We start from the raw sequence: 144179 nt of genomic DNA, 5'->3' as shown, positions 1-144179 counted from the left end.
ATTCTTAGTCACTGAATGGGTGTTGCCTCAATCAAATTGAGACCTGTGGAAAACCTTAGCTTAAAAAGGCCAAGGTCTCCCACTGCAACTGGGGCCATCTCTAGTTGTCCTGATCTATATCTTGCTACTGGACTCAGTTAGCTGTGAAGCAGAAAGTGAAGCTGGTGACTTAGCACAGCCCTCCCTCACTAGAATCCAATTCACTTGCACATCATGGTATCACCTCCCTGATGTAACGGTCCTCTTCAAGAACAAAGGACAAACAACAACTGCTCTTCCTTCTCATTTCTGCCTCCTGGCTTCCCTGGCTTCCTTCAAGGCCCAGCTCAAATCCCACCTTCTACAGGAAGGCTTTCCTAAACTCTTTTCATTCTATTCTCCTCCATATGTTATTTCCTATTTATCCTGTGTACAACTTATTTGTACATGGTTATTTGCATCTCATATCCCCCATTAGATTGTGAACTCCTTTTGGGCAGGGATTATCTTTTGCCTTTCTATGTAGCCCTAGTGCTATGTAAAGTACCTGTCACATTGTAGGTGCTTAATAAATGTTTATTATCGCCTGATCCTCCCTACCCACAATGAGATCATATGTTGAAAGAAATAAAATGCTCAAAATAAATTGAAATGTCTAGGACAGATGTTAAACCAACTGAGGCCTTATCAGAAGCCTCCACTTGGATTTACTTTATTAAACTAAATCCTTTCTCCTCCATTTATCCCTTTCTGACCTGGGATCTTGGGTAAGTGCCTCAGGGACAGAGATGTCAGAAAGAAGGACAGAGTCATCTGATTTTTCTCATTCTAAGTTTCCACCACTCTAACTGCTTTATTTGTTCTCCTTTCTTCTCTCTTGTTTCACCATCACAGTCTTGTAAAATCATAGAATTTTAGAGTTGGAATGAGCCTTCTAATCACTGAATCTGAACCTGGACCTCTAAAAAAAAAAGACCATTTCTTTGCCCCAAAACTTTCCAACAAATTTCAGTAGCAAAGACATGGTTTTTTCCTTTTAGGGGTCCAAGTCCCATCTCTCATCAAAAACTATTTTTATAATAACACTAAGTATTATTTGCCTATTAAAATAATTCTCCCTTTTCAAACTACATATGTGTCACTAGATTTTCTTCATATATTTCAAACAAAACAAAATATTTTAATAGATTACATATAGAAACAGATATAAGAATACAGTTATCTTTAATTAAACCAGATTTTAAAAAGTATTTAAAACAATGCCACTCTTCTTACAATTTTTTTTTTGTTTTGGAAAAAAGTTGTTTTCCATAAAATATTACTTATGCTAATAAAATGGATTTATTATTTTTAAATGATTAATTAAATATTTTAAACATTTATCAGTTTTAATGTTTAATACAGTAAATATTGATAGATTTAACAACATAAAAAAAGCAGTTTGGAGTTTTCACTAATTTTTAAGAGTATTAAAAGGTTCTGAGAACAAAAACATTGAGAACCACTGTTGTACAAAAACAAACTTTGAAAAGGACAGTCTCCCTCTGTCCCACAACCTAAAGAAATCCTTGCCTTCTTCCTTTGTGGATTCCAAACATCATGAGAACTTCTTTGGGGGAATTGGGAGGTTGGCTGGGAAGATGACATATAGACTGATGTTTCCCTCCAATGTGACATTTCACCTGCAGTGGGGGATTCTGTCCCTCTTATGGGTTTCCATTTCCTGTTCTGGAACACAAGAGAAACTAAATACCTAGCCCAGTTTATTTGCCAAATACCTTACCTTTTCCCAGGTTAAAGAGGCATGACAAAAAGAAAAGGTAAAAGACTACAGTCACTCCAGCCTTGTGCCTTCCCATTCCTCAGACAGGCTGTGTTGATTGGGTCTAGACATGGAGGTTTAAATATGGAAGGGGCCTTCATATTCGTCTTGTCTAAGTCTTTCATTTTCCAGATGAGGAAACTAAGAATAATAGAATTTAAACAATTTGCCCTAAATAAAAAACAGAGGCAGGATTTAAATCTAGGTTTTCTGACTTCATAGTCATTGGTTTTCTCTTAAATACCATGACTGCCTACAAAATGCATTCTATTCCCTATGCTTTCTTCTCATTTCCTCAACTTAAAAAAAACCAATTCTTTGGATATTAGAATCACATTTTCTACCTGGCTAAGTCATGTAACTTACTTCTTGGAAGATATGGTCCCTAAACCTGGACCTGGAAGGAATTCAACAGGTTTTAATAAATAAGAAGAAATTGCATTTTAAGCATGGGAAACAACTATTCAGAGACGAGAGGCAGTTACACTAATCTTAGTTTCTACTACGTTCCAGGCCAGGAAAGGAAAGACACTGCCACTGCTATCATCCACTTAGGCCTTGATTACTTCTTGCCTTAGACTTTTGCTGTCTTAACTAGTCACCTTTCACTCCCTACCCAAAATATTTTTTTAAAATAGTGAAGTGTTAGAAATACATTTTTACAATGTTTTTGATGGTTTGATTCACAAAGGCAAGAGATATATGGGGAACAAGCAGCCACTAATGACAATGATAATGATAAGTATAATAGTAGTTTATGTTTATATCTCTCTACCCTCTTTCCTTATCTTATATTGACCACCCCTTGGCTTCAATTGTTGCTTCTATGGAGATGATTCCAAAAATCTGTCTTCACTAACTCCCATCTCTCCCTTGACTGTGTGTGTCTACCTGGATATTCTGCTAGTGCTATTGGCTCAAGTTCAACTATACCAGGACTGATCATCCCCATGCCACTCCCTCATGTGATTTTTCCCTCTCTCTTACCTCCCATATTCAATTAGTTGCCAAGTTTTGGAGACTGTTTTTGTCTCTGAAAGGTGGCTCAGCTCAAGGATCCCTGAGATCTTTCAATTTGATTGTTTCTTGCCTGGACAAATGCTTTCATAACCAAGTCTCTCCTATCTCCAATCCATACTTGCACTTATACATAAGGAATTTTCCTAATTCTAATTTACAGATTTTCCCATGTCATTTTCTGGTTTGGAGAACTTCAATGCCCCCCTATTGCCCACAGAGACAGGGACATGGATATGGGCTATACCTGTGATATCACTGGTAAAAGAAACACTCATGAGTGTTACTAGGCTGCTAGGTGGTATAGTGGATAGAACTCTGGGCCTGGAGTCGGGAAGATCTGAATTCAAATGGGATCTCAGATACCAGCTATATGACCCTGGGCAAGTCACTTAACCTCTGTTTACCTCAGATTCCTATAAAATGAGCATGATAACAGTGCCTGCTTTATAGGATTGTTGTGAGAATCAAATGAGATCATATTTGGAAAGCATAGTAGATTGGCAGTTTCATATGCAATCATCTCTTTTATTGTGTTATGGTATGGAAATGCTTGTTTTATTCCATAAATTAAAAATAAAATACATTTTTAAAAAAGTGCTTATTGCCTTCTTTCCCTTTTCTCCCATATGAGGAAACTCTCTCTACAATTTGTAGTCTTAGAGAGTTGACTAGATCTCTGAAAGGTTAAGGCACTGTATGTCAGATGGGGGACCTGAAGTTATCTTCTGGAATCTAAGACTGGCTCTGTCCGCTATATAGCACTATCTATCTGGGTTGCCTGCAGGATAAAAGACACCCTCCTTACACTGATGATATGGTTCCAGCTTACCTTTTCAATGCTGTTGTTTTTCTAAACTCTATCATACTCCCATGCTCTACATTCCAGTCAAATTAGACTGCAAACTATTTCCCAATCTCTTCTTGCATTTGCTTGCCTTTCAGTGGTTGAGTGGTTATCTCTTGTGCTTGAAATATGCTTTCTTCATATCTTTACCTTTTTAAATCCTTCTCTTCTTTCAAGGCCCAAGCTTAGGAACCATAACTTCCAAGATATCTCTCTTGGCTTTTCCAGATGCAAGGGATCTGTCAAAATTTTCTTAAAAGCACTCTGTATGGATTGAATTTCCTTTGACTTTTACTTTCTGTGTTGGTTTATGTTTATTTCTGTACATGTAATTTTCTCCCCATTAGGTTGAAAACTTCTTAAGGGTAAGAGCAATTTTTTGACCCATCTTTGTATCTTTATTATGGGGGAGTGCCTTGTCCATATTGAGTATTTGTTAATTTGATAAGTATTTGTTGAACTAAAGTTTTGTAAGTTTACAAAAGATTATAGGATTTTGAGCTGGGAGGGGACTCAGAAGTCACCAAGAACTTTTTTTTCAGATGAGAAAACTGAGGCACAGGATGGGGAAGTGCTTTGTTCAGTCAAGGTCACCCAGTGAGGACCAGGACTAGGATAGGAGCTTCATGTACTCTTGTTGCACTGTTGACCTTGCTGCCTCCCCTTACCCCCCCCACTCTACACATGCCATCCCTTGAGGGCAAGAGTTCTCTCCTTTCTAATTCTTACAATATTAATTATATAAGTTTGACCTTTTTAGTTTATAAAGCCCTTTTCTTACAATAACTTTGTGAGATACAAAGTTAACCCCATTTCATAAATGAGTAAAATGAGGCCCAGAGAAATTCAGTGAACTTAAGTTTTTCTGATAATAACTATGCCAGTCTGATCAAAGTCAGGAGATGCACTCAGTCCTTCTCTTTGCTGTCTTTTTGTTCATTCCTGGTGCCTAGCACAGTGTCTTACATATAGTATGCATACACTCACACACGCGCACGCACACACACACACACACACACATAACACACACACATACACACACATCATTTGTCTCAATCAGCAAGAGTTAAAGGCCCATTACGTGTCAGGATGCTATTTTAGTTGCTGGAGATACAAAGACAAACATGACAGCATATCTGCCCTCAAGGAGCTCACATTCCATTTGAGGGAGACCATGTAAAGTCAGGATTCAAATCTGAGATTTATAATTATATACAAAATAGATCCAAAAATAAAAACAAGATCAATATGAAATAATTTTTGTATTATGGAGAGGTATTAGGAACTGGGGTGATGAGTAGACTTCTCATGTAAAAGGTGGTTCTTGTTCTTAACTTTGAAAAAAATTTGGACTTCTGAGTCTGAGGTGAGAGAAGAGTTCATTCTGGGCAGAGAGGCAGAGACAGAAGATGGAGTCCCTCACGTGTGAGGGACAGCAAGAAAGCATGAAAGCACGTTGGGTTGGCCAGTAGAGTAATGTAGAGTAGGCCCTGAAAGGAGGTTGGAGCCAGCTTGTGACTGACATTTATAGCTCTTTTTTCTGTGAATTTACCATTACTGCTATTGGGATCATAGGGTCACAGCATTGTAGATTTTAGGGTGTAAGAGACATTAGAGATCTTTTAGTCTAATTTCCTAATTTTACAGTTGAGGAAACTGAAGCCCAGAGAAGTCAAGTAACTTCTCTGAGATGTATAGGCTGGGGACAGAGGAGCTGGAAGGATGGTTAGCTTTCTGTTCTGTCTCTGGGAGCTAATCAGAGCGTAGCAGTGATTGTCCTTGGTCTCACATGCTGTCTCCCTCCCCAGGTTAATATTTTTACTAACTGTCTGGCTGGGTGCCTCTGAGTCTGTGTTTTCAATGCAATTGACCCTAGCAGAGATTAGGAACACTGGCTTTGTCAAGGTTGTAGGGAGTCTGAGAATGTGGTATGGATACCTGCCCAGCCCTGATTCTGACCCTGCCTCAGGGTAATGCTAGGCCCTCTGATCTTTCCTTACCAGTATTAGCCCCAGTGTCTCCCAGTAAAGAAGGGAGCTGAAGGGAAAGTTACCTTTGGTAGAACTGAGCTGGGAGCTGGGGGAAGGGAGCTCATCCCACATACCAACTGGCTCTATCTGTTTAAAGGAATGATATAGTTTCAGACTTCAAAGGGAACTCTGACACCATTTAGTCCAACTTAGAATAGGAATCACCTCAATATAATCCTTGATGGATGGTCAACCAGACTACGTTTTAAAACTTTTGGATTATTCTAATTCATTGCATCCTCCTGTGTAAGACTGGACCCCCTACCTTCTTTCCCTAGTTATTTTCTTCCTCAGAGACTGGATACTTCCAGTATTTTCCCCCCACCTAGGGAAATTGAGGTAGATAACCACTTGATTAAAAAGTCTCCAAAGGTTCCCATATTTCTATTGGAGGAAAGCTTAACGCCTTTTCCTGACATTTGATGGTCTTCAAAATCTTCCACTGTCCTACCTTTCCAGACTTTTGAAAAAATGACTGACTTTCACATATTCTGTGTGCTGGCCAAACTGGTTTACTTTCCCTCATGATGTGCCCTCCTGCCTGCAGGCTGTTTGCAACTGTTCAATATGCTTGGAATGCTTTTTCTTCCTTTATTCACCTGTTCAATGCCTTACCCATCCTTTAAATCTCACTGTTTTAGGAACCCCTCCCTAAACAAACTGTCCTTAATGACTATTTTCCTCAAACCTCACATGGTACTATTTTCCATTCTCCATCTGGTTTGAGGCCTATTGGCTACCTTCAACCTGATTTAGCTTGTCTGCTAAGACAGTTTTATCAGGGTGTGGCCACTGTGCATACTATAGCTTCTTGGAGCCACAAGTGAGAATTGGACACCACAGTGGACACCAAAGGTGGATGATTAGCCCTGCAAAGAGCTCAAGAAGCCCTCACATCAGAGGTGCTAGCCCTCCCTGAACACACCTAAACCTCAAGGAAGCTAGGGATCCTATTGAAATGAATATGAATAAGGAGTACACTGAAGATATGAGGAGTGTTACATGAGCAAAGATGCAGAGGTGGGAGATGGGATGTCATACAAGAGGAACAACTTATTGTGTAAGGGTCAGTTTCATTGACCAGAGCTTAGTACATAGTAAGTGCTTAATAAATGTTAATTGACTGATTGATTGACTGGTAAAAGGAATGCGTTTCTCCGCTAGCTGAAAAGTGCTGTGACCAGAACCAATGAGGAGAGAGAAAAGCTGCACCCCATTGGGGCTCTTTGAGTAAGCTTCTTAGAACTAGGCTAAACCAGACTGAAGGTAGAAAACAGGCCTCAAACCAGTTGGCGAGTTAGAGGGATATCTACCCCAATCATGTGAAGACTTCTCCCAGTGGAATGGGCAGATGAGAACAACTTGTTCCAATAGTCATCAAGATGGCTGAAACAGGTGTTGTGGAACACTTAGAGCTTGGTCAGATATCAAAGATGCCAAAGGTCATCCATTGCCTCCTGGGCCATTGCCAGTCCAGTGGTACTGAATTTTGTCTTCCCGCTGGGCTTTGATGACTCAGGAAGAGAGAATGAAGTTAGTGACTTTGCATAACCCTGCCTCACTGAAACACAATTCACAGGTAAGTCAAGACAATACTTGTGATATGATTGGTCCGCTTTGAAGAAGAAGATTGTCTTGCTTCATTCATTCATTCATTCATTCATTCATTCATTCATTCATTCTCGTTCACTAGTACTATGACAGTGACTAGAAACAATCAAGCTTAGCAACTAATTAGCAAGAATAATAAGACAAAATAGGAAACTTTTCATGTTAATAATTACCAGTTTCCTTTGCACCATCACCATAGACACATTCTAGGTGAACAGTTAAGCTTTGCTGCTCCTCCCATAGGTAATAGCCTTAATGACAGCAGCCTTGAGTTGTCCTGGGTCTCACTCACTTCCCTCCTCTTTCCAAATGAATTTATTTTAACATGTTAATGTGATTCAGTGGAATCAGGATACCTTATGTCCAAATTCTGACACAAAATAAAAATCATAATAGCTAAAAATCTAAGAAGAAGAGAGAGAAGGAAGAGAAGGAGAAAGAAGAAAGTGGAGGAGAAGACAAAGGACTATGACGGTGGAGACAATGACAAAAACAGTAACAGTTTCTTTCAACACAGCTCAGGTTCCTACTCCTACACAAGACCTTTCCCAACCTCTGCAGCTATTAACAATCTTTCCTTCTTGAAATGATTTTGTATTACTTTTCATCCAGTTTGTATCCCTAGTGTAGAAAAGGGGAATCTTTCATTTTTGTCTTGGTATTCAATGAATAACATTCAGTGCCTTGTGCATTGTATAAGGCTTAAAGTTTGTTGAATTGAAAGTTCTGTTCATTCTTCCAGAGGGAAGAGATCATTGCCCACGGCTCATAGTTAATGATACTCTATATCTGGTTGGATTCTAGCAGGGTGTGGGAGAAAGGCCCAGGACTGTTTTCACTAAGGTCTACAGATGATATTTTAAGGGTGTCACTAAAAAAATAAAAAACAAACTCTGATAATTCACCCACTGTCTGACATTTCCAATTCCAATCAAATTCAAACCAATTCAATAAATATTTACTTAGTACTTACAATAAGCAAGAGATTCATTAGGATATAGGTATATTATCTACCTATATGGTAAGTAACAATAATTTATAAATCTATGTTCATAGGAGAGAGAGAGACCTGTGATTTTATTGCATTTGAGAGACTAACTTGCCAAGATCACATAGCTAGTATGAGAGAGAACTAGAATCCTAGCTTTCTAGGCTGGTTCACTACCTAACCCAGTACATCCTCACACCACATTTATATACCTCTCATCATCCTCTTCCTTTTCCTCCTTCTCCTCCTCTTCCTCCTCCTCCTCCTCCTCCTCCTTCTCCTCATCTCTGTCTTGCCTTTTAAAGCTGTCCACTCCAACATCAGTTTACTCCAACCTGTTTTATCTCACTTAGCTCCCTCATCAGTCTTATCTCACACCGCTCTCCTTTGGGCACTCTTTGCTCCAGCCAAACTGGGTTGCTTTCCCTCCCCACCCCCAATCCCACCCTCTGAGGGCTCTATGCCTCGGCTCCCAACATCCTCCCAACCAGGCTGGAATGACCTCCCCCCCACCCTCATTTCAGTCTGTAGAAGTACCCTCCTTCTTTCTAAGTGGTATTACATCCCTCCACCTTAAAAGTCATCAAGTGGATTCCTCTCTGATTTCTCACAAACTATTTAGACCTCTCCTTTGCATTGCTCACATTCTATAATGGCACTTTTTTGTGTATTTCTTACCCGTATTAGACTATAAGCTCTTTGGGGGCAGTCATGTGTATCCTTGCTTCCCTAGTGATAGCACAGTAGCTCTTGCATAATAGACTTCTAATACATGTTTGTTGAATTGAAAGTGAACAGAGGTCAGGGGCTGTAATCATCATGTCTTTTTCTTCCATTGCCTAGCATGTCCCTTGTACAGTAGGTACTTTGTATGTTTTTCTGGAATGAATGAATGAGGACAGTTGATTCAAAGCCTTTGAACTGGAAGGTACTTCAGAGACCAGCTGGTTCAACCTCCTCTTTTATAGAGATAGAAACTGACACCCACGAAAATGATTTGCTAACCAGAAGAGTGATTTGAATCCAGATCTTCTGTCTCTAGTAAGCGTTCAGGACATGAGTCAAGAGATTTCTGATCCTGCCAAGTGGAGTTGTTGCAGTTCAAACCTAGGGATGCCAAAAACTATTGGGGTTTTATGGTGTATCCTCCCAGGGATGTCAAAAACTGTTGTGGTTTAAACTCAGGGACACTAAAAACTGTTGAGGTTTCATGACATGTTATGGTGGAACCGTCTCAAAGAATTCAGAGTCAGACTACCTCTAATCCAAGTATAGGCATTTATTGAGATTGAAGCCTTTCATGGAGCAGGCTAAGTTCCAAGAGGAATCTGCAACTTCAGAGAAAGCAAGATGGATTTTTGTAGGGTAAAGATGCTGATTACACAATCAAAATTTACATAGACTACAGGAATATGATTAATATTAAAAAGGCAGGAGGAGTTTGTTAAGGGATTAGATAATAGAGAAGGGGTCCTAGTCACAGTGGAAATGCACATGTGATTACCCACAATGTATACGGAGAAACCCATTTAGGGGCTTATGTATATATGATAATGATATTACAATAAGCCTCTCTGTGTCATAAATTCACTCTAGGATAGTTCTTTACTATTACTGCACAGGTGCCTATTTAGGAAAGTCCCTTCTATTGTTTTGGGGTCCACATCCTGCTTGAGCATCCTGGTGATGCTGCTTTTTGATTGGTTGAGTATTGTGGTCCTGTCTAGGACTAGATGGATGTGGCTATGGTTGAGTGGCTATTGTTTCTGTGGGAAGTATGACCAATGGGTCTGGGGGCAATGCCTAGGTAGAGGCAGTGGCTGGGTTCCCTTTGCATGGACACACCTGCTGTTTCTGGGAGAACTATGAGTTTCAGTGATGCACCTGTTCTAGTGAGTAGTGAGGCATATATGAAGGAATAGGACATTGTTGCGTGTGTGGGGCTAGGTAGGTACAGTGGGTCTGTAATGAAGTTAGACTATTGGGACTGGGGGTAGCTCTATTAGGACTCCATCAGAGTGGCATAGGGCAAAAGCACAAGCCACTTCAACCTCTTTCAGCCTCCATTTTCTTATCTGTAAAGTGGGGATAAGAATACTTGTACCTGCTCAAAGTGTTATCCTTAGGATTAAATGAGAGGAAGTATGGAAAGTGCATTATAAATTTTGGACACAGCCACGGCAGGGATTTGTTTTGCTTCACTATGTATATTTATTACTAGGGCTTTGCTTTTCCTTTTTCTTTTTAATTATGGGAGAGGGGATAGTGGGGAAGATGGGAGAAGAAATAAAAGAAGGAAATACACGTTTATATAGTGCCTACTATGTGCCAGGTACTGTGATGATTTTTTTTATAAATATCTCAATTGATCCTCACAACAACCTTGTGAGGTAGGTGCTATTATTGTCTCCATTTTACAGTTGAAGAAACTGAGGCATGTAGAGATTAAGTGATTTGCCCAGGGTCACACAGGTTCTAAGACTCAGTGCTTCATCCACTGCTCACAAGTTGCCCGATTAATAATAAATACAAATAAAAATATACAACCCTTTAAGGTTTACATGTTATTTCTTTGGATCCACACAACAACTCTAGTAGATACTATTATTTATTCTCATTTTTTAAAAAAATAATTTATTTTTTTTCACTTTTCTACAATCACTTCCATAAGTCTTAGATTTTCTCCCTCTCCCTCTTGGCTCCCTCCCTGAGATGGTGTGCAATCTTATATGGGTTCTGCACATACATTCTTATTAATCACATTTTCACATTAGTCATATTGCATAGAAGAATTAAAATGAATGAGAGAAACCATGAGAAAAACAAAAACAAAACATAACACAGGAGAAAATATTCTGCTTCATTCTGTGATTCAATTCCATAGTTCTTTCTCTGGATGTAGAAGGCATTTTGCCTCAAGAGTCCATTGGGAATGTTTTAGGTCCTTGCATTTTTGTGAAGGGCTAAGTCTACCAGAAAAACTACTCACACACTGTGGTTGTTACTGTGTACAAAGTTTATTTATGCTCATTTTACAGAGGAGGAAACTGAGGTACAGAGAAATTATGTGATTTGCCCGGGGTCACATAGCTAATAAGTGTCAAAGGTATGATTTGAATTCAGGTCTTCTTGACTCCAAGTCCAGCTGCCTATGTACTGAGCCTAGAACTGCTTGTTAATTAAAAAGAAATTCTTTTGGAATTTATTATTTTATTTATCTCCAGTTACGTGTAGAAACAATTTTTAACATTCATTTTTAAAACTTTGAGTTCCAAATTCTCTCCCTTACTCCTTTCCCACTCCTGATCATTGAGAAGGCAAGCAATTCGATATAGCTTATTCATATGTAGTCATGCAAAACATTTCCATATTAGTCATGTTGTGAAAGAAAACATAGACCCCTCTCTCCCCAAATGAAACCTCAAGAAATATAAAGTAAAAAAAAAGTATGCTTCAATTTGTATTCAGACACCAAGAGTTCTCTGTTTGGAGATGGATAGCATTTTTCATCATAAGTCCTTTAGAGTTGTCTTGGGTCATTGTATTACTGAGAGTAGCTAAGCTATCCACAGCTGATCATCTTACAATATTGCTGTTATTTTGTACACAGTACATTTCACTTTGCATCACCTCATGTATGCCTTTCCAGGTTTTTCTGAGAGCATCCTGTTTATAATTTCTTATAGCATAACAGTATTCCATTGTAATCAAATACCACAATTTATTCAGTCATTCTGAAACTAATGGATACCCTCTCAATTTCCAATTCTTTGCCACCAGAAAAGAGTGGCTATAAAGCTTTTGTACATACAGGTCCTTTTCCTTTTTTTTTTAAGTCTCTTTTGGGATACAGACCTAATAGAGGTATTGTTTGGTCAAAGGGTATACACTGTTTTATAGCCCCTTTGGTATAGTTCCAAATTGCTCTGCAGAATGGATGAATCAGTTCACAAATGCACCAATGGTGCATTAATGTCTCATTTTCCCCACATCTTCAACATTTGTCATTTTCCCTTTTCTGTTTAGAAAAGAAATTTTAAAAAATTCTAAAAGCTCATCTTTTAAGGTTTAAAAGTCAGTTATTACTCATACTTGTCTGAACTCCATAAGGCGAGTGTGTATTCTCCAAACTTTCCCAACACCAAACTGAGTGAATGTTTATTGTTGTTCAGTCATATCCGACTCTTCCCGAACCCACTTGGGGTTTTCTTGGCAACGATACAGGAGTAGTTTGCCATCTCCTTCTCCAGCTCATTTTACAAAGAGATTGAGGCAAACAGGCTTGACTTGTCAAATATTGCACAGCTAGGAAGTGAGGCTGGATTTGAACTCAGGAAGATAAGTCTCCCAGACTTCAGGGCTAGCACTGTATACACCAAGAGTTTATTGAATTAAATAGAATTAATAATGATCACTCTTGGCCCTTTGGGCCTGGGGGAGAGGGAGAGAGTGACTGCCTGAAGGGAAACGCCTGCCTGTGCACTGCTCAACCCTGACTCTGCTGGGACTTGCCTGGCCTAGGAGAAGGTCCCGGTGGACCCGCTTCTGCCCTGGGATGCCGATCTCTTTAGGGTGCAGGGACTCCCGTCCCGAAAGGGTGCATGTGAGATCTGCCCAACCTCAGCCAGTAAGAAGAAGCAGCGTCTGGGCAGGATGATTGAGAAGCGAGCTTCGGAGTGGGCGGCAAGTCCGGCTCAGCTCAGAGCCGGCTGGAAGGTTGCGGGGCGGAGCATGGACTGAGTCGGGCTGAAGCTTGGAGGCCATCTGAGCTTTTTGTGCGTGCTAGGAACGGTGTTTCTTGCCCTCTGCTGCCATCATGAGACCAGATCTGGGGGGTGACAGCCCAGGCAGGGTTGTGAAAAACGATTTCAGAGGGAGAATGAAAATAATTGTAAAAAACGTCAAGCACTTATATAGCGCTTTAAAGTTTGCAGAGCGCTTCACATGTATTATCTCATTTGAACTTTTTAACAGCCCTGTGAATTAGATACTATTGTTATTCCTATGTTCCAGAAGAGGAAACTGAAGCTAAGAAAGATTAAAGGCAGTTAGATGGTTCAATGGATAGAGCATTGGGTCTGGAGTTAGGAAGACCTGAGTTCAAATCCGACCTCAGACACTTACAAGCTATGTGACCCTGGGCAAGTCATTTAACTTCTGTTTGCCTTAATTCATTGGAGAAGGAAAAGGAAAACTACTCCAGTGTCTTTGCCAAAAAGACTCATGGAAAATATGGTCCACAGGGTCATAAAGAATTGGACACAATTGAACAAGGAAGATTAAATGACTTGCCTAGGGGAGGTATCAGGCAAGTTTGCAGAAGCAGGAACTGTTACCTCCCCAGTAGGGTTAGTTAATGCATAAGGTGAGTTGGGCAGCTAGCTCCAGCTGTGTGTGAAATTCAGGGTCTGGGACTGGGACTGGAATTGGGACTGGGACTGGGAATTGGAAAAGACCTTCAAGATCATCCCACAGTATCCTTGGGTGGCACATGAGAAAATGTATGGTGATTACAGATCTCAGAGTGAGCAAGATTTCCTTGCTGCGTGATCTGTCTGGTACCTGGACAAGATTCCCCTCCCCAAAGGGGTATAACTAGGGCGATGCTGGGCTGGTTTCTGGTAGGAAATGAAGAGTATATTCTAGGGAAGGAATATGATGTAGGGTATGGGGGGGTAGGAGAAGAGGATTTCAGGGTCCTAGGGCAAGGTCTTGGCTGCTAGTGGAGGGTGAGATACTTCACTAGACTAGGAACTGTCTAAGGACAGGGGCCACTTTAAGGTTCTGAACCTCTGAGAACAGAGGCTAGGCTGCTCCTGGAAGGGGGTGTGATTGTGGATTCACTCATTCACTCATTCAATCAACAAGCATTTTTTAAGTGCCTGCTAAGGGATAGGGATACAAGGACAAAAGTGAATCAGTTTCTGCCCTTAAGGAGCCAAGGTTCTCTGGGGATGTGAGGGCAAACTACTTCTTTAAACAAGGGATTTTGTCGAATGAGACAGGGTACCTCAGATCCTAGGGAATTCTGGGAGGAAGTCAGAAGGAGGCCTTCAATGACCGTGCATTGTTTGGTCAGAATGAGGTTCCTGGGGGTACCTACACATCCTTCTGCTGCTCAGGGACAAGTATCTCTTGAAAAAGGGAAAACTTATCTTCCCATTCCTGTACTCCAATATCCTGCAACCCCTAAATAGGCCCATCTTCCTCTCTCCCCATATCCCTTTGGTCTGGACCAGTGGAGAACTGTGAGGCCCAGGTATTGCTGACAGAACAGAGTGTGCTTTCCCCAGACTCAGATGGCCCTGCCTTCTGGCTCCTTCTCTCTAACAAATTTGTCAAGAGATGGTCTCAACTCACTTGGATGACCACCAAGAGCCACAAATTTGGAATTACAAGGCCCTAGGAGAATATTCAGTTCAATCCCTTCATTTTCCAAAGACTTGCTCAATGTTAAACTTGTAGGAGGATCAGATTTTGATCCAAGGTTTTCTAGCTCCAAATTTAGTGTCCTTTCTATGACAACATAACCAGGCATACAATCCCACGTTGGTGAGGCTTTAATTGTGAGGAAGTTTTCCTTTACAATGAGATGAAATTAACTTCTTTGTAATTTACAACCATTGATTCTATGGAACCAAGTAGAACAAATCTAATCCTTCCTCCACATGACAGTCCTTCAAAGATGTGAAGACAGCTATCTATCATTCCCTTCTCTTCTTTAGGCTAAATACCCCAATTGCTTTCAACTGATCTTTTTATACTATGACCTTGAACGCTTTAGCTATCTTTGTTGCTTTCCTCTTAATGCTCTCTTGCTTGTCAATATGCTTCCTAAAATGTGGCCTCCAGAATTGAACATAATACTTCCTACACAATATGGAGTATAGTAGTGATATTACCTTTCTAGTCCCAGACATTGCACCTCTCAACAGAGTCTAAGGTGTGATCAGTTTTTTTGGGGCTACCATACTATAAAGCCTTTTGCAAACTGCAAATCCCTAGGTAAATGTCAGTTATCTTTTAGTTCAACTGTCTCATTTTACAGATGAAAGAACTGAGGTCCAGAGAGGCAAATAATTAAACCCCTTAAATAAATAAATGAATAAATAAATAAAATGAATTAAACCAGTCATATTATGGTTAGTGGTAGAGTTGGAACAGGCCAGGTTGTCCAAAGGACCCCTTAAGGTTTGTAACTCCATTTAAAGGTAGCATCTCACTTGATCTTCATAATCATTGTTATCCCCATTTTAGAGATGAGGAAACTGAATTTCAGGGAGGTCAGATGACTTGCCCAGGGTCACATAATTAGCAAGTGTAGGAGGGGGGTAGCATTCAAAAGAAGATTCATTGCTCTAACTACTAAGTCAAGTAGCCTCCTTCCACTGTATAATTCTACCTCAGTTATTGGAAAGAATCAGAGAAGCATGAAAGTGCTAGACACTTAAGGAGATGGAAAGTCTTTGCCTTCTTTACAATTTTGCTTCAAGCTGGTTCTGGCCTTGGTTCCTGAACCTAAATCCTTTTTGTTCCCTGTCTTGGCCACCAAATGGACACAAATCAGATTTTCCCTGACTTTCTTTCCTTTCTAAAATCATGTGCCATTTAAATTATTATATTTTTTTGCCCTGGAGTGAATATGGTTGGCTTAATGTCTCAGCTCAAAGCAGGAGATGGTTTTTTCATGGGTAATGACCATTTAGGATTCTGAGGAGAGATGTTCAGGACCCTATCTGTCACCTGGAGGGATAATAATTTAATGAGACTCTATTTTTTGTTCACCATCTTTATTCGTCTTGTTATGTCCACTTGTCTAGTTGGAGTGTGTCTTTCTCAAGACCCCCAGTTATGCATGACTGCTACTGTACAGCTGTGAGCGGCACCCTTGAGCACTGTGTCAAAACTTAACACAACCACACTGCCTACATACAAGCCTGGGTGTGTTTCCTTCATGTCTCAGCTGAGTCCCCCACACTTTTTTTTATACCTTCTTACCCATACTCCCTACATCTCTGTGTGGAAGTGGTCCAAGGACAATCCTCCCATTTTAAAATAAGACAAACAAGAGGGGACCTTAGGCAGAGAGGAGAAGGGACTTATTCACTGTCCTTTTGAGCCACAGGCAGATTCTGAGTTGGAATCCAGGGAATTCTCACTCCTCTGTTTCTCTCTTCTTTATCTGGCTTGCCTCTGATGGAGCCAGCCCTTACAAAAGGACACTTATCACAAACCTCATCACAAGCCCACTCATTACAAACCTCCATTACTCCCATCTAAACTAATGGGGACAACCGGTTGGGGCTCAGCACTAGCACTTGCCCTCTTGGAGGGGAGGATGGTTCATCTGGGCCTCCTGCTTTCTGCTTCCTGGTCCCCAGCTCTCTAGTTGGGAGCTAGGGAACCCACTCACCAGGCCCCTTCCCAAGCACCTCATGCCTCCCGGCTCTGCCGCAGCCTGCGGTCCAGGGCCAGGAGCTGTCTCAGAAAGCCCCTGTTGGGGATGATGCCTCGATGGTCCTTGACGGTCTTAATGGCTTCCACAAGGGTGAGCTGGTGGTACAGCATGAGGTAGGCCAGGACCAGGGTAGCTGAACGACTCACACCTACTGCACAATGCACCAGGATCTTCCCTGCAAGGACAAATGAGTGTTGACTGGTGAGAAGTACACGAATGGGAAGGAAGAGTATGAATAGACCCCGCCCCAGCATCCTGTTCTACCTCCTGGTCTGCTCAGTGCTCGGTGGATGAAATCAGCAGCTGGCTGGAAGTGGATGCTCATGTCAAAGGCAGGTGAATCATGGGCTTCCACACCCAGGTATCGGATACCCAGCCCTTCATAGGCCTCAGGTGTTCCCCGCCACTTACTGTGGGAGGCATTGAGCACATGGGTGATGCCCAGCCGGCTCAGCTCCCGTCTGTTGGCAGCTATGTCTCTGTAGGGAAATAAAGTTAGAGGGAGGAAGAAGGAGGAATAATTACCCCTCCCCTCCCAGATTATTATGGTATTCCTAATTCTCATTCATTATTCAAGCCTAATTATAGGACATTAGAGTTGGAAAGGGGCCTTAGAAATCATCTAATAAAACTCTCTCATTTTACAGATAAGGAAATCGAGGCCCAAGAAGCCAGGGTACTGCAGGGGAAAGAATGCTGGATTTGGAGTCAGAGTAGCTGAGTTTGAACCCTCTGACTGATTTACTTGGTCTCACTCCATAAGCTTCATAGGGTCATAGATTTAGAGCTACAGGAATTTATTACCATTTGACCTTGGTCCAGTCATTTAACTTTTCTTGGCCTCAGTAACTTTGCTCTGTTATACAAGGGTATTGGATTAAATGATCTCTAAGGTCTAGTTCTGTACATTTGATCCTGTGATTTGCTTAAGGCCACACAGATGGTTAGTTGTGGAATTGGGACTAGGGCCTGGGTCAGATTCCTGACCCAGACTTAATGCTTTTTACATTATAAGACCCAGCTTCCTTCATTTGACCTCCTTCTCCATGTCTGTCCCAACCACTCTCAGTGCCAGCCCAGATATATTCTCTACACTTCCCAAATTCCAATCTCTGGTCATGCCTCTGCCTCCCCTGACTCTGATTTCAGTTCCATTTGGTTTCCTCTGACCCTCATCCTTTATCCTTAGGTTCAGCCCTAGATACATTTCTGTCTTCCCTGGCCATTTTAGCACAAATCTTCTATTTTTGCCCTTCTCATTGCTTGCTTGCCTTGACTCTTATCAAATTCATAGATTAGGCTTATAGATTTACGACTTGAAGTAACCTGCTCATTTCATAGACTAGGTCACACAGGTATGAGAGCTATGATTAGAATTTAGGACTGGTGACTACTAGTTTAATATTCCACTTCTGTTCACATGTCTCCCAAGAATACTCTGTACTTCCTTCCCTTCTTCTCTCCATCCATACCTCCCGGTGCCAAGACGTTTTTATGCCTTAGGCAAGGTGTAAGGTTTGAAAATTGTGTTATTATTCACTGGAGGATTTGGACCTTAGGCACAAATCCATAAACCGATAGACTTGACTTTTCACAAGATAGATAGTTATAGCCTTGGAGAGTAGGATTTTCTGGTGTTACAAACATGGGCATTTAAAAAAGGCATTATTCTTAAAGTGTCCCTCACTGTATTCACCTGTGTATTGTGCCCTTGTCTATCCCTACCTAGCCTTGGCTCTGCTACCTCACCCAAAGGGCCCAGATCACTGTACCAGTCTTTTGGAGTCATATCCAATCTAGGAAAGGTCAAGGGAGACATCACTTAAATGGAACCCCAGGCAAGTGAGGTGTGTGCATCAAGGGCAATCTCATTCCCCTCCCCCTCTCCATCCAGGATCATAAAAATCTTAGGATCTGGGACTGGAAAAGACCTTAGAAATCATCTCATCCAACCTCCTCAGTGTGCAAATGAGGAAACTGAGGCCCAGAGATACACAGCTAACTTAGCCCCTGACCTCCACAACCCATTCAAAAACAAGTCACCAATACAACCTAGTACCTCTTTCCTCCCGCCCAGAGACAGACACACACATAGACATATAACTCACTGGTGTGAGCTTTCTAGGTACGTACTGGTCTCCAAGGTAGAGGCCTGGCCAGACCTCATCTGCATGGTTACAGGCAGTCTTGCCGGTGAAGAGGAGCCTCTCCAATTCAAAGACACTGAGGAAGGGATGTTGAACAGGGGCTGTCTCCTCCAGATGCCCCCCAGCCCGGGCAGGTGACCGGGAGCCACCCCGGGAAAATCGTGCCATGAACGTCATAGAAGCCCAGAGCCAGTTGCCAGGACACATCCCAGGGAGTGGTGGCAGCACCTCCTTTGTGGGCAGGTTAGCTGCTGCTGCTGCTGCTGCTGCTGCTGCTGCTGCTGCTGCTGCTGCTACTGGAAGGAGGCTGGGCCTGGGAGATACACCTGAGCAAGGCTGAAGCAGCTTCTCTCTCTCCCTGCCACCTGTGTTACACCCTGGAGAGGACCTGCTCAAGAAAGAGATGGGCAAAGTGGCCCTTGTCCTTAGCACGGGGACCTGCTTTCTTTTCCTTTCCCTCTTCCTTAATCGACAAAACCTTCTCCGGCTCATTTCGTTGGCTCTGCCGGGCAGGGAGATGGGGAGAGTCACATGTCCTTGTTTACGGGAGACGGCACTGCCCAGCTGGGCTCCCGGATTCCCGCTCCCCTCCCACCCCAATCACTCACAGACAAACATACGCACACCCACAGGGCCTTGGTGGCAGGTGCCCAGTGCTGGGCCTCTTGCCAGTTTGTGAGCAACGGGCTCTGTCTGGCAGACTGCAGTCAGGGAACTTAGGGTGTGTGTGTATGTGATGTAGGGGTTGGGGGTTGGGGATGGAGGAAGAGGGTTGGAAACATCCAGAGATAGATAGCAGGAAGACTACAGCAACTGGGGTTATGGGATATGCCAGACTTGCATGGCCTTTACCTGAGGGATGGGCTGCCTTAACCCTTTTTTGCCCTTTGTGGTTACAACAGAGAAGGCCGTGCTGGGGCCTTTGGGAGTGGTAAGGAGTTAGAGGCCCTCTGGACGTGGGTGCTCAGCCATCTGGTGAACAGCAAAGAACTCAATAAAGATTTGTACAATGAATTAGTGAGTGGGAGAGGATGATGATCAGATTGTGCCAACCTGGCATCATTCATCATTTAGGTAACCCACTTTCTTACCCCAGCACAGCTAAGTCTGATAGGAATCTTTGGGTCAGGGCACAATGTGGAGGGAGGGAGAATGTATGATAGTAATAATGGTGACTGATTGTATTTTGCACCATTTTAAGAGATTCCAGCTCTGCGTAAGCTGGTGTAGCCACAGAACCCAATTTATCGCTGAAAGGAAGGGAGCAAGAATTTCTTTCTTGAATTTCTATTGTGAGCCTCACATAACGCTTCGAAATAGGTGCTATTATTATCGTCATTTTACAACTGAGGAAACTGAGGTAGAGGTTAAGTGACTGCCACAGCTAGTAAGTATTTTTGGTTAGATTTGAGCCCAGGTCTTCGTGACTTCAGGCCCAGCACTCTAACCATTATACTACCTACCTACCTCTAGCCTTAGTTTCCTCATCTGGAAAACAGGGATAATAATTTGGAGTACCTACCTCACAGGGTTTTTATGAGAACCAAATGAGGTAATGAATGTAAAACACCATACAGAGAGTAGAGACTGGACCTATGCTTTCATTCATATAGGGAACTCTTGCCTGAAAAAACTCCCTTTAGTGATTAGGGTTGGCCCCTTCCCTTCAGTTTAGTCTTGGAGAGTTGCCCAAGGTTAAGTGACTGGCTCAGTGTCATGAAGTCAACATGCTTCAGGCAGGACTTGAACCCAGCTCTTGTTGGCTTCAGGGCCAGCTCTCTGTCCACTACTCTACTCTGACCCTCTCTAGTCACTTTGATGTACTATATATATATTTTTAGACTTCAACAGCTCAGAATGCCTCTCTGTGCTAGGACAGTGGGTAGCATCTGGGAGAGCTGCATGGCTAGGAAATGGGAGAACAGGGATCCAAGTCTAGGCCTCTTGTTAGGCAGTCAGTCAACAAGAATTTATTAAATGCTCACTGTATACCAGACATTGTGCTAAGCATTGAAGATAGAAAGAAAGGTACTGTTCCCCAGAAGCTCATGCCAGGAGAAGGCTAAAGTGCCTTGGGTTGGATTGACTTCTGCCTCTGAGATTTGGTGACTCTGTGAGTTGGTAAGAGTCACCTTTGATCTTAGGTGTTAGGCTTTTTGCCCCCAGGGGAAGAAGGATTAAATAGTGGGCCGGAAAAAGGAGTTGGCAGACCAATGTCAGTCAGAGACTTGGCTACTGGACCTTAGTCCAGGGTTGGGGAACCTGGACCCTCCAGGCCCCATGTGGCCTTCTGGGTCCTTGGGTGTGATGTTTTGACTGAATCCAAGTTTTACTGAACAAATCCTTTGATTAAGGAGATTTGTTCTGGGAAGTTTGGATTCAGTCAAAGGGATGCACTTGAGGACCTAGAGGGCCACAAGGCCACAGGTTCCCCATCCCTGCAGGTGATGCCTTTGCACTGGGAATCATCCTCTCCTTACATCTAACTCTGGGATTTCCTTACTTCCTTCAAGATTTGGTTTGGGGTTGCCTTCCAGAGGAAGCCTTTCTTGATGTTCCCAATGCTAGCACCCTCCCTCCCTAAACTACCTTGTGGTTATTTTGTATGGATTCTGAATAGATTCGTACATGCACAAGCTGAGTCTCCTGATGGACTGTGAATTCCTTGAGAACAAGAACTATTTCATTTCTGTGTTTCTAATTACAGCTCTCACCGCAGTGCCTGACACATAGTGGGCACTTAATATATGCTTGTTGATTGTTGGAAAGGCAAGGCTACCAAATTCCCTGAGCATCCTCTTCTCCCAGCCTGGGCCATCCTTCCCTTCCTATGATCAGGAAGGAGCCGGGGCTCAGAACTCAGCAACAGGCTAGTTTTTCAGAGCAGGAAGGGAAGGCCTTATTTTCTCTGGTGTCATGCCATATAGTTGGAAACACTCTCCCAAGCACCTTGGGTTGCCTTGAATTGAGGAATCCTCTGTCCTGCTCCCTGCACCCTCTCTACCCACTGGGTCAGAGAAGCAGATATCTTTACTTATAGGTTCTGATAATGGCTAGTTAGAAAGGTTTATAAAAACCATCGAGTCCAATCCCCTCATTTTATAGAAGAAAAAATGAGGCCCATAGTGCTTAAGTAATTTGTCCAAGGTCATGTAAGTAGTGTCAGAGCTTGGGATTCAGAACTCAGGGCCTTTGTCTGACTTGTAAAACGGAGCTGTTTCCACAATACTACCACGAAGTGGAGGGATTAGGAAAGGGAAGGGGTAAGGAGGAGATGCTGGAACTTAGATTCTTTAGGGATAGATAGATGTTTTCCCACTAACTGAGTTGGAAGGGGTGGAAAATGAAGCCCAGTCACTAGGACAATGGCTCTCCGTTTCCACTTCCGAGACTTGAAGTCCCCCTACCCCCATCCATCCATTTTCCTTAGCAGTGGGTGGAAGGTGAGTTTATGACTGTGGGAAGGAAATGGGGAGCCAGGACAAGAAAGAAATATTATATGACTCCCCTGGATACATAACCCCATCCCTGGACACACTCTTCATTTCTAACCTCTGGATAAAGCCAGTCTGAGGGGTTACTTGTCTTCTACTCTGTTTCTGTCGCTATCTCTGTCTGTCCCCCTCTCTCTCACCTCTCTGTCTCTTCTCTATCTGTCTGTCTCTGTGTCTGCCTGCTTGCCTGCCTGCCTGCCTGTCTGTCTCTCTGTCTGTCCATCTGTTGTTTTTTCGGTGTATCTGTTTCTTAGCCTGTCTCTTCCCCTTTTCCACCCCTTCCCCCTCCCTGGGCTGCTGCTGTTGTAACAGGTTCATGGCAGACCCACAACCCCTGCCATCGCAGCTGCTGGGTGGGAGGAGAGTGAGGGAAAGAAACAAAACATCCTCCGTGCTTTTGCCCCCGTATGTCCCCTTCCCCTTTCTCCCATGGTCCCCCAGTTGTTTGTCCCATCCCAAACCCCAGCACCCAGAAGAGCGGGAAACGCACCCAATCTCAGTTACCTCTTTCCAGGCTGGAAGTCTTAGCTCTCAGGGATGGGCGCAGGCAAAGCCAACCAGACAGCCATGTCTCTCTCTCCTCCTCCACCTCCTGCGGCTGCTGCCGCCCCCTCTGCTGCTGCTGCTGCTGCTGCCTCTGCTACCACCACTGCTATTGCCAGAGAGGGGTTGATGTATTAACATCTATTTTAAGCTATGCCATGTCTAGGCAGGTTTCAGATGTCAGTGTGCATGCAACACAGACACAGACACACACACATACATGCATACACACACGCACAGCCAGCTCACATACTCATTTCTACCCTCCCTCTTCTAGGCTCACATTTTGGTCACGTACTTGCAGCTGTAATGTTTCTACATTAGAAACCTACTAACATGTCTAGTCATCCCCTTACACAATACAGCTCTAAGTCTATACAGGTCTTTTACACAGATATCTCTTCTCTAGGCCCCTTCTCATTCCCCTTTGTGGATTTCATTTAATCAGAAACTTTTAGACACCCTCATGTCCAAGGGTCCCTCCTATGCACTACCCTAGGAACTATACATACTCTGCTAAGCTAACTTTGTCCTCACATTCAAGGAGCCTGGAGTGGTGAAAGGAATGATGCAACATGATGTGGTGGGTGGATGGCCTTTGACTTTGAGTCTGAAAGACCTGGTTTGGAAATGGACAGCCTTAGATAGTTAATAGCTAAATGACCCAGGGTAAGTCACTTAGCTTTTTTTCAGCTTCCACTTCCTCATTTATAAAATGGGGGTGAAGGGGGTTGGATTCTATGATCTTTAAGATCTCTTCCAGCTTATGCCTATGATCCTGTGAACTCTGTTTAGTTATTAGTGTGATTGGGCACAATGAACCTTCTCTGAACCTCAGTTTTCTCGTCTGTGAAAGGCAGGGAGGGATTGGATCAGGGATTCTTACCTTTTCTGTGTTATGGACCCTTTTGGCAGTCAGGTGAAGCGTATAGACCCCTTCTCAGAATGTTTTTAAATGAATAAAATAAAATATAATGCATTACAAAGAATATTAATTATACTGAAATACAGATATTAAAATATTTTTAAAAACCCCAAGTTTCTGTACCCCAGGTTAAGAATCCTTACACTTACCTGAGATGGGAGTCAGGAGTGGCTGATTCAGAGAAGGGAAGTGTTTTAAGGCTGATGTCCAAGGGTAGATAAAGAGCTTATCACTCCTAACAAGTAACATGAAATTTTTTCTTCTTTTTTGAGTTAGGAGTAAATCCTGACCTGTTTCTGTGTGTTAATCTTTGTGTTTGTAACCCCAGCAAGACCGGAGAAGAGCTAAGCAGCTTTTGATAGCAGATATCTTTCATTTTCTTTTCTTTTTTGAATCTTTTGAGATTCTTTTGCCATTTCTCGCTCTATGATGGACTTATTAATTTCTATTTGGTCCACTGTAGTTTCCAAGGATTCCATTTCTCGGGTAAGGCTTTCCACTTTTCTAAAATACTTATTCTCTTTCCAATTCTTTCATCCAGAGTTGTTGTTTTTATTTTTTGGTTCTAGTTTCATTTCTTCTAGGTATTGGTATCATCCTTGTGGAAAATCCATTTTCCCCTCCCTCCTCTTGCCCCTTTGAATCTCTATGCAATAGAAAGAATAAAAAGCTTTTATTAAGCAATTACCATATACTAAGTACTATGTTAAATTCTGGGGATACAAATACAAAAATGGAGACAGTCTCTGCCTTTAAGGAGCTTGTATTGTTTTTGGGTAGATATGTTAAAAAAATAAAAAATATATAGTTATATATTTCTATCTACCTATCTATCATCTACGGAAATGGTGGCTAGGGAAGGGAATTTTGATTTGGAAGTAACAGGCATGTTGAATGGAAACATAGAGGAATTGTTTGACATAACCTTTCCACAAGGATGCGGTTAGTAAATGTTTAACAATCAGCTCTCCAGAAAAAAAAATGTCTGCAAGACACATTTTTAAGTTTAATCTGCATCATTAATGAAAACAGTACATCAAATCCTGATTTCGCAGTTTCCTGATTTCTGAGGTATAAATGCTCACACTGAAAATTTAATAATTTACTTCCTCAAGCCCTTTCAGCTGGCTCTAGCACACCCTTGCCTTTCCAGTAGCAAAGGTAGTAATGATTTGGTTTCAATTTCCAAAGGAAGAGGTAGAAAGTAGATTGGGACAGGATACACCTATAGGAGCAAGACAGATAGCAAGGAAATGGAAAGGGTGGGCTGAAAGTGAACTCAGGAGGAAGATAAAGAATAGAAGCAAAGAGCACTGTTTTACCTGGTCATTGGGTCAGAAAGGGTACAGTTTAACCCTCTGTTTCCTTTTCTCAGAAGAGAAGTTCCTTTAATAGAGTCTGAAGACTTTTTATCTTATAGTTCTAAAGACTACTCAATGGGCACCACCCTTGAGATGGAACTTTTCTAGGTGCTAAAAGGACCTCATTTGACTATGATGGGTTTATTCCTTGTCTGAATAATGAGAACACTCTGTGGGTTAGTGGAATAAGTGTTGGTTTTAGATACAGGACTTGAATTCCAACTTAGGAGTATGGCGGCAGCCAGATTGAACTGGCCCTGCCAACTGAGTGTTCACACTTTGGAAATCAGCCAATTATACAGATCAGGGCTTGAATTATTGTTTTGTTGATTGTCTAGACATAAGAAATTGATGGAAAAATGTTAATAATGTAGATTAAGCTAAAAAGTGTGCCTTATGTAATTTTTTTTTCCCATGAGACATCTCAGGTTGTTAAACATTTACCAGCACACCCCTGAGTTCCAATCCTCATTCTGTTCAAGCTTGAATAAATCACTTAATTAACTCATTTTCCTCAACTGTAAAATGAAAATGATTTATGAGCTGTAAGGGAATTTAGAGGTCATCGAGTCTAATCCCCCCTCATCATGCAGATGAAGAAACTGAGGCCCTGAGAAGAGGTGATTTACCCAAGGTTGCATAGCCAGTAGAAGAGGTGATATTTGAACGGAAATTATTCTACCCAAAGTCCAAGGCTTGTCATACCATACTCCCTCCCTTTTCTTTCCTTGTTCATGTAGATGAGAAAAGTTGTAGCTTCTGCCTTGATATAAAACAGCTCTGGAGACAGTCAGTGCTCTCTGAGAGTATGACAAGTTAGTCAGAGCAGTATTGTGCTCCTTATCTCCCATTAGTCCTTCCCTGGTGTTTCTGACTTTTCTAGGCCTGGGGACAGGGGCATGGGTTGGGTTCAGTGACTTGAAAGAGATTAGTGATATTGAAGATGGTGAAATCTATGGTGAACTATTTCTCTGATGATTGTAAGATTGTTGTTTCGGGTTGTTTCAGTCATGTCCAACTGCATGACCCCATTTGGATTTTCTTGGCAAAGATCCTGGAATAGTTTGCCATTTCCTTCTCCAGCTCATTTTACAGATGAGGAACTAAGCGAACAGGGTTAAGTGACTTTCCCAGGGTCATGAAGCTAGTAAGTGCCTGAGGTGAGATCTGAACTCAAGAAGATGAGTCTTTCTCCAGTGCTCTATTCATTGAACTACTTAGCTGCTCAATTATAAGACTGGGGTGAAGGAAAATGATCCATAAAGGGGAACTCCTTAATTAGTGACTGAGGTTGGGGAATATCAGCTTTGTAGAACTGGTTACATAACCATTTCTTCCCTCGACAAAACAAATCCAAATCCTTTAACATTTCCCTAGGCTTTTTAGTGGTCCTTTATATGGAGAAGGTAGCATTCTAGTGATAGTTAGCAAACACTTGGCTTTTGAAATCATAGATTTTTAAACTTAACTGCTAGAGCCAGGAAAATATTGGGGAAAAACTGCGCTGAATCAAATCTGAATGATATACCCTGTCAGACTAATCTAATTTTCTGTAGCAGAATCTCAAGCTTGGTAGACTGAGGGGAAGTCAGAGATGTAAATTCATTCTGACTTTTATTTTTATTTAAAAAATATTTTATTGATGTCTTTAAAAATATACATGACAGTCACTTCCTGATATCTCCCTGCCTCCTGCTGAACACTCCCTTGTAACAAAGAAAAATAAGTTAAGCAAAATCAAACAGCAAAGCCCCTGTGTCTGACAGTAGATGCATCATTATACTCTCCAGTGCCCCACCTAGCTACCAAGAAGTGGGACATTTGTTTCATTGTCTGTTCTCCAGGACCAAGACTGATCACTACAATTACTTTGAATTCATCTGCCTTGCCATGTTGTTTTCATTTACATTATTATGGTCATTGTGTATATTCATTTTCTTGGTTCATTCTGTTTTCTTCCATCAGCATTGATTCATTCAACTCTTCCCATGTTTTCCTGAATTCTGAATTCCTCACATCCTTTGTTACTTTTAGCACAGTGATATTGGATAATGTTTATATATTAAAATTTGTTGAGTCATTTCTCGATGGAGACCAATTATTTCCTTTTTTGGGGGCTATGATAAAAAGTGTTGTTATAAATATTTTCTTTCATATTGGACCTTTTTGTCTTTGAGTATATGGCTAGTAGTGGAATAGCTGGTTCAAAGGGCATCTTTATTTCAAATGAAAAGCAAGCTCAGGGCATTTTAGACACAGTAGCTGGAATGGTATGGAGGTTATGGGTGCAAGTGAGAGTATAGTTCTGGCCATCCTACTCAAAATTCAGTTTTCTATCTCCCAATACCATAGAAAGATAATTTTCAGAGATGTATGAGATCTCAGAAGTTGCCAAGTTTAACCCTTCCCTGAGCAGGATTGTTCCTTAGCAAGTAGACATCCAGCCTCTGTTTGGATTGACAGACCATTTTACTTTGGGATAGTTTCAATTTCATCTCTTAGGCTACGAGAGTCTCTCTTTTCTATAGGGTCCAAACCTGTCTCCCCTGAAGCTTCCTTCTCACCATTGCTAACACTCTTCACCTCTGGGCCAAATTGAAGAAGTCTATTTGTTTTTTACCATCACAGTCTCTCATATATTTAAAGAAAGATCATGTTGTTTCTACATTTGCTCTCCAGGCTAAAAGACGCCCAATTCCTTCAACAGATACTTGCATGGCATGGTTTCCAGTGCCCTCACAATTCTGATCCACCTCCCCCACTTTTCTGGATATACTGCAGCTAGTCAACGTCAAGAATGGCCTCCAGAATGGGACCCAGTTCTCCAGTCTGACCAGTTTTGAGGACAATGGGGCTATCACTGCTCTCCTTCAGCTCATCGTGTTTATGCTTCTATTAATGAAACTTAAGATACCATGTAATAGGTTACTTGTCAAAAAATTAGTCACCTAGTAGCTAACCTTAGCTTATTTTTGGCTGCCATCTCTATATTGTCAGTAAGTCTTCTGTTAGCAATTAGAAATGAGGCTGAAAATGCAAATATTCTTAGTACATGTTAACTATTGACACAAATACGTTAAGATGTCAGTTTAACCCAACAGCTAACCTGATATCAGAGAGGAGGCAATGACGGTTGGGGCCAATTTTGATTAAATATAAAAAGGAAATCTCTAAGGCTTAGATTAATAGCTCCCAACCTTTGTGAGTATGAAGACCTCTTTTTAATGACAAGAATTTTTGTTGATCTCCAAATGAGAACAGTTGTATGATGAGGATCAATTGATAGAGAAAATATAGAATGAGAAAAAAACTACAATGAATCCAATAATTCTTTTAAATTAATTTGTAATTTAATAAGTATGCCATCTGCATAAATTTGAAAAATAGTAATTATATATGAGGAAATATTTATTAATTCTCCAGAAGTATGCTAGTTTATTTATTTTACACTGTATATTTTGATCCAGATACATATAAATCAAAATGACAATGTTTGGTGCATAGATAAGCCCACCACTTCCTAGGGGTCTGCTGCAGGTTGAGAGTCACTTAGCTTAGAAGGAGCTGTTCAACTGTGGAATGGAACATCTTTTGAAATACTGAACTGTTTTCTTCTAAGGTAGTGAGTTGCCTATCACTAGAGTTATTCAAGCTATAGGAACCTGTGAAAGAAATACTCATGAAGGTCTTTACTTTCAGTTGGCAGGTTTGTCTAGATGACTCATAGGATCATAGAGTCATAGATCTATAATTGGAAAGAACCTTAGAAGTCATCTTGTTCAACTGTCTCATTTTACAGATGAGGAAACTAAGGCTTTGAGAGGTGAAAGAGAATGATTCTCTTTCATTTCTAAAAATTCATGATTCTAATTTGAACTCAGCTGATTAGGTTGTAAGTCTTTTTTCTTCACTGATTGTTGTTCAGTCTTTTTTCAGTTGTGTCTGACTTGTGACCCCCTCTGGGTTTTCTTAGCAAAGATACTGGAGTGGTTTTGGCATTTCCTTCTCCAGTTCATTTTACAAATGAGAAAGCTGAGGCAGAGTTAAGTGACTTGCTCAGGGTCATACAGTTAGTAAGTGTCTGAGGTCAGACTTCAGCTAGCAAATGTCTAAGGTCAGATTTGAACTCAGGAAAATGAGTCTTCTCCACTTGGGACTCAGAGCTCTGTGCACTATGGCACCACCTAGCTGCTCCCTTCTCCCCCTGCTTTTTTAGTGATAGAATTAGTTCAGTTTCATCATAGGGGAAATATTTAAGCCAGAGACACAGTGTGATGAGTACTGGGTCCAACTGTCTGTGTGAACTTGGACAATGACAAGAAACATCCACAAGAATAGAAGTAACACCATTAGTAATAATTCACATTTCCATAGCACAATATGGCTTAAGAAGCACTCACCTTGAGAGTGCCTGTGAAGTAGATAATGCAGGTTACAACACATTTCTACATTTCACTGGAAACTGAGGATCCAAAAAGGCAGCTTGCCCAAGGTTACATGGAGCTGGTATTAGAATCCAAGTCTTTTTTCTAATTCTAAATCCAGTCATCTTTCCCCCATGCAAAGCTTTCTCCTCTGGGCCTCAGTGTACTCATCATTAAATGATGAGATCTATGTCTATAGATGATCTCTAAGGTCCCTGTTAGTTCTCAAAATCCATAATTCCTTTTACAGTTCCAAGTCACTTCTAGAAATTCTTTTCCAAGTCCCTTCCTTCAGCCTTCTTAATATTCTTCAACTCACTTTTCCTCTGCCAAATATATTAAATGTATCTGCCAGAAGCACAGGGTTTTTTTTTTCTTTTTTTTTAAAGCAAAGTGGCAAAACCTTATTGACCTGGAAGAGCTGACCATAAGGGATTATGGGAGTTGCCTCCTGGGTATCACTCATCAAAGAAGTAAAGGGCAGATACTCCCTCTTCCTCTAATTCAATGCCTTGATTTTGGTCAGCGTATTCTTACTGACAATTCATATAGCTCTAAGCCAGAAGGGAGAATTCTTTTGAAACATCATGGTTATAGAAATGAAAGGACCAACAGAGGACTCCATCAATGGATTTAGAGTGACTGCATTGAGTTTCAAGGTCTAGTGACTGGTGGTAGACATACCATCATGGTGGGGAAATGACTCAGAGAATGTTCTCAGGGAGTTAGAACCTGGTAACTATAGTTCTACTCTTTTATCACATCCCCAAACTCCTGGGTGCAAATATATTTGTTCCCAGGCAGTAGACAGAAGGGAGCCAGAAACTCCTACATAATACCTCAGCAATCCTCCAATGATGCATCTCAAAGGGGTGGCAGTTAGGGAAGCACATACATGCTACATACATGAAGGTCTTACCCAGTGCTGCCCCATCATACCTGCCAACCTTAACTTCCTTCTTCCTCTACTCTTTCCTCACACTCAGCTTTCTGCAATCCATGGAATGCCATTGTTGGTTTTCCATGTTACCCAAACACCCTTTTTCCTGAAATAGAGAATCTTAGAGTGTAAAGGCATCCCACTGAACTGCTGACTCTGCCATTTTGCATTTTACAGGAACGTCCAGACCTTTCTGCTGTCTACTCCACTCTGAACTTGCACACTCAATTGTTTTAATTGACTGTAGCACTTTACATTTATCGCTATTAATCTTGATCTCATCATATTTTCCTAAGTGCTCTGGCTTCAGCTGCCTCTGGTGATAGTGCTGAGTAGGAGGAAGGCAGAGGTGTGGTTTAGTGCAGTTTTTACAAACCCTCAGTTTTACTAGCAGGGCAGGTAGGTGGTACAGTGGATAAAGTTTGATGTCAGGACGACTCATCTTCCTGAGTTCAAATCTGGCCTTAGTTATTTTCTAGCTGTGTGACTCTGGGTAAGCCACTTCACCCTATTTGCCTCAGTTTCCTCATCTGTAAAATGAAATGGAGAAGGAAATGGCAAACCACTCTAGTATCTCTGCCAAGAAAACCCCCAAATGGGATCACAAAGTGTCAGATATGACTGAAAATGCCTGAACAACAACAAAATTTTACAAGTGGAGAAACCAAGGCTCAGGGGAGTTAAGTGGCTTGGTTAAGGTTTAGGACTTATAGCCATAATAGAACTTGAAAACAAACCCAGATCACTAACTCCAAGGTGAAAGCACTTTCCATTAGATCTCAGGTATTTGAATGCTAGGGAGAGAAAGGAAGAAGTAGAGGCAGGGTTTCAGTTAGAGTTGGGAAGGAGAGGTTACTGCAAAGGAAAAACATATAAAAAGGCAAGCAAATAAAGAAAAAGTATTTGAGAAATCTATTTCATTGTCCTGTCCAAAAATAATAGCATTTATATATCACTTTATGTATACTAAATAATTTTATCTTCACAACAATCTTGGGAGGTAGGTACTATTATTATCCCCACTTTATAGATGAGGAAAATGAGGCAGGTAGCAGTTAAGTGACTTGTTCAGGGTCACCCAACTAGTAAGTATATGAGGCTACATTTGAAATCAGGTCTTCCTAATTTCAGATTTTGTACACTCTGTCCCCAGTGCTGCCTAGTTTCAAGTAAAGATTTCTTGTCTTTTTGTCTAAAGCCTAAAGTAGGCATTGTCATAGAGGATCTTAGGATCTTGAGATCAAGGATCTTATAGGGTGTGTATGTGAGTCTAAATGTATGTATGTCTAAATACATGATTTGAATTTTAGCATTGAACTCAGGTTTTGGGTGGGTGGAGGGAGGGGAGAGAGAGAGAAAGAGAGAGAGACGGAGACGGAGAGGGAGACGGAGAGGGAGAGAGAAAGAGAGAGAGAGAGAGAGAGAGAGAGAGAGAGAGAGAGAGAGAGAGAGAGAGAGAGAGAGAGAGAGAGAGAGAGAGAGAGGAGACAAGTGCTCCTTTCCTCATACAGCAAGCTGCCAGCAGGCTGCCTTTGCTCCTGCCTAACAGCATGGAAGAAATTGGTCTGGACCCTAAATATCCACGGATAACTTTGGGTTTGAATGTGACCTCCTTTTCACATTCCTAAAGCGCAAAGTGCCTTTCTCTCCCAAAGGCAACAAAGAACCCCTCTGCATCCCTGAGCAACCTGGCTTTTTGGGAAGACTGTGCCACCTTGTGGCCAGTGGCCAGAAGAGAAGAGGTTCCATTTGCTCCCCAGGATCTAGGGGCAGCATGGGTCTTTGGGGGCTTGTCTAGGGCTGGCATCAGGAGCTCAGGTGTTTTGTGAAGCTGGGCCTGTAGGAAGCATGCTTTCTGAATCTCTGGTGATACTCTCACTTGAAGCAGGCCTGAGCTCCACTTCCACTCCCAGTAATGGAATCATCACACTGTCCTGACTTCTTTTAATGGAGAGAAAAAATTCCCGAGTCGACTAGAAGAAGTGAGATTTAAGAAACACTGGACCCATACATCAAAGGCTCAGGCTTTGCTCCTTTGTGAGAGGGATCAGTCACCTCAGGAACAAGGAGAGAATTTAAGCTTAGGGAAGTTGTTGCTGTGAAGGAGAAAAAGGTGGGTTTATGGCTATTGCTTGGGGAACGGATGTTTAATTTGGAGCTGGAAGACCTGTGTTGAACTCTAGCTCTGCCCTTTCCTGCCTGCTTGACTTTGGGCAAGTCACTTGACCTCCCCTCTATTTCTTCATCTGCAAAATGGAGGTTGAAGAAGGGAGAAAAAAATTTGGAACTCAATTTCTTATAAAAGTGAATGTTGAAAACTATCTTTACACATAATTGGAAAAAATAAGATGCTACTAAAAATAAAATGCAAAAATACAAGTTACTATTTATTAAAGGGATAGCAGGATGTTGTGGAAAGAATGCTCCTTCAATGCACTAATTGTGTGGCCTTGAGTATGTCATTTAACCTTGAGTAAGTTGAAGGTACCACCTTAGGTTCAGTCGTCCAGGAACAAAATCTCACAGTGCTCCTCTCTTCTCATTCTTCTTTAACTCCCTTATCCAATTAGTGGCCAAATTCTTTCGATTCTGCCTGCCCAACATTGGTCACATCTGTTTCTTTCTCTCTACTCACAGAATAACCACATTGGTCCAGGCCCCTGGATTATCATAATAGGTTTCTAAGTGGTTGACCTGTCTCAAGCCTCCCCCCATCCTCTCCCTCATTCACACAGCTGCCATTTCTAAAGCACAGGTCTGACCATCTTAGTCCCCTGTACAAGAAGCTTCAAGGGCTCCCTATGACCTACAGGATGAACTGTGAGCTCCACTGCTTGTCATTTGAAGGCCTTCCCAATGTGGCACCAAGTCATCTTTCCAGACTGATTTTATGCTACTTTTCTTCATTCTGTGTTCCAGTCAAATAAATTTACTTGTAGTTTTCTTGACATGACGTATTTATCTCTTACCTCTGTGCCTTTGTCTCTGTGCCTTATGCCATGCCTTGAATGCTCTCTCTGCCTCTTTAGATCTCTCAGTTCTCTTCAAGACTCAGATCAAGTACCATTTGCTAGAACAGGTCTTTCCACATGCTCCCAGTTCTTGGTACAACTTTTTTCCCCACCCATGAAATGACTTTGTTTTTTTCTTCCTTTCTCTTTCTTTCTTTCTTTCTTTCTTTCTTTCTTTCTTTCTTTCTTTCTTTCTTTCTTTCTTTCTTCCTTCCTTCCTTCCTTTCTTTCTTTCTTTCTTTTTTTCCTTCCTTCCTTCCTTCCTTCCTTCCTTCCTTCCTTCCTTCCTTCCTTCCTTCCTTCCTTCCTTTCTTTCTCTCTTTCCCTCTTTCTCTTTCTCTCTTCCTTCCTTCCTTCCTTCCTTCCTTTCTTTCTTTCTTTCTTTCTTTCTCTCTTTCTTTCTCTCTTCCTTCCTTCCTTCCTTCCTTCCTTCCTTCCTTCCTTCCTTCCTTTCTTTCTTTCTTTCTCTTTCCCTCTTTCTCTTTCTCCCTTCCTTCCTTCCTTCCTTCCTTCCTTCCTTCCTTCCTTCCTTCCTTCCTTCCTTCCTTCCTTCCTTCCTTCCTTCCTTCCTTCCTATGATGTTTTCTCACAGGAGACGATAAACTTATTGGAGAAAGGCGACTGGTTCATTTTTATCTCTGTATTTCTAGGATCCAATGGAGTGACTGGCACATAGTAGGCACTTGATAAATCTGTTTTGAATTTAATTGAATTAAATCTTTTTGAACTCTAGCTTCCTCATTTGCAGCATGGTGGTAACTGTGATTGTCTTATTGACTTCATAAGGTTGTGAGAAGAAAATGTTTTATTTACAAACCTAAAGGCACCAAATAAGGGGATGCAATGTTAATTAGAGTTAAAGATCTTCCTCCCATTAATAGGTCTCACCTGGAGCCCATCAAGGGGAGCTTGATTAGGGGAGGCTTGTTTTGTAGGAAGGCTTTTGTTAGTTAGTGAAGCACTGAGTTATGAGGGTCGTGCCCTTCAGCTCTGAAAAGTGCATAGATACTCTGAGGTGAGGTTTTGCTTTTGGGGGCTTATTCTTTGGAAGAATGTTCATGTGATATGACCAGGTAGACCAGGTAGCTATTAAAGAGCCTCTCCCCCACCTCTGAAAACCCAGATGTTGGTGCTTCTCTCCCTGGTAACTATATATGTATGTAATGGTCAGGCAGTTGGATCTATTGATCTGTGATGTATTGCTTATGGTCAGACAGTTAGAAGCCCTGTCTGTTGGTCTTTATTTCGCTGCTTGTATTTTCTCTGTTGGTGAATGTAATTAGATTGTTGACACCTCAAAAGTTGCTATGGGGGTAAAATATACTACTTAATTAAATTCAGCAAGCAAGCATTAAGTTCCTACTTTGTGTAAAGCACTGTGATAGATAGTGGGCATATAAGGACCAAAACCCAAACAATGTTTATTTTCAATGAGCATACATTCTACTTAGGGACACTATGTGTGCTCAGAAAAATTGAAGGATAGAATGCATTTTCAGAAAATTATAATAAAACTATTAAACTACAATCCAACACAATGTAAAATTATTATTTAAGGAGGAAAAAAGTAGTAGCCACTGAAGGGTTTAGGGAAAACTTTATAGAAGAAATAGAAGCCTGAGAAAAAGATGAAAATTCTGAAAGGGGGAAAGAGAAGAGTATGTAAGATTGCTTGTGCCAATGCATAAAGTAAAATGTAGGGGTATACTGTTAGATGTTTAACAACCAGATCTCAAAAAAAATGTGCATGGTACAATTTTAAGTGTAAACTGTCTACATTATCTACATCATTTTCTTAAGTCTAAAAAATCAACAAAATAATAAATCAAGCCCTAATTTGTAGAGCTTGCCAACTTATAATTGAAGGCTCACACTGAAAATTCAACAGTTGATTCTCCCAAAGCCAATGTGACCTAGTTTCAGTATACTGGGAAATGTCAATGGTGAGAAATAGCTAATAGTGAATTTTGACTGCAGTATGGAGTAGGTAAAGGGGAATAATTTCTTCTAAGGTTAGAAATAGGGAATTTTGGAGGAAGATTTTAGGAGATGATGAGGTCTATTGATGTATTGAGTTTAAGATGCTAACTCAGACTATATATATGTATGTGTGTATATATGTATATGTATATCTGTGTATATATATGTATATGTATGTATGTATGTATTTATAAGTTACTCACATAGGGCTGATACTTGTGCTCATAGAAACAAATGATATCACCAAGAAGGTCTAGAGCAAAAAGGGGTGGCACAGAACAGAACCTTATTTTAAATTTTTATTATATTTTATTTTTCCCAATTACATATTAAAACAAATTATAAAATGTTAAAAGAAAAAGCTTTGACTTCCAATTTCTAACCTGCCCTCCTGCCCTTCTTCCTTCCCTGAGATGGTAAGTAATCCAATATAGATCATATAAATGCAATCACGCAGAACATTTCCATATTAGTCGTTTTGTACAAGAAGATTCAAGTAAAAAAAGAAGAAAGTGAAAAATAGCATGTTTCAGCCTGTATTCAGACAGTATCAATTATTTCTCTGAGGGCAGATCGCATGCTTCATCTTGAGTTTTTTGGCATTGTCTTGGATCATTGTTTTGATAAGAATAGCTAAGTCATTCACAGTTCTTCATCGTACAATATTGCTGTTACTATTTACAATGTTCTCCTGGTTCTGTTCACTTCACTTTGCATCAGTTGGTGTAAGTCTTTCTAGGTTTTTCTGAAATCATCCTGCTTGTCATTTCTCATAGCACAACAGTATTCCATCACAATCATATATCACAGCTTGTTTAGTCATTCCTCAATTGATGGGCATATTCTTGATCTCCAATTCTTAACTACCACGAAAAGAGCTGTTATAAGTATTTTTGTACAAATAGGTCCTTTTCCCTTTGTTGGGGATATTTTTGGGATATAGATCTAGAAGCAGTATTGCTAGATCAAAGGACATGCGTAGTTTTACAGCCCTTTGGGCATAGTAGAATCTTATTTTTATTGGAGCGTAAGATCTGGGTGACACCTATCCTCACCTGAATGACTCTGGCAGCAGAAACAAGAGTGAGGTTAGCATTCTTGCTATAGTCAGATAATGGCCATAGGTGTCTCCTCCAGCTTTTTCCAATTAGGGCAGATCAATTTAACAGATTAGCTCGATTGTCACCTTGGTGGGAATAGAGAACCTGGTCCCAAGAGGGATGTAAATGACAGGGTAGGGAAGCCTTATACAGTGAACTCATTGTGCCAAGTGCGCTTCCAGACCCAGACTGCACATCTAAATAATAGGGTTTGTAGCTAGGAAGGATCTTGGAAATCCCTAATTTTGTAGATGAGGAAATTGAAGCTCAGAGACAAGAGATGACTTGCCCAAGTGCAAACAGCAGGTCTAAGCTTAGGTCCCTGGAGTCCTAGTTAAAAACTCATCTTCTACAAGAAACCTTTCCCCTTGTTTGATTATCTCCAAACTGTTCTGTCTATATTTTGTTTGTACATAGATGGTTGCATGCTGTCTCCTTGTTAGACTGTGGGCTATATGAAAGCAGAGACTATTTTTTGCCTTCTTTATATACAAGTGCTTAGCTCAGTACCAGGTACACAGAAGGTACTTCATAAATGCTTATTGCTTGTTTGCTTGTTGTCCAAAGTCAATGGTACCATTTTAATGGTACCATTTTAATGGTACCATTTCAAGTCACAAGTACTTAGTAAGCACCTACCTACATACCACAACTTCACTAAGCACTGGAGATACAAAGGCAAAAAAAAAATAGTTTCTACCCTCAAGTTGCTTACAATTTAATTGGGGAGACAACATGCAAACAACTGTTTAATTTAAAACTCTGCTACCTAGGCTATTGGGATGTGACTTGAGGATCTCAAGATCGGTGGGGAAGGCCCTAGATGGCAACATACCTGATTAAAAAAAGGCATAGAAAGGAATATAAGTGAAAGAAGAGGGGAAAAGGTTATGTAGATCAGCTTCTCACTTCCTGAGGCAGGGTGATGTTGTAGAATGAGCATTGGAATCAGGAGCCAGGAACTAAACCCTGGCTCACACACATACTAGTCTTGGGTGGACATGTCAGTTGACCTCTGAGCCTCAGTCTCTTTACCTGTAAAATGGGAATGATAATGCCCAGGGAGAGCTAGTACCTCTTTTCTGAAGGCTTGCTCAGCCTTTTCCAGGGCTGCTCATCCACCTTCAGTATCCACCTTCACTCAGCTCTCATCTGTGGCTCCCACAAGTTGTAGCATTTGAAGCAGTCACAACCTGGTAAACTGTCTTGGCAGATGGGCTAAACCAGGTTGAGGGTGACTGACAGGCCCCAAGCCTGTCAGTGAGTTAGGGGGATGTCTTCCTAAACCATGTGAAGACTTCCCTGGTGTAATGGGCAGATGAAAACAATTTGTTCCAATGGCTAGGAAGGCAGCCGAAGCAGGAGTTAGGGAGTGTTTAGAGGTTGGTCGACATCCAAGACTCGAAGGTCATCCACTATATCATGGGTCATCGCCAGTTGTCCTAACTTTTGCTTTGCTCCTGGACTTTGTTGACTCTGGAAGGGAGAGTGAGGCTGATGACTTCTTGAAACTCTGCCTCGCTTAAATCCAATTTATAAACAAGTCAGAGCATCAAACATGACATCATTGTTCCTCTTAGAAAATGAAGAATGAACAACAACCCCTATCTCACAGGAATTATTGTGGGGACTAATTTTTTCAAGTCTTAATTTGATAATCTGTAAAATGGGAATGATTATACTTGCCCACTTTGCTCAGATGTCCTGTGGTATAGTGGATAGAATGCTACATTTGGAATAAGGAGAGACCTGTGTTCAAATCCCACCTCTGACATTGGCTAGTTGTGTGACCACTTTGCTATTCTAATTTTTAGTTCCCTTATTTGTTATATGGGGATGATTATATAGTAGTTGTAAGGACCAAATTATATCTATCTATCTATCTACATATGTACATATATGTACATATACATGTGTGAATGTATATATATGTATATAATTATATATAGTTATGAGGACCAAAGGAAATGATGGATGTAAAATTCTTTGTAAACATTAAAGCCCATATCACCTAATTCTCACCTTACTCTTCTACCATCTGCCCTCTGCCTCCTATTTTGCCTGATATTGGCTCTAATGGGTTAAAAGTGATTCAGCTGGAAATTTAGTTGCAAATAGGTGAAGGACTATTACACATGAGGCCATGAGCAAGCTATTAATCCTCTGGGAATCTTACAGGATCATAGTAATAGATGACATACTCCTCAGAGAGATGAAGTGACTTACCTAGGGTCATATAGTTAGTAAGCAGCAGAGATGGGCTTTGAGCCATGTCCTTTGACTTCAGTCCTGTCCTCCATTACCACCTCCTCATCTGTAAAAGGAGAGGGTTACAAATGCAGGTTCTTTCCTGCACTGAATCCTGTGGCTTCTTGATATTTGCTCTCTCATCTCCCAGCTCTAATTCTTATCCACCCTATCAAGAGAAATGTAGTCCTTCATTGAGAAAATGGGAAAGGCACTTCTTGAATACTAAGCTAGAGAGAATACTAAGCTAAGAAAAGAGACGGAGCTGAAGAAGATAACACGTAGTCAAGTTAGTGATGGTAAATTACTTGGGAAAGGGCACCTGGTGTCAGCTGATATGCTGTGATGTCTGGCTGTGAAAGCAGTAAGCTTTCCTGGGAGCAAGGCAGTTACATAAGGGGGGGGGGGGAAGAGAAGGAGGAAGAAGAGGAAAAGAGAGAGGAAGGAGAGGAAAAGGGAGAGGAAAAGAAAGAGGAAAAAGAGGATGAAAAGATGAAGGAAGAGGAAGAAGAGGAAAAGGAAAGAAATCTTGCTCCCTGCAATGCTGGGTGAAACTTTGAGCAACAAGGAAAGAGTCAGGGGTCTCAGGTGTTGAGAGGGAGGAAATAAGGCAAGCACCCAGGTAGCTGTGTGGAAAGAAGGCTGGCTCTGGAGTCAGGAAATTTGAGTTCAATTTTTGGTTCTACCAAGAGCTTGGGTAAATCCTTTAACTTTTCCGAGTCCCAGTCACCCATTACACTATACACACCCACACACTCTACACATATATAGACATATATGTACATATATGTCCCGGGTCTGTCCCCAGGACCTTCGAGTGAGACTCTCCCTTCGGTGGGCACCGCTTCGGACGTCTCCGGACCCACCCCCGGGGGACACGGTGGCAGGCAATAATCAGGCAATGCGCAGGAGGTTCATAGCTTTATTGCATGGAGGAGTCCCCCGAGCAGTTCAGGGCGTTGTCTTATATAGGGAGGTTCTTCCGGGCTGCCATCCTAACCCGCCCCGAGGGCGAGGCCTACCACCCGATTGGATCCAGCCCACCCGACCAATCCCGTGGGGTCACAACTCCTCTATGGGAGCCGTGTCTCCCTCGGATTGGTGGGCTGCCACTCCCGGGGAGGCCCCTATCCGCCCAGGCGCCTAGGACCGACCCCCGTCAACTCCCCCTTTTTGTTTTATTATGAGGACATCCGCCTTTACCTGCTCTAGGACCCTCTTCCAAAGTTTTATCATGCAAGAAATAAGGCAGGGAAGCAGCACACACAAGAGTATTACTATCACAACCATTCCAGCAGCAACCCCAATGGTATGCAGAAATGTGGTAAAATCTAATCTGGAAATCCAGTCAGGAAATGTCCCATGTTGTTTCTCCAAGTCCCTCATATATCTCAGTTACATTCCTAATCTGTCTTACAATGTCATCTAGGTGCTCTATATAGACCTCTAGATTTCTGTGGTCCTGCAATTGCCGGATCGCATCGTCCAGCTCCTGGCTGGCGTTCAGTCTGAGCGCCGTCATGCACAGGGGCCGTGCCAGCCCGACGTGACATGGGAGTCCCTCCAATATGGCGTTTACTCGGAGGAGTGTCGAGATCGCCTGTACAGCATCAGTCAGCGCACTGAGCTCTAGGGCTACCCGCCTGTTAATTTGTTGTTGCAGTGCCCATGCTCGAGCGGACGTCGCCATAAATTCCGACAGGTCGGCAGCCATCGTGTGGACCTGCCGCTGCATGGCAGAGATTTCCATCTGTTCTAAAAGGCTAGCCACTAACCCTACCATATCTATGGCGGATATTTCCAAGCCCCTCTTCTCCCTGACCATCACAGCCCTAAGGAAATCAGTCGGCAAATGCCTCATCGGACCCAACAGGGAGAAAGGTAACTGGGGGAATGGATAGAAGTATGACAAAGGTGGTATTGGAATGTACATCATTGGGCGTCAAGGTGTTAGAGAGGGTCCCATTGGAGCAGGATACATTGTATTTGCCCCCTGTCTGAGTAATGTTCCCTTCCCTACAGATTAGAAACATATCAGTCCTTTTCAGGGTCTGGACTGCAAGGGAGAAACGATTGCAGTGTCCAGAGACCTGACCCTCGTGGCAGGTAAATCCTTTCTTCATGATGAGGTCCCACCATTGGGAGCGAATGGTGTCATTGTCCTGCAGCGGCCCACTATTGTCAGTCATGTGGGTGATGTTTCCAAAGGCCGCTGCCATTTTCCAGAGATGGCTTTGGATGACTATGCTCCCATTTCTCGTCAGGACGTGGGGCACTGGGGCTGCATAATACGGTCCTGGCGCTCCATCCATGAAGTAGATCTGCTGGGTGTCGTCCCACTGCTGTCCCATTACTGCATGCCCTGTGGAGCAAACTTGCATACTAATGAACATATTGGGTGTAGGCACGCAGGGGGGTAGAGGGGAGTAGGGGATCTCTCCCCTGGGCAGAAAGCTTCCTGTGGCATTAAGGAGCGATAAGCGGTCGCAAGGGAAGTCCTTAGAGCTATTGCATACTACAGTGTTACGGGTATTCTGAGTGCTGTTCCACAGCCCTTGCATCCTCTCCCTGAGGAGGGGGTGATGCTGAGTGAGACTATGATTCAGCATGTACATATGGATGTAATTTCCTAGGCCCATGGACCCATGTGGTCCGTGCGGGAGTTCCTGTATGGACTCGTTTTGCACCCGGGCGCAGGGGATGATGTTAGCCCCTTTGGTGAGACATATAGGTAATTGTGCCATAGACCAGCGGACTGTCTTACTGATATCATGACGGCTCTCCGGGTAGCCATCCCCCGATCTCCCCAACACCAGGGCGGCTTCCCCTAGGATGCTCAGCTCAATAGAATCCCCCTCCCAGGCAGCTGGTTGAGCTGCTGGGAGGCCAGGGACGGCAGCCCAATACACCCATGGTGGGTCCTTGCTGCGGGGGAGGGAGCGAAGGGACGCCCCGGCCCCCAGTTGGAGGTTGCATAGCATCCCCACCAGGATTATATACTTATCCATGTTTCTCCTCCTAGTTGTTCTGTTCAGCCGCTTCTTCTTCCTTTTGCGGGGCCTGCGTCGAGCCCTGCGGGGAGTCCTCACACGCTCGAGTCCATTTAAGTGGCAGCCACCTCCGCTGTCCTCCTCCTATATCAAGACACAAGTAACCCTTTCCCCTCACCACTACCTTGTTCGGTCCATGCCACTGTCCTTCCGTGTCCCTCCACCATACTGTGGCGGGGCTTTGTCCCTCGTTTGTTATGGCGGGTGGCGGACGGCGGGGCGTTTGCACTGCGTGCATCATGGCTGGTGTGACCTGCTGCTCATTTGCTATTAAGTAGTTTCGTGTGAACACAGCGGTTGCTAATTGTGCCGTGGTCAGCCGACCTGCCACTCCCCCTTTTTGTTTTTGGAGGGTGCGCTTGAGGGACTGGTTGGCGCGTTCGACAATGGCTTGTCCCGTAGGGTTATAGGGGAGGCCCGTGACGTGCCGAATTGAAGGCAGAATTGGGCAAAGGCGCGGGACGTGTATGCGGGCCCGTTATCTGTCTTTAATATTTGGGGTGTGCCGTGAGCGGCGAAACAGAGGAGGCAGTGCGTGATCACATGTTTGGTGGCCTCCCCAGGTTGGAGGGTGGCCATGATAAGGGAGGAGCAAGTATCTACTGTGACATGGATTATGGAGGACTGGAAATGAGTGACATCCATCTGCCATATCTCATTTGGGAAGGTACCTCGAGGGTTGATAGTGGCAAGACGGGGTGGTGGCCGGAAGGGGACACAGGCGCGGCAGCGCTTGACTATTTGTCTAGCCTCTTCTTTAGGTATATTATAGAGGCGTGACAGCATGCGGGCTGGGAGATGGAAATAATTATGAGCGGCAATGGGGTCAGTATAGAAGATTTGAGATGTCCCTAATAAGGAATCTGCAATGGCATTCCCTTTAAATATAGGTCCGGAGGCGGAAAGATGTGAACGCACATGTAAAACATAAAGGGGATGGGAGCAGGCAAGGAGGGCTTGTTGTACTCTTACAAGTAAGGGGCGGACTGAGGAGGTAGACAGGGAAAGATCCGCTTCGGGAAGGACTGGGAGAAGATTATGACAATAAAGGCTATCTGTTACTAGATTAAAGGCTTCTTTTGCGCAAATCTGCAAGGCCACAAGAATTGCAAACAACTCATTCTTCTGAGCAGAGGAATAGGGTGTGGTGAGCACCTTAGTGATCTGTTTATCTGGGATGTAAACTGCCGCTTTGCAATGCTTGGTGGCGTCAGTGAAGGCTATAGGTCCCGCTACGGGCTCTGAGACCACCGGGTTTCTCTGCTTCGTCAAGGGAAATTGGTCCCAAGCCCGAAGGGCAGGGGGGAGATCTCCAGCACGAATTTCATGGGAGCACAGGAGGACGGCCCACAATTCAGACGATTGTGCTAACTCGGTTAGTATCTCAATGGGGCTGGAGAGCAAAATGACAGGATAGTGGCCAGATAGCTGTCTGCATAAATCTTCGCTTGTCTGTTCCAGTAGGCCTTCCAGGCAGTAAACACAGCGGGATCTAGCACTGCCATCAAAATCTCATTCCAATCTCCCGGGAGCCAAGCGGCCACGGAGACGGAAGAGCCCAGTAATTGCTTTACATATGCCGACCCTGCGCCATACTTTGCTACAGCGTCTTTCAAATCCTTTAAAAACTTATATGGAGTGGGACGGTGGGTACGTTGTACGGTACCGTCTTGTTGAGTCTGCTGGAACACCGGGAAGGCAAGGGCGTGCCCCGGCCTCCCGGTCCACTCCTCAAAATCAACTTCCTCCCCCTCCTCCGCTGCCCTCAGCAACGCGGCTTGTAGCCGAGAGTGGGCACGGGGATTTCCAGCCGCTGGTTTCGGTTCCTCTAGGGACTTTCCAGCTGCCGGGGTGTCTGCGACAGCAAGCACAAGCGCCCTGACACTCGGACGGCCGGGGATTTGTCTGCTTTCGTTTTTGAGAGAGATCTAGCTCCTTATCTGTCTCTTTTGGGGGGGCAGCGCTACAATGTCTCATGTCCTCCCAGGGGTAGAGCGGGAGTGGTAGCATGTCCTCCTCCCCCGGAGGGGGAGGGGGCCACCCCTCTTCCACCTCGGACCCACATAGGGAGGGGCCAACTTGTGTACTCGTGGCATTCTGTAAAGGAGGGGGTGAAGGCTGGAGTGCAGAGCTAACCGTGGCGTATATAACAAAATCTCTGGAGCTCAGAAATTGAGGATCCTCTTTTTGGTAGGAAGCCATCTGTTGTCCTACTACCCTCCACTTGTCATGATCTAAGCCTGTGTGAGCCAACCACGGAGAGACTGTTAGAATTTTCTGCACCCACTGTCTACAATCCTTTATGTGTATTTTTATTCCCACCCGCTTGCAGAGCTTGTACACTTGGCAGGCGAGAACTCCTGCATCCTCCGGTTCCATTCCCTTGGAAATCTGAGAGCCCATGTTTCCTCTAGATAGCCCCGACTATCTAGGTTGCCTGACTCTTCTACCCTTAACTGGGTAGGGTTATACTCACCTCACTCGGCGGGGGCTGCGGTCCCTGTTCGGGCGCCAGCTGTCCCGGGTCTGTCCCCAGGACCTTCGAGTGAGACTCTCCCTTCGGTGGGCACCGCTTCGGACGTCTCCGGACCCACCCCCGGGGGACACGGTGGCAGGCAATAATCAGGCAATGCGCAGGAGGTTCATAGCTTTATTGCATGGAGGAGTCCCCCGAGCAGTTCAGGGCGTTGTCTTATATAGGGAGGTTCTTCCGGGCTGCCATCCTAACCCGCCCCGAGGGCGAGGCCTACCACCCGATTGGATCCAGCCCACCCGACCAATCCCGTGGGGTCACAACTCCTCTATGGGAGCCGTGTCTCCCTCGGATTGGTGGGCTGCCACTCCCGGGGAGGCCCCTATCCGCCCAGGCGCCTAGGACCGACCCCCGTCACATATATAATATATACGCACAGTATTTTATTGTTGTTGAGTCATTTTTAGTCACATCCTACTTTTTGTGACCCCACTTGGCATTTTCTTGGCAGAGCTACTGGAGTGATTTGCCATTTCCTTCTCCAGCTCATTTTACAGTTGAGGAAACTGAGGCAAACAGGGTTAAGTGAGTTGCCCAGGGTCACACAGCTAGGAAGTGTCTGAGGCCACATTTGAACATAGGAAGATGAGTCTTTCTAACTCCAGACCCAGCCCTCTATCCACTGCTCCCCCTAGCTGCCCTATACATACTATACATGCACACATACATATATGCATATACAGTGTATATATGCACATATATACATCTGCACACACATACACATGTACTAACTATACCAGGAAAAGTGTGATAAATAAATGCAAAGGAGAAGTTTGAGGAGGAAAAGATGACTTTAGGGACAGTTTCATGAGAGAGACAGCATTAAACCGAGCCTTCAATAATAATAACAGTAGCTACAGTTATATAATATCTTAAGGTTTCCAAAGCTCTTTATTGTCTCATTTGATCCGTACTCTCTGGGGTCAGGTATAATAAGTCTGGTTGAACTTCCATATGACAACATTTTATTTTAAAAAGTATTTATATATTTTGTTTTCACATAACTTTGTTTTCTAAATATCTCTCTCTTCCCTCTCCTCCACAGAGTCATCCCTTGTAATAAAGAAGAAAAAAGAAAAACTGAAGGGAAAAAAAGCAGTTCTGTGAAACAAATCAACATATCAGAGGAGTTTGAATGTCTGTGCAATATTCCACTCATATAGACTCCCACATCTTCAAAAAATGGGGGTGTGTGTGTGTGTGTGTTTTCTTACCTCTTCTTCAAAGCTAAGATTGGTCAATAAGATTACCCAGCATTCAGTTTTGTTTTTCTTTCCATTCATGCTGTTGCATTCATTATATCTATTCTTTTCCTGATTCTGCCTGCTTCACTTTGTATCAGTTCATCTAAGTCTTTTTAATTGCCTTGCTGTATTCACTAGAAGTACTAGAAGATAATTGTAGAAGCTAACATTTAGATGGCACTTTGAAGTCTGCAAAGTATTTTGCATATGTTTTCTCATTTGACTGTCCTCACAACAACCCTGGGGTAATGGGTAGGGTAGGTGATATTATTCCCATTTTGTAGATGAGAAAACTGAGGTTGAGCAGTTAAGGGACTTGCTTAGGGTCACAAGGCTAGTGTCTGAGAAGGAATTTGAATTCAGATCTTGATTCCAAGTCCATTGGTTTTTCCCACTTTACCACATAGTTGCCTCTTGCAGATAATCACATTTTGCAAAACAATGTGTATCGTGAAGGGTAAAGAGATTAAAAAAAAGGCCTATGAGGAGAAACTTATTCCTTGGAGAAATTCTCAGAATTAGGCCCATATATAAAAAGAAGTTTAGAAACTTCAGCATAAAAGTGGGCCTAGAGCAAGACATTAACAAAATGACTCAGGTATGCCTCTTCCCAGAATATTTTACTGTGAGTTGTATTATGTATTTCTTTTGAGAAGAGAGTTAGCAAGTGCAAGAAGTGGTGGGAATGGAATGACATCATTAATTAAAAGCAGCTTCTTACTAGAAAGTGACTGGTTATGACACAGCAGTCATTTCAGAAACAGCCGACTCCAATCAGCTCCCTGATTATAGAGCACAGTTCAAAGTAAGTAGCAAAAGAGAAGAAAAAGATGAAGGTAGAGATAAGAAAAGCTATAGAATTACAGAGGATGACAGATTTAGAAATGGAAAGGACCTTTGGAATTATCTTACTTAAACCTCTCATTTTACAGATGAAGAAACTGAAAAGCCTTGGTCAAGGTCACCCAGAAAGTAGCAGAGCCAGATCTCAGATCTGACCCCCCCCATTCAGGATCCTTCCCCTTGCAGCAGTTCTAATCAGACGTGATGTTAACAATTTCTCTCTGAGAAATGGAAGTAGGTAAGATTGAAGTCACCGGCTTGCTTTCTAGAGCCTAGAAACTTTCTTGGCCAGTGGGAAATAAGTGCATCCCCAAGGCTTCCGTCTGAGGAGTCAGAGGAGATTTAGTATTTTCAGGACTGTCACATTCTCTGAAGAAATGGAATTCAAATGAGAATCAGATGTGTTCAGGTTCTTCCTGAATAGGTTGCTTAGGAGTCTTTGAGCCTTTTGTAAAATCCTTTGTCATCTAATATGTATAAGATACCAAGGAGAGCTCTGTGCTGTATCATACTGGCTAGGGATCACTCTGGGTGTGAATGTGCATGAGTTCTATGGTTATCAACAGAAGCAGGGAGTCAAGGCAATTGAACCAGGGTGGAGTATGAGGGGGCAGAAAACAGCAGCTCTTCCCAGTGGTTCTAAGGGCTCCAGCCTCTCCCCCATTCTGGGACTGTCTGTTGGAAGCAGATTAAAAGCAGGGGAGTCAGAACTTCTCAAGCTGGGTTGTTGTTTGTTTTAGGCTGGCCCATTGCAGAGCCTATTATATTGAAAAAAGGGAGAGGAAAGATATTGTGTAGTGGGATGAACTCTGGGTTAGCAGTCAGAAAACCTGCATTCAGATCTTAATATTACTTATTGATATATGACTCCAGGCAAGTCATTCCCTTCTTACGAAAGGGAAGAGGCCTCAGTTTCCTCATTTGTAAAGCAAGATGATCTCTAAAGTCCTTTTTCCTCTTGAAATCCCAGGAAGCTATGAACCAAGATGTGGTTGAGGAATGTAATTATTGGTAGCTGATTTTCCTGTGTGTTTTTTTTCCTGTGTGTTTCCCTATTTTGCTAGTCCCTGGGGAAGTTGTACTTACTAGGCTGTGCTTCCAGCTAAGACCTTGGTGACAGAGGAGATCAAAAGGTTTGATGGGGGTGAGTCTGAATCACAAGGTCAATATAACTCTATCCTTGCCACAACATAACTCCCTCTCTCTCTCCTGAAGACATTTTTGTCTTAGAAATTCCAGGACTTACAATTAAGACTGGAAAACTTTTACACTGTAGGATGTCATTGAAAACTGAGCACAAGGGCCTATTAAGTGTCCTGGGACCAGGGACCCTTAGACAGTGCAGTAGGGGTAAACTTTCTAGTCTGATAGAATGATAGCTCCTTGAGAGTAGGGTCTGTTTAACCATTGTCCTCATATCCCTCCCCTTCACCTGCCTTCCCCTAGCACTGTGCCTGAAACATTGTAGGTGTTAAACTTGTTAATTGACGGATAATTGGGGTAGAGAGTTAGAGAGTACAGGTTGAGATTCTGCTATCTGAATACCTTTAAATGCATTCTATCCCACAAACCAATTTTCCTTCTTTATCATTTATTTCCACTGTTTGAAATAGAAAACAAAGATGTTATAACATCATGATGGGCATTTACTTAGGGAAGATGTAAGTCAGTGTCACCTGTCTCCTATTCTGAATTGTTAGCAGCTCACTTTCTGTAACATTTCATAAAGTCTACGAATCACTTTCCTCTCCACTACCTGAAGAGATAGGTAATAGAATAATCCCCTGCTAAATGGAGAATTGGTTTACAATTTTTGTTTTTAACCCAAAATGGAAACATATCCCTATATTTTTAAAACTATATAAGCAACTTTTTGCCGTTGTAGAAATGACCCCTCTTTCTTGGTGCACTGTGTTGAGAACTCCTTGATGGACCCTGTTTCTCTGGGTGGATTGTGGCCCTCTGTCATGATACAGATTTTTGCTCTGTGGAGAGTTTTCATAGGATAGTCTTTTTTACCATGAGGGATGGATACAAAAGTATTATTACCTCATTTTACAGATGAAGAAACTGAGGACTAGAGAGATTACTTAGCATTAGAGAGAGATTACCTAATGGAAATCAGTAAATATTACAACTGGGACCTGAACCTAGGTCTTCTTGATTCCAAATCTAGTTGGGAAGGTTCAGGCTGAGACATAAAGATACACTGGGTATTTAAAAAAAAAAGAAAAAAAGAAACTGACAATGTGTCACTAGATGAAGTTGGAGTGGGGCAGGTCTCTTTGGCTTGCCTCAGAAATATTTTCTGAGATAGGTCTCTGGTTGGGATGATATCATTTAAGATATACTTGGACATCATAGAATTTGTAGCTGGACAGAACCTTTGAATTCCTATTGTTCAAATCCCTTATTTCACAAATGAAGAAATAGAGAAGTTAAGTCACTTTCCTGAGGTCATGCAGGAGGTCGAGGCAGAACTGGTATTCAAGGCCAGGTCCTCTGATCTGGTCTAGTTGTTTTCCACTCTCTTGCACTGCTTTCTGAAATTTCCCAAGGTTCAGTCTTCTCCATCCTGGAGGGGATCCCATTTTCCTTTTTATACCTTCTGCCTAGATTTGCTAAGTGTGGACTGATCATTAGCACATAAGCAGTGGTAAGGGTATTGGAATCCAGGTGCCTGTTTAACCGTCCTTGACTTTTCTATATTCTTCCACTTGTCTATTAGTGGTGGGGCTTTCTGTTTCCCCATGGTCATATGGTGCCTTGATTCTTTTCTCTGAAGGAAATTGAGGCCACATGGAGCAACCTTAGGCTTCATTGTTGTTTAGGCAAGACCCCAAGTAATTCCACAGTCAGGGCTGTCAGAGGGGCAGTATGGTATGGTGGAATGAGCATGGAACTAGACCCTGGACCTGAAGCCTTAGTTCAGGGAGAATGTTTTCAAACTAGAGCAGATCCATAGGAGGAAAATTAAGATGGAGAGAGGACAGAAAGCCATAGAGCAGTTTGGCCCAGTTGAAATAGAATTGATTTTGGAGTCTGAAGACCTAGTTTTAAATCTTCTTTCTGATGTTTTTGACATGACTTTGGGTAAATAACTTAACGGAAATGAGCCTCAGTTTTCTCATAACAAAACAGAACAAAGCAGAGGGGGTTGGGAGATGGACTCTGAGGTCCTTTTTAACTCTAGATCTCTGATCATATGATTCTGATGAGGGTTGAATAAAGTATAGATAAGCCATTAGATTGTAAACTCATTGAGAGCAGGAGCTAATTTTCGTTTTATTAATTGTATGCCCAGCGCTTACCACAGTGCCTGGTACACTGTAGGCACTTAAGAAATGTTTATTGGATTGGGTTGGATTGTTTACTGTGTAGCTTTACCCCTTATAATTGTTGTTATGTAGTGACAATGCAATATAACAGACATTTTATTAAGTACCTACTGTATGCAAAATGCTGTACCTAGGGTTGGGAGAGACATAAACTTTAGATAACACATAGTCCTCACTTTCTTGAAGCTCAGAGTTTGGTAGGGTAGGTAAAACATCAAAGGAATTACTATAATACACATTAATTCAAGATAAGTGCATGAGAGATATGCAAAACAGTGATTTGTGCAGCCTGTAATAATAATGCCACACTTCTACAGGGATTTAAGGTTTCTAATGTACTCTCCTTAGAAGAACCCTATGAGATAGACAGTGAAAGTCTTGGTAGTTTTACAGATTAGGCAATGGGTTTGCAGAGAGGGAAAGTGGCTTATTTCAGATCACAGACTGAGTTAGTGCTGAGCCAAGATTTTATACTCAGCATTAAAAAAATCCAGGGCTGGACAAGAAGATGACTTTGGCTCTGCCTTGATTGATCAGTTAGGCTCAGCAGCTGGGTCACTGTTCACAGCAAGGTTGAACATGCTCAATTTTTCACAGGAGTTAAGAATGTGCCACCACATTTCTCCTCCTTATCTAGATCCACAGAAATGTGATCCCCTCATCCCAGCTTTAAAAAGAAAAACCTGAAATAATTCAAAATCTGGAAGGTGTCTGTGAAAAGTTCTCTTAACTATTCACTTGGCCAGTGAATGGACAGAGTGGACATCTGCTGGTTTTTAACTAAAGTCCTTCAAGCACTGGAGTGGCTTGGCCAGAGCATCTGCTTAGGGCATCCAGGTAGGACAGTGAATAGGGCACGGGATTGGAATTTACTTGAGTTAAAATCTTGGCAGTCTTTATCTTTATCAGTCTCAATTTCCTTATCTGTAAAATAGAGATAATAACCTAACTTACAGGGTTGCTGTAAGGATCAAATGAGATACTATATATTTAGCACTTTGTAAACCTTAAGGGGTTTTTTGACATATTTACTATTGTTTACCATGCTTATTTTAAAATTTTTTTCAAGGGGAGGGGAGGAGAGAGACTTTTTATCTCCATCTCTTCTCTTTTCTGTCCCATGTGAAAGTGATATTAGAGCTAATTATAAATAGTGTCAGAAACACCTCCAAACTGTGTCTTCAGGTTAATGAGTATTGATGGGCTAAAATTCTTTCACTCTCTTAACCTCCTTTTCCAAAACTATATTTGAAAAATTTTCACCTCAATCTTACATCTAAATCATTGTAACTCCTAGTGAAGGGTTTTTCTCTAATCTTTCTCCCCTTTCCAATTAATCCTTCAAATAGTTGTCATAACAGTCTTCCTAAGAGATAAGCCTGACCATGTGTCATCTACTTCTCAAGATTCTTCAGTGGCTCCCTAATGTCTTCAGGATAAAACATAAACTCTTCTGTATAGCATTCAAGGCCCTGCATAATCTTTCTCCCTCTTCCTTTTCCATTGTTATTTTATAACGCTCCCTTCCCACTTTCTTTGTTCCATCAAAGCTGAATTTATTTGCTTCCCAGTTTTGTCCTACTCTCCTCTTCCATGAAGTTGCTTAAGTGTCATCTCCCATGCTTGAATACGTGCTTTCTGCCTTTTGAACCCCTCTCTTCATGGCCAGCTAAAATGCCACTTCCTTCATGGAAACTTCCCTGATCCTCCCAACTGAAGTGTTTTTTTTCTTTCTCAATTTCCTGCAGCACTCTGCCTCCTTTCTTTGCTGTTATCACAGTAAATTCTTTCCTGTACTCATTTGTATACATGCCATATCTCCTCTATTAGACTGTAAGGTTAAGAGAAGAGATTTAAAGGAGGAAAGAGACTTCAGGGACCCAGTAATCCAACCCTTTAATTTTATATATGAGGAACTTGAGGCCCAGGGAAGTTAAGTGATTTATCCAAAGTCACATGGATGGCAAATACAGAGCAGGCATTTGAACCAATGTCTTCTGACTCTGCATCTAAAGTTCTTTCCACTCAATCACCAATTTGAGGGAAAAAAGTAATTTTAAACTTTGTATCTCCAGTGTCTTAGCACAGTAACTTGCACACAGTAGTTGCTTTATAAATGTTGGATAAATTAAATTGAATTTTATGCTATTGGATAAGAGATATTTTTTGGTACTAGAGTAAAGGAAGAGTTGCTCCTTTCCCAATCTGATTGTCACTTTCCCCTAGACGGGAACCCATTTTAAAGGCTTTCTAATGCATTTGGAAGGGCTGGGAAAATGGATGAGAATGAAGAGTAAACATAAGTTCATTGTATTATGTTATTATTTGTGTATAAGTCTGACTAATTTCATTAAAAGCAACAGTATTCACATTAATCACCACCACCAACATCCAAAAGAGAGCAGGGAGGGAAGAAATAAGCATTTATTAAACCCCTACTATATGCCAGGTTTTATGCCCAGCACTTTATAAATATCGTATCAATTGATCCTCACAGCATCCCTGAGAGGCTATTACTGTCTCTGTTTCGTAATTGGAGAAATTAAAGCAGAAGTTTTTTTTTTATTTTAATGACTTGCCCAGGGCCCTATAGCTAAGACATATCTGAAACTGGATTTAAGCTTAGGTCTTCCTGACCCTAGGCTCTGTACTCCATCCACTGTACCACCTACCTGCCTACTAGCATAAGACAACAATTTAAGTAGATGTTGTCATACTAAATACTCAGAATCTCTAAGCCACATGGAAAAAAAAGTTTTCAGAGTACAGAGACCAAGTAGAGGAGATCAAAATTATGTAACAGGAATATATCGATATCTATATATGAATATATATAGGAATATACACATGTATTCCTATTATCTTATCAGCTATTGGAGTTATACCAAGCCTGCTTTCAATGAGCCTGCAGAGAATGGACTTGCATTCTAATACTTTTATAAGTTTTACCTACCTGTACAGAACATTAAATATGAGAGAATATTAGCAGAGTAGTGACTTGTGGGATCATTTCTATTGAAAAGGATAAGAATGAGATGATAAAAATAATAATAGCTGATATTTGTGCAGTGCTCTAAGGTTTATAAAGTAGTAACATCTCATTTTAGCCTCACAAAAGCCCCATGAGACTGATCCTACAGCTATTAGCCCTGTTTTATAGTTAAAGAAATCGAGGTTCGGAGAAGTTCATTGACCTACCCCTGATCTCTCCACTGGGATGCTTGGCAGAACATCCATTTTCCCCCATGTCTCTGGGTTTGAAAATGCCTTGTTCCAATAATCCCTACCATTAACACTTTAGCAAATTAGTATCCTACTTCACAATTTAGCACTTTAGTAATATGTGAATTTTAATGTGTGAATTTTGTCTCCTCAAATGAATCTTAAGCGAACATATCTTTGATCATGGAATGTTAGAATTTAGAGAATATTTAGTCCAACTCCCTCTATTTATATAGCTAATGAAACTAAGATCCAGAGAATTTACTTAATTTGCTCAAGATCATGCAAATTAATGGCAGGGATGGAATGAAAATTCCATGGGGACTATCTTTTGCCTCTTTTTGTATCTGTAGCACTTACCACAGTGCTTGGCACACAGTAGGCACTTAATACATGTTTACTGATTGAGTGACAATAGTCAGCTTAGTGTTCTGTACATAACAAGGCCACCATAGCACTGCCTCCTTGGTTCACTCTCTTGACTCCTACTGGCTTTGCTAGGCTAGGTCCCCAGAGGGTGACAGACTATTTCTCCCCTCAAGGTTCTAGAGGGTAACTCTCAGGGCAGAGATCTCTGATAGTATATCATTCACAATCCCCATCTGATGTGTTTGAATCAGCTTGCCAGGTTTTAGAAATGGTTGCTTACTGAGTTAGTATAGTCAGAATGACTGACACAAAATCATTCTGGGTCTCATTTTCCTACAAGTATATACAGAGTTCAGGGGAAATTGGCTCAGGCTTGAAGAGCCCATGTGGCAAATGCTAACTCACAGCCCTTGTTTTGATAGGTCTTTTTTCTCCCTTCCCAGAGTCTCCATGAATTCTCCCAGAGGTTTTTCTAGTTCTCTCTTGGGCTCTGAGGGTTGGGGTCCTTGTAGAGTCCTGAAGCTGCTTTTCTTTCCTCTCCAAAGAGGTCCTGAAGTTGCTTTGCCTCAGTGTGTTACTCAGTGTTGTCAAGTCTCTCTGATGACATGGTCAATGGGAAAGAGGAGTGTAACGCTTCCTCTGGGCTCACTCCCTCTTAGCCCTCCCCTCATCTCCTCACCTTCAACTTCTTGTTTCCTGGTTTTAAGCACAAAGTTATGACTCCTCAAAGTGCTCCCAAAGCTTCTCTTAAAATAATTGCTAGAATACTTCTACTGGGCTCTCCTTTTCAGATAGTATGTCTAATTCTTTCAACATTTACAATGCATTTCATTATTGGATTAAACCCAATATCTTAAAGCCCTTCACTCCCTCCAAATTAATCAGGCTGTTCGTACCTAGTTCATATCCTTGACCGATTATTTCAATAGAGATGTTTAGTAATTGTTGCCACTTTATACTCTTGATTAATTAATTGATTCTGTTAAATCAAAGACGTGTCTCACCTGATAAAGATATAAGGGCATAGAACAACTCATTAGTTACACAAATGAGAGTTAGGGCATTGAACATCCTGTTTCCTTACACTACATTTTGCCTTCAAATACTTATCTTTGGAATTCATATTCCATTCCCCCTGCTCCTTCATTGTGGTAGCTATTAAATCTTGTGTAATAAATTTCTTTGGTACTTGAACTTGGTATTTCTGACTGCTTGCCCTTTTTTTCTTTGACCTGTAATCTATAGATGTTAGCTAGAATGTCCCTGAGAGCTTGCAGTTCGGGGTTTCTTTCTTTCAGAGGTGATTGGGTAGCTGAATAATGCAGTGGATAGAGCACTGGGCCTGAAGTCAGGAAAATCTGAGTTCAAATCCAGCCTTAGACACTTACAGTGTGACATTGGGCAAGTTACTTACCCTCTGTGCCTCAGTTTCCATAACTGTAAAACAGAGATAATAACATTTACCTCATGCTTGTAAATCACTTAGCATGATGCCTAGCATATTAGTAGATTCTTAAAAAATGCACATCCTCTTCCTCCCTTTCATTGTCTATATCTAATCTATTACTACTCTTTGTTTTCCATTCCTGTACTAGTATTCTAGTTGAGGTCCTTATTACTTCAGACCTGCATTATATCAATAACCTCTTTATCTGCCTTCCTACTTTTAGTATCTCTCCAATCCATCCACATTTAGTCTCCTAGATTAATTTCCCTAAATTAATCCTTTAAAGTGATCAAAAAAACTTTCAATAACTTCCTGTTGCCTAAAATTCGAATTTAAACTGACTTTAAAGGCCTTTTATAGTCTAACCAAATATTCTTCAGTTTTTGGTTTGGCCAATTTTTGTTGACTGGCAAAACTTTTAACATCAAAGGTTCTTACTAAACCATCTATTTAAAAAAAAAGGCTGTCTCTCAATGGATAAGGTGAACTATGCCTTAAGTCAGGGTAAAGTATGTATATTTAGAGAGTTCTTACAACAACAATAAAACTCAACACTGATTAGCAAGAATAAATGATGTAAGAAGCAACAAAGAGGCAGGCTAGAATGAGTTGTGCTAGAATCCTCCCCTGTTATGCGTCCATCCTGAAGCCTCCTGAGTTGTGATCTGACAGGTGTCCTCGGGGCTTTGCCTTCAAACTTCCTAGTCATAGCTCTGCCCTTAATTCCTTATGGTCAGTGGAAAGGAGGTTACTAATTTTTTCAGTTGGAAGGCTATGGCAACCATACATCATGGGAGAGGCATCTCCTTGTACCTTCACCAGGTCAAAGTCCTTTTTCTATTGGTTAATAAGCCATTCACCAGGAGGCATTGGGAGATGTTCATTTTATTGGTGTCATGCATTTATTTTAATTGACCTAGTCTTGTGTGTTTAAGGGTGCAAAAAAAAAAAAAGGTTGAAAAATTTAAAGAGTGATTGCTTGTTTTGGTTTGGAAAAATGCTTAGGGACCACTTCAGATTTGATTCTGCCTAACAAAAAGAAAAAAGAAAAAAAGAATCAGAACTTGCTTGTCCTCCAAGATGTCCTCCAAGAAAAGAGACGAGACAAAGGTTGATTTGTAGGTATATCCTGTTTCGTACCAAGCTAACAGAGCTTCTACTTGGGAATAGGAAAAAAGAAGTTGAAGCTGGAACTGGTCTGAAGAAGACTTATACCTAGCCAACGAAGGCTTTGATTAAAAGACTGCAGAACTAGCCATATTGAGAAGCACTTAAAACCCATTTCCATTCTACTCCATTGCAAGGTAGGCTGGTAAATGTTTAGCAATCAGCTGTCTGGGAAAAAAAAATGAATGACACATGTTTAAGTTTAATTTGCATTGCTAGCAATTTCTCTATCACTTTCTTAAGTCTAACTAATCAAAAAACAATAAATCAAGCCCTGATTTCTAGCATTCACTGATTTCTAGGGTGTAAATTCTCACACTGAAAATTTAACAATCAGTTCTCGTGAGCTGGTCTGAGTTTGCCTTAGCATGCTACACGGCTCTGAGTCCTGTTTCTTTAAAATCTGTTCAATGTATCTCCTGGATAAAAAGATATTTGGCCAATACTCTGTCTCCCTAGCCATGCCAAGTGAGACAGCAAGTAGTTGAGAACATTAGGTAGGTGCTTAAAGGCCAGTAACATCCCTCTCTGGGGCGTGAACTTATTCTGAAAGTGCTGATGTGTGACTTTTGCTTTTGTATAAGATGCTCTTTATTGACTTCTGCTCAATTTGCAAGGAAAATCATCAAGGGATGGGCACTCATCAGTCTGTGCCTTTAGTCCTAAGGTTGTTGGCATGCAGGATGCAGTTTGGCTGGCTGGGGAGAGTTTTTGTATGTTACGCTGGGTATCCTCTGTAGGGTAAGATTTCATCACAGAATGCCAGTCTCAGAATCAAAGACTGTCCAAGTAGGTAAGGACCTCAGAGGCCGTGGGGTCTGACTTGTATCTGAAAAAACAACGCCCTTTACAATGTGGTTGACAAGTGGTCCTCAGCCTTGGCTACGTGGCCTCCAGTAAAGGAAATTCACTTCCTGCCAGGGTGGCTCATTCCACTTTTATACGGCTCTCATTGTTAGGAGATTTTCCCTTATATCATTGCTAAATTTTCCTCTTTGCTAGTTTTGCCTCTAGGGGCTAAACGGAACAAACCTAACAACCTTCCTTAGAGACAGTTCTTTAACTGCTTTAATATAGCATTATGCAGTCAATATAATGACACCTTTTGTTTAGATAAATTCTTTTCAAAGTGTGATCTGAGGACTCCCAGGTATCTCTGAGACCCTTTCAGCGAATCTATGAAATCAAAAATATTTTAATAATACTACTAATTTAAAGTTCTAATATGATAATTATCAATAGATATAATGCACATAGGCAAAAGCTCTTTGGGAAGGGGACCTTGACAATTTTTAAGAATGTAAAGAGGTTCTGAGACCAAGAGCTGTTGACTTCGGCACTTCATCAAATCCATGTTCTCATTCAGTTAAATCCAGTAAGTATTTATTAAGCACCTACTATTTTCAAGGCACCTCTCATCAGTAAGAGTGTTCCCTTTATAAGTACAAATCCTCTCTTAATAATCCTAACATTTATGGAGTACTTTTAAAGTTTGTCAAGTGTTTACATAGATTATCTCATTGGATAACTACAACAATTCTATAATGAGATGGGGCTATATTACTATTTTACAGGTGTGGAAACTGAGGTAAAGGATAAGTGATTTGCTCAAGGTCACACAGCTAGTTAGTGTCAAAGTTAGGATTCAAATGCAGGTATTTCTGATTGTAGGTCCAGAACTCTTAACTGCTATTTCTTCTAGGTGCCATACCTTCCCATCTTGTGAGATTCTTGTCTATGTCCCTCCATGATACATAATTTTTAATGTTTTTGAGAATACCAGTGCACTTCTTGGTCTGCTCATTTGTTATCCTTCACTTTTTCTATTTGGCTGGCCCATCTCCTTTCTCCAGGCATATATCTTCAATGTCATATATGTTCCTTCTCGGGTAGAAATGTTTTTCAGTTGCTTACACTCACCATGAGTATCTCCATTGCCCTTTGATTCACTTGTAATTTTGATTCTTTTAAGAAAGCAGTGTTCAATGTTGTAAGACAATTTAGTATGGTGAGAGCATATTGATGTTAAAAAGAAAAAAGAGATGGGTTTTAGGGGAGCAGCTAGGATTTGGGAAAACTGACAATGTTATGTGAATTTCCAAATATAATTCAGCTGGCTCTCTTCCTCCTACCTGGTTCTAGACCAATTCTTGTGCTTTTAAACTAGAAACTAGACAAGAGAAAACCCAGAAAAACACTTTGATATGCTTTATCCAAGGAACAATATAGGTGCTGCAGCAAATCTGTCAGCTCCTTTGCCCCCAGAAATACTGATGCTCTAGTTTCTGTTTGAAAGGGACCTGTAAAGAAGAGTTTCAACCAGGGGTGTATTGGAGCTAGTTCATTGTTAAGTTCATTGTGAGCATTTACACTTTGGAAATCTATGTCAGGGCTTGATTGATTGTTTTGTCAACTGTCTAGACTTAAGGAAGGGATGGAGAAAATGTTAATAATACAAATTACTAAGATGTTTAAAAATAGCCTATGTATGTTTTTCTTTAGAGAGCTGGTTGTTAAGTATAGACTATCACACCCTTGGTTCCAACCCTATACTTTACCTAAGCTATCTTATAAGATGTAATAAGTGGTAATCTACTATTTATAATTTGAAAGTGAAACTGATGACATGTGCAACATTCCATCACCTATCCCTGTGTCTTTGTATAGATTCTTCACATGGATGATCCCCATACCTGAAATGAACTGTTTTGTCACACCTCACTCATAAAATCTCTAACCTCCTTCAAAATATGACTAAGTTCCTCTACCTACACGAGACCTTTCCTGATCACTCTAACTATTAGTACCTTTCCCTGAAATTACTTTGTGTTTGTTTTTATTTTAATAATATTTATATGTGTACATGTTATTTCTCTGTAGACTTCTTGTATCATTTTTGTTGTTGTATTCCTAATTCATTGCATAGTCTTGTACATATTAGAAAGTATTACTCTCTAATATGACTGAAATTCCCATATTATTTATTGCTTCGTTTTAAAATATTGAAGAATACTCCTAGTGAAATGTTATTATTTGTTAGGGGTTGCACATCAGACTATTATTACCCATTAACACCTCAGTTCTAATTAATTTATCAGATTTTCTAGCTAGTCATTTGAGAAGACCTTGAAGGGAACAAGAGACAGAGGACTTGGTAAATTGGACTCAGAAGTAGGTTGGAATTCCAGCTCTCCTGTTACCAGTGTGACTTTGAGCAGATCTGTTACTCTCTTTGGGCAGCTAGGTGGTGCCATAATGCATAGAGCACCTGACCTGGAGTCAGGAAGATTCATTTTCCCTAGTTCAAATCTGGCCTCAGACACTTAGTAGCCATGTGACCTTGGGCAAGTCACTTTACCCAGTTTGCCTCTGGTTCGTCATCTATAAAATAAACTGGAGAAGGAAATGGCAAACCCCTCCATCTTTGCTAAGAAAACCCCAAATGGGATCACAAAGAGTCAGACATGACTGAAAAATGACTGATCAACAATAATAAACCTCTAGAAGCCAGAGTCATCTTCATGTCACTCTGAAACATCCGTTTGGGACTTTGTGTAGGATTTGGAGGAATCAGAATTCTGATTTCTCCGAATGGGACTCTGTGGCTGCATCCTTGGTAAGAAACAATCACAGAGAGAACTCTGTTTAATGATCCTCTGGTTATCAGTATCAAGTGAGACATAAAACAGTGAGGAGTTTGCTTGTAAAAGGTGTTCACTGCTGTTACTGAGGATGTTCTGGACAAAGTCCAAATGGGAGAGGGATTCCCACTAAAGAAAAGAAAGAATAGAAGAGCTGCTAGTTACATAGCACTTTAAGGTTTGTAAAGAACATTATTTCACTTGATCCTTGCTACAACCCTGTGAGTTAAGAGTTCCAGGTATTCTGATTTCCATTTTTCAGATAAGTAAGGTGACGTAGCCATAGTCACACAGTTAGTAAGTATCAGAGGAAGGATTTGATTCTAGCTCTCTCCTGAGTTCCTCCAGATATCGACTTCTGTACTGAGACCATTAAGCCCCAAAATAGCTCATGACCTCTTAGAAGAGATCCATAACCATCCAAGAAATTCAGACAAACAATTCCCCAAGGAAAAGCAAATGGATGGAGAATGGAGACTATGGAATGCTGCTGAATGGGGAGTGCATTGATTTAGCTCATTTATATATATACACTTTGGAATGGTATTGTAGAGGGACATTGAATTGGGACAGAACTGAATGGGAGGAAGAGATAAACTGGATTGCATTTGGTAAATTGTGCAGTACTTTCAATAATTCTTTAGCTGTTTTCTGACACAAAAACATTTATTTTTTTGCACTGATAATTCTATATGGAAAATTGCAGTCTCTGAAAAAACAAAATTGTGGATGACCCAAGGTGCCACAGAGGGAATGCATGGTTGTAGCACATGGTCAACGACTACTTTTACACAAGAATTTACATGAAATACATCACCCCAGGACTGCATGATTGGAAAGAAGGTGGGCTGGTCATGTAGCGAGATGGAAGGGGAAGAGAACTATGTACTGAAAGCCATGTAAGGTGAAGATCTAGTGCAGGGGTTTTAAACTTGGGGTCTGTGAACTGGTGTGTGTATGTGTATATGTATATGTACATATATAAAATCATATATACATATTATATATAATTATGCAGTTCTGGAATGATGTATTTTATACAGCTTCTTATGTAAAAGTAGTCACTGTCTCTCTCTCTCTATATATATGCAGATGGCTCAGGAGGGGAAAGTGAGGCTGGTGACCTGCACAGACCTCCCTCACTCAAAACAAAGTCAAATGCAAGTCATGTCATTTCTCTGATGTCATGGTCTTCTTCGAACATGGAAGACAAACACAGACCTGTGAGTAGACCGAGCTGCCTGAATGGGTGTGTAACTCAGCTCATCTGCTCCCTTTTGTCCCCTTCCTCTTCTCTTCTTCAAAGGAAGGTAAATTTGGATGGCCAAAGGATGCCCAATTAATTTGAGGTTTACTGGTTAGATTTCTTTCTGTCTCTTTCTTTCTCTGTCTCTCTTTCTCTCTGTCTCTCTCTCCTTTCCTCCCTCCCTCCCTCCTTCCCTCCCTTCCTTCCTTCCTTCCTTCCTTCCTTCCTTCCTTCCTTCCTTCCTTCCTTCCTTCCTTCCTTCCTTCTTCTCTTTCTTTCTCTCTCTCTTTCTTTCTTTCTCAAAACCTTAAACCTACTGCACTCTGAAGTCCATAGATTGCACACTAATAGGTCCCTGCCCATATTACACTTAGTGATTGTTTTCTGGACCCTTCTGGCTTCTCAGTGATTATCAATAGTAACTGTTGCTCTTTCCCTCCCAGTTTGATTTACTTATTTTTTCTTTTGCTCATTAAAGGGGCCATTCCCTGATTACTTCTTAGAGAGGCTTATTCACTGAATGGCCTTACCTCACTCTAAGTGAGTACCTGAATAGGCCAAGGTCTCCCATTGCATCGTGGGCCTTCTCCAGGCATCCTGATGAATATCTGGTCACTGGATCCAGATGGCTCAGGAGGGGAAAGTGAGGTTGATGACCTTGTACAGCCCTCCCTCACTCAAAGAAAAGTCAAATGCAAGTCATGTCATCATTTTTCTGATGCCATGGTCTTCAAAAATGAAGGACGAACACAGACAGACAGATATATGTACACATACCATGCAACTATTTTTCAAAATTATTGATTTCCTTTCTAATCATCTGTATTTTATTTTATAGATTTTAAAACATTATTCTGCAAAGGGGTCCATGACACACAAAAAATTAAGGAGGAATGAAGAGGAAGGTTGCTGCATGTTGAGTACTTCCTTGGTGGAAGATTTCTGGGAGGATAGAGACAGGTTTCACACAGGATAAGAAGCATGAGTGGATTCGTATCTGCACAGGTTTGACAGAGCACTTCGCTGTTCAGTAAACTGTAGTGGTTTCCTATTTCCTTTAGGATCAACAGAAAACTTCTGTTTGGCATGTAGAGCCCTTTACCACTTGACTAAAACCTATCTTTGCAGGCTTATTGTATATTGCTCCCCTTCATGCATTCGACCCAGCCAAACAATGAGCCTTCTTGTTTTTCTGTAGCTCTTCTTTGTGCTTTTGTACTGAATGGTGGCCTGCACTCCTCCATACCTGGAATTCACTCACTTCTTACCTCTGCGTTTTAGAATCTGTAGTTTTCTTAAAAACTTAGCTCAAATGCTCACTTCTACATGAGGCCTTTCCTCCCTCATCTGTTAGTGCCTCTCCTCTGAAATGACTTTGTTTTTATTTTCCATATATTTTGCATATACATCTATCTATCTATCTATCTATCTATCTATCTATCTATCTATCTATCTGTCTGTCTGTCTGTCTGTCTGTCTGTCTGTCTGTCTGTCTGTCTGTCTATCTATCTGTCTGTCTGTCTATCTGTCTATCCACATACTGCTTCCTTCCATAGAATGTAAGCAACTTGAGGGCAAGGCATCTTTTTTGTCTTTGTATGGATTGTCTTTTGACTTTCTTTGTATCCCCAGCACTTAGCACACAGCTTGGCACCTAGTAGATGTTTCATGAATGCTTATGGGCTGAATGACTGACATAATAGGCACTTAACAAATGCCTGTGTATTGATTGACTCTATTAGTGAAGAGAATGTCCTTTTGATGAGATTTGCGTAGTTCTTGGTTGTTTACAAACATGTTAGTAAGTTGGTACTTAGAAAAGGCAAAAAAAGGAAAAATCGCCATCATCATTATCACCACTGCAACCCCCACCAACATCATCATCACCACTATCTTCATCATCATCATCATCATCACCATCATGATGTGAGGTTGTCACACTTGACAGAAACATGTGCATTACACCAGCACCAAGAAGCCTAGGTGTGACTTGGAATAGCTTCTTAAGGTGCAATCTCTGAAAAGGCCACCAGATGGCACCCTAATCTCAAACTGCTCCTGCTCCCTTTCTTGGTATACTTATCAGATGACCTTCGCAAATATCAGTCAGTGGATTGTTCTCAGCCTCCACTCCGGATTTTGCACCAAGGACAGTCTTTGACCTTCTTAGAGGCAGCCCTCTTCGGAATCAATAACTCCATCTTTATAAGGGATAATGATTCTTATTTTAAGCAAACCTGCTATTGGTAAGTGAAATAGACTTTAGGGGATGCTCTTTTTGTATAAGACAGTTACCCAGCTTTCCAGCCTTGTATGGAGACCAAAGAGCTCACTCTAGTCATCATGAACCAAGACTGGTGCATGAGTGAAGCTATTAACAAATTAACAAAAAGAAAGCTCTACTCCTAATCTCCACAATCTATAAATGCTTTAAGAGAGTTCAGACCAAACTGACCCTTCTTACCACTTTATTCCTTGTTCCCCTCAATCAAATATCCACGAGTGAGATCACTGAGTGACTTGGCAACTATAGGACAGTACTTTATAAATTTGTGATAATTACCGTTTGTTCCTGGAAAAGTCCGTAAGTCATGAAGGTTTTGGGGGCACGGCCAGTTGAGGAGCATATCTATCTTTTCTTGGTCATTGTTCACACTTTGCTGATATACTATGTGACCCACATGATGATACAGGCTACGCAAAACTGACATGTCAACTGATAGCTTCAGAGAAGCTTCCTTTTAGCCTGTCCAGTGCTTTCATCGGTGTTTCTTCATATTCCTCAACTGTCTTTATAAAGATAACGAGGCCATTGACCTTACTTTCTATCTGTGATAGATGAGGAAACTGAGGTAAACAAGATGAAATGGTTTGCTCAGGGTCACACAACTAGTAACACCAACACTTTCACATAGTTCATGTCTCACATTACCTTTTCAATGAGCCTTGGAGCATAAGGTCCAACTGATGAGATCCTACCAGGCAGATGAACGCTATGTCATCTTCCTTTGCCACAGGGATTAGTTGCGATTTGCTCAGCAGACAATCATAGCGTCTTAAACTTTTGGGTCAGTGTTGTCCCCCTTGAATTCTTTTATTCAAAGTCTAATAGTAACACACATTTATATTTTCTATCCTTCTTCCATATTGCCACTATAGAAAATGCACATAGCCTACTGGACTCCATGACAATTGCTTTGACAAGCAGTTCTTTCAGATGGTTTCTGAATTCTTCTGATGAATATCCGGTCACTGGATTCAGAGGGCTCGGGAGGAGAAGTGAGGCTGATGACCTTGCACAGCCCTACCTCACTCAAAACAAAGTCAAATGTAAGTCATGTCATCATTTCCCTGATGTCATGGTCCTCTTTGAAAACGAAGGACAAACACAACAACTGAATTCTTCTGTTACAGAAAGATTATTATTTCGCTACTACTCTCAAAAAGCCTGGGAGTCATGAGGTGTCTTTTGAGGGGTACTCTTCAGGCATACCCCACATCCCACTCTTCCACTTATGCCATGCTTGTCTGAGGAGCTTCTCCTTTAACTGCTCCTTCTGCGCTTTGGGCACTAGATAACATTCCAGAGTTGAAGGAGTCAGGGCTCTTGTGATATTCTCAGCCAACACTTTACCTTTTTCTAAGCTTCTGCATAAAATACAAGGTGTTCAGAAATTGAGTTCTATCACGTTGTTCACAATATTCTACTAATATTTTCAACTTGAGTTGGCAATGTGGACACTCTAGATATGTTTGCTGGGTCTGGAGATACCAGGTCCATTGTGTTCAGCTTCCTATAGACACCAGTTTTGATTCTCAACACTTTCTCAGCATTTCCAGCTGCCTTTCCCTTCTGATCAAAAGGCTGGAGTGTAGAGCAATAAATCCTTCCTAAAGTCTTCCTTTGCAGAGGTCTCAGAACTTTCCAGTCAACCCTTCATTTTCCATCAGGTGCTTTTGATGCCACAAACATCATGTACCTGTACCAGCTACCTTCTGGTGGCCTCTCTCTTTTTATTGTCTTCCCTCATTAGGTTGTAAGCCCCTTAACGGCAAGGACTGTCTTTCTTTTTCTTATTTGTATCCCCAGCACTGAGTACAGTGTTTGGCACATAATGTTGTTGTTGTTCAGTTGTGTGTCTGACTCTTTGTGACCCCAGTTGGGGTTTTCTTGGCAAAGATAATGGAGTGGTTTGCCATTTTCTTCTCCAACTGATTTTATAGAGGAGAAAACTGAGGTAAACAGGGTGAAGGGTCTTGCTCAGGGTGACACAAGCTAGTAAATGTTTGAGGTCAAATGAACTCAGGTCTTCCTGACTCTAGACCTGGTGCTCTGTCTACTTTGTCACCTAGTTACACATGGGACACTCTGGTCACTTAGCTGGCACATGGTAGGCATTTCATAAATGTTTATAGACCACTGACTAACAAGTTTTTAAGTCAATTTAAGGTGCACTCTTATGTAGCCCAAGCAGAGACTGTCCTTGTAACTCGTTACAAACATTGACTTACCTCTTTCATAAGCTATAAAGATATTTTCCTCCAATGTCTTTCATGGCATGGCTATAATACAGTGGTAACTTGGGATCTACTGTCCAGCATACCAGAACTCTCAATACCTTAGATCTTTATAGTCACTTTTGCAAGAGGTCCTTTGACTGTCATTTGCCCCTGGAAGCTTTCTTGGGTTTCATCATTGTATCCAGATGCTCACCTTCCTGAGAGATCACATCAACACTGACATTTCTACTCCCCAGTACTCCCTGTCTCTGGGTCATTTCCTTTCCTCTGGGAGAAGGTGGAGGGTACACCTTGGACATAGGAGGATGACTCCCAGATTCTCCCTTGAAGGAAGGAACCTAGGGCAGTCATCTCATAATTTCCCACTTGGTTGCAGGACTTCTCCCCCCCCCCCCCCCCACTCTCCTTCCCCACTTTCCAGTTTTTCTTTATGTGCTGTTTTTCCAAATTAGGTTGTAAACTTCTCGAAGGCAAGGACCGTTTTTTGCCTTTTTTTGTGTGTGTGTTCTTAGTGTTTAGTACAGTGCCTGGCACATAGTAGGTGTTTAATCAATGTTTATTGACTGACTATGAATCCAGCTGAAATGGACCCATACATAACTGCTGGTGAGGCAAGACAATTAAAATTTTGGTGACCTCTATCCTTGGTCTTGTCCTCATTTCCTAAAGCCTGTTCTTTGAAATTCGACTTCTGAAATAGTAGACAGTACCAGGTTCTCCAGTAGTCATAGCAGAGAATACTTCTTCTTTCCCAGCACCTCTCATCCAGCATCTCTCTTGTATCAGACTGTTCTGATTTCTGGCCTCCTGATCCTTTGTTTTTCAAGTGAAATGATTATGTCCAAGTTTTGACCTTCATTTAGTTCAGATTCTAGTTAAAATTGTACTGAGAAAAACAATAATACCAATTCAAACAGTTAAGGTACATAGCATGCAAAGATAAACTCTGTAACATATGAAAAATTGGTACACCATTCCTATAAGCAATAAAATACCAGAAGGCATGAAATAGCAATGAAATCAATGCCACATGCAATTAAGCAACAGTGTCATCAAAAACATAGAACTCCAAGTAATACTAATTAGCAGCAGGAAATAATACTGCAGGCAATAGTACATTGGCTGCAAAATGCACAATATGTTTGGCTAACTATGGGACACTTTGGGTCAGTCAGAAGAAGGAATTCCAGTGGGAAAAACAAATATCTAATCCTAGACTGAAGGGAAAATACATGAAGTTAAAAAAAAGAGAAAAAAGTTAAAATAAAAAATGTTTTTCAGTAAAAGGAAAAAAAATCTGAAAAGAAATATCTTTAAGCTCAACTGATTCACAAAATGGCAAACAATTTCAATGGATAAATTCCTCTGTGTAAAAGGAGGTTTCTTCCATTCACAAGAGTATTTTACATTGACACCGAAGCAGAAGTGGGCCTAGCAATCCAGGATATGATCTCTAACTGAGTCACCAGATGCTGCTGCACACTTCTACTATTATAGCCTTCTTTCTCTATGCAGGGATTAGCAGGACCTTGATTGATTTGATGTTTTTTAGGTCCTTTATGCATGTATATATGACACCTGTCTTTTCCTTGTAAGGGTATCATTCTAAATTAATTCATTAAAAGGTACAGATATGTTCCCAATAATAATCCATAACTTATTTGCCTCCATCCCATTGAGATTCTAATCTTTTCCCCAATCTCATGTGATTCAGAAAGATTATTCTTTGATAGATAAGCAAGAGTATATTTACTGAATGAAAGCAAAAGTGAAAAAAAATACATCATTGAGGTCAGGCACTCCTTAATACACTCTATCTCACTTTCTCTCCAATTTATCTTCTGTGTTTTCTCGGGAACTTTCTCCATGGGAACAGAGGCACCCAAAGGATAATTGTAGAGGAGTGTTATTAAGCATTGTTCAAAAGATCACAAGATAGAACCTTGGTTCACCACAATGCCCTCACACTATTTTCTTCTCTTTACTGAAAAAGTCTTCCTCTCATTTGAAGACCCACAGATTTCATCCTCCTTGATCACCATCAGGGAAGTTAAGGGGTGCAGTTGCCATGGCATCTCTGTGCATGCTCTGAAGAAGCGAGCAGGATCCTCTAATATCCATGCCTGGATATAGACTTACTCAGTCTCCACATGCAGCATAAAAAACACTTCAAATGCTTGAAGAATGGGACTCTCATCAGTTAGTGTCTCACTACACATTGTTGGTGGAGCTATGGATTGGTTCAACCATTTTGTACAACAATTTAGAATTATTGAAGAAAAGTGACTAGACTGTCCACATAGTATTATCTATTATTGAATATTTATACCCCTAAGAACACAGAAACAAAGTTCCCATTAAACCAAAATATTGATAGCAGTTTTCTTGGTGAGAGCAAAAAACTAGAAACAAAGTGGTACTCATCCTTCAGGGAACGGCTAAAAAAAAGTATGACATATGAATGAAATAGAGCATTATAGTACAGTAAGAAATTGTGAATATGAAGAATTGAGGAACAGTGGAAGATTCAAGTGAATGGATGCCAAATGAAATAAGTAGAACCAGAAGGACAATGTATACACTAACTACAATGACTTTTTAATGAAAAGTTCACTAGAAGGAAGCTGAACTCCAAGTTAACTGAAAAAACAGAACAAAACACTGAAGTGTTTTGGAAGAAGTTTCCAGAGAACAGATATTCAATAAATGAAATATACTTCCATGGGTGTGCTGGTAAATATTTAACATCCAGCTCTTCAAAAAAAAGCACATGCAGCACACTTTTAACTTTCAATCTGCATTATTAACATTTTCTCCATCCCTTTCTTAAACCTAGACAATCAACAAAGTGAGAAATCAAATTGTGACTTCTAAGATATAAAGGCTCATACTCTAAATTAAGCTTGCTCCAGTCCAGCCCTGAACACTTCCCTTCTTAAGGTAGAGAGACTGGGAAATGCTAGGGGAGGATGTTGCATACATAAATGCTGTCACTAGATAGTAGATGTTTTTGCTTAGTTGTTTTTCTTTGTCACAAGAGAGTGTTCAGTCTGAGGGGGAGGGGGATGGAGAGTATTTTCTCTCTAGAAATGGTAATGATATAAAGACCTATGGAATTATTAAAATGTATTAAAAATAAAATGCAAAAGTGATACATAAAAAAATGGAGACAAATGTGTTATCTAAGTCAAAGAATCTGGTTCAAAGCTATTACAAATTTAGAACTGGATGAGATCTTAGAGGTCATTGCATTTAATCCCCTCATTTTATAGATGAGGAAATTGAAGCCCAAAGAGGTTAAGTGATTTTCCCAAGGTCACACAGGGAAAAAATAGCAGAGCCAAAATTCACACCCAGTTCCCTTTCCTATTCTCTGTTGCCTCTCATCTAATTCAACTATGATGATGTAATGGGTTATAGGAGATCTGAGATCTTAGAATTTTGGAAGAATTCTTAGAAGTCATTTAGTCCACCTTAAAGAATGGGGTGAGATACTTAATACTGGAGCTAGTAATCTGTGTGATGGGATAAAATGTCTGATAATGAGGAGAGTTGCCTAGAGAGTGGGGTTCCTGACTTTATTTTTTTCTCTGCCATTCTGAGATCTATCCTACTTCTGACAGTAAGCAGCAGCATTATCAGTTGGTACCCTCTGTCCAGCCATGACTGTAAAGGTATATGTGCTGCATGTGCTCAAAGGCATGTGCTCAAGCAGAAACCCTTGTTTGCATTACAAAAGCCTGTAGCCTTTGAGAGGTTCATTAAGAATAGAAAGGTCTCTCTGCTTGACTGCCATTATGATCATTTTATTTCTACCATATGTCTCTAGTGCAGAGAACCACTGGAGCAGTAAAGTCTCTGATGAATTTCCATTTATGGAAAATAGTTCAAAGTATACAAAACAACACAAAATTTGGATATGAACAATGTTATGTTAACCCAAAGAACTGACATATTCCCTGATTCTTGCCCCAGTGAACTGAATACCTGCTTTCAAAAGAAAAGAGATTAATTAATTAAATTTCTTGGTTTCTCCTGGCTGGCTTTTAATTCCCTCCAGTTTCAGCTGAAGTTAGATCTCCTTAAATACCATTATCCAGTGACCTAGGTCTGGGCACAAGAAAGAGTACTGGATAATCGTAATGTTTCAAGCTGCATGAAACCTTAGAGATCATCTAGTCTCATCCTCATTTTATAGAGGAGAAAACTAAGGCAAAGAGAAGGGAAGAGACTTGCCCCAAGTTCATACAGGTAGTAAGCGGCAGAACCAGGATTTAAATTCAGGTCTTCAGATTTCACATTCAGTGTCCTTATTATTACTTGATGGATTTAAGATCTAATATTCTTATACTTTGGTCACTAATTTGCTCCTGAAGCTCTAAAATCAATTCTAGGAATTGTGCTGTATATTAAAAGATATTTTATATTAAAATAATTTTCTCATTGTTAGAAGTTGTTAAAGTAAGTTTTAAGTTGCAAAAAGTGTTTGACTGAAGCTTTTATACTAGGGGCTTTTTAGCTTCTCCAAATAAAGTCACACTACAATAAACTGTGCATATGTTTATTATATTTTCATTTTCAAGGTTGGGTTTTTTTTAAAAAAAATCACTGTGATATTCTAAAAAGCTTTAATTCAACTCAATGCAATTTAGTTCAATTCAACAGACATTTATTATGTGCTACTTTGTACAAGGTGCCACTCCACCCCTAGGATACAACAGGTGAACAAAACAAAACAAACATTAGATTAAAGAAATGTAGCTCTGTCAACACAGCATAGTCTTCTAAGTTTTGCTCCTTCTATGTACATATTTTCAGGTCACAGAATAGAATATAAACTTACTGATAGTGGAATTGTTTCCTTCCTTCCTTCCTTCCTTCCTTCCTTCCTTCCTTCCTTCCTTCCTTCCTTCCTTCCTTCCTTCTCCTCCTCCTCCTCCTATTCCTCCTCCTCCTCCTCCTCCTCCTCCTTCTTCTTCTTCTTCTTCTTCTTCTTCTTCTTCTTCTTCTTCTTCTCCTTCTTCTTTCTCTGTCTCTCTCTCTCTCTCTCTGTCTCTCTCTGTCTCTCTCTCTCTCTGTTTCTCTCTCTCTCTCTCTCTCCCCCCCCCCCACCAAAGAGACAGAGGGAGGATACATAACACTGAAATACCTAGAATGACTGATGAATCCATAAATGCAGTCAATTAACAGCCCATATATTTTACCAACCCCTTTGTTAAATCCTTATGTAGCTTCATATAATTAGTGTATTCAAAGGCCCTTGGGGTCTACTTATTGAAGATTGTGACATTTGTTAAGGGTTCAACTTCCCTTTATATTCCTAGGCATAAAATAATGCTTTTCCTGACAGCTATGGATCATTTGGAATAAGTACACAACTCTGGTCAGGGCTGGTTTCTTAGTACTATATTGTATACTTTTTCATCTCCCAGGACTGAAGATGGCTCATGAATGAAAATGGCTCAGTGGTGATAGAAACGATTGACACATGTATGCTTGTATCTTTTTTCTTATGTGTATATGTGTACCACTGGGGGTTTGCATAGTCTTAAAAATTCTGTACTCAGGTCAAATTGAGTATGAGTTCTGTTTTTTGAGATCCTGGACTAGACTAGTAGATTAGAATGGTTCTATCCTTAAATTAAACAATTACTCTGAAAATAAAGCCTTAAACCTGACAATTACTATAAAAATTTGATTTTCTGTTTGATTTTCTCATCCTTCCATTACTTGAAGTCTATCCCATACCACCCCACAAGTATCTATGCTAGGGTTGGAAGCTCAATTCCATGTGGACAGTCTCGGGGGGGTAAAGGTGGGAACTTCTAAATCTTAGAGTTCTCACGAGACCCCCCAGGAAACGACTGGGAATCGAGGTGAACCGAGCTATCTCGTGTATTTCCGCCTCTTCCCGTGAGAAACGTGATGGGAGAGAGCTCTCCCCGCCCTCGAGATTGTCCCGGATCTGGGCACACTATTGTTATCTAACAGCACGGTATTCAGATGCAAACTATGCTGCTGGAGAGTTTAAGTAGGATCAGAAAAGCCTGAAAGTTCTCTTGGGCGGAGGGGCGCGGAGCGGACAGGACAACAAGGCTCCGCTTTTCCTCTTTCTTCTCTCCCCTCCCCCTCTCTCCCCACTTATACTTCTACTTCCAATCTCTTATTATAAGATCTTTGCCTCCTTGGGAGATTCTTTGCTCCCTCCTAAGGAAGAATTCTCCTGCACTTGTAACTAGACCCTGAAATAAAGCTCAACCCTTGTTCGACTCTGGAACGTCCTTTCTCTCGTACGAGCATCCGGTTTGGCCAACCGAAGACCTCGGGAGGTGAGGTAAGAAGACTCGGGTAGCCCTCAGGCCTCTAGGCCTGACATATCTATATTTCAGTATTAGGAGAATGAACCCTAAGGGAATAAGAGTATTTAGCTGCTTGGGAAACTTCCATCAGTTATCTAACTAATAAGGAAGGGAAGATCCATTCAAGGTTAAACTCCATCTTTTCTCTTTCAGAAATATCTGTAAGATGCCAAACCCCCAGGTATCTTATAGCAAGTTGGGAGTGGCACTACTGCTCCCTTTTCCTCTTTTAAAATTCATCACTGGGCTGTCATTTGAACAACTTCTTAACAAATGAAAACCCTTCTGTGAGTCAATAGTAATTATAGGAATTTATCACAATTGCCAATCAAGGTATACTGAAGAGCCTCATCTTTCTTGCTAAATTAGCTTTCACTGCACGCCAACAGTGAGTTATCTTTAGGAAATCAATTGCAGGGGGGAAATTGCAGCTTTCACGGAGTGATATAACCTTGCCAACGGTCTTGTTGTACATAATTCCTCTACTAAGAAATTCAGCTGGGCTTACTTTGCTTATTTTTCAGAGATTATATTTCACTATGGTAAATAGTGGGCTTTAAAGGCCCAGAAGGAGCCAGCCCCAAGAAGCCAAGAAATGAGAGACGAAAAGCACAACCAGTGCAACTGGCACTATAGAAAATGTTAGTGACAAAGGTTCTAATCCACCGACTTGGAAAAATAACTGGATACCAGTGATTGAGGCATGTCTGCATGAATTGTGCATATTAGTGTAATGGAATATGATTGTGTATGAGAAATAACAAATATGAAAAATACAAAGAAATATGGGCAGTAATGAAGAGTGAAGAAAGCAGGATCAGAATGCCCTTTACACATCATGGCTATATAAAAATAATGACATTCAAATTTGGGGAAAATGCATAAAAGCAAAATATCAGAGGAGACATGGAAGCATATAGGGCAGTTGGAATATTCTTTTATTAAAGTTAATATTCATATGCAACCCAGGGTAAATTACTTAACTTCTCTCAGCCTCAGTTTCCTTATCTGTAAAATGGGGGTTACTCAAGATTGTTGTGAAGTCAAAATGAGATATGTAAGGCTCTTTATAAATCTTAGAGTACTAAATAAATACTAGTTATTGAGGTAGCTGGATGGTACAGTGGATGAAGTGCTAGATAGTGTCAGAAGGATGAGTTTGAAACTTGCTTCAGATAATGACTATGTGATCTTAGACAACACATTTAGTAGTTCAAATAGTTCCAAATCAGAAATCGTTATAGTTTTATTAATGCAAACAACACAAAAGATGTATTATCATTCAATTTACTACTGAACCCTCAGGACCACTGGGTATTTCCCCTTGACTTGCATCTGAAAACTTTATCTATTATTTTTTCCCTCCCCTCCTTAGAATGTTTCTTAAGAGTAGATTTTCGTTTTGTATTTTTAGTGCTCAGCACAGTGCTTTGCATCTAAGTATTTAACAAATACTTTTTCATTTTTTCATTAATTTTGTTCTTTCCATTTACATGATTATGTAAACCATGTTTTTGTCTTCCTGGTTTTTGTAGGCTTTACTAGGCATCAATTCATGTAAGTTGCTCTATACTTCTCTGAATCCTTATATTATCATTCCTTACAGAACTACCATGTTGCATTTTGTTCATGTATCATAATTTGTTAAGCTCTTCCTCAGTGGATGAGCATTTACTTTGTTTACAATTCCTTGCTACCATAGAAAGAACTGCTATGAATATCTTGGTGTTTATAGGATCTTGATTTTCTATCTTTGGCCTTCTTGGGGTACATGTTAAGCCATGGGATCTCTGGGTCAAAGGGAAGGGACATTTTCATCATTTTTTAAAGCAAAGTTCCAAATTTACTTCCAGAATGGATTTACCAACTCACAGCTTCAGTATCGCTATGTCTGTTTTTTCATAGCCCCTCCAATATTGACTGTTTTTATTTTTGGTAGTCCATTGCAGTGGTTTGTAGTCATCTCCAACTCTTTGTGACCCCATTTGAGATTTTCTTTGCAAAGGTACTAGAGTGGTTTACCATTTCTTTCTACCGCTCATTTTACAAATGAAAAAACTGAGGCAAATAAGGTTAAGCGACTTGCCTAGGGTCACATAACTAGTAAATGTCTGAGGTCAGATTTGAATTTAGGAAGATGCATCTTCCAGACTCCAGGACTAGCAGTCTATTCACTGCACCAGCTAGCACATACATTAAAAAACTGATTGCAAATAATTTGGATGTCATGTATCTTTTAGTTTGTTTATTGGAGTGTTTGTTTTTACTGATGATTGCTAAGTTTAGAATAAAAAAAGAGAAACAGAAAGAAAACAGATGGATGTGATTTGTAGTTGCTGCTAGCTGCTCCATGCATGTGTAAGTTTTACGAAATGTCAAAACTTCAGGGATCTATAGCAGCATAGATTTAGAGTTGGAAGGGAACTCTGAGCCAACTCTCTTATTTTATATGTAAGGAAACTGAGACCTAAAGAGGTTAAGTAACTTATTCAAGATCACATAGCTAGCATAAGAGGTGGGATTTCAATTAATCAATGTGCATCTATTAAAATTGTCTTGTATATGCCAGGTACTATGCATAAATATAAAGAATGAAACCATTTTTTTTCTTGTAAGGAGATCATATTCTAAAGGGAGAAACAACAAGTAGAAAAAGAATATATATAAATAGATATAAGGTAGGGAAGGGGTGGGGTGAGATTCTAAAGGCTTTATGTAGAAGGTGGGGCTTAAGCTGCATCTTGAAAGTATAGAGGGATTTGATGAGGTGGAGGTTAGAATGGAATGCTTTCCAGGCCTGAGACTTGGGGATAGTCAGTCAGTCAGTCAATAAGAATTTATGAAGAGTCTACTATACCCTAGGCACTGTGTTAAGCCCTGAAGATACAAAGAAAGTCAAAAGATTCCCTGCTTCCTTGGAGCTCAGAGTTTAATGGGGGAGACAAAATGCAAACATGTTATATACAGGATCAGTTGGAAATGGTGATCAGAAAGAAGGCACTAGAATTAGGTAGGCTTGAGAAATGCATCTTGTAGAAGATGGGGTTTTAGCTGGGCATTGAGGGAAACCAGGGAAACTCGAAAGGGGAGACGAGGAAAAATTGGCAGTGCAAAATCAGAGGTACTACTTCTGTCAAGTAGGTCAGAGCCAAGGTCCTTAACCTTGTGGCAGTGAGGCATTCCTCTGTTCTTCTCCTGAACTTTCTTGGCTGATATTGCAGCAAAGAAGGAAATTAGCATTAGTGTTCTCTGGACATACCTTACCTTCTGCTCATGAAGATTTCAGGAAAGGTCATGTGGTAAAGAGGATGTCATCAAGAGACTGAAATTCTCATCCCAGCCCCTCTGCTTACTAACTGTAATGGTCAGTTGGGCAAATACATTTCTCTTTCTGTGCTTTGGATTTCTCATAGGTGACATAAGAAACAGTGGAGCAGCAAAGGAGGAGGGCAGTTTTCAGAAGTGTACAGCATCTCATTTACTCATCTGGGCCAGAACACTTGCAAACAGCAAGATCTCTTTGATGAAAATGATAGGAAAATTCAGAAGTTGTTAAATGAAAAATGAGAATTCCATAGGGTTTACTAGCAGGATTCTTCATCCTTCTTTAAGAAGGCAGTGTTTAACTCCATCAAAAATAAGGTGCAAACGAAGCTCAGAGAGACATAGGATTCTTGGCTCAGTAAGAAGGCAGATAAAATTCAGTTTTATGCTGATAGGAACAATAGCAAAATGCTTTTATGATGCCCTGAAGGCTATTTATGGGTCAAAGACCTATGGAGCATCTCTACTACTCATTGCTGATGGAGCCACATCGATTAGTGATATGGATATGATCCTGGAAAGACGGGCTGAACACTTCTATAGTTTTCTCAGAGAATGTAACAATCAATGCTGAAGCCATTGACAGTATATTTCAAGTTGAAGTCAATCCCTCTCTAGTCAAAATTTCAACTGAAGAAGAGGTTTTGAACACCTTTAGGCTCTTCTCATGTGGCAAACTGCCTGGCGTTGGTTCTATTTGAGCTGGGATTTAAAAGGATAGGGGTCCACTGCTTGTACAAAAGCTAACTGAAATCTTCCAGATTATATAGTGAGAGAAGATTATCCCTCAGGAGTTCAAGGATGTTTCCATTGTCCATCTCTATAAAAATAAAGGAAATAGATTGTCCTCAGACAATCGCAACGGGTCTCTCTCATAGTCATTGCTGGCAACATTCTTATCAGAGTCCTTGATAAGCTGATCCTTCACCTGGAAGATAATCATCCACCTGGGAACCAGTCTGATGTCAGAAAGGACTGAAGAATGGATTGATTTGATGTTTTCTGCTCGACAACTGCAGGAGCATTGCCAGGAACAGAACAGAGGTCAGTACACATTTATTGATCTAACCAAGGCCTTTGATACTGTCAGTTGGGAAGGCTTGTGGAAAATTATGGCAAAATTTAGTTGCCTGGAGAAGTTCATCGGTATTATATTTCAGTTTTGTGACAGCATGCTTTCAAGGGTTCTGGATAATACATGATGCCCTCAAGCTTTCCCAGTCTCTAGTGGAGTGAATCAGGCTATATGCTTGCTCCCATGCTTTTTAGCATGGTTTTCGGTGATATTGTCAAATACCCTCAATGAGGATGAAAACATCATCAATGCCCGCTCCTGTATTGATGATAAATTATTTAACTTGAAAAGGCTAAAAGCCAAGACTAAAGTAGACGAAGAGTTGGTGTGTGACTTTTTGTTTGCAGATGATTGAGCACTCAGTGCAGCCTCTGAGGCTGAGATACAGTAAAGTTTGGATTGATTCTCTGCTGCTTGTGCTAATTTTTGTCTAACAATTATTCTTGAGAAAACACAGGTTCCCCACCAGCCAGCACCGTACTATCCATATGTGTAACCATTGGTCACTGCAAATGGAGAATTTTTGAATTCTGTGGATCAGTACACTTACCCTAGCAGTATATTTTCTAGGCATGTACATATAGATGATGAGGTTGACCCAAGGACTAGCTCAGTGTTTGGGATGCTCCAAAGGAAGTATGGGAGAGAAGAGGTATTAGACTGCTTACCAAATTGAAGGTCTACAGAGCCATTGAGTTGACCTCACTGTTATATGCCTGTGAAGCCTAGACAGTATACCAGCACCATGCCAGGAAAATGAATTGCTTCCATTTGAGTTGTCTTAGGAAGATTCTGAAGATCTCCTGGCAAGAAAAGATACAGGATGCTGAGGTTCTTTCTTGAACTGACATGCTAGGCATTCAAACTCTACTGCAGAGAACACAACTACCATGGGTTGGCAATGTTGTTTGAATGCCAAGCATACATTTGCCTAAAAGATTATTTCATGGAGAGCTTGCCAAGGTAAGTGCTCACACAGAGGTCAGAAGGATACTCTCAAGGTCTCTTTGAAGAACTTTGGAATCGATTGTGAAACATGGGAGACATGGTCACAGGACTTTGCACCTGCATCAAAGGAGGCTCTGTACTCTATGAGCAAAACAGAATTGAAGCAGGTCAAAAGAAATGTGAGATGTACACAAATGTTCATATGGACTATTTGTGCCTGACCTGTAGTAGAGCCTTTCAAGGTCATATTGGTCTGATCAGCCATAGTCAGACACACTGCACCTTGACTCCAACATAGTCATGTTAATTTGGTCTTCTTCGAGAAAAAAGGACAACAACCAATCAACCAACCAACCAGGTGGCACAAAGAATGAACTAGCTCCCTCAAAGGGGTATCCCAACTCAAATATCTTCCATGTGCTAAGGATAATAGGGAGATGATGCTGTCAGTTCATACCTCCCAGAGCTGCCATAATTACTCATGACTTACTTGTTGGAGACCTTTGAAATAGGATTTCAGTGCCATCTACTTGTAAATGGAAAGAATTCCTATTCACTTTGTGGCACTTTATTTGGATATATAATTTTTTAAGTTGTAGAGTTAGAGTCCATTTAAATGAACTGTTAATTTTTGTTTTATTTAAAAAAACTCACTGGTTATGTTGCATAGTAGTTAGAAACTGACCTCAGAGTCAGGGACATCTGGGCTCCAAACCTTCCCCTGACGATAGTTGTGTAATGTTGAACAATTCATGTAAACTCTCAGTGTCCCAGGAAATTCTATAACATGATAAGTTGTACAGCAGGTACTTATGTCTTGGTAGGGGGAATTTACTTACCAGGAATTCCTCTTTAATTCTTATAGTCTTGATTTTATGGAATTTTCATTTTATTAGATCTTTGACACTCAGTGCTTTAGGCAACTTTCTAAGACTGTAAGTTGCAATGAAGATGCTGACCTGAATTGGGAGACAGCTTCTTCACCTGGGAGTTCCATATATCAGTGAAGCCACAGGCCTAATCTCTATCCTTATCCCTAGATTTGTCACATTTCTCTAGTAGATGTGGACATCTTTTTGGATGTTGATTCTGTTATCAGCATATTAGTTACCCTGTAAAACTGTGTGACCCACATAAATGTTATTTGTATTGTTAGGCATATTACTGATAAAAATGATTTGAGCCCAGGTCCTCTTACTCCAGAGCTAATGCTTTTTCCACTGTACCTTTTGGAGTGTCAGCCCTTTCTCTAGTGACACAGATGTTAATCCTTCTATAACTTGACCTTTGAGTGATGTAATAGCTTTTGATTGGTTTTTGTTGTTGTTCAGTCATCTCAGTTTTGTCCAACTCTTCATGACCCCATTTGAGGTTTTCTTGGCAGAGATACTGGAGGGGACTGCTATTTCCTTTTCCAGCTCATTTTACAGATTGGAAAACTGAAGCAACCAGGGTTAAGTGACTTGCCTAGGGTCATATAGTAAGTGTCTGAGGCCACATAGGAATTCAGGAAGATGAGTCTTTCTGACTCCAGGCTGCCTAGCTGCCCTTAATTGATTGATTGGTATTGTATCCAATAAATTCGGTTTTTTCCTGTGGCCAAAATGATCCTGGAACTTTCTGAAATTAGCTTGGCTTGCCCTCAGACAGTAGACATATATGATTATATCAGCAGGTTCATACCTCAGACCTTTTTAGCTAGAAGGAAAGACCAGAGTTTGCATTCCTTTGATCCATCCTTTGAAAATAGGGTCATGTCTGCCTCACAGTGTGACATTAGAGGAGGAATCTGTGTGTGTGTGTGTGTGTGTGTGTGTGTGTGTGTGTGTAAGAACTAGAGTCTTTAGAATACTTAGGAGGGTTTATTGAAAATCTGCCTTCCATGAAGTATATTCATTTCCTGTAGCCAACAGTGAGCTTATTTCAGCATTTTATCTCCGAGAGCCTCCCCTACAGTTTCCCACATCAAATGTATGGCTCATTGATGCTGTAACAAGATAGTAATTAATATGCAATTAACCCAGGATTGCAAGGGAATTACCATGTGGTTTAAAAGGGAACCTGACTTTGCAATTTTTATATTTATTGGCTGTGACCAGTGCATATTCTGTGTTTGGGGCATTTGCCAGCACAGTTTGCAAGAGAATGCCTGTCATTACATCATGGGATGTAGATAAAGCAGCGAAGCCACACTATGACCTGACCTGCTGGAATATGGAATGTGGCACCAGTTATGTCCAACTTGGTCCCTGTTCAAGGGATCTTATTATTGGCAGTACCAGAAGAACCAGATGTTAACATCTCTTCATTCATTTAACACCCATTCTAAGTACCCTGTGTGTGAGGCCTTGAGTTGGGTGCCAGGGATATAAAGATAGATAGGACACAGACTCTGCTCTTGATTTTACAGTCTAATGAGGGGAAAGACAATTTCATAAATAATGACTGAATAGATCACTTCCCTTTTCTGAGTATCAATTTCTTCTTTTGTAAAATAAAAGGATTGAACTTGATGAGCTCTAAGGTCCTTGCTGGGTTTAAATCCAATGAACAAGAATTTTCTACCTAGTGTAGGCGCTGCATGAGGTACAATAGCTACAAAGATAGATATGACTCATACTCTGCTTCTCAAGGAACTTACATTTTAATGGAAAAGAGGAAGGATATGTGAATAGTGACCTTGGGAAAGTCATTTGACCCCCTCCCTCCAAACCTCAGCTTTTTCATCAGTAAAGGACGTAGTCTAGATAATTTTAAAGTTCAGTGTAGTTCTAGAATTCTATAACTTAAGGGAAAATTAAAGGGAGAATGTGATGAATTCAGAAAAAAATACTGTGGTAAATATGAGAAGAGAGAGACCATGTTTACCTTGGGGTAAGCATACTCACTTCATGAATGAAATAGCATCTTAAATGGACTTTGAAGGAGGAAGAAGGGGGAGGCAAACTTTAGTAGATAGAGATAAGAATGGGACTCTATGGGAAATGGTATGACAAAAGAACAGATCTATGAGAAGACAATTTGGAAGCATTTATTAAGCACCTATTGTGTGCTATGTAGTATTTTAAGCACTTTACAAATATCTCATTTGATCTTCCCAACAATCCTGGGAGGTGAGTTCTATTATTATCCTTATTTTACAGTTGAGAAATGGAGATAGATAAAAGTTAAATGACTTGCCCAGGGTCACAAAGCTAGTGTGTGTGTTTGAGGCTGGATTTGAACTCAGGTCTTCCTGATTCCAAGCACAGCATTCTATCTATCATACCACCTAGCTGCCTCTGGCAGAACAGAAAGAAGGGATTAAAAGTAGTTTATTCTTACTTAAGCAAAATTTTTTTTTGGGGCGTGTCATATGAAATAAGGATGGAGATATAGGATGAAGTCAGATTTTGTAGAATTTTCACTGTCAATATCAGGACTTTACACCTTTTTCAGCAAGCAAGCACTGATGGTTAATAGTAAGGGAGTGACATGATCATAGTGGTACCTTAGGCAGCTTACATGGGAAGTGGTAGATTGGAGGAGGGAGATGCTGAAAGCAGAATGAGCAGGTAGGAGCTATTATAGTAGCCTAGTTTAAAGGGGATCAAATCCTGAACTAAAGTGGCTGAAGGGAGAACTGATAGGAGAGTGATAGTGATAATGTGGAGGTAGGATTGATAGAATTTAGCAGCTGACTGGATATGGAGGGTGGGAAGGAAAATCAAACATATGGAGGAACTTTATCCTGTGTGACAGGGAGAAGGTGGCCCCATCAGTGAGGATGGGGAAGTTTGAAGGAGAGGAAGGGTTACATAGAACCATGTCAAGAACTGAAAGATCAATTTTATAGTAAAAATTCCAGGATATTAAGACCTAGGAGCTACATAGTTACAACCTGTCAGGCATTGGGCTCAGGTGTGTTTCTTCCCTATCAGAGATTTGATTCCTCTATAATGGATGGAGAGACCATGGTCCAACAGACAGGCTTCTTAGGTAGTAGCTGTAGATACAATGGTGACTCAGAATTCAGACAGGAAAAAAAATTTATTAAGGGCTTAGTATGTGTCATGTACTATGCTAAATACTGGGGATACAAATACAAAGAAAAAGATGGTCATACCTCCAAGGAGCTTTGGTTCTAATGGAGGAAAACAACACACACACACAAACAAACACGAACACACATAAATGGAAAATAAAGGGTTGGAGGTGAGAAAATACCTGCATAGGAAGTGGTAGCAAAATTCAGAGTCAGAGTCATAGTTGGGAGGGGAATGAAGCATGGCCAACCTAGACCTGTCCTACAATGGAGGTTTCAGAAAGAACTTACCAATGGGAGAAAGGTGCTAGTATGGTGGAGGGAAATTCCAGAATGAGAAAGGAGTTGAGTTATGGTGGTGAAATCTGGGGGAGTCAGAAGCATAGCTAGGATGGAAAACTGAAATTCTTGTGGAGGATCCTAGCCAGGAGATGGGAAGATGTTATAGACTCTAGAGGGGAAATTCATATGAGAAAGAAGGGCAGCTATTATTAGTGAAAGGTTGAAAAAAGTGGTCTGAGTGGGTGATATTGTTCACATAAAGAAACATTCATTATGGAACATGAAAGAAGGCATGAGTGTGAAATGCTGGTTCCCACAAGAGCTTTGAGAAGGGGAAAAAACAAAGAAACAACCAGCTAGGGGCACGTTAGAGCCTTTCGGGGCTCTCTAGGCACCTAGACTCTGAAGGCCTATCCTTACTGCTAGTAATGTCTGAACAGCCCCCTAAGGTACCAAGCTGGGGAGGGAGACATTTGGATAAATTACAACATTAAAAACAAAGGGAAGAAGTTTTCAAGAAAAATTTAATTTTACTTACAAGTGGCTTTAACATTTTATTTTATACTTCAGAATTGAAGTAGAAGAATGAGTAATTAATCTGGTCTATTTTTATTTTTAAAAATATAGCAGGCACTTGTAAAATTATAGTATAAAAATTTGATTTAAGAAATTACGAAAGATATCAGTTGTGAATAGATTGAAACTATAAAAAACGTAAAATAGCAGAAATTTGAGAAAAGCTCACCATTATTGAATGAAACAATATTGAGAAAGCGATGGCGCCCCCTTCCCTCCAGATAAACTTGTAGATTGGTTGCTGTTGTGTTTGTCGTTTGTTGCTGAAGAAGACCAGGCCATCAGAGAAATGATGACAGGACTTGCACTTGACTTTGTTTTGAGATTTAAAGTTCTGCCTGAAGGGTCTTAGATTCTTACTGCTACCTGTATGACTCTGGGAAAATCATTTAAGATTACTTGGTCTCAGTTTCATCCTGTGTAAAAGGAAGGGGATTTGATTAGATGGCCTTTAAGGGGCCTTTCAATTCTAACTCCTATGTCCTATGAGAAAGGATAATAGCCCTGTATTTATACAGGGTTGAACTGTCTTCTTTCACCTTTTACAACTTCATTAAGAGGTCCTCAGTTCATAATGTGTGTGTGTGTGTTCATCCTTCATAGCCGAAGAAGACCATGCCATGAGAGAAATGATGACACGACTTGCACTTGACTTTATTTTGAGTGAGGGAGGGCTGTGCAGGTCACCAGCCTCACTTCTCCTCCAGAGCCATCTGAATCCAGTAACCTGATAAATCAGGATGACTGGAGATGGCCCAGGATGAGGCAGTTGGGGTTAAGTGACTTGCCCAATGTCATATAGCTAGTGAGTGCCAAGTATCTGAGGTGAGATTTGAACTCAGGTCCTCCTGACTACTGCACTGGTGCTCTATCCACTGCACCACCTAGCTGCCCAATTATGACAGAATACTATTGTGTTATAAGTAACGACAAGCAAGATGGTTTCAGGAAAACCTGGGAAGACCTATATGAAATGATGCAAAAGGAGAGCGGAACCAGATCATTGTACACAGTAACAGCAATATTGTATGATAATCAGCAGTAAAAGACTTGGCTACTCTGATCCAAGACAATTCTAAAAGAACCATGATAAAGATTATTATCCATCTCCAGAGAGAAAATGGATGAATTCTGAGTGCAGATTGAAGAATGGTGTTTTTTACTTTTTTTAAGTTTCTTGTTATATATTTACATATAGATAATTTTAACCATATGGTTAATATGAAAATATGTTTTATATGATATCACATGTATAATTAATATTATATTGCTTGCCGTTTTAATGGGTGGGGGAGTCACAAGATGGAGGGAGAAAACCTGAAACTTAAAAAAACAATTTAAATGAATGTTAAAAAGAAATGGATAATTTTTTTAATGGTCAGACTACCAGTGTATTCCCTGGCTTTCCCACTAATCCACTTGCTGTATGGCTCAGATTTTATCATGAAATCTCTTTCTGCTTTCTTGCCTCATATGGCTGCGGTAAGGAACGGGAGGAGGGGGTGGGGAGGGATGGGAACAAGCACCCGTTAGTTGCCTGCCATGTGTTAAACACTAATAAATATCATTTCATCTGAAAGGTCTTTGTAAGTGGCAAAGTACTTTTATTATTTTAATTTTTATTGTTATTATTGTTTTGTTCTTCTTGAAGAAGGTAGTGTGGTTCGGTGGAAACCCAACAAGCGTTATTAAGCAGCTAGGTGGTGCAGGTGATAAAACTGGGGGCCTGGAGTCAGGAAGACTGAGTTCAAATCTGGCCTTAGACACTTACGAGCTGTGTGACCCTGGGCAAGTCACTTAACCTTGTTTGCCTCAGTTTCCTTATCTGTAAAATAAGCTGGGAAAGGAAATGACAAATCACTACATTGCCTTTGCCAAGATATCAGACTCCCCAATTGACAAATGGTCAAAGGATATGAACAGGCAATTTTCAGAGGAAGAAATTAAAGATATCTATAATCATATGAAAAAACGCTCCAAATCACTTTTGATTAGAGAGATGCAAATCAAAACAGCTCTGAGGTACCACATCACACTGATTAGATTGGCAAACATGACAGAACAGGAAAATGATAAATGTTGGAGAAGATGTGGGAGAGTTGGAACACTAAGTTCTTTGTTGGTGGAGCTGTGAGTTCATCCAACCATTCTGGAGAGTGATTTGGAACTATGCCCAAAGGGCTACAAAAATGTGCATACCCTTTGACCTAGCAATATTGCTTCTAGGACCGTATCCCCAAGAGATCATAAAAATGGGAAAGGGTCCCACATGTACAAAAATATTTATAGTAGCACTCTTTGTAGTGGCCAAAAACTGGAAATCAAGGGGATGCCCACCAATTGGGGAATGGCTGAATAAATTATGGTATATGAATGTAATGGAGTACTATTGTGTCATAAGAAATGATGAACAGGAAGACTTCAGAGAGGCCTGGAAGGACTTACATGACCTGATGCTGAGTGAAAGGAGCAGAACCAGGAGAACTTTGTGCACAGTAACGACTACAGTGTGTGAGAGTTTTTTCTAGTAGACTTTGATCTTCATAGCAATGCAAGGACATTAAAAAAAAATTCCCAATGGTCTTCTAAGGCAAAATGCTTTCCACACTCAGAGAAAGAACTATGGAATTCAATCGTAGAATGTAGCAGGTCATGTTTGTACGTGTGTGTGTGTGTGTGTGTGTATTATGTTTTGGTTTATTATGTGACTTCTCCCATTCATTTTAGTTCTTCTACATGGAATGAGTATAATGAAAATGTATTCAATAGGAACGTATGTGTAGATCCTATATAGAATTGTATGCTGTCTTGGGGAGGGGGGTGGTGGGGAGTAGGGAGGGGGAAAGAAATCTAAGTTTTATCATAGTGATTGTAGAGCATTAAAAATAAATAAAATAAAGAAAGATATCAGACATGACTGAGCAACAACATTTCATAAAAAAGAAGCATTCATAAGATAATAGATTTATATTTGGAAGGGACTTGAGAGATCCAGTCCTCTTATTTTGTGAGAGGAAACGGAAATGTCAAGTGATTTGCTCAAGGTTACACAGTTAATAAATGGCAGAGCCAGGATTCTAATTTAGATTCCTCTGATTCCAAATCCAAGACTCTTTAATCGTCTCTTATATTAACTGTATAACACCAGATGTCCCACTACAGGGTGAGACTTATATAGCTAGGGTGAGAGGAAATAGAGCAGGGATAGATATATAATGATAGGCTACCACCTCTGGTCTGCTGCCGTGGAAGCATCATCTGGGAGACCACCTAGCAGAGGTCTGACTCCTCTTCGTCATTTCTTCAGGATGAGTTTTGAGAGAAATTATTAATTTGACTTTGTGTTAGCAATCAATTATTCAATTAAGATTAAGACATTTTCTCCTTTATTTTCTCATTTAGGGACCAATTCCTGTAGGTCAGTCAGTCTCTGAAGGGGGTTGACTGATGAGATTACCCCCAACCTTAAACATGCCAGACCCCACCCAGTCAGGATGGAGTGGAGGGGAGGAGTGCATATAGAATTCAGTCTCAAAGAGTTCTTGCCCCAAGGAAAACAGCCCTACTCTTGCACCCCTCCACTGACGTTTAAGGTGATCCAGCTCATGAAGGAGAAAAACAACCAGACCACTGGGTCTGGATGGAAATGGATTCCACTATCTAGATTGCTGGAGTCAGTTGAGGCAGCTGAGTTTCATGATCAAACCCCCTTCTCAGCAGCAGGAGCTGAAGACTTCTAGCCTGCCTCCTCATTAAACAACCACCAATCGGGGTTGATTTCACTTGTCAGGCACATTTCCTTTGAAAAAAATATTTAAGGCATCCACTGTCTCCATTAGGAGTCTTTGGTAACTGAGAGAAACCACTGACCATCATTTTTGTGATTATTAGATAGCCTAATTAATTAATTGATCATTAATTATCCAGAAACTCTATCTTTCAGGTTTTTTCATTTGTCAGAGTTTCAAAATTTTCATTCAGTGAGTTTAGTGATGGCATTCAAGGTGGCAGAGTGGAAAGAACACTGGATTTGAAAACAGGACAGATCTGCTATTTACTAGCTGTATGAACCAATGCATAAAACTTAAGCTTTTTGAGTCACTGTATTCTTAATTGTAAATTTAGTAGGTTGTCCTAGGTCCTTTCAGTTGTAAATCTATTTTTCTATGAAATTCTCTTCTGTTATGAAAGAAGGACCTGTTAATTGAGTCAGAAAAGGTGAGACAGTATAGACTAGCCCTTCATAATTACAGTTAAGTTTTTGTTTCTCAGAGGACCTAGTCCTCAGAGCTGGAAATTAGACATGATCTAGGATACTGGGGTCAAACCCAAATAGTAATGGATCTCTGAGGGCCACTTATTGACTAAGAAAACCACAAATTAACAGCATTTATGTTGTGTTGTATTTTTATTTTGTTAAACATTTCCCAATTACACTTTAATCTAGTTTGGGTACCATTTGGGAGTTTGGGTGGTGGGGGGGGGAGGGGAGATGGGGGCCTTGAGTTTGACACCTCTTATCTAGGTCAGTTCCCTTCATTTTTTAAGGAAGGAAACTGAGGTTCAAAGTGTTTAAATAATAGCCAGCATTTACATTGCTTTAAGGTTTGCAGAGTACTTTATGCATATTATCTCATTTGGTCCTTACAAAAACCTTGTGAGGCAGGGCTATTATCATTCTTGTTTTACAGAGGAGGAAACTGAGACTGAGAGTTTTCCCCAGAATGACACAGCTAGCAAATGTGAGGCAGGATTTGAACTCAGGTGTTCCTGGCTCCAAGCTCACTGGTTTATCCCTCTGTGCAACCTGGTTCCCTTCTCCAAGACCATTATAGTGGTTAGTGGTAGTCACCATTCAAACCCTGGTTTTTAGAATTTAAATTTGACACTCATTTCATTACCATGATGTTTCACTCCATGCAGGCCATCCTCCAGGGGAATGTTTTCTTGTTCTCTATCTTGCAGGCTAAAATGGGACATCTCCCAGAATCTTTTCCCCTTTCTCTGAACCCTAAACTTTGAGATATGCCTGTGGCACTGTTGGTGTAAACTATTCCATCCATTTTGGAAAGCAGTTTGGAACTATGCCCCCAAAATGATTAAAGAGGGCATACCCTTTGACCTAGCAATACCAATGCTAGGTCTACCCCTCAAAGAGATCAAAGAAAGTGGCGAAAGGCTCATACGTACAAAACTATTTATAGCAGCCCTTTTATGAGGTGGAAAAGAATTGGAAATTTCTCTACGTAGAGAAATTCAGAATACAGATTCAGTATTTTCTCTCTCTCTTCCCTCCTTCCCTGCCTCCCCTTCCCCTTTCTTCCCTCCTTCTCCCCACCTGCTCTCTCTCTGACTCTGCTTCTCTGTCTCTGTGTATATATATCTATCTCTCTCATCCTCCTTTCCTCTCTTCTTTTTCTTCTTCTTTTCTCTCTCTTTCTCTCTCTCCTCTCTCTCTCTCCCCCTCTCTGTCTGTCTGTCTGTCTGTCTCTCTCTGATTAATTCTGGAATTTGTTTTGCATACCTATCCACATTTGTAATGTCCTTTGTTTTTCTTGCCTTCTCCATGAGTGGGAGAGGGAGGGAATTTGGAAGCTAAAATAAAATTTTAAAAAAGAGAGATATGCCTAGGGCTTGAATACTTGTAGAAAAGAAAGAGGAGATTGAGCATAAATTCACCTTCTTTTTCTTAGTTTCTTCCCTCAATCCAGTTGCAAGTTTTATTTATTTAATTTTATTTTTTGCAAGTTTTAAATGGGACAAAACAAACTTAGGCTAACTCCTTCTTCTCTGGGGGTCCTGCTCCAGGAGCTATGCAGAAAGATCCCATCTCTAGAAGACTTGATTTCAATTCAGGGCTGTGTCTCAGAAAGAGAAAAACTGGGCCAGGGAGCTGGGACCCAAGTTTCTATCGATTAATGGGAAAAGTTAGGCTCTTGGAAGCCACTGACTTTGAATGAGAGCCCACGGCCAAACACAGATTTGTTGCCTTTGTCCTTGCCCTCAGTGTCCCTTGGAGACCAGAGTCACCAAGCTATTGAAAGAGGCCGCTCTTTACCCTGAAGGGTGCTTGGAGCAGACTCCTGTTATTTTGCCTAGCCTTCTATCACTGCTTCAAGCCAGGACTGCTCTCCAAGCCTTCAGGGTTTAAAGGCACAGGATCACATGAAATTTCAGAAGCTGAATCTGTGTGTGAACTGGGTGATGCATAGTAGGGTGAGGGTTAGTGGAAGTAGGGGTAAAGTGTGCAATTCTTAATTTATTATGTACTTAACTTTAAACCAAAGACAATAAAAAAGAAGCCAGCATATTTTCAATTTCTTATGCTTAATTGCTACATTGTATTAGTTGGAGAGGAATTGGGATCTATTAGATGGAATGTGACCTACAGTCAAGAAGATCTCTCTAGCTTTATGAGCACAGGTGAGTTGTTTGTACTCCCTAAACCTCAGTTTCCTCATTTGCAAAATGGGAAAAATGAAGCTTGTAGTCCCTCCCTCATAGAATGGTTGTGAGGTTCATATGGGGTAATGTTTGTAAAGTACTTCCAGTTATAGTTACTCTCTGTTACTGTGCTTTAAAAATAAGCTAAAAAGAGAGCAAGTTTCATTTCTCCACTAAATTCTTTCTCTGATGTCTCATAACAGTGGCTCTGAGATCTTAAAGTCTATGCCAGCAAAGCATAAGCCCTGGAAGGTCTTACCAGTCTGGAAAGGTTTCCAGTACTGGCCTCATGACAGACCATGGGCTTATCCTCAGAGAACTAGCCTGGCCAAGTATAGAGATGCTCTTAACCACCAAGCTGGTATTAGCATCACTCCCACTCTGAGACTGATTGCAGACAGCATCTAAGAGGTGGGAGACCCTGAACCTATGAGCTCCTATTAGGCTGGACCATTGCCCTGTGGTGACTAAGCTGTGTGTTTTGAAAGGAAGGAGATCAAGAGAGTCAGGTGAAACTTCTTTGTGGCAGAACTATGTGATTCTGGGGAGTCTGGTTACCTGGTTTGCTTTACTCCATCTATTTTCTTTTGGGCAGTGTGTGTCGCTGAGGGAGACCAGGCTGTCTTGAAGGCTGCCTGAGGTCTGTGGCACAGAGCACACCATAAGCTGTTAGGCAGATGAATATGATTATGACACAAGGTTAATGACAGCCTTTGATAACACCTTCTGAACTCAGACATCATGGGATTTCTATGCTTTACTCCAGAGCTATTCATCTTTTCATCACGATGATATTTAGGTGCTTTTAGATCCAGCGAACTGAACTGAATAATTGTACAACACATTATTCAATATTAAATTCAAAAAATTCTAGGGCATATGCATATACGTATAATAATGTAGTGATATAATTTTCTAAAGAAGGATGATGCTAGCCATTTTGATCTAGTCCTGAATTCAAATCAATTACATAAAAAAGTGCTTTCTAAATTCAGGAAAATATTCTAAGAAAGATTGTCCTGAAGAATCTTACGATCCTTTAGGAGGCATAAGATATATGAACAAATATTACAAAATAGAATGTAAAAGGGCCAAGGAGAGACAAAATACTTTCTTTGCTGGACAGAGGCATTCCCTCCAGAAATGCTCGTTGTCATCCTTTAATGTCTCTTTATCCTGTGGTATGTGTATCTGTCTTTTTGAAAAATTCTCACAGTGGGTCTATATAGATGTGCTGAGGGATCCAATCTAGATCTCTTGCTATGGTGTGGATATCAGTAGAACATGTGGGCTGTCTTATCAGTTATCCTTCCCTCTTGCTCTGAAATCAGCTCATAAATTTTTCCAGACATATATCTCTTTGATAATATTCTATATACCACTTTTCTTACCCAAGTTTTCATTTATAATCTGTTTCATGTTACCCATCACCCACCATGCTCCTCTCTATTGTCCTGTAGGTGATTTTTTACTTTAATTTTTGTATACTTTGACATTCAATGGCCATCATCCATACAACACAAGATTTGGAAATAGATTGGATGTGTGGGGTGAGAGTGAAAGGTCAAAGATGACACTAAGGTTGGGAATCTGAGTGACTGAGAAGATGGTGATACCTATTATAATAATATGGAAACTTGGAAGAGGGGAGGATTTTGGAGGAAAGATCCTAAGTTCTGTTTGGAATGTATGTTTGAGATACCTGTGGGACAACTAGCATATATTAAATACCTACTAGGTGCCAGGCACTATAAAAAGTGCTACAGATACAAGGAAGGACAAAAATATGGTCTCTCCCTTCAAGGGGCTCTCATTCCAATGGGGAAAATAACCTTCAGACAACTATGTAAAACATAAGATATATACAGAGTAGGTGAAAGATAAGAAGCTGGTGACACAAGACGAGTGCAGGAGAGAAGTTAGGGCTGAATATATAAATCTGGGAATTATCTGCATAGAGATGAGAATTTAATCTGCAGAGCTAATGAGATCATTAAATGAGACAGTAGAGTAGGAGAAGAGGACCATGATAGAGATTTGAAGCACCCCCATCTTTAGTGGGTGTGACCTGGATAAAGATCCAGTAAAGAAGGCTAAGAAGTTACAGTCACACTGATAGGAGGAAAACCAGGAGAAAACTATGTCATGAAAACCTACAGAAGGGAGAATGCCCAGGAGGAGAAGGTGATCCATAGTGTCACATGGGACAGAGAGGTCAAGAAGGATGTGGATTGAAAAGGAGATTTGAGAGCTGAGTGGTCATTGCTAACTCTGGAGAGAGTAGTTTCATTTGAATGATGAGTTTAGAAACCAGGCAGGCAGAAAAGCAACACATACGTATTAAGTGTTTCTGCATTCCAGGAATAGTGCTAAGTGTTGGGGATGCAAATATCCCCTGCCCACCCTCCCCCCGCCAAAGATAGTCCATCTCTAGAGTTTATACTCTAACGTAAATTAAAAGAAGACAACACAAAATTTGGTGTGAGGGAAGGCACCCTTGAAGGAACAGGGTGGTGAAGGCCAGAGAATTAGAAGTATAGCTGAGTGGAAATGAAGAATGGTCTGCCTGGGTCTTTCCCCAGAATGGAGACCCATAGAAGGAAGTCACCAATGAGAGAAGGGGACTGACATGATGGAGGGAAGTTTCAGTGTGAGAATGGGAATTTTCCTAGGTTCTGAGAAGGCAATTGAGTCATGGTGATGAAGTCTGGATTTCAGAAACAAGATTTGAAAGTATTTAGAATCAACTGAGAGGAGAGGGTTGTTTCAAAATATTTGGCTGAGGAGTGGAGGAAAGATACATAATAAGAATTAAGGGAGGTGTGAAGGTTTTTTAAGGGTGAGAAGCCTAGGGAAGGCAGTAGGGATGGCAGATTAGTGAGAGAGGAAGAATGATAGAGGCAGAAATCTGTTACAGAAGATTAGAGGGCATATATAGAAGGTTGGCCTTGGGAAATAGGACTACTTCTTCATTTGAGACAGTAGTGAAGCAGAAGATAGTGGGGTGATAGGTCTAAGTGCTATGAGATGAGGAGGGGAGATGAGGGGACTCTAGGCAAATGACCTCATTTTGGGGGGTGGTGAAGTATGAGGTAAGATCTTCAGCTGAGAGGTTGGGAGGAGGAGGCATTGTGGGAGATTTGAGGAGAGATGAGAAGTTTTGGAATAGCTGCTGTGCTGAGATAGCAAATCATTTAGAGAAGAGTAGGATTGTCTTGCTTCAGTGAGGGCCTAGTAGAGATGAGATAAGATAAATTTGTAATGAATTCTTTAATAGTTTCACAATTTCATCCAGCTTTATTGAATAGCTTGTTAATAGGACTGAATGAAGCATATGGTAGGAATAATTTGGGTTGGAGTTTGGCAAGGTATTGTTATAAGACATAATCTTAGAGAAAAGTAGAGTTGAGGAGGTTCACCAAGAAGTCACTAAGGAAGGGAAGAGTATAGTTAATTTAGGTTTGATGGCCTGGGAAAGAACTGGGGTTGTCAGTAAGCTACTGCTGCTATCACCCTTAAGGAAACCACAAGGATATTTAATAGGTAAAAGAGATCCTACAACCACTCACTCATGGCTCTCACATAGTGATGGACATAAGCATTGACTGTTAAGACCATATGACCTTGGGCAAGAACCCGGATTTTATGCGAGATGCAAAATGGAATTGGGTGTCGAAACCCTGAGCCAGGAGGAAAGCAGGTACAGTCAAAGAAGGAGTAACAGAAAAAAAAAACACCTTGAAAACTCAAATAGCTCTAATCAGATGGTGAGTGCATCTCTGCCCCAAGCCATCAGCCCATAAAAGGAAATTGTGATTAAGGTGCCATCTTGGCCATTTGACCTGGTTGTTTATTTATGTGTTTAAGGGAAATGTATTATTACAAGATTCAAGGGGATCCCTAAAGGAGTCCCTAAAGTATTGGGCATTAGAGCTGTAGAGCTAGAATGAATGAAAAAGCTTTTATTAAGTTCTTGCTGTGTGCCTACCATTGTGTTAAGTGATGGGGTTACAAATAGAAGAAGTGAGACAGTCCTTGTTCTCATGGGGGTCTCTCATTGGGGTGAACAAAATAGAAAAGGAAGGTCAGAGGAAGGGTGAGAGAATAGGCCCGGAAGTCCTAAGGGTCAGCAGTGAGGTAAATAGGAAGGCTCAGGGGTCTTTAGGTGATATCTGTAGGTTAGATGATAGTGCTTGGGGGGTTGGAAGGCATAGAGTCAAGGGAGATGGAAGACCCTAGGAGTCAGTGGCTAGGCAGATGGTAAGGCCTAATGGTCCTCCATTTCCTTGGAGAGAATGGACTTGAATCCCATTTCCTTCCTTGCGAAATGTCAAGTAGCCTTGATGGATTGGGGAGAAGAAGAGGGGGAAGGGGTTGTGGAAAGCAAGGAGGGAAGGACAATTCTGATGGTGTCAGATCGTCTTGTTGCCCAGACATCCTGAGGATCTTAGAAATCATCTAATCCCTATTTTTATAGCTGAGGAAAATGAAACCCAGAGAAATTTAGGGACTTGTCCAAAGTCACAAAGCAGAGCCAAGACTTGAACCTAAGCATTCTGACTACAAATCCAATACCGTTTACACTGTAGCCTACTGTCACCCTCTCATCGATTTATGTGTTATGTTGTTCCCATAGTATCTGCCTGCTCAGTTGAGTTGTAGTGGTTGATATCTCTGTGTTCTTTAGAAGGAAAATTCTTGGGCAAGATTCCTATTTGTCTGTGTCTTCTTTTGTGTAGTCAGATAGGGATGTGGAGGGAGGAAATAAGCATTTAGTAAGCACCTGCTATGTTCCAGGCTTTGTGTTAAGTACTTTACAAATATTATCTAATTTAGTCCTCACACAATCAACCCTGACGGACAGGTTTTGCTGTTGTGTCACGTTTCAGTTGTATCCAGCTCTTTGTGATGGCACTGGGCATTTTCTTGGCAGAGATACTGGAGTGGTTTGCCATTTCCTTCTCCAGCTCATTTTATAGATGAGGAAGCTGAGTCAACCTGGGTTAAGTGACTTGCCCAGAGTCACACCTCCTAAGCACCTGAGGCACATTTGAATTCAAGAAGATGAGTCTTTCTGACTCCAGGCCCAGCAGTCTATCCAGTTTGCCACCTCTCTGTGAGGTAGGTGCTCTTATTATCCTCATTGTTCAGTTGAGGAAACTGAAGCAGGCAGAGGTTAAATGATTTAACCAGGGTCACACATCTAGGCTTGAATTCAAGTCTTCCTGCCTCCAGGTCTAGTACTCTTTGGTTAGATTAGGAGGTGACGTTGTCATACAGGAGGGCTAGCTTCAGACTGCACTGTTTTGCTGTTTCTTTGAGCTCTGCAACTCTTCCCATCAACATGGCACACAGAAGGGCTGAGCAGTGTTCTTCTGGGCTCTCTTTGTCATTGTTTTCACTTCTCCCACCTCTTAATATCAAGTACCCTCCCCCTCCCCTGTTCTGCTGATTTATTTGAACCTAAACCTGACACCCCCGACAGAGGAGTGATTTTTTATTCATTTGAACAGCTATTAATAGGGCTCATTATTTCTTAGGAAACCGACAGGATGACATTCTTTCCTGTCTTCTGTTTTCAGGGCACAACTGATCCCTCTTTACCATGTTAAGTGACAGCCATTTAAATGATATTTATGTCTGCAGTTCAAAGGATGTCTCTGCTGTCTTGTGTGTTAACAAATTAAAAAATGGAATCTGGACCTCCCGATGTGCCATTTCAGTCAGTCAGTCCGTCAGCTAGCATTTGTAAAGTGCCTACTGTGCTCCCGGTATTGCAGATACACTAAGGATTCAGAGAAAGTCAAAAGACAATCCCTACTCTCGAAGAACTCACATCCTAAGGGATTTACTTATTCTGAGGACTGGAGTCTTTGCTTGGGAAGATGTGGTTGCGTGTGTGTGTGTATATGTGTGTGTATGTATATGTGTGTGTGTGTGTGTGTGTGTGTGTATGTGAGATCTTTCCATAGATATACATGGAAACCTTAGTGTATCCTGTTTCTCTATCTATGGGAAATTGTGTGATAAAGTAGAAAAAATAGATTTGGGATCAAAGTAGATTGAGGATTAAAGGACCCCAGTTCAAGTCTTGACTTTGTTGTTTACTTTCTTTGAGACCTTGGACAAGTCATTTAAATTTTTAAGCCTCAGTTGCCTCATCAGTAAAATGGGTATAATACTATCTACACAAGGGGCTATGCAATAGGGTGGAGGAGGAAAGGCACTTAGTAAACTTTAAAGCACTTGTAAGTATGAATTATTGTAATGTCTCTGTCTAGAGTAGCATGGTGAAGTGTGTGGAAAGCTGCCTCAAGATCAGAAATTCAAATGCCTCTGATACACACTGGCTGTATGACTCTGGACAAGTCACTTAACTCCTAACTGCCTTAGACAACTCTGTAAGAATGTAAATTGCAGAGAATATGCCAACTGAATTGTGGAAGGACTTTCCTTATCCAGGGAGTGCCAGTGAAATCACAGATTCAGTCCTTGTCTGTCTCTATGTCTATTTTCATGTGTGTATGTCTGTTTAGAAGTTTATTTTAGGCTATGGCATGCATGTCCCCATTTTGTCACTGGAGTGAATCAGGAAACAGCTGGGGTATCCTAAAAACCCCCAGAGAGCTAGAATTTTCCCAGGGAAATTTATCCAACTTTGTCTAATCTAGGATTTGGGGGGATAAGGGTGGGATTAGAAATACACTGGAGTAATGGGGCAAATACAAGTCTCCTAACATCTAAGAATTACAGTAAATTTCATAGAGGTAGATTTTAGCTTGATGATGAGGTAGCTGGGCATTGCAATGAGTAGTGTTGAACTTGTAGTAAATAAGACCTGAATCCTGCCTCAGGCACATACTAGCTGGATGACCTTGGACAAGTCACATAACTCCTTTGATCCTTGATTTCCTCATCTGTAAAATGGGGATAACAATAGTATCTACCTCACAAGACTATTGTGAGAATCAAGATTAAATGAGATAATGCATACAATATGCTTTGAAAACCTCGAAGTGCTGTAGAAATGCTGTTTTTGTGGTTGTTCAGGCATGTTGATCTCTTTGTGACTCTTTGGACCAGGTCAGGCCTTTCTAGCCTCCACTCTGCTGAAGTGTGTCCAGACTCATGTTCATTGCTTCCATGGCACTCTCTATCCATCTCATCCTCTACTGTTCCCCAACATCAGGGGCTTTTCTAATGAGTCCTGTCTTCTCATTATGTGACCATAGTCTTCAAGTTATGTAAATGTTACCATCATGTAAAATTCTTAAGAATTAGGGCCCATCATGGAATGGGTTGTCTTGGAATACTGGGCAAGTAGGTGGTGCAGTGGCTAGAGAGTCGGGTCAGGAAGGCTTATCTTCATGGGTTCAAATCTGACCTCAGACACTTACTAGCTGTATGACCCTGAGCAAGTCAGTTACTCACCTGTAAAATGAACTGGAGAAAGAAATGGCAAACTACTCCAGAGTCTCTGCCAAGAAAACCCCAGATGGGATCACGAAGAGTCGGACATGACTGAACTATTAATAACAAGTAGCGAAAACAGCCTTGGCATATAGTGAGGTCCCCATCACTAGAGGTCTTCAAGGGAAAACTGGAAGACCACATATTAGTTATCCTTGCACAATTATAGATTGAACTAGTTGGCTTCTGAGGTCCCTGCCACCTCTGATTTCTTTGACTTTGGACACCAAGTATGGGGAAGGTCCAGGGCCTGGAGGAACAAGCCAGAGGAGTTTTTGTAAGATCTTTCACCCTTGCATTTAAATTTATATAGAGAAATGCCTACTCTGGGGATGTTTTGGTCTCACCATTACTGTGATTTGCTTACCTGAACATTTCCTGAGCTGTTAGTTTTGGAGTTGGGGCTGCCTAGGGAAATATTTTTTCTCAAGGTTCTGAATGGGACTTCAAGTCAAGAGCAACGTCATGGCTCTGGAAGTTCAAGAGGGCCAGAAGCATCTCTGAGAAAGGGATATATTTGGGGATTTTGGTTTTTGGAAGGTGTGATCTGAACTCTCTTTGTTTATTGGAGCAGGGGTGGGGGGACCAACGCCACTGGCTCACCTGTGTGGATGTTGGTTGTGATCTCTTGGGCCATTTGTGTCTGTCTTGCAGGGAGAATTACCACTATGAACTTAAGAGGAATACTCATAGACCTATGCAAATTAGGGCTATTTGTTCCCAAATCACTGGGTATCTTTCCTGTTCTTGCCCACTTCTATGGCTTTGTGTATTTCCATATATTAATGAACTTCTGGGGAGTAACTGTTTTGCAACAGTACAGTTCTAACACCCTGTAGGGAGGAGAAACTTTTCAAAGAACTCAGATGTAATGGATTCTGAAAACAGGGGACTGAAGTCAACTAAAATGAGGAGAAAGAGCTTACTTAAGAGATTGTTTCCCTAGCCCTGCCTTAAGTGGGTTGGCAGCCTGAGCTGCCCAAAGTGGCACACCTGATTGATTGATTTAACATTGCAGCCTCCCAAAACTGTGGAGGAGATGTAATTGTTGCTGGAGGTGGCTGTCAGCCCCATGCTGAGTGAGTGACTGATGGCAGAGAGTACTCTGAGGTGGCTCCCCCTGGTTCAGCCAGAGAGGGTCCTTTTGTGCTCCATTGGCAGCAGCACTGCTTTACAGGCCCCCTGGGGCCCAGACAGCTTAAATCTCAGCCAGGTTAATGTTCATACGCGCACACACACACACACACACACACACACACACACACACACACACACACACACACAGACAGAGGTCTCCAAGGAGCTTTAGTCTGAATGACCCAGAAAGTGGCCCCAGTTTGGCAATTCCCTTTGCTCTGGGAGTCCCAAGCAGTGGAGTTGTAATAACTCACATTTCCATAGACTATAAAGTTTACATAGCACTTTCCTCCCAACAACTGCACAGTATCTTACGTATCGTCTACTTATTTAGGACAGGGACTGGGTTGTTTTTTCTTTATGTCTCCAGCAGTTAGTATAGTGTCTGGCACATAGAAAATCCTTAGTAAAGCTCATTGATTGATTGAGGTAAAAAAAACAATCCGTTTTAGGGAGAAGCTCTAGTTACTTTGGGGATCTCTCTGTATTGTTTGCCTCTGCCCAGGTGGTGCCTGAGAACTTCATTGTATGACAGTCCCTCCAAGGATGACAATCCGTCCTCCTTATAAGCACCAAAGCCTACAAGGCATTAAACATAGATGGGTTTCATTTATACTGGGAAGAACACAGAATGAAACAACACCCAAGCACTTAGAGCATAGAGTCCCTTTTCTCCAACCTCAGTGAACACCCATGCCATTCATGTGACTCAAAACACTGCCCTGTGTGTGCTTCCAGAAGTGGGTAAGGTCAAGGGTTAGCCATCAAGGATTTCTTACCTGTCCTTCACGAAGGGTCTGGTCCTCTTCCCCAGGTGCAGTTACTTCTTCTGTCAGGAGATGGCGCCAGATCTCTAAAAGTTGGATCAGAAAAGACTGACGCATTATGGTTTGTTCATTCACTCATTTACTCAAGTCAACAAGCTTCTATTAATCCCCATACTCATTCATTCATCCACCCAATAAACCCTTAGTAAGTGCATACTAGAATAGGTGCAGGGACACATAAACAAAACAAAGCAGGAGCCCCTGCCTTCAAGGGCCTTACATTCTATTGGGAGAAGGATGCTGCATTAACATAGACAAATGCAGGATGATTCAAGGAGAGCATGAACAACTAGGGAACTCCAGGAAAATCCCCTCTGGTTGTTAATACTCTCTCCCCTCAAATGTTCTTTAAAGCTACTATTTACTTGTGTGTGTAAATGTTATATCCCTCAGGAGAGCGGAAAGTCCCTGAGGACTGGGACTTCTTTGTCTCTGACTCCCTAGTAAGAACTCCATGGAGTACCATTCCTGGCACAGTGTCTTGCATGGAGTTACTGCTTCAAAGATTCCTTTTGAATGAACAAATGAATAAATGAGTTGTAATACCATCAGCCTTTCCTGAGTCATCTCGGGAAAGAAGAGAGAAGAGTGAGAGACAGGAGGACCCTGGCTGTCTTAGCATCCTTATTGTTCTCAACATTAGATTGTCTGGTCGATGCTTGTTGTCTCCAGCAGATGGTACCAGTTCTCCAGCAGCTGAAGCAGGGGAGGGACTGATCTTATCACAGCAGAAGAGCCTTCATCCTGGGCCAGACTGGCTAAAGGCTATTTATTCTTTCTGGGTCTTAACTCAGCCCTAATTTATAAACAGAGGATGTTGTCTGATGCTGTGGGGACCTTGATCCTTGTCCTGACCAAACAAAAATCCCCATTTCATGCTCTTGTCCGAGTCCTGGCAAACTAATCCCATTTATCTCTTGCCTTCCCCAATGCTTAGGCATGTCTTTCTTCTAATGGGCAAACACTGCCCAGAGTCTTTCTAAAATCTGGAACAACTCTCCAACATCCTTTTCCTTTTCATTTCCTACCTCAATAACAGCTGGGCCATTCAAATGACCTCTTGGGGTTTTCTGAGCCTGAAATCCTCCCCCCCAGCTAGAATTTATATAGAGCTTTCGGATCTGCAACGTGTTTTACCAATATTATCTCATTTTATCCTTATAGCAACACTAGGATGTAGGTACTTTTTATCATTATCCCCATTTTACAGATGAGGAAAAGGAGGCAGAGGTTTGAAAATAAAATAGGGAATGGAAGGAGGCAGTGCTTCTTCCTACTATCCAGATATAATTGTCTCCATTTTGTAGAAAAAACCCCTGATGATCAGAGAGGTTAAGTGGTTTGCTTGAGGTCAAGCAGCTAATCAGTGTCTGTCAGCATTTTGAACTTAGCCTTGTTGAATCCAAGTCTTCCTATTACTTCACAAACTCTTGGCTTACTTCAAAGCTTGGGCTCAATCCCAAGGAAGGGAATACAAGAGGACCGAGTCCTGGGAATTCCCTCTGAACCCTGAATTTCAGAGTTTGACTCAATCTGACATGTAGTAGAGTTTCTGAGACTTTTTGTGGATGTGCCCAGCAGAAAAGTCTGCATCACTATGGCAGCAAGGACGTGGGCAGTCCAGTTGAGCTCTTTTGACTCTTGCCCATTTTCTTTACCACCTTCTTGGAAAGTAGCTACCTCTATCCTACCATCTTTCCAGGGCCTGAAGTTCTACTGTTAGAAACTTAGGCCTTTCACCTTATGCTTTGACTCTTTAGGAAATACATATGCCTTTTGAAAGCTCATAGGGGCCAGTTTTAGCACTCATTTTATCTCAAAGTGAATGAGTTTAAGGACCCAAGTTCAAAGTCCCAGTCCAAGGCTGTAATAGCTATGTGACCATGTGCAAATTAACTTCTTTGAATCACAGTTTCTTCATCTCTAAAATGGGGATTGCTCTAAATCCCTGTAATGCTTGTCTTTCTTAGATGTTGTGAAGAAAATACATTGTTAGTTATAATGTGCTCCCTAGACATCAACTATTATTATTTATCAGATCCTTTTCAGAGAGAAGAACTTGACTGGAAACAGACTGGCATTAAATGGTTTCATAATTGTGAGAAGAGGAGATGTAGTGATGAGAGAGATCCCAAAGCAGGCACTGAGATTTTGAAGAAAACCTTGCCTGTGACATGTAGGCTATGTGATCCTGGACAAGTCACTTAGCTTTTTAGTGCCTCAGGCAACTCTCCAAGACTAAAAGGTATAGATGAGTTGCTGAACTTTATTGTTGGAGGGAGTTTTGACACTGGGAGTCCCCCACTTCCTACAAATGAAATCATAGGTTGGATAGAAAGAAAAGTCACAGATTAGGAAACTGAGGGTCAGAAAGGGTATGAAGCTAGTTATTAGTCAGAGGTAGGATATATTTCTGTTCTAGAAGTTAGCAGAGAAGAATTCCTCTGTAGCAGGAGAAACCTTCAGGACAAACATCAAGATAAAGGATGAAGAGCATATGTGGCAGGGAGGAAATCTTTCACAGAGACAGAAGCAGAACCAGTCCCCCAGATCTTATCCTCTTGGCTGAGCTGCCTCCTATGCCCCACACCCTACTCCACCCTGTTAGGTTTTTGAGTGAAAGAAACCTTAAAATCTTTCTTAGTTTTTCTTTTTTTACATTTCTTTATTTTGTCCTCATATCCCTTTCATTTCTGAATATCCCCATCCCTTATCCGTCATCTTCCTTTTAAACAAAGGATAAATTGAAAGACCATATTGATGGAATCTGATTTTATCTGGAAATTTTACACCTGCATTATGATCTCTATAAAAAAGGGAGGGAAGTGAATTTTCCGAACTTTTTTGGGGTCAAGATTGTTTCTTGTAATTTCATAATGTTTGGTTTCAGGGTTGTTTTAAAAATTCTGTCTTTTCATAGACCTTCATTTTTCAAAAACACAAGTGGACACTCAAAGCACATTAAAGAGCATTTTTCCCCCACTGCTCATGTGGCCACTCTCCAGGGTACTAGCCATAATAATGTCTCTCCCCAATCTTTTACTTGGGGTCAATTTAATTGAAAGTGATGGGATTGGTGAAATTTGTTTCCAGTACCCTCCCCTTGCCCACTGTTACAGCCCCTCTCTCAAGTTCCTGATGCCTTCAGGATATTTAATGATCCATAATGAGGCATTCCACCTGGCTCTGCCCTCCTCAGGTAACATCCACATAGCAGATCTCCCCTGCTCTCTCCATACAATCCCAGCCCCTTATTATGGGATCACATAGATTCAGAACTAAAAGGGTCCTTAGAAGTAATCTACTCCTACTCCATCATTTTACAGGTGAGGAAATTGAGGGTCAGGGAAATTAAGTGAATTGTCTAAGGTCTTACATGTACTAAGCTTCAGAGGTGGAGTTTGAGCTCAGGTCTTCTGCCTCCAGAGCCACCCTGGTTCATTTGTTAAAACATATCTGTCCTATGTCACTGCTCCCTGGCTCGGCTTTTCAGCCCTTGTCAGTGAGACTCCTTTCAACTTGTGTCACTGCTCAGATGCTTCAGTTCTCCTTGGACTCCATCACTAGCAGAGATGCAGCCTGACTCCCTCCCTCACTGGTGCCTATGGCAACGAATGCTTTGTTGTTAGAGACTGCTCCTGCGCTGTCTTTTCACTTGGTGCTCTTTGTTGGGAGGCAAGGTGAGGAAGACTGCATGTTTTAGAGGAGAAAGCCTAGGATTCTCATTCCTGTTCTATTATTGTTACTGTTGCTCAGTCATGTCTGACTCTTTGTGACCCCATTTGGGGTTTTCTTGGAAAAGATACTACCATTTCCTTCTTCAGTTCATTGAGGCATGAGGAATTGAGGCACACAGGGTTAAGTGACTTGCTCAGGGTCACACTGCTAGTAAGCATCTGAGGTCAGATTTTAACTCAGGCCCTCGCAGCTGGCACTCTATCCCTCATGCCACCTAAAAGTTGACCTAGCTGTCTCTCTAATACAGGTGGTTTCAATCATGTTCTACCGCTTACTAGCCTTGTTCCCAATGGGCAAGTCACCTCTCTCTGACTCTTAGTGATCTCATCTGTAAAATGATGGGAAGGGGTGGGTTGAGGTGCGTTGAAGATTGGACTAGGTAATGTCTAAGGTTTCTTCCAACATTAAATCCTGTGATTCTCTGGCTTAAAGAGTTCCAGTGCTACAGCTCTTACTTCTCAATATCTTGACCTTCATATAATCCGTCTCCCATGTGGATTCCCTACCAAGCACTTAGATACCGAAGAGGCAGCTCTTTAACAAAGATTACAGTACATTCTAGTCCCTCTCCCTTTTTTTTCTTTGCTCTGTTAGATCCTATCATTACTCTGTGAGGAAGTCTATGACAGACTGACTGTCTGACTGGGTTGAATAACATTCCAACCGTACAGTGACTTCTGTTCTCTGGGATCTTTGCTTTGAACAGTTCTTGGTAGATCACTCCTCCCTGGTCTAAGGTCACTCTAGATATCTCAATTGTTCTGTAACTTATCCATCTCAGTAAGAGAGTGGGGTTGCATGGAGTAACTCAGAGAGCACACGTTCGAAGAAGAAGAATGAGAGGGCTTCTGAGTTGGCCAGCAGTGTGATCTAATGGAAAGGGTCCTTAGATTGGAGGACCCTGGGATTAAAATCTAGAAGGGATCTCAGACATCGAGCCCAACTCTTTATTTTACATGTGAGGAAACCTAGGCCAAGAAAGATGTAGTAGCTTGCTTTTGTTCACATAGGTTTTAAGTAGCAAATTCTGGATATGAACCAAAACTTCTAATTATACCATACCCAGTCAGAAGGTCCTGGTTCAAATCCCAGCTCTCACATATATTAGCTATTTGACCAGAAACAAGTCATGTTCCTTCTCTGGCTCTTAGTTTCATTATCTTTTAAGATGGGGATGCTTGCACTATTTATCTCTTTAGTCTTGAAGAAAGTGTTGTTACCGAAGTGACTCATTATCATTACTATGTATTTGTAATATGGCTTATTGAGTTATATTACTCATATGTATGGCTATTTCATTTATTCCCCATAGTAATGAAGGACCTTCCCCTTCTTCCCAAAGCCCAAATCAATAGGGTTCAGGGCTGGTGGTTTCCTTCCAGCTAATGAAATGTAAATGATAAAATAAGCCCAAGTGAGGAGAAGACACCAAGGAAGGCAGAAAGAAATGCAGCTGGAGAGACACAGTGACCTGTGATTATCCAGAGCAATTTATTGAACGCATTTTTATGCCCAGATCCCCCTGCTGTGTCTGGTTTGCATGTTGCATTTTCTCTACCTAATTAAATTCATCAGGGCTAAGGTGAAAGAAAACAATTTCCAGGCAGTGGGGCTTTGAAGTGTGGAAGAGAGGGGGAAGAGACGGAAGGTCTTCATTTCCTCCCCTCTCCCTCAAAAAACCCCACTTCCTGGCACATCATTTTTACCTGGTAACAAAATGGATACGCTGTTTGTTTCAGGTTAGGATGGCCCTGAAGGACATGACCGGGAAATGAAAAAGCTAGGGTGGTAGAAGGCATCATTTAAATTTGCCTAACTTCATTTCAGCAGAGACTCTGAACCATTGCTAAGTATGCCGTAAGAAAGGGAGAGATAAATGAGGGAAACTTAGCCTTTGTCAGGCTGATGTATCTAAATCTTCATGACTCCCTTTTTGCCTTAATTATTTACTGGATTCTCAAATGGAGGAAATGGCTAATCAAAAATGTCTCCCTTCACCATCACTCTCCTTTCTTCTAGACCAGCTGTCCCCGAACTTTCTCATTTAAAGGCCCCTAAATCTATTTATTATTGTGTTCCTGTGACATGTCTTCTCCCATGATATAGAGAGCTCTAGCTTTGGAAACCTGGAGAAGTGTTTCTGGCTTGGGGCATTCTTGGCAAGACTCCAGCTGCCAGGTTGCTAAGGTGATTCTGCAATCAGTGTATAGTGATACCCCGATTAACAAACCGTGTGGGAGCAAGGCTCTTCTGGAAAAAGTCAGACCACGTCAGGAAGGGTTTGAAGGAGAAGCTCGGACCTGGCTCATCTGTGGCTGCTGGTGAGAAGGTAGAGGCAGTAATGCTCTTTCAGAGGTTTGCTTCTTGGGAGTAAGTCAGTGTCCCCCTCCAGCAGAAGGGACGTGTCTTCTTCCATAGGCTCACATGCTATTGCTGTGCGAAGCCTCTTCACTGATGGGGAGAGTACCATGCCAAGAGAGGCAAGAATATTCCCTTCATAGGCTGAGAGGGACTGGGCTTCAGGACTGATGGTATTCCACTTCAGTTAGAAGAGAGGGAGGGAAGGTCTCACAGAGATATTCCACAGAGAGGAGACATTTCCTGTTTGATAGGCCATATTTATAGAGAGCTTTAAGGTTTCCAAACCTCTTTGAAGTAGGTTGTACAAAGATATTTATTCTCATTTCACACATGAGGATAACGAGGATCCAGGTGGTGAAGGGAATTGCTCTGGGTGCAAGTTTTATGAATTTTAGAACTGGCATTTTTGTCAAAGTCTTTTGACTTTAGATTATGTTCTTTTCACTCTACTCTATGCCTTTGGAATTATTATTTTTTCCCTGCCATTAGCAAAGTTTGAGAATGAAACATGTTGGAACACATTGTCATTATTAATGGAGGTATTACTATATTGGGCATTAGAACATTCCCCAGTAGGGATGGCCTTAGCAACATTTTAAGCAGGTTTGACAATCTAGAGCAAAGTAGGAGCCTTCCAGGGGCCAGACTTCCAGGGTGCTGTGGTTTGACCGTGGAGGAAGATGTGACTAACTACTCCAAGGACAAAATGGTTGCATCCCATGTTCCTGTTGATTGTCAGTTGTGGGACTTGTTTCCAATATAATACACATATTCACTGATTCTTCCCCATGATATCCCTTCCCTCCACTATTTTCAACCTCTCCTCTTCTGCCCTTGGTATAGGTTCCTTAAGGGAGTTATAAGCCAACCACCAACTGGACACTCAAAGCAGCATCTGTGAAGGTGGTATTAGGAACATTCTCTGTCTCCCCAGAATACCTATCCCTTATCACTTTCAGTAGTTAGGGTCTGGGTCTGGCTCTGGATGGTGACTTGTGTATAAAAGACCCTTCTTTTTCCTTCTTTCTCTTCATATGGCTTGAGACAGATGGAGAGACAGTATAAGATGCACTGTGTCATTACTGACAGAGTACTAGACTTGGTCTCAGAAAGATTTTGGTTCAGATCTCACCTCTGATACTTACCACTTTGGGCAACAATCAATCAACCAATTGATATTTATTAATTGCCTACTATATGCCAGGCACTGTGTTAAGTGCTGGGGGTACAAAAAGATACTATGTATGCTTGCCCTCAAAGGACTTTACAATCTATTGGGGGAGAAAAACCAAGAAAAATATACATAGCAAGTTATATTCAGGATAAATAGGAAATCATTAATAGAAGGCACTGTAATTACGAGGGTTTGCAAAAGGCTTTCTGTAGAAGATGGGATTTTAGTTGAGACTTAAAGGAAGTTAGGAAGGTCAATAATCTGAGTGGAGGAAGGAGCATTCTAGGCATTGAGTACAGCCAGAGAGGATACCTGGAGTTAAGAGATGGAGTATCTTGATTATGGAACAGACAGGATGCCTGGATCAGAGTATATATTAGGGAGTAAGGTAAAAGAAGACTGGAGAGGTAGGAGGGGACTAGGTTACAAAGGGCTTTGAATATCAAGAAGGGCATTTTGCATTTGATCCTAGAGGTGCGAGGGAACCACTGTAGTTTACTGAGCAGGGGAGTGACATGATCAGACTTGAATTTTAGAAAAATCACTGTTGTGGCTAAATGAAGGATGGATTGGAGTGGAGAGGCAGGCTGATCCACTAGCAGGCTATTATAATAATCCAAGTGTGAGGGTCTGCACCAGGGGAGTGACAGTATCAGAGCAGAGAAGAGGCCATGTTTGAGTGATGTTCCAAATGTGAAATTGATGGACCTTGGGATGGGGGTGGGATAAGAGACAGTGAAGAGTCCAGGATGACTCTTAAATTGTAAGCTGAGGGACTAGGAGGATGACGTTGCCTTCTACAGTAAGAGGGAAGGGGAGGAGGGGAATTGAGTGTATGGGGAAAGAGAACAAATTTTGTTTTGGACATATTGAGTTTAAGATGTCTACTGGACATTAAGTTTAAGATATCTGAAAGGCAGCTGGAGATGTGAGATTGGTCAGCAGAGAGATTAGGACAGGAAAAGTAGATTTTAGAATCATTGGAATAGTGTTAGTATGAAATCTACAGGAGTTGATGAGATCACCAAGTGAAGTAGTGTAGAGGGAGAAAAGAAGACAGGACAGAACCCTGAGGGACACTCATAGTTAAAGGATATGATTTCAAGAAGGATTCAGCAAAGGAGACAGAGAGCAAGTGATCAGATAGGCAGGAGGTAAACCAGAAGAAAGTGGTGCTCTGAAAGCTTAGTCAGAAGAGGATATCAAGGAGGAGAGAGTTATTAGCAGTGTCAAAGCCTGCAGAGAGCTCAGGGAGAACGAGAATTGAGAAAAGGCTATAGGATGTGGCAACAAAGAGATCAGTAGTAAGTGGAGAGAGCAGTTTCAGTGGAATGATAAGGTTGAAATTCAGACAGTAAGAGGTTAAGAAGAGAGTGAGGGCAAAGAGAATGGAGGCACCTATTGCAGAAGCTTTTTTGAGGAGTTTAGCTACAAAGGGCAGAAGAGATGTAGATTGATAGTTGTTGTCAATATGTATGTTGAAGTTCCCTGGTATGAGGACAAGAGTTGGGAAGGAGAGAAAATTGTAGGTCAGGTATCAGACTCATTGGAAAAGGAGGGGGAATGACCTGGGGCTCTGTAGAAAACAGCTACTATGATTTTTATTGGGTGGTACATATAACTAGCAGGAACCTCAAAGGAGGAGAGGTTATTGAGTGATGGAGAAAGGGGGAGAAACTGGAAGTGGCAAGGTCTTGACCAATGAATCGAGGACAATGGATAAAGGTGCAGCCAGTACTGGAAAAAGTGGCCATAGAGGTTGTGTCATCAAGGGGAAGCCAGGTTTCAGTAAGAGCTAGTAGAGGAAGGAATGGGATAGGAATAGTTTTAAGATGAAGGAAAGTGTGTTACCTATGGAGGAGGCATTGTTAGGATGAAACTTGGAAGTAGGGAATTGAGAGTGATGGGAATGAAGAACTGGATAATAGGAGGTAAGGAATGGGGTTTGGATGATGATCTACAGGAGCTCAGAGTCATCAGACTGTGAAGGGTATGACTAGAGGTGAGAATATTCATCATTTAGTGGAGGGAATCATTCTTTTACCCTCAAAGGACAAACAGCAGGAGATAGGGAGTCTAAAGTTGCAGGGAGAATTGCTTTTCTTTCGATCCCAGTTGGAAGATTAGGCTAGTGGCAGGGGTTAGAGGATGCCTTGTGCTGGTATAGATGGAAGTGATTGCTTTGGGGCATGGTAGAAGATGCCTGGCTTGGCCCCAAGCAGCCTTTCCTCAGGGAGCACATTGTGCCCAGCAGGAGACGAAAGTCTCAGGGCACCAGTTCACCTGCAGGTTAGCCCCTCCACCTCTCTGGATTTCAGCCCTTGTCTGCACAAGTTGGGGACTGATCTTTTCCAATTCCACATCTATGATCCTATGATTTTTGAGCAATCTGTTGGAAAAGATGGGAGGGGATAGGATCCAGGTTGTATGTAGAGGTGCTGGCTTATAGAGGAGAAGGGTCACCCCTTCACCAGAGGCTGGAATAAAGGAAGAGAGGGTGAAATGTGATCAAAAGGGATTTGAGATGCAGATAAAAGAAGAAAGAGCTCACATTGAATGGTCCCTATCTTTTCAATAAAGTGTGAAGCAAAGTGCTCAGCTGAGTAGGCATGGAGAAGGAATCGTGTGCCAAATCTGAAGAGAAAGACAAGTTTTGGAACAGCTGCTTTTGGGAGGGGGCTAGAGAATCAATTAGGAAAGAATAAAAGGACTGGCTTATGAGGATGCATGTCCAGTCAAAATAAAATAAATTTATAATAGACCTACCCAGTTATCTCTATTATGATTTCCTTCACCTTTATGAAGCAATATGCTAGTAAGAGAGGGAGAGGTAGAAGACATGTAGGTGGCATAATGGATAGCATGTTAGAATTAGAGTCATAAAGGCCTGAGTTCAAATTCTGTTCCAGATATTATAAGCTATGTGATACTGGATAGGTCACTCAACTTTTGTCAGTATCAGGTTCGTCATCTGCAAAATGGGATAAAAATATGGGCAAAATAAGCACCTAGGTGGTGCAGTGCATAGAGTGACAGACCTGGAGTCAAGAAGGCTTATCTTTGTGAGTTCAGATCTGGCCTCAGATGTTTACTAGCTGTGTGACCCTGGGTAAGTCACTTCACCCTGTTTGCCTCATCTTCCTCATCTGTGAAAATGAATTGGAGAAGGAAATGGCAAAACACTCTAATGTCTTTTCCAAGAAAACCCTAAGTGGGGTCACAAGGAGTCAGTCATAACTGAATAATGACTGAAAAACACCAAAAATCTCATGGGTTGTAGTGAGGATCAAATGAGATAGCATATGTAAAGTGATTTACAAACCTTATAGCACTAAATAAATGCTGGCTATTCTTATTAATCCAAATGAGATTTAGAAAGGTATAAGTATTGCTAGATCAGAGAACAGGGGATTTGACAACAGAAGTCAAGGTAGAATTGAGCTGGTTAACGACAGGGTCAAGTGTCAGAAGGGAGCAAATTGGATTAGAACAGGAATGATGGCCTGTGAGAGTACTGAGGGCTAGAGAGTTTGCAGCTTTCTCTCAGCACAAATAACAGGTTAGGAGGAATAAGGCAAAGGGAGAGATGGAATGATGGAAGGTTATGATCTGATAAAGGGATTTTAGAGTTTTGATCATTGAAGTAGAACTGGTGTGTGGTGATGAGTGTCACTATCTTTATGTGTTGCAGAGGTGGAATGGAAGATTAGAGCAAGCAGACCAGAGAATTGGGAGGGATACAACATGTATGTGTAATCCCCTGGTACAGTGGCATGGCACAGTCCCAGCTTGGTGGCATAGTAAATAGAGCACTGGGCCTGGAATCAGGAAGATCAGAACTCAAAGTTAGTCGCAGATGCTTATTTTGTGTGTGACCTGGGTAAGTCACTTCACTCTGTTTGCCTCAGTTTCCTCATTTGTAAAATGAGATGGAGAAGGAAATGGCACACCACTCCAATATCTCTGCCAAGAAAACCTCAAAAATAATGGAATACTATCATGTTATAAGAAATCATGAGCAGGCAGATTTCAGAAAAATCTGAAAAGATTTGCATGAACTGATGCTGAGTGAAATGAACAGAACCAGGAGAACATTATACACAGTAACAGTAACATTGTGAAATGACCAACTATGATTAACTTAGCTCCTCTCAGAAATACGATTATCCAAGGCAATTCCAAAAGATTCATGATGGAAAATGCTATCCACATCCAATGAAAGAACTGATGGAGTCTCAATGCAGATTGAAATATACTATTTTCACTTTTTTCACTGTTTGTTTTCCTTTTGTTCTGTTTCTTCTTCAACAAAATGACTACTATGGAAGTATATTTTATGCAATTGCCTATGTATAACCTATATCAGATGTTTGTCATGTTGGGGAGGGGATAAAGGAATGGAGGGAGGGAGAAAAATTTGCAATTCAAAATCTTTCAAAAAGTAAATGTTAAAAATTGTCTTTATATGAAATTGGAAAAAATAAAACACTATTAAAAACAAAACAAAACAAACAAAAAAGAAAACCCCAAAAAGATTCATGAAGAGGGAGACATAAATGAAAAATAACTAAACAACTCACCATAACCTTTGAAGAATCTAATTTTCCAGTGACTCAAAGGTCAATGGAGAGAGGCATGTCAGTGAAAGTAGGCTACAGTGATAGCCTTTGATAACTTTTAGGGTAGAAATGACACAAAAGACATTATCAACAAAAGCAGCTTAGTGGAGTGGAAAGGATGTTGGATTTAGGATCAAATGAATTTCATTCAAAATTCCAGCCCTGCCATTTACTACCTGTTTAAACCCTAGAAAGTTACATCTCCTTATCTATAAAATGGAAACGTTGGATTCAATATGTAATGTTCAAAGCTGCTCTGCCAGTTAGGGATTTTTTTTTTCTGTTTCCTTTTTTTGGGGGTAAAGGAGTCCTGTCCCTATCAACCTCCCATCTTTATCCCCAAATTTTTAAAAAAATAACAAGTCCTATTAACAAATATGCAGAATCAATAAGCATTAATTACCTACTATGTGCCAGGCACTGTTTAGATGCAAGGAAGACAAATGCGAATTCTCATACTGACCATGTCAAAAAATGTATGTCTCATTCTGCTCTTTGGTTCCATCAACTGTCTGCCCAGAGGTAGATTGCATGTTTCTTTACTGGTACTTTGGAGTTGTAATTGGTCATTTTGTTGAATGGAGTTCTTAATCCTTCAAAGTTCTTTTTCTTTTCAATGTTGTTACCATATGTTTTTTCACTTTACATCAATTAATACACCTTATCAAGTTTATCTGAAATAGTCCTTTTCATCAATTATTTATGGCTCAATAATATTCTATTACATTCATGTACCATAATTTGTTCAGCAATTCCCAGTTGATGGGCACCCCTTTAGTTTCTAGTTCTTTGACTCTACAAAAAGATCTATTATAAATATCTTTGTACATATGGGATCTTCTTTCTTTGATCTCTTTGGAGTATGGGCCTAGTATTGGCATTGTTGCCATTAGTTACTACTTCCTTTAGGTTAAGAGTCACACTTTCTATGTGGTTTCTTTAAAAAATGTGTATTTCACAAGGGGGAATAAGGTGTTATGTATTGCTACTCTTCTGATCAAAAATTGTCAGTGACTCCCTGTTATTTAAGTACATTAGATTCCAGAGTCATAGTTATTTCAGAATTAAACAGACCTTAGAGGTCAACTAATCAAATTCATGCTTGAAAAAGAATCTACTACCAAAAATCTTTTGTTTGAAGACCTCCAGTAAGCCCAAGAAAATCCTTCCTGGGATGCCCATTCTAGGTTGGTGTAGCAGTAAGCACCCTGACATACACAGCAGGGCCTGCTGTACAGGTTCTTAGATCTGCTTTTCTAAAAGGAAAGTAGCTTTTGAGGGGTCAACAATCACTTTAATCAAACACATATACCAACAGAGAAAATATAAGCAGGATCAACAGACAGGGCTTCCAAATCTCTGATCATAAACAATACATACATCACAGATCAACAGACAGATCCAACTGTCTGACCATTATATACATACAAAGTTACCAGAGAGAGAAGCACCAACATCTGGTTTTCAAAGTCAGGGGGCTCCTTAGTGACTTCCCAGAGTATCATCTTGTCTCATCACAGGAACACTCTCCCAGTGATTGAGCCCCAAAGCAAAACCTCACCTCAGAGTATGCATAGAGCCAGAAGGCATCACAGCCCATGTGCTTCAGTGGCTAATTACCAGAAGGTGTGAAAGCCTTCAAGCAAACAAAGCTCCCCTAATCAAGCTCCACCTGAGGCCTATTAATGTGTGAGGAAGATTTTTAACTCCCATTACATTTGGGATAGCTATAATTGTTAGGAAGGTTTTCTTGACATGGAGCTTATATGCCCTCAAGTTTGTGCCCTCAAGTTGCTTACATTCTGCTTAACTTGGCATAACTTCCTCTCCTTGTTCCTAGTTCTGTCCTCTGGGGTTAAGCAAAATAAGTCGAATCTCTTCCAAGTGATGGCCTCTTAAGAACTTGAAGACAGTTGTCCTGTCTTTGCAGAGTCTTCTCTTCTCTGGGTCAAATATCCCTATTTATTTCAAGTAATCTTCCCATGGCATAAACTGGAGGCTCTTCACCATTCTTGTTGCCCTCTGGACCCTTTCCAACTTATCAATGTCCTACCTAAAATGTGGTACCTAGAATATTGTAGAGGCCCAATATTCCATAGGTGGGCTGAATAATGCAGGCTGTGAAGACTCTATTAGCTTCTTAATTCTAGAAGTGATTCCTTTCCCAATGCACCTTAAGATCACATTAGCCTTTGGGGGCACTACATCACACTGTTGATTGCAGATAAGTTTTTGTCTTACTATGCTTTCCTCATTTCATTCCAGTGATTTCAGTCTTTTGAATCCATGTAAGATTTTAAAATTTTTTAAGTTTCATCTTATTCCATTTGGCCCAACATACTAGTCTTTTAGGAGTTTTTTGATCCTGAATTTGTCATCTAACATATTGGCTGTGCCTTCCAGCATTGTGTCATCTGAAAATATCACTAACATGCTACATATGCTTTTATCCAAGTCATTGATAAAAAATGTTAAACAGCAGAAGTCCAAGCATAGATCTCTGGGGTATTCTGCTCAAGATGTCCTTCCCAGATGTCACAGAATTTGAGAGGTGGAAAGGATCCTAGTAGTTATCCAGTCTAACTCAGACACAAACCCTACTCTCTGATGCTATTGTTGTTCAGTCACATCTAGGTCTTCATTACCCCATGGACAATTGCATGCCAGGCCTTTCTATCTTCCACTATCTCTCAAAGTCTGTCCAAGTTCATTTTCATTCCTCTCACATCATCTATTCATCTCATCCTCTTCCATTCCTTTCTACTTTTGCTTTCAATCTTTCCCAACATCAGTCTTTTCCAGTGAACCTTGTCTTCTTATTATGTGGCCAAAGTATTTAAGCTTCAGCTTCAGTGTTTGACTTTCCAATGAATAATCTGAATGAATTCCTTTAGGTATTGACTAATTTGATCTCGTTGTTCAAAGGACTCTCAAAAGTCTTCTCCAGCATCACAATTCAAAAGTGTCAATTTTGCAGCACCCAGTTTTCCTTATAGTCCAGCTCTTATAGCCATACAGTATTACTGGAAAAACCATAGCTCTGACTATACAGACCTTTGTTGGCAATGCAATATCTCTGCTTTTTAGCATGTTGTCCAGATTTGCCATAGTTTTCCTTCCAAGGAGCAAGGATCTTTTAATTTCATGACTGTAATCGCTGTCTGCAATAATCTTTAAGCACAAGAGTATAAAATCTGACACTTCCATTTCTTCTCTTTCTGTTTGCTGGGAAGTGATGGGACCAGTTGCCAAGATCTTGGTTTTTTGATGTTAAGCTTCAAGTCAGCTTTTATACTCTCCTCTTTCATCCTCATTAAGAGGCTTTTGCATTTCTCGTCACTTTCTGCCATCAGAACAGTATCATCTGCATATCTGAGACTGTTGATATTTCTCCTGAAAACCTTAACTGCAGCTTTTGATTCATCCAGCCTGGCATTTTGCATTATGTAGTCTGCATATAAGTGAGGGTATTCAAGGAAGATTAGCACCTCTGGTGTGAGAGGTGAGCTTTTCAGGGCTGCTTTTCCACCTTTGGAGTCCGCCTGCCATCTAACTCTCATCTGTGGCTCCAAGAAGTCACAGCATGTGCAGCAGCCTTACCCCAGTAGTATCATCTTGGCAAACTGGCTAAATCAGGTTGAGGGTAACCGAAAACTTCAAACCCATCAGTAAGTTAGAGGGATGTCTACCCCAAGCATGTGAAGACTTCCCCCTGCAGAATGGGTGGATAAGAACAATTTGTTCCAAAGGCTGTGGAGTACTTAGAGCTTGGTCAGTCATTGAAAATGCCGTCATACTGCATCCCAGGTCACTGCTAGTTGTCTTGACTTTTGTCTTGCCACTTGACTTCAATGATTCTGGAAGAGAGAGTGAAGCTGATGACATTACACAATTCTGTCTCATTTAAATTCAATTCATGCACAAGTCAAGATATTACCTTATAATGTCATTGATCTTCTTTGAAAATGAAAGATGAACAACAACAAATAAATAAGGTGACAATATACAGCTTTGTAATACTCCTTTTCCAATCTTAAATCAATCAGTTGTTCCATTTTCAGTTCTAACTGTGGCTTCTTGACCCACATACAAGTTCTTCAGGAGATAAGTAAGATGACCTGGTACTCCCAAGTCATTGAGGACTTGTCACATTTTATTATGATCTACACAGTCAAGGACTTTAGTGTAATCAACGAAACAGAAGTAATTTTTTTCCTAGAACTCCCTTGCTTTCTCAATAATCCAGCGAATGTTGGCAATTTGGTCTCTAGTTCCTCTGTCTCTTCAAAAACTAGTCTCCTCTTCTGGTACTGCTGAGGTCTAGAAGCTGGCATGTAAAATGAGTGCAATTGTTCAGTAATTTGAACATTCTTTGCTATGGTCCTTCTTTAGAACAGGCATATAAACTGATCTTTTCCAATCCAGTGACCACTGTTGAGTTTTCCAAATTTACTGGTGTTAATGAAATATTTTAACAGCATCATCTTTTAGGATTTTAAACATCTCAGCTGCAACTCTATCACCTCCACTAGCCTTATTGTTAACAATGCTTCCTAAGACCCACTTGCCTTCATTTTCAAGGATATCTGGTTCAAGATGTGTAACCACACAATCACTGTTATCAGTGATATTAATATTTTTCTTGTATAGTTCTTTTGCATATTCTTGCCACTTCTTTGTCTCTTCTACTTCTGTTAAGCCCCTACCATTTTTGTCTTTTATCATGCCCATTTTTACATGAAATATTCCCTTGATATCTATAATTTTCTTGAAGAGATAGTTTGTCCTTCCCAGTATATTGTTGTCTTCTATTTCTTTGCATTGCTCATATAAGAAAACCTTTTTCTGTCTGTTATTCTTTGGAATTCTGCATTCAATCAGTCATATCTTTCTCTTTCACTTTCCTTCTTTGCTCAGCTATTTGTTGTCTCACCAGATATCCATTTTGCTTTCTTGATCTTTTTCTGTGGAATATTTTTTGTTGTTGCAGTCTTCTGTACAATATTGGGAACCTCTGTCCATAATTCTTCAGGCTCTGTATCTGGTAGATCTAATCCCTTGAATTTATTCACTTCATATTCATAAGGTATGTTACTTAGATCATACCTATATTGTCTAATGGTTTTTCCTACTTCAATTTAAGTCTGAATTTTGCAATAAGAAGCTCTTGATCTGATCCACAGTCATCTCCAGGTGTTGTTTTAATTGACTGTATAGAGCTTCTCCACCTCAGCAGCAAAGTATATAATCAATCTGATTTCATTATTGACTATCTGGTGATATCTACGTGTAGAATCACCTTTTGGGTTGTAGAAAAAAGAGTGTTTTCTGTGACCAGAGAGTTATTTTAACAAAACTCTATTAGTCTTTGCTTCTTCATTTTGTACTCCAAGGCCAAACTTGCCTCTTATTCTAATTATCTTTTGATTTCCTACTTTAGAATTCTAATCCTCTATGATGAATATGACATCTATTTTTGGTGTTATTTCTAGAAGTTGTTGTAAGTCTTCATATAACTGACCAACTTCGGTTTCTTTGGCATTAGTGGTTGGAGCATAGACTTGTATTACTGTGATATTGAATGAATTGCCCTGGATTCAAACAGATATCATTCTGTCACTTTTGAGATTATATCCCAGTACTACTTTTCTCATTCTTTTATTAACTATGAGGGCTACTCCATTTCTTCCAAGGGATTCTTGTCCATAGTACTATATGTAATGACCACTTGAATTAAATTCTTTAAGTTCACTTACAACCAAGATGTTGATGTTTAATTTTTTTTTTGACAACATCCACCTTATCAACATAAGCTCACAGAGATTACATTCCAGGTTTCTATACAGTATTGATCTTTACAGGTCAGACTTTCCTTGTATCACCAGATCCATCCATAGATGAGCTTCTTTTTGGTTTATCCCAGTTGCTTCATTAGTTCTGAGCTATTTGCAGTTCTTCTCTACTTTTCCTCAGTAGTGTATTGGACACCTTCCAACCTGAGGGACTCAACTTCCAATTTCATATCTTTTATAATTTTAATATTGTCCATAGGGTTTTCTTGGCAAAGATACTGAAGTGGTTTGCCATTTCCTTCTCCAGTGGATCACCTTTGGTTAGAACTCTCCACTATGACCTCTCCGTCTTGGGTAACTTTGTACAGCATAGCTCATAGTTTCATTGACCTATGCAAGCCCTTCCACCAAAACAAGGCAGTGGTCCAGGAGGAGTCTGCCACTACAACATACCCAATAAATGTTCATTAGCCACCATTTGGAGATCTTCACGGAGAGGGAACCAGCCACCTCTTAAAGTACTCAATTACATTTTTGGATAGATCTAATTTTTATGAGGGGCAACTAGGTGGTATAGTGGATAGAGCACCAGGAGGACCTGAGTTAAAATCTGACCTCAGACACTTGCTAGCTGTGTGACCTTGGGGAAGTCACTTAAACTTGTTTGCCTCAGTTTTTTATGAGCTGGAGAAGAAAATGGCAAACCACTCTAGTATCTTTGCCAAGAAAATCTCAAATGGTATCATGGAAAGTTGGACATGACTCAACAACAACAATTATTAGGACATTTTTCTTGACATTGAGCCTAAATTTGCTTCTTAGCAACTACCATCCATTGTTCTTACTTCTTCCTTCCTGGGTCAAATAAAACAAATTTAATTTGAATGATAGACATTCAGATACTGGAAGATAACTGTAATATTCCTCCTGAGTTTTCTTTTCTCCAGGCTAAATACCTTCAGACTAAACTTCTTTCAACTGATGGTCATATGATATGGACTCAAGGCCCTTCAATCTCCTGGTTGCTCTCCTCTGGACAATTCTGCAGCTTAATGATGTCCTTCTTAAAGTATGCCCCCCAAAACTGAACACAGTCCTACTCACGAGGTCTGGCAGAGTAAAGCGGGACTCCAAGACTGTTGTTCTTGAATGCTATCACTCTCTCAATGTAGCTTAAGGTGGCATTAACCTTTTGGGTTGTTACATCACACTGCTAACGCATGCTGAGCTTCCTGTACACTAAAACTCTCAGATCCTGTTTTAGAAAAGTTGTAGTTTAACCATGCTTTCCCTCAATTTTACTTGTAAAGTTGATTTTTTTATACCTAAGTGTAAGACTTTACATGTATCTCTACTGAATTTCTCCACCTTCGATTCAGCACAATTCATCTCAGTGTTTTCCTATCAGTAAAAAGAAGTCAGAAGCTTGCAAAACATAGGGAGGAGGCAAAATAGATAAACCCTTCAATTAGCTATCACAGGGAACAGCTATCATTTTTCCGTTCTCTAAATGATTTCTTGGGGTCAGACCATGGTCACCCTCACTTTGGAGACCTTGGAGATCTAGAAGACATCAGCAAAAATAAGGGATCCTTCATGGTGTCAGGTATTCTTCATGGTTAATGATTTTGGTAAAAAGAAAAATCCAAAACATTTTTCTCTATTGGATTTCTCATTTAATGTTGATACTCAGAAGATCAAAGTTATATTTTTGTTTGATGTAACATGAAGTCCTTTAAGATTTTAACATGTGTGGACAATGCCTTATTTGAAAAGTAATAATGATACCAGATTACTTTTACATAGTGCTTAATGGAGTGGGAATAAAAATCAAACCATAGGAATTACTGCACTTTCTGATAACAATTCAATTTAATTCAACAAACATTCATTGAGCACACACTGTGTGAAGAGGTGTTAGGTGCTGAGGGGAGGAACAACGTTTAGATAGGACACAGTTTCTGCCATCACAGAGTATAGAGTTCAATTGAGGATAAAGAGATATCAACATATGCTATTATACTACACAGTATTATTTGATAAATGCTTTAGAGAAAGAGAATATAAAGTATTGTATCAATTTCAAGGGATAAGTTCCTCATCAACCAGAGGAAGCAATAAGGTTTCATGGAAGAGGCAGAATTTGGGTTAGTCTACAATAGCAGTGTGGTATAATTGAAAGAGGGGTAGCTATGTGGTGTAGTGGATAGAGTGCTGGACCTGAAGTCAGGAAGACTCATTTTCTTGAATTTAAATCCAGCTGGAGACACTTACTAGATGTATAACTCTGGGCAAATTGCTTCATCTTGTTTGCCTCAGTTTCCTTATCTGTAAAATGAGGTAGAGAAGGAAATGGCAAGTCACTCCAGTATCTTTGCCAAGAAAACTCCTAATGGGGTCAGGAAAAGCCAGGCATGACTGAAACAACTGAACAACAGCCACAGCAACAGTAACACCAACAACAGTGTGTGTGTGTGTGTGTGTGTGTGTGTGTTTGTCCTTCATTGCAGAAGAAGACAATGCCATCAGAGAAATAATGACATGACTTGTACTTGACTTTTGTTTTTGAGTGAGGGAGGGCTGTGCAGGTCACCAGCCTCACTTCTCCTCCAGAGCCATCTGAATCCAGTGACCAGATATTCATCAGGATGACTGGAGATGACCCAAGATGAGACAATTGGGGTTAAGTGACTTGCCCAAGTTCACACAGTTAGTGAGTGTCAAGTATCTGAGGTGAGATTTGAACTCAGGTCCTCCTGACTCCTGCGCTATCCACTGCACCACCTAGCTGCCCCACCAACAGCAGTAATTGAAATAACAAGTGGATTTGGAGTATTCAAGATTGAATCTTGATTCTACAATTTCATAATTAACTTATCTCAACCTCAGTTTTCCCATCTGTAGAATGACAGGGTGATCTCTAAGATCTTTTTTAGTTTTTGGTACTTTGTCTACAGGTAAAAATCCAACAGAGAAGGGATGGAGAAATGGAGGAAACCATTCCAGATATGGGGAACACTGTGAGCAAAGGCATGGATGTAGAACAACTCAGGGTATGCCCTTGAATTTTTTTTTCATCTGGAAGCCTTATCTTCTAGGCTTCTGAGCTTAAGTAATACTAGAACATTAGTGACAGGCTGGGTTTTTCTGAGAAGTAAAGGAAAGTTTTTTAGGTTTGGGTGTCTAACCTCTGAGCTTGTTTTGCCCATTCATGGTAAATTACTATCTCTAGCATTTGGTTAATTATGTGATTACAGCACCCAGTGACAAGGAGAAAATTAAAAATCCATGCAGCATTTTCGATAACACTTTATTACTCTATGCAAAAGAGGGCAAATGGAATTTAGCCGTGCAGTGACAAACAACCAGAATACTTCTTCCCCCTCCCTCCAGTCTTGCTCTTACTGTTTCCCTAGAGAAAAACAGTGTTAGCAGAAGCTGAATAATTCAGGAAAGAGAGCAGGTGTGGAAAGAAACATAAATTACCATTATCCCTGACAATCCTGTACGGTGCCACCCACAGAGTAAAGCCAGTCTTCTTTTTTTCTTTTTTAAATGAAGGTCACTGTGGATGTGGACTTTGGAGAAATAAACTGTATATTGTTTGAACTCTCCTCAGTTTGGGCTTCATGAAAGTCACCCCAGGTTTAAAGTACATTTTGGATCAGCACCTACTCAAAACTATAGCTCATGAGCCCCCACAAATGTTTCTTTTACCAGACAAACCATCCATAGGACACATTATTTCAAAGCTGTAGACATTTTCTTGACAAGGAAATGTCTGGAAGATAAGGAAAATATGAAGGGTTAAATCAAATGGGAATTTTCCTGGCACCCAGTCCCAAATGGCCTCTAAAACTTGATATTTAGGACCTCTCCTAACAGATCAAGCCCTCTGGTTATCAAAACATTGTGGAGGATGTGTTCCAGAGAAAATTAGGAGCCAGTGCAGACCTGAACATACCCCTTCATGTTCATCATAGTATCTCATCTGTAAGGGCTTTGCAAAATAATTTAGTCCAAATTGTACCTGACCCAGAATGCCCTTTACTGTACCCCTACTTACCCGTGGTCCATTTGATGGAAGACCTCTGGTGATGGAGAATTTAATCTATATTAACACAGCATGTTCCAGTTTGGGACAACTGTAATTGTTAAGAATTTACTCTGTATACTCATGTGAATATGAGGTCTCATCAGTGTGAGTGGTCACTTCAATGATGCAAATTGTAACCAATCTCAGCCTGCATAGAGATGACAAGTTGAACTCATAAGAGAGGAGGAGATCACTGAGAGAGAGGTAGGAAGGGAAGAGAAAAGGTGGAGGTCATATTGAATTATGGCTGGAGTGACCTTCTCTGTGTTATTGGAAAGGATATAAATACCATCTCTTAATTGAGAAGGGGTATATTTAGCTCGCTGCCAGAAATCCTCCAAACTGGTGGAGCAGGTTGAAATGCACTGATGAAACCAAAACAAACAAGCACCATTTTTTCCCTCATTGTCCACTTTTGACTCAGTTCCTTGAAGGTTCCATTTAATTTTTTTCAGTCCCTTATGGTGGATGGAATTTAGTAATGATTTGCCTTCGGGTCCAATGTCAATTGTCAGCCTGGAAACGGTTCAAGGTAAAGACATTTTCCAAACACTTGAAATTAACCTCTCATGGGCTAATTACTGCTTGTGAAAGTTGTCTTTATTGATTTCAAACTCCTCCCTGAAAAGAAGGCCCTTCTTTTGAATGTTTTTAAATGTTGTATTATTCTGAGACATGGAACACTCCAACCAAATAATCAAAACTGAGTTCCACTCAGGAATCAGTGGTGGGGTGCCTGGAGGATGTAAGCATGCCATGACACACAACAAATAAGAAACTACAGAAAGACACCATTGCAGAAATGTATGACTGAAAGAAAATGTGCTTCCCCTATCTGGAGAGTGAGAGAGGAATAAAAAAGACAAGCCATGTGCTCCTTGTTATTCCTATAATATCAAGGCAAAATGAGGAAAGCCTCTATCATGTGGAGGGACCCCTGGTAGTATATTTACGGGAAGACATAGTCAGGCATGGGAAAGTTTCAGTCTTTCACTGGAGGGAATATTCACATCAACGAGATGACAAGTCCATTTGAGAAGTTAAAGATGTAGTTTCTGCATGCAGATGAGGCCCACATGTCCACATCCAATGCTAAACTCTCTCCTGATATTTAATCACACATGTCCAGTCACCTGTTGGATGTTCCAGAGGCATCCCGAACTCATTACGTCAAAAACAGAACTCATTTTCTACTTTATCTACCCTACCTTTGTAATTTCTCTACTTCTGTTTAAGACAATACCATTCTTCCAGTTATCTAAGTTTTCAAGCTAGGAATCATCTTCATTTCTTTACTGTCTCTCCCCCCACAACTGCTTACTTGATAAGTTGTATTGATTCTATCTCCTTGATGTCTCTCACATTCATTCCTTACTTTCCATTCATACCGTTACTACCCTAATTTAGACTTTCATTATCTCTTGCTTGGATTATTACAATAGTTTCTAAATTAATTTCTTTGTATTTAGATTCTCCCCTCACCCTCTGTCTTTCCACTCAGTTGCCATAAAGCACAGACCTAACTAAGCCTCTTTCTAAGTCCAGTGGGTTCTTATTATTTCTAGATAAAAAAACCAAACTCCTTTGACACATAAAGGCCTTCACAACCCGACTTTAACCCATCTTTCCAGGATGATTATACATTTCTTTACTTCTTATATTCCAAGCACATTTACCTACTTTCTCCATATGACATTTCTCTCTCCTTTTTCCACATCTTTACGTGGACTGTCTTCCATTCCTGGAATGCTCTTCATCAACATTTCAAAGGTCAGCTAAAATGTAATATTATGTACTGGGCTTTTCGGATTCCCCCAGCTGCTTGTGCTCACTCTTCAAAATTACTTCTTGTTTATTAACCTGTGTACACATAATATTTCCCTTCTGTAGAATGTAAGCTCCTTGAATCTAGAGACTGTCTTACTTTTGTCTTTGTATTCTTAGCACTTAGCACTGTGCCTGACACATAGTAGATGGATAATAAATATTTGTTGAATTGAAATGAATTGAATCATCAGGAGGAGAGAATTCATGGTTTCAGAGAAATCTGAAAAGACTTGTATGAACTGATGTAGAATAAAGTGACAGAACCAGGAGAACAATTTATAGAATCACAACATTGTAAAAATGAATAACTGTGAAAGACTTAAGAACTTTGATTAGTAGAATGACCATCCACAAATCCAGAATACCAGTGATGAAGAATGCTGCCTTCCTCCTGAAAGAGAGATGATGGACTCAGGGGTGCAGAACGAGGCATTCATTTTGGGATGTGGGCAATGTGGGCATTTATTTTGCTTGACTATATGTGTGTGTGTGTGTGTGTGTGTGTGTGTGTGTGTGTGTGTGTGTGTACACAAGGATTTTATTTTGTTCCCTCTTGATGTGGGAGTTGGAGGTAGGTTGAAGAAGAGAAAATAAACACTATAAAAACTAATTTAAAAAGAGGAGCACACTTAGAAAGATGAGAAAGTGTAAGCAATATTGTTTTAAGAACAGCTTTGGGCAAATAAGTCATTTTGACTATTATAACTACCCAAATTAACTGTAAGGGACATATGAAGAAAGATGCTATCTTCATTCTGAGAAAGAACTGATAAATCGAAGTATGAATGGAATAATAAGTAGTATGTATAGAAAGTATCTATGTATAGTATGTATGGAATAATTTTACATATATAATACATACACACATGTGTATGTGTGTATATATGTATCTATATGTGTACACACACATATATATATAGGAATACCTATTTGTGTCTAATGGTAGCCATATGAGGGGGAGGGAAAAAAAAGAAAAAAGAAAAAAAGAAATTTACATAACCATTATATATTTAAAAAGAATAGCAAGTTGTACATAATAGTTTTGCCGTTTCATGTGCAATCATCCTTTTTATGGTGTGTTATGAAAATGCTTGTTTTATTCCATAAATTAAAAATAAAATAAATTTTAAAAAATGGAGACCAGCCCACACATATATAAGGATCATCCAAAGGAACTGGTGATATTTAGCCCAGAGAAAGGGGTGGGGAAGGAGGGATGATCATTGTTGTTATGTATGTGAAAGACTGTTTTCTGAAAGGATTAGACTCATTCTGTTTGGCCTTAGAGGGCAGAACTAGGAACAATGGGTGCAAGTTTGAGAAAGGAAAATTTAGGCTTAATGCATATAAGAAAAATCTTTCTAATAAAATTTTCTAAAAGTGGAATGGGCTGCCTCAGGAAGTAATGAGTTCCCTTTTACTGGAAACCTTCAAAAAGAGACTGGCTTTCCCATTTTTAGGTAATAACGATGATGATGATGATGATGATGATGATGATGATGATGATGATGATAGCGATAATAATAATACTATAACATATAATGCTTACTATATTAAGTACTTTGTAATTATTACCTCATTTGAGCCTCATGGCAACCCTAGGAGATAGGTGCTACAATTATCCCCATTTTACAGATGAGGTAACTGAGACAGACAGAGGTCAAGAGACTTGCCCAGGGTTACACAGTTAGTATCTGAGGCTGGATTTGAACGCAGGTCCAGCACTCTATCTTCTGAGCCAATTAGCTGCCAGATATGTTGTGGAGGAGATCCATGCTTAGGTGTAGGGATGCTTTTTCACATTGTATTTGTGTCTCTAGTGCTCAACACTGTACTTTGTATGTGGTAGGCACTTCATGCAGTAGCATGTTGAATGCTGTTGAATGAATGAGCTCTGAGCTCCTTTCTGCACTGAGTATGTGCCTCTGTGATGACATATTTTGTCGAATAAGACATTGCCTTTGTGTTGATCCCATTTGTTGTTCCTGGGCTCCAAAAGATTCTAATTAGCCTTTGCCCTCACTAGTTAATTTTTAAATCCTAGGTCCTCAAGAGCTGAAAAGTAGACAATCACCACATAAATTAAATAAAACTCCAAATGACCCTTTGTGCCAGAGACTCTTATAATATGAACAGCTTGTTATCTTTTGTGAGTTTATCACATGTCTACTGTCTCTTGGCAGAGGCAGCATGGTTTTGTGGAAAGAATGCTGGATATGGAGTGAGAAGATCTGGTTTGGATCCTGGTTCTTAAAGATGGACAATATCTCAGGAACCCTTTAATCCAACTTGTACTCAACCAAGAACCACCAGTAAATGGGCATCCAAACTTCACTTGAAGACCTCAGTTGAGGGAGAGCCATTTAATTCCCAGAGCAATCCCTTTCTGGAGAATTCTGATTATCAGGAAGCTTTTCCTTACATTGAGTATACCTCTCCCTCTGAAGTTTTCACCCACTGATCCTATTTTTTCCCCATGAGAACAAGCAGAACAAGGTCAAAGTCTAGAAAAGTAGTTTCCTTTGTCATTATATTTCACATTTTGAAGGAAGGAATCATTCTGAAGGCAGGCCAAGAATTCACTTAGCTTCATTACTTTGAGCAAAGAGAGCACCCTGGCAGTTATCAAGATAACTGAAGCCTCCCATCACTACTCTATCCTTTCCCTATGTCAGCTTAGTGATGTGTTTCCTGAGTTTCTCATCAAATTCTTCCTTCTGTCCCAGGGGTGGTGGTGGTGGGGGTTGGTAGAATACTGTTAGTACAGTGTCACTTTGGTTTCTCTTCACCTAAGTGCTTCCATCATGCTTTCACTCCTTTGGTTCCTTGATTTTCTTATCTTATCAAGGTATCCCTAAAGTCTCGGTGTAGACTTAAGCTTTAATCGCTTATAATAAAACTAAGACATTTGACACATTTTGTATGGTCTATCACCTCTTTTACCCATTCTGTTCTTTTTGAATAAGGCATAATCTTCTAGAAATCTAGTAATTGTTTATTAGCTGTGTTGCTTCAAACCAGTTACTTCAACTTTTTTGGGACAGGAATTGACTCACACCCATATGGGACAATATTGCATAGGGAACGGAGAGCTGAGCTTGAAGCCAGGAATGCCCAGGTTCAAGTCTTGATTCTGACAAATATTTGTTGAGTGACCCTGGATAAGTCACAACCTCTCAGTGCTCTAGATAATTCTTTAAGGCTCTAGATTGTAGAGGTGTCAATATGCATTGGTAGAAGTAGTTTCCTCTACTAGGAGTTAGTTCCCTATATCAATGAAATCACAAGTCCAATCCTTATCATTATATTAAATTTAACATGAGAGTAACAACCTACCTTGTGTATCTTTGTTTTCTTTTCAACTTATTTCTGCTTTCTTTTGTATATTTTAAAATGATTCACTGAAAGTATTTTCTCCCTTTTCTTTTTCTTTTCTTTTTTGGTATGACTATCACTACTTATCCCATTCTATCTCAATCTGTATTTTAAAACATACTATGTAGGACAGGAATTGTGTTAAGCCCTGGACATACAAATAAAGGCAAAAACATAGAAACAGTTCCCATCATCAAGGATCCTGCGTCCTAATCATAGAGACAACATGTGAACAAGTGGGTCCTTTTTGCACTTTTTCCTTATACTCACTAAGACCTGGCTTCTTGATGACAGAGGCTCCCTTGCCATTTCTTACTAGCACTGGTTGCACTTTGGCTCATAGCCAGCCCATCTCATTGGTTATTGTGAGGCAGTTGGAATACTCTTTGCTCTCCACTGCCACTTTCAGGCTTTTCATCTAGTACTATTACTTAGCAACCTCCCCTCTTTGTTTATGAATCCATGTTTATGATTCAATCAGGATTCTGTGACTGTTTACCCACATTCAGAATACTCCCTCTCTTCTGCTGTCTTCTCCTGTCCTGTCTTGTCCTGTCCCTCTGCCTCTCTCTTTCCCTCTTCCTCCCCCCCTCTCTTTCTCTCTCTCTTCTCTTCTTCTCTCTCTCTTTCCTTCTTCCATCTAATGTCCCTTTCTTTTTTCTGAATAGTAACCATTTTATTTCTTGTCCTATTTACATAAGTTGAATTTTACTTATGAGAATAGCTATGCTCCATTATTCTATTGGTTAATATTATAATTGTATTTTTCCCATTCTATTTTCTGGCATTCAAAGCCATCTATAATCCAGCTATCACTTTACCCTCCCAGTTTTATCTATCAAATTATTCCACAGGAAAAATTGAACAGCCCTATCTTCCAGACACAGTCTGTACATTTCCACCTCTGTTCTTACTGATGTTCTCCCTTTCCTTGGTTTATTTCTGATGTTTTCCTTTTCTCAGTCCTCATCTTTCTTGATGTGTCTGCAGCTTCTGTTAGGGATCCTTGGGGACACTTCAGTGGTGCTTGATGGGGCATGGCGTGGCATCTGAGGTTTTATTGCTTTCTTTCCCATCACCTAGAGGTTAACGGCTTTGTAGACTCACAGATCAAGTTTCTGAAATTCTATTGTTAAGAAGAAAATTGGTGTGTCCTAGAGCAACAAGACCTGTAGCAGATGGAGAAAGTGTATCTACCAAACATCTGTCCAACAACCCAGAAGGAGTTTGGGACTTGGGAGATGGAGAAAGTAGAGGAGAGAAAGGAAAGTTTCTGATGTATAGCGTGGGAGAGTTAGGTGAGACGGAAGGAGGCGTGGGAACGAAGGCTGGTTCCACCCTTCCTTTCTAGCCTTATTATACATGATTCAGACACTCCAGAGATTTTGGTCTTCTTGAGATTCCTCACAAGTAATATTCCATCTCCTGTTGTGATTCTCCATTGCCTGTCTACCATGCCTGAACTGCTCTCTCCCCTCACCTTTACCTGTAGGCATCCCTGGATTACTTCAAGAGTCAGCTTATGCACTACTTCCTAAACAAATCCGTTCCTTGTCCCCTTATTTCCTAAGTATCTTTCCCTGCCTCCCCCAACCAAGGTTATCTCATATCTGTTCTCTCTGTCTCTCTATCTCTCTCTGTCTCTGTCTCTCTCTGTTTCTCTTTCTCTCTCTCATTGCAAATCAGAGGTTGGAGGTATTTAGTTTAGCAGAAAACTAGCTACTACGTCTTGGATGGCTCCCCTCTTTGTATATGCAGATCTTCCCTTTCCAACGCCTCCCTTTAGTCAATGCCTCCATTCTCACTGTGGAACAGCTATTGGTCAGAGAACAATGAATGGTAGGGGTAAACTTGCCTGGAGTTTCCCACTTACCAATCTTCTTTTCCCCAACACAAGCCTTTTGACTTTATCGTGTCCAGAGGGAGTAATAAGGTCTAGTTTCATATGGTTTGTTACCTCACTTAGGGAGTTTATAGAAATATAAAAACCCAATAAGATTCTCCCTCCCAGCCCAGGAGGATCCTGTTGTGATAGAATCAATATGATTTAGGCAGAACACCTGTTGTCCATCTCTCACTTTTGTCTGCATGCAGGAACCAGTTCCTTTCTCTTGCACTTCCCTAGTTACAAATAATAGAGTGAACACACAGATCCCAAGCAGCTATGATCGATTGCTTTTTATAGCCAGCAAATTCAAAACTAATTAGACAAAAATTATAAAAGTAAGTTTTAAGAATAGACATAAACTTTGGAACAGCAACTCGCTCTCCTTGGGAGGGGGTGGGGAGAGAAAAGCCGAGAAGCGGAAAAGTCATCATAATTCATCTAGGCAGATTGAAGCGGCCACAGGCTCTCTCATCTTAGCACTGGGAGGCATCCCCGTGGCTTAGGCCACAGATTGTAAGAGCGACAGAAGATACTCCTTACCTCTCACTCATCTCACTCAAATCACCCTCCTTCATCTTTTTCCCACCCTTGTATCCTGGTCACATCTCTCCATAGAGTCTCTCTGTGTCCTCCAAGAAGGAGAGAAAAGTGACACTGTCCCTTTAACACACAACACTGTGTCAGTCTATAGATCCTGCCATGCTGAACAATTCTGTTCCATCAGAACTTTATTCCTCAGTGTGTAACAGTCATTATCAGAGAGGTACTGGTTTGCACATGTGTACCTGTTTACGTGCATGCCATCTCTCTGCTCCACATCCTCCCCTCTCAGTTCCCCAGTGTAATCTCTTTAAGGACAGAGACTATTTCAATTTTGTCATACCCTAGAGCCTAGCACAGAGCAAGGCACATGGTATGACCTTAATCATGCTTGTTTGTTTTTTGGGGGGAAAACAATGCTTCACACGTCTGCTCATCAGACTAGTTCTCTCGTATGAACTACAAAAAATACAAATTCACATTTGTATAATGCTTTAAAATTTGCAAATTGCTTTTCTCACAGTGGACCTGGGAGGGAAGTGGTATTGATATAATTATTCCCATCTTGCAGGTAAAGAGATAGAGGATCTGAGGTTAAGTGACTTCCCCATGATTATTAAGCTAGTAAATGTTAGAGATGACCTAAGGTCTCCCGACTCCATGTCTAACACTCTCCTCTGCTATAATATAAAGTCTTGACAAATGATTGGGTTGGACTTTGAGTGGAGCTCAGAAAAAAGTTCTAGGCAGCAGGTCAGGAGACCTGGTTTCTAGTCCTAATTCTTCCACTTATTACCTGTGTGATCCTCATTCTAGTCCTCTGTTTCCTTATCTGTCAAATGAAGGGGTCAGACTAGATGATCTCCTGATGTCCTTTCTGAATCTAAAGTTCAAGGATTTCAAGGATGAACTGGCCCTCTTCAGCATATGTCAGGTTTTCCTGAAAGATTATAATGCTATTGCCACAGTGATAAACAGTCCCACTCCTTCCCCACCTTTCACCTTACCAAGATTTCCTTGATATCAGGTGTTTCAAGAGGCTCTTTCCCTGAGGAATTGGGATCCGATCAATTCCTGGGATGACCAACGCAACCACTCTAACAGAAGCTCCATTACCACACTCCTTGAAGGCAAGACTGATTCACTTTTGTCATTGTATAGTCAGGGTCTGACCCTGTGCTTGGCAGACAGTAAGCACTCAGTAAAAGCTTGTTGACTGATCAATGAATGAGTGTCCCATAGACTTAACTCATGACCGGAGCCTGGAAATGTGGAATTCTGCCTCCAATTTCCCCCTTTCCTCTTTTCTACCAAGTTGCCTTCCCAGGCCAGGGAATGAGATGGTGGGAGCAGGGGCGGAATCAATAAAGTGATAAATCTCTCCACATCTTGAGTTAGTGAGCAGGGCCTGGCCCTTCCTGCAGGCTCATAGTGTCTCTCAGGAAATGTTGCATCAAAGCATTCTGCCTCCTTTGAAGGCTGCTGGGGTTTCCACTTAAGGATGGCCGTAGAGTAGTAATGAAACAGATTAGGAATGGAGATCCTGGCCATTCAGGCTCAGTTAGGGTTTCCTGACAGCAGACTGGGATTAATTTCATCCAAAAGAGAGACAGTGAAAAGAACCCCTGATTTGGAGTCAGAGGACCTGGGTTCGAATCTTGACCCTGCTCCTTATTATCTATGGAGCTTTGTTATTTCCCTTCTCTGAGCCCTAGTTTCTTCCTTTGGGGAAGGGGGTTGGACCACATATCCTTGAAGGTTCCCCTCTAACTTTAACATTCTGTGATTTTTCCACTCCTTAACTTGAGAGGAAGAGGTAGACTATTTGATATGTAATTTTTAAAATACCACAGCCACCTGCCCAGTAATGTCATAGGAAGATATTTTGAAAGATACTCCTACTAATACTACTAGTGCTACTTTTACCACACATTTACATGTTGCATTAAGGTTTTCAAAGCTCTCTCTCTCTCTTTGTATGCATGCATGGATGCATACATACACATATAAATACACACATATATATGTATATATACATACACATAGATAGATAGATAGATAGATAGATAGATAGACAGATAGATAGATAGATAGATAGATATAGCCTTTGAGATCCCTTCCCACTCTAGGCTCATGTTCCATTTTCTACCATAGCCCATGAACCAGCATTCCCTCTTCTACAATATCCCTGACAAGTGGCTATCCATTTTTCAATTGAAGACTTCCAGTTGCAGGAAACTCACCACTTCCATGGTGACTCAGCACCCAGAACTGTCCCTTGTCCCCAGGAAAACAGGGGGCAGAAACCTTTCCCAGACCTCATAGAGAAGGCAATTTGAAGCTACTTAGTCCTCACACAGCAGGAAGAAGAATACTTTGGAAATCAATGTCAAAGACTGTAAAATACCAAAGATAATTCTATGTGCCTTAAAGAAGGAACCTCCAAGTTCAGAGTGGTTCTGGGTCAGCATTCAAATTCATATTTTAAAAATTATAATTGAACCCCAGACTTAGGTTTGCAGTTACCTTTAATGTGCTTCCAAACTGAGTTGTTTTAAAAGGGGTAATGATGAGGGAAGACAGGGTTTACCAAAAAAAACCCAAACAGGTTAAGTGGCCTTTTTATTTGCCCTGCATGGCTGGTGGCTTGATGCCTCATTTTAGCAGTGGGTAATCTTGGGAGCCAAAACCGAGCCCTTGACACGCCATTAGTGGGAAAGGCATACCTTGGCACACGTCAGCTGTGTGGGCGCAGAATGAAAACCCCTAGGATTCAGGAACTATCTCTGAAAATTAATGGACTGCTTTCCTCTAGTCCTTTCAGATACTCCAGCTCATTTCATGCAAGATAAATTACAGGACCTTGTCACCCTGGCTTCCCAAAGAGGATGCTTTTATGATTCATAGTATATACCCCCTGGGAGACAGGGGCCTAGAAAGGGTCTGCCTCCCCCTGACTGATGACTGGTGGCCCACTGACCTCCCAGCAAGGTTCTTTTGCTCAAGCCCCCAGTAAGGGAGGAATTCCAGTGAGAGTCACTGCCCTCAGGCCTGACCTGGAGAAAGCTTGGGGCTGGCCATATTTGGGTTAATCACAAGGCCATTCAGTATTCAGTAGGCCCAACAGGAATTCAGGCAACTGTCGATTACCCTGTAGTTTTTATGATTGTTTTGTTTTCATTTGTGGGAAGGAGCAGGTGGTAGCTGACAATCAAACTCTGCCTCTGGTTCTGCCTCTAGCTTTGTGTCTGGAATAGTTGTCAGGTCCCTGTAACACAGGGACCACTGGAGGAAGGCATATTCTCAGGATAACAAGGGTCCATCACGTTCACTCTGAACAGAGAGGGCCTTGGAGAGACCAAGCACTGACGACCCCAGAGTATAATGGCTAAAGTCCTGCCTTTGGAGTCAGGAGAATCTAGGCTTAAGTTCCAGGTCCATCACATACAGATGACCTTGGAAAAGTTCTACAATGAAAGTCTCTACAATGAAATGGTAACAGTAGCTCTTGTATGTATGGCTCAAATTAGAAAATGTCTGCAAAGGGCTTTATAAACCTTACAGCTTGGCTAAATGCAAGATAACGCTTCTTAGAGCTATCCCTTGGACTGGGAGTAGTGAACGCAATACTCTTACTGAGAGAGGGGAGGCACAGAAAAAGAATGTATTTTTAAATGTATGGGGGAAAATGGCCAAGGGATTAAGGCCATATTGTTCTTTGGGTTAGGTTTTTAGGATAATCCCAGCCAGGTCATAGATTTGGAGTTAGAAGATCTGGCTTTGAAACCTAGCTGTATCACCAACTAGCTCTGCAACCTTGGGCAAGTCATTGAACCGCTTGTTAAATGACTCAGTTTTCCCATTTGTAAAATGATGTATTAGACAAGCAATCTTTTAGGTGCATCTTACTCTAGATCCTAGGAACTATACTCCTAAATAGACCAGGTAATAACTCACTTTTCTAATAGTTTATCACATATTTTCTCCACCACAGCCCTGTGAGGTATTATTATTCCCATTTTAAATATGAGGAAACTGAGCTCCATGAGCTTAAGTGACTTACTCATGGTCAGAGATCAGATATGAATCTTCTTCTTCTGATTCTAAGGTCAGTACTCTTTCCACTACAGTACAAATAAAATGGACAAGAGCATAATAGAGAACTGTCTACATCTGAATCTGCTGCCACTTCTGTACTTCCTTCCTCATGGTTTATGAGCTTTTGTAGTAATAGGGGGAGTGCAGTCAGCAGCTACCCTTCTCCCCAGATACAAACTGACTCGTTGCCCTTGACCCTGCTGGATCATAAGACCTCAGGGAAATTAAAAGTAGTCCCTCATGAGGGAAAATATGGGGAGTTACTGTACTGTAGGATAGAGGGTGTTAATAGTTTGTTTCTCTTTGGATTCCTAGAGGTTAGAGAGGGAGGAGAGGGAGAGGAGAACAAGCATTCATTATGTGTCTACTGTGGGCCAGGCTTTGTGCTAAGCACTCGAAAAATGTATTATCTGTTCTTCACAGTAGCCTTGTGAGGTAGGTGCCATCAATATCTTCATTTTACAATTGTTCAAACAAAGGGAGATAACAGGTTAAGTGACTTGCCCAGGGTCACAGAGCCAGTAAGTGTCAGAGGCTGGGTTGAACTCATGTGTTCTTGATTCCAGGATCAGTGCCCAGTAGATGGAGATCCACTGTACTATGCTGAATTCTCTCTCTCTTGCCTTTTCTAAATCTCTTCCTTTTTCTCTTTTTCTCCTTCCATCTGTCTCTCTCCCCTTTCTCTTTCTCTCTTTTTCTCGCCAAACTCCCTCTCTTGCTATTTTTTCTGTCTCTCCCCCTCCCTCTTTCTCTCTGCCTCTCCCTCCCTCCCTGTCTTCCTTCCTACCTTGCTCCCTCCCTTCTTTCCTTCTTATTTTTTTCTCTCCCCTCATTTGGATTAGCTATCCCATTCAACCTTTTAATCCATAAGTCAATGCTTAGATAAAAATACAGATGACAGACATGCTTATCAAATTTGCAGATGATACCAAGTTGAGAAGGACAACTCACAACTGGAATACAAAGTCAGGATCCAAAAAGATCTCAGTACAATTATGGTATGAACATAGCAATATGAAATGTAATTGGGATGACTAAAAATTCTTGCCTTTTGGTTAAAAAAAAACTTAACTGCTTAACTGTAGAATTTGAAGAGGAAGGAGTAAAGTAGGGAGATTTTGGGTGGAAAAGGTCTTGAGATTTGAGAATCCTGTCACCTCAGAATGAGTCAAAAGTATAATATGACCCACAAAACAAAATAAGACACAACTAAAGAAACAATGAATGAGTTCCAAATCTGTATTAGGATCAGGAAGGTTAGAGTCTGTCTGCCCTCTTCCTCAGGGAAGACCTGATGTCTTGCTTCAGTTCTGGGCACCACATTTTAGGAAGGATGTTGACAAACCAGAACATTTCCAGGAAAGGGTGACAAGGGTGGAGATTGGAGACCATCCTGTGGGAGGATCAGTTGAAAGAATTGGGAATACTCAGCTTAGAAAAGAGAAGACTGTAGTGGGGAACGGTAATTCATAGGTCTGTGATATGGAAGTGGTATAGACTTGCTTGGCCTGGCTCCAGGAGTGGAAGTTGCAGAGACAGAGATCTAGGAAAAACTTATTAACAATTAGAGCTGTCCAGAAATATGGCAGCTGCCTTTTGAGGTATAAATTTCCCTTTCTTTGTGGAGTTTCAAGCGGTAGCTGGACAATCACTTCCTAGGAGGATGTAGATAGGATAATTGTCTAGTAATGGGTTTGACTAGGTGACCCCTAAGGTCATTTCCTTCTCTGAGATTTTGTGAATTGAATTTAGTTTCCATTGACAAGAAGAAAGAACTCTACCAATTATATTTACCCACTAGGCTGCCCTACATTGGAAAGAGATGGTCTCCCTATGTTCATCATTAGGAGGGTTTTACCCCTTAAAGCATACCCATCTGCTCTGTACCTCCATCATCCAGAGACATGTTTTCCTCGTCACTTTGGGCCACTTAATTACATTCTCTCTTCTTCAGGAGGAAAGCTGACATGTAATTATTCTCATGATTAACACTCTTGTGCAGCTAATTGTAATTATACCTTATAATCACAGTTATGATCGTCAATTACTCATTCCTACCTCATTTAAATGTTTTTCTTTATCCGAGTTTCACAAAGTTGTCTGGAGCTAATGTGCTTCCACCCTCATACACACACACACACAGACACACAGACACACACAGACACACACATAGTGCACCCAAACACTCTAATAAACTTCCTAAATAATGCTTTGCAATACTGCCTTCTCAGAGAGAGTTCACAACTGTGCTGTATGGGGAGGGTGGCAGTGGGGTCTGTTTTCCCTATGATTCTGCATTCCTGTAGACCTGTGAGATACTTTCTTGCTTCTTTGTCTGCCTTTGCTGGAATTTTTCTCTGTCCTTCTTGGTAGCCTCCACCTGCCTAGAAGGCCTTTTTCCAACTCATTGTTCACCCCCTCTATGAACGAATGAATGAAAAGCACACAATAAGTGCTTATTGTGTATTAGGCACTGTGGGGAAATGCTGGGGATACAATTACAAAAGGGATACAGGTCCTACCCTCAAGGGACTGATATTCTAATGGGGAGGGGGACAACGCATATCAAATAGTTGTAGCCAAAAAGGGGTGTGTTGGTCTGGGAAGTCCTTGGGATGGTGAGAAGAACCAGAGACCTTTTGTAGCCTTGGTTTGATTACCACTCCAAGAGCATGAGGTGGAAAAGAATGAGAGGAAGGTAGCAGAAGGGGAAGTGTATGCTTGTTTGATGATGTAGTAGATGTCAAGATGATGTCTGGGATGAAGCCTGGTAGGGTCTAGAAACGAATGGAAAGAGCAGGTTCTTTCCAATTCGATCAGCTAGAGTTCCAAAGGCTTCATTTACCAGAGCCTGATCTTTGGAGCTCTCCTGTGGCAGAATCAGGGGAGATGGCAAGAAGATCATAGAGGTGAATGAAGCCTTTAGCTGCTCAATCCAATTCCTTCTCAAAACCCCAGGCAGCATGATGTAGTGGAGAGAATATTGTTTCTGGAACCCTAAAGATCATAGATATAGAGTTGGAAAAGAACTTAGCAGTTATAGAGTCTAGCCCCCTCATTTTGTAGATGAGCCTCATAGAGGTTAAGTGACTTGTCCAGGGTCACACAGCCAGCAATTGACTGAAGCAGTATTAAAAACCAGAGCTTGCCGACTTTAGTCCAGTCCTCTTTCCACAGTAATACACTGCCTATGCTCAAATCTTCATTCAGCTACTTTAGTCAGTGACTTTGGGCTAACTACTTTCTATGGGTATTAGTTTTCTCATCTATAAAATAAGAGGGTCAGATTAGGGAGGTGATTTCTTCTAACTCTGGTAAATCATCTATTTCACTAAATCAGAGAATCAGAAAGTTGGAAGGGACCTCTAAGCAGGGGTATGTTGGTGAATGTTTCATAGGCAGCTTCTCAGAAAAAAAAAAGATGTATACATGCCACACTTTTAAGATTAATCTGCATTATTAACATTTTTCTCCTTTTCTTTAGATAACCAATAAAACAACAATCAAGCCCTGATTTGTAGCATTTGACAGTTTTTGAGGTTTAAGTGTTCACCCTGGAAATTTAACAGTTGACTCTCCTTAGCTGATACGTGCTAGCTCCAGCACTACACTGGCTCTTAGTCAACCTATCCAACCTGTACCTGACTAAGATACCACCCTGTACAACAAAGGGGTTGTCTAACTTCTTAATACCTTCAACAAAGGGGAAACTATTATTTCTTGAGACAGACTACTTCATTTTTGGAAGCTCTAATTGTTAGGAAGGTTTTCTCTACATCAAGCCTAAATCTCTTTCTCTGCAGCTTCACCAGAAGAAATCTAGTCCTTCTTACATGACACTTTAAATACTTGAAGGCTATAGGGTGTTTTGCTGGCACAGTTAGTTGGTGAAGTAGATTATGTTCTGGTCCTGGACTCAGAAAAACCGGAGTTCAAATTCAGCCTCAGAAATTTTCTTTCTGTGTAACCTTGGACAAATCACTTAACCACTCTTTGCCTCAGTTTCCTTAGATGTAAAATGGGGATAATAATAGCATTTAATTTTCATGATTTTTGAAGATCAAATGAGATAATATTTGTGAAGTGCCTGGCACGTAGTAGGTGCTGTATAAATGCTTATTCCCTTCTCGTCTTTTCCTTTGACCAGTACCTTCAACTGTTCTTCATATTGTTTGGTCTCCAGTTTCTTTTATGGAAATGTAACAGTTTATCCACATCATCTTGAACACAGTACTCTGGATATTTTCTTGATTTCTTGCCTTTGTTGGTATATATATTTTTTACCTTCTTCCAGCCCTCCAACTCCACTTGAAAATCCCTTTCCCAATGCTTTCTGCCTGGTTCACTTACTGAATCTTATCTATCTTTCAATACTCAACTCATTGTCTATTTCTTCTATGAATGAACAAAAAAGCATTTAGTATGTGATTATGAAGTACTAGGCACTGTGCCAAGCACTGGACATACAAATGCAGATTTGAAGTGGTCCCTGATCTCAAGGAACTTATATTCCTAATGGTGAGACAACATACATGGGGGGGCTGGTTGCTGAGAAAGGATGTTTTGGTCTGGGAAATCAGAGGGTTATTGAGACCAGCCTTAAGAGACCCTTCTCATAGTAAAACAAAGGCTTTTGGCTGCCATGTCATACTGGTGAATCTCACTAAACTTTCAGTCTAAAAATACCTCACAGATCTTTTTCATAGGAGTTATAGTCTAGCTGTGTCTCTCTATCCTGTACTTAAGATTTTGAAGTTTTGAACCCATGTATGATTTTAGATTTGTTCCTATTAAATTTGCCCCTATCAAATTTAATCTTCTTTGATTCATCTAATTGTTTTGACCTGCTGAAACCTCTTGGATGCTATCATCTAGAGCAACTAAGTGGTTCAGTGGATAGAGGAACTCAGGATGACCTGAGTTCACATTTGACTTGAGACACTTGCCAGCTGTGTGACTTTGGGCAAGTCACTTTGCTTTGTTTGCTTCAGTTTCCTCATCTGTAAAATGAGCTGGAGAAGTAAATGGCACAACACTTCAGTATCTTTGCCAAGAAAACCCCCTTAAAGAGTTGGACATGACTGAAAAGTGACTGAACAACAAAAAGTTGTCATCTAACATTCTGTTAGCTATTGCTGTGAATTTTATGGCATTTTCAAATTTGAGAGTCATACTATTCATCCAAATTCTTGAAAAAAAATGTTGAACAGCACAGAGCTAAGGACAGATATGTGGAACATTCCACTTGCGATCTCCCTCCAAGTTAATACCAACCCTATTAATGATTATTTTTTTGGTCTGCCTATTCAACTAGTTCTAAATTCACCAAACTATATTCAATCAATCAGTCAGTCAGCCAGTTAGTTAGTAAGCACCTACTGGGTATGTATCAGGTACTGTCTTAAATGCTAGAGATAAAAAGAAAGGGAAAAATAGTTTCTCCCTGCAAGGAGCTCACATTCTAACATCATTAAAAATGTATATAGAATATACTTACTTCATATTTCTCTGTCTTGTCCTTGTCCACAAAGATAGCACGAGAGCCTTTGCAAATACTTTCCTAAAGTTTTCATTACCCTATCAAAAAAGGAAATGAGACTAAGCTTGTATGATCTGTTCTTGATGATTTGGTGTTAATTTTTGGTAAATACTGTTTTCCTTCCTAAAGTACTCACAAATGATTCCCTTTTATTTTATTCTTTTAATTTGACAGATTTTTATTGATCATTTGTCCTTTCACCACTACCTAGGTTCTTCCTTGTGTACCTTCTCAGTCTCAGTCATAGCTTACAACAAAGAATTTAAAAAAAAGAAAAATAGGAATACAAAAAAATTAGCACAACCAATCAATGCATAGAAAAAAATCTGACATGACTTGCAATATTCCTCACCCATGAAACCATCTTGTTTATAATGGGTTCTATGATTTTGTGGCAATTAGTGGTCTAGCTCACTAGTATATCTGGAGTTAATAGACTTTATTCCTTTAAAAAAATTTCCAACATTAGTACTTCTTCAGTTCTGTGGCACCCCAGTCATTCTCCAAGGTCTTTCAGAGATTACAGACAATGACTTAAATCTTATTTGTCAGTTCTTTAAAGATCTTAAGATGTATTTTGTTTAGGCCAACTGGGTTGAACTCATGGAAGGCAGTTAGCTGCTCTCTCATAAACTCTTTAGTTATCTTGGGTTTCCAATGCTATGCAAATCCTTTTTGTTCTAAGCCTTCCAGTTCCTCCTCTTGGATATCTAGATAAGTGACAGCTATGGCCATTCACTTTGGATGTAACATTTCCCTACTTAGGTTGCTGAGACAGATCACTCAAACATGATCAGTCAATCAAGGTCCAGAACATTTATTTAATATTTCTTGGCCTTCTGGAGCAATCTGCTCTCAAGATTTTGAGGATCTGGGTGATGGGAGTTAATGTAAAAAGTGGCAAAAATTTTTGACAAGCTGTCAAAATCATGTTTAGATCAGGTTGGACAACCTTCTTCTCAACCCCACTCCTCTGCTCCTTCTGTGTATAGTTGGTTGGTAGTTAGAAATGTATTCACTTCCCAGTAAGACCATGAGTGAAACAAGGTTGTGCATTATCATCAATATTATTTAATATTGTACTAGAAATGCTAGTAAGAGCAATAAGAGAAGAAAAAGGAATGGGAGGAATCAGAATGGGCAATGAGTTAATACAGTTATCTCTTTTTGCGGATGATATGATGGTATACTTGGAATATCCTAGCAATTCAACTAAAAAGCTAGGTGAAACAATGAATAATTTTAGCAAAGTAGCAGGGCATAAAATAAACCCACATAAATCATTAGCATTTCTGTATATCACCAACAAAACCCTGTAGGAAGAGATAGTTTATTTAAAAAACCACAGATCATATAAGATACCTGGGAACATATCTGCTAAGACAAACTTAGGAACTACATGAACATAATTATAAAATACTTTTAATACAAAAAACCAGATTTAAATAATTGGAGAAATAGTAATTGTTCATGAGTGGGTTGAGCCAGTATAATAAAAATAACAGTCACCTAAATTAATCTATTTATTTAGTGCCATCCCAATTAAATTACCAAAAATGATTTTATTGAGCTAGAAAAAATAAGAAAATTTATTTGGAAGAACAAAAGGTCAAGAATATCAAAGAAATTAATGAAAAAAATGTAAAGAAAGGAGGTCTAGTTGTGCCAGATCTTAAACTGTATTATAAGGTGGTAATTATGAAAACTATCTGATACTGGTCAAGAAATAGAAAAGCAGATCAATGGAACAGATACAAGATACAGTAGCAATGTTTATAGTAACCTTGTATGTAATAAATGTAAAGTTTTTTGGATAAGAATTCACTGCTTGGTAAAATATTGTTGGGAAAAGTGGCAGAAAGTAGGTATAGACCACTATCTTATACCATTTACCAAAATAAGGTCAAAATTGACACATGACCTAGGCATGAAGGGAGATATCACTTATAAATTAGAAGAACATGGAATATATTACCTATCAGATTTATGGCTAGGAAAAGAATTTACGAATAAACAAGAGACAGAGAGCATTGTGATAATAATAAATTGTGATAATCATTAAATTAAAAAGTTTTCATACAAATAAAAGGAATGTAGCCAAGATTAGAAGAAAAGCAGAAAATGGGGAGAAATTTATAGTTTCTCAGATAAAAGCCTCACATCTCAAATACATAGAGAATTTTATCAAATTTATAAGAATATGAGTCATTCCTCAAATAATAAATAATCAAAGGATATGAACAGGAAATTTTTGGAGGAAGAGATCAAGCCATATATATAGTCAAATGGAAAAATTCTGTAAATCATTATTGCTTAGAGAAATGCAAATTAGAACAACTTTGAGATACCATCTCACACCTATCAGACTGGCTAAAATGATAAAAGGGGAAAATGATAAATGTTAGAGAGAATGTGGAAAAACTGAGATGCTAATAACACACTGTTGGTGGAATTGTGAACTCATTCAATCATTTTGGAGAACAATCTGGAATTATGCCCAAAGAGTTATAAAATTGACCTAGCAGTAGCCCTGTTAAATCTGTTTTCCAAGGTGATCAGTAAAAAAAACCCCAAAAGAATCTATATGTTCTAAAATGCTTATAGCAGCTCTTTGTGGTTGCAAAGTACTGGAAATTGAGAGGATGTCCATTGATAGGGGAACAGCTAATTAAGTTGTGGTATATAATTGTGATGGAATACTACTATGCTGTAAGAAATGATGAGCAGGCTGATTTTAGAAAAACATGGAAAGACTTGCATGACATAATGAAGAGTGAAGTGAGCAATACCAGGAGAATGTTGTATACAGTAACAGCAATATTATTCTAAGAACAAATGTGAATGACTAAGCTATTCTGAGTTGTATGAATATTTGAATCAACTACAAAGGACCTCCGAAGGAAGATGCTATGCATCTCCAGAGAAAGAACTGGTATATGGAACTAAGTATTGTATAGTTTAGCACACGCACACACATACAACACACACACACATCTCAAATGTTGGACTTCCCTAGTGCAAAGTTGGTAAGGAAGGAGGGAAACAGGTTGGAATTCAAATGTAAAAAAATAAAATAAAACAAATACAAAAAGTGTATTTATTGGGTAGGTTGCAGCAAGCCTTGCAAAGATAGAACTGAGCTGAGGCAAAAAACTAATTGATGGAGGATGGTCATCTCATTGACTCTACAGGTGTCTTGGAGCAGAAGACCTTGACTGAGGAAAGTCCCAAGAAATCACTTTGAGCTCTCTCTTTTTTGCCATAGCTTAACCTTGTCCCTTAGGGGCTGGAATACCAGGCTTGATGTAACCTCTTGTATTGTGGTTCTAACTAGCTTGGTAAATTATAGATGATCCTTAAGTGTGGGGCCAAGTTTCTCAGACTCATCTGAATGCAGATTTTAATGGAAAGTCCTTATGGTTTAGTAAGATTCTCCTACATTTTGTCTAAGGTCCATGAGTGAACTTGATTGAGAATCATTACTTTAAATTGGGTGAGGTGGATTAAAGAAATTATCTCGACCCCTCCTACTCTAGTAGCCCAACTTTTTTAGCTAGCAAGGACTAATATCCCTTAGCTTTTTTGTGCCTATGATCTACCCAGCCATTGTTAGATAGAGATCTTAGAGTGTAGATCAATTCAGCCAGAAAGTCCAGTCAGATGATTACAGTTCAAGAATCTGCAAAAGTGATTGTAATTGATGAAGCAATCAGAACAAAGGAATTTAAACCTAGAGGGGATTAAGACAGTGGGGGGATTTGAACAGCAGGGTACTAAGGTAGCTTCCCTTAGCTGACGCAAGTTGTGAGACTGTGGTTCTACTTATTAAAAACAAACACAGAAAAACCCCCAAAACAAAACCCCCAAGTTGTTTTTTAACCTTTCAAGTCAAAGAAGAGTTATTTTTAGCACTGGAGGGTCCAACGAGGCCGCAGTACATCAGAGCAAAGATCACTCTCCTTGGAAGAGAAAAGAGAATCAGACTTAAGAGTGGAGTCGTTCAGTCTGCTCTCCATTCATTATTCATTGTCATCACCCTATCTACCTCAAGCAGCGATCTTATTCCTCTTACTCTCTCCCCTGGCCTCCTTTTCTCTATCTTTTGCATTTATTGTCAGTCTTACTGCATTCTAAACTTTGGAGATGCTGATATAATTCTTATAGTATTTCTCCAAAAAAATTCTTTCATAAAAAATTCTTTTATAAATGTAATAATCCTCAGCAAAAATAAATAAGCAAATAACATACAGAATAAGGAGTAAAATCTAACATCATAACCTTAGTATTTAACAAAGTAGGACTAGATGAAATAACAAATATAGCACCTGTATTTATGGCCTGCAGAATCTCTGAACTATTTATGAAGAAGAGACAAATAGGAAAGAGCTTTCCAACTTTGGAAAAGGCATTTCTAGCTGTCTTGCTGGTAAGGCATTTCTGGGCTAACTCTTTCTGGTGGAGATTGATGCCTCCATGGTCATCATCAGGGTTACATTAATAGAGAACTTGCTGGAGGAGGAAAATCCAGTTTCTGAGGCCATTCACCAGCCAGTAGCTTATTTTTCTTGTCAGCTCAAATCTGCAGTAAGAAATGATGCCATGATGGCAGGGAGCTCCTGGTGATGAAAACGGTCATAGTGACTGCATGCTGTGCTTCTTCCAGGTGATGCTGCCAGGTTTCAATCTTAATGGACTGACCATGAGCATGTGACCTGTGTTTTGTCAGGCAGGAGTGGAGGTCACTCTTTTCAGATTTTTTCCCACATTTTCAATTAAATCAATTCAGCAAGTGCTAAGTCAGCCATAGTATTAGTTGTCAAAACTGAAAATTAGAACAAAAACTGATAAGGTCCCTGCCCTTAAGGAGCTTCTATACTCCTGGGGCAATTTTAGAAAATGTTTTAAGATAAATGAATTCAGGATAATGTAAGGGGAAGAGAAAGAGAGAGAGAGAGAGAGAGAGAGAGAGAGAGAGAGAGAGAGAGAGAGAGAGAGAGAGAGAGAGAGAGAGAGAGAGAGAAGAGAGAAGAGAGAAAACTGGAGAGTTCATTCAAGGCTTATTTAATAGGTGACATCTGAACTGTGCATTAATAGATATTTAAAGAATAATGGGATTCTATGTGGTATAGGTACAGATTTTTTATGTGAGGGATAGTATAAATGTAGAAGAACAAAGTGGAATAAAACTGGAAAGGTAGAGGTAAGAGACAGATTGTGAAGGGATTTTAATGCTGGACTGAATTGTCATTATATTTGTACCATTATTATAGGTGGAATAAAGAATATATATTAATATATACATATTTCTACGCATATATACATGCATGTGAGTGTATATATATGTGTGTGTGTGTATGTATATATATATATGTAGCTAGGTGGCACAGTAGAGCAAATCTAGCCTCAGACACTTTAATTAGCTGTATGACCCTGGGCAAGTCACATAACTGTGCTTGCCTTGTTTTCCTCATCTGTAAAATGACCTAGAGAAGGAAATACTCCAGTATCTTTGCCAAGAAAACTGCAAAAGAGGTCACAAATTGTTGAATACAAATGAAAAAACAACTGAACAATGAAATATACATGAATGTACATTCATATATATATATATATATATAAATATAATCATATATAAACCTTGAAGACTAGGCATGAAAACATATATTTGACTATTTGAGTTAATATGTATGAAAACATATATGTGTGTATATCTATCTAGATATATATCTTTGTCTCTTTGTCTAATATCTGCTCCCCCCTTCCCTCATACACATCCTGAAAACTAGAGCTAGAAGAGCTGAGAAGATTCAGCTCAATTCATTTTAATTCAATTCACTTTAAATAAGTTCAGTGCAATGCAATGCAATTCCACACACATTTGTCAGGCATGTTATTTGAGATCCTTTGCTGATTCTGGAGATAAAAAGGGGAAAACGATATATTCCCAGTCCTTAATAAACTCACATTCTAATCAAGGGATGTAATGTGTACATTGGCTTGCAAAGGGCACAGGCCAGATGTGTACAGACATACAAATAAGTATGACACAAGGTAGAATGTGATAAGAAATCTAGAGAAAGCACTATGAGAAATTCTATGAGAGAGCTATATCTCTCTGGGTTGGTGGGTAAGAGCTGGAGAGAGGGCTGTGGGGATGGGGGAGGGGAGCACCTAAATTAGGCCTTCAAGGGAGAGAGGGGATCTGCCAGTTCTAAGATACTGAGTCAGAAGGAGTGCTCACATCTATTAAATGATGCCTCTTTTGAGTTATTAAAGCCATGACTATGCCTCCTTCCAGAGTATTCCCCAGAGATGTTCCCTGGTACCTCCTGTACAATACACTTTGACCTGGTTGGTCTAATAGAGAGCACTCTCATTGAAATGGCTGGGAGGTTAGCCACATGTCAAAGAGGACCCCTGAAAAAAGATGAAAGGGATTGGATTTTTTAATGTGGAGGAAAAATTGCTGAAGGGTAATTTAATAATGTCCTCTGAGAGTGTCAAGGATTTTGACCTGCTGCCCTCCTTTTCCCTCCTGGGACAGAAATGGACTTAAATTACAGATTCATGTTAGATTCATTTCCTAACCAAAAATTCCTGACTGATGATCAGAGTTTTGAGACAGTGTAAAGTGATTTATCACAAATAAGAACAGCCCACATTTGTTTCTATATTTCTTGAAGGCTTACAAAATACTTTTCTCACAGCAGTCCTATGAGGTTGGAAGGATAAGCACGATTTCCTCTTTTTTACAAATGAGAAAACGGGGGCTCAGGAAGGTGGAGCTATGTTAATCAGTAAGTGTTGAAGCAGGTCCCCTGACTCCAAGATTAGTGGTCTTTCTACTACAACAGGGGGAAGGGAATAAGCATTTATTTTGCACCTACTGTGTTCCAGGCACTAGGCTAAGCATTTTACAGACATTATCTCATTCTATCCTTAGAACACTCCTGGGAGGCAGGTGCTATCGCTATTTCCCTTTTACAGTTGGGGAAACAGAGACAGAAGCTAAAGAACTTGCCACACAATCACACAGTTAATGAATGCCTGAGGCTGGATTTGAACTTAGTTATTTCTGATTCCAGGCCCAATGCTATTGAGCTGACAAGACCAGAGAGTTT

At 40.6% G+C, this 144179-nt stretch overlaps 1 protein-coding gene and 1 long non-coding RNA gene across 3 annotated transcripts; both read right to left on the bottom strand.

Annotated features, from left to right (window-relative positions):
* Positions 1-16067: 16067 nt before the first annotated feature.
* On the bottom strand, positions 16068-23191 carry DUSP26 (dual specificity phosphatase 26). Of its 2 annotated transcripts, XM_072635222.1 has the most exons (4): positions 22898-23191; positions 18886-19287; positions 17017-17231; positions 16068-16927 (listed from the first exon to the last, which is right to left on the bottom strand). In XM_072635222.1, the coding sequence occupies exons 2-4, from the start codon at positions 19104-19106 to the stop codon at positions 16728-16730; spliced, it is 636 nt and encodes a 211-aa protein (XP_072491323.1). In that variant the 5' UTR covers positions 19107-19287; positions 22898-23191; the 3' UTR covers positions 16068-16727. The 2 variants fall into 2 exon arrangements, with proteins under 2 accessions (XP_072491323.1, XP_072491322.1); XM_072635221.1 differs by lacking the exon at positions 22898-23191 and having other exon boundaries at positions 18886-19478.
* Positions 23192-55847: 32656 nt separating this feature from the next.
* Positions 55848-125398, bottom strand: LOC140520853 (uncharacterized). The gene is made up of 3 exons (XR_011972676.1): positions 124955-125398; positions 97964-98037; positions 55848-56305 (listed from the first exon to the last, which is right to left on the bottom strand). It is a non-coding gene; the product is annotated as an uncharacterized lncRNA (long non-coding RNA).
* Between the last annotated feature and the right edge of the window lie 18781 nt (positions 125399-144179).

This window comes from Notamacropus eugenii, chromosome 1 (genome assembly GCF_028372415.1).
Source record: "Notamacropus eugenii isolate mMacEug1 chromosome 1, mMacEug1.pri_v2, whole genome shotgun sequence".
In the NCBI taxonomy this organism is placed as follows: domain Eukaryota; kingdom Metazoa; phylum Chordata; class Mammalia; order Diprotodontia; family Macropodidae; genus Notamacropus; species Notamacropus eugenii.
The sequence above is the reverse complement of the archived record's forward strand: the minus strand, read 5'-3'. Positions and strand labels throughout refer to the sequence as shown.

Bases quoted from the DNA above. Each gene is read 5' to 3' on its own strand.
- DUSP26 (XM_072635221.1), bottom strand. From the start codon at position 19,391: ATGAGCCGGAGAAGGTTTTGTCGATTAAGGAAGAGGGAAAGGAAAAGA. The intron at 17,232-18,885 runs GTACGTACCTAG...ATTTCCCTACAG, and splicing joins GGCCTCTACCTTGGAGACCA to AGACATAGCTGCCAACAGAC. The intron at 16,928-17,016 runs GTAGAACAGGAT...TTGTCCTTGCAG, and splicing joins AGCACTGAGCAGACCAGGAG to GGAAGATCCTGGTGCATTGT.